Source organism: Diadema antillarum, unplaced genomic scaffold (genome assembly GCF_040938485.1).
Source record: "Diadema antillarum isolate AM-2024a unplaced genomic scaffold, OU_Dant_1.0 scf00000019, whole genome shotgun sequence".
Classification (NCBI taxonomy): domain Eukaryota; kingdom Metazoa; phylum Echinodermata; class Echinoidea; order Diadematoida; family Diadematidae; genus Diadema; species Diadema antillarum.
The window spans coordinates 1,176,571-1,320,749 of NW_027270908.1; the positions used below are offsets into that span (position 1 = coordinate 1,176,571).

At 39.9% G+C, this 144,179-nt stretch overlaps 3 protein-coding genes across 3 annotated transcripts; all 3 read right to left on the reverse strand.

The window, feature by feature from the left end:
• Positions 1–1,993: 1,993 nt before the first annotated feature.
• LOC139728308 (aqualysin-1-like) lies at positions 1,994–8,431 on the reverse strand. Its single transcript, XM_071639260.1, has 8 exons — positions 8,324–8,431; positions 7,140–7,262; positions 6,620–6,743; positions 5,881–5,990; positions 5,089–5,227; positions 4,026–4,210; positions 3,435–3,606; positions 1,994–2,100 (listed from the first exon to the last, which is right to left on the reverse strand). Exons 1-8 carry the CDS (start codon positions 8,429–8,431, stop codon positions 1,994–1,996), a joined length of 1,068 nt encoding a protein of 355 aa, XP_071495361.1.
• Positions 8,432–21,288: 12,857 nt separating this feature from the next.
• Positions 21,289–118,714, reverse strand: LOC139728488 (E3 ubiquitin-protein ligase HUWE1-like). The gene is made up of 80 exons (XM_071639430.1): positions 118,687–118,714; positions 113,742–113,821; positions 112,784–112,876; positions 100,222–100,428; positions 99,478–99,551; positions 98,861–99,002; positions 98,129–98,209; positions 97,421–97,468; positions 96,394–96,462; positions 95,579–95,678; positions 94,195–94,295; positions 93,363–93,424; positions 92,057–92,145; positions 90,107–90,187; positions 89,611–89,699; positions 88,960–89,061; positions 88,420–88,642; positions 87,732–87,833; positions 86,735–86,815; positions 85,025–85,131; positions 84,297–84,474; positions 83,314–83,405; positions 82,068–82,270; positions 81,200–81,257; positions 80,155–80,331; positions 79,610–79,855; positions 78,543–79,195; positions 78,095–78,217; positions 77,177–77,250; positions 76,576–76,733; positions 75,546–75,878; positions 75,058–75,168; positions 74,139–74,234; positions 73,257–73,453; positions 72,577–72,658; positions 71,809–71,949; positions 71,312–71,430; positions 70,863–70,941; positions 68,576–68,743; positions 67,458–67,614; positions 66,718–66,820; positions 65,780–66,020; positions 65,050–65,236; positions 64,293–64,454; positions 63,484–63,728; positions 62,656–62,913; positions 60,497–60,725; positions 59,601–59,936; positions 57,800–57,880; positions 55,840–55,904; positions 55,187–55,325; positions 54,345–54,461; positions 53,283–53,365; positions 52,633–52,849; positions 51,132–51,209; positions 49,891–50,101; positions 48,871–49,163; positions 47,893–48,101; positions 46,990–47,080; positions 46,415–46,631; positions 45,838–45,929; positions 45,084–45,401; positions 44,169–44,226; positions 43,121–43,165; positions 40,193–40,442; positions 39,470–39,779; positions 38,003–39,099; positions 36,998–37,196; positions 36,153–36,262; positions 35,151–35,299; positions 33,777–34,123; positions 32,705–32,844; positions 31,806–32,075; positions 30,724–31,147; positions 29,886–30,219; positions 29,058–29,270; positions 28,053–28,158; positions 23,854–24,153; positions 23,168–23,358; positions 21,289–22,011 (listed from the first exon to the last, which is right to left on the reverse strand). The coding sequence occupies exons 2-80, from the start codon at positions 113,784–113,786 to the stop codon at positions 21,909–21,911; spliced, it is 13,959 nt and encodes a 4,652-aa protein (XP_071495531.1). The 5' UTR covers positions 113,787–113,821; positions 118,687–118,714; the 3' UTR covers positions 21,289–21,908.
• Positions 118,715–130,178: 11,464 nt separating this feature from the next.
• LOC139728317 (uncharacterized) lies at positions 130,179–133,187 on the reverse strand. The gene is made up of 3 exons (XM_071639268.1): positions 133,010–133,187; positions 131,588–131,790; positions 130,179–130,748 (listed from the first exon to the last, which is right to left on the reverse strand). Exons 1-3 carry the CDS (start codon positions 133,185–133,187, stop codon positions 130,179–130,181), a joined length of 951 nt encoding a protein of 316 aa, XP_071495369.1.
• Between the last annotated feature and the right edge of the window lie 10,992 nt (positions 133,188–144,179).

A 144,179-nucleotide genomic window follows, 5' to 3' on the forward strand; every position in this document is an offset into this window, starting at 1 on the left:
TGTTCAAATGCATGCATATTGGTTGCTATTTTGCTTTTATGTTTATGTCTCATCAAGCCCTTGAAAAAGGCTGGTGAAACAGCCGAAAGCTTGGGGAATAAAGGCAAGAGTGAACATCACTGCAACGTCTATACTGCAAGTTTTCTTCCGTCACACACACACACACACACACACACACACACACACACACACACACACACACACACGATTCCCGGCGGAGACCAATATATATATATATATATATATATATATATATATATATATATGTATATATATTTGTGTGTATGAGCTTGTGTGTGCTATACTTACATAATAATATTTCTGTATAACGTGTGTATGCATGTGTGTGGAATTGACTGCTTGGCATCAAATTTCAGATTTTGACTCCTCGCAATGAACAATTACAAACGCAAGTACGCACATAAAGGAAAGTATACGTCATGTTTACGTATGCACGCTCATACCACACTCATCCTCCTTCATTAAAGGATCATGCCGGACAATTGTGACACAAATTGGTCGGAATTTTGTCAAACAGATGAACTATTTTACGAAATTATCTTCAAAACAGTCAGATTCATTTTTGAAACCTCAACCATCATTCGGAATTTCCGAGGCATCTCGGGTTTATGGTTATAGGTCTCCGATCTCGACCGAGTCTAACAGAAATCGAATAATAATATATGATATGTTTTTTCTTTTGTTTTAATATTTTTATGGGAGATGGTTGTTGCCACTTTCCTCAGACTTTATGATGTTGACGGGAAAATGGCTACATATTAAATTCTGTTCTCAGTTTGATGTTTGATTTCCTCGCGGGGGTATATCATTCTGCTTTAGCTTTTCTTCATACTTAAGTGGACGTGACGCCTTCTAAGACTACTAGGGCCTACAGCGCATCATGTGAAACACATGTGCAAAACAAAACACACTCATCTGTTCTCTCACATGGTTGTTAAAATAATTCACACCAAACAATCTCCTCAATTTTTTGGGTCAGAGACAGTACACGTACCGTAAAGAGACAAACATTCAGCCATCAGATACCACTACTTTGGAAATGTGAATTTATTTTCATACCCAGTTTGTTCGAATGGCAACACTATGCATCTTATGCTACTTTTATCATGGTTTTATAGATTCTGATTACGTTGTATTTGAGTTAAGAATTATCATTGGCTCTGTCACATCAAATCTGTGTCGGAGAGAGATCAGCGTCCATTGTTTACGTCACGTTCCGATTGTTACATCACGTCTTTTCTTTTCTGCATCTGCAAGAAGAAGTTAAAAGATAGTTACATATCATTAATGACGCCACAGACGAACTCGGACAACACATTTACACAAGTCGTACAAATATGAGGTAGAAGTATGTCTTAATTATATCAAGTTTGGTTGACTACTTTCTTATAACAATGCTTTGAACGACACATTTACACAAGACAAACAAGTACGTGCTAGAAGTCGTAATTAAAGGGGCATTCCAAAAGATTTAATAATATTACATCATGTAGTACATCAATGAACATCTCCATGGAAGATTTGTGGAATTCATTGAGGTCCTTGAGCGGAGAAATCAATGGGGCTTACTCTGAAAATCAATTACAAATTACGCTGAACACAGATGATGAAATTAGGAGCCTCATATATTCCAACAATGTAGCAACGCAATTCATATACAATGCCACGTCCTTAACAAGTTCACCTGTGTAGAATTCAATCATGCTTTCTTCTTTTGTTCTGATTGCTTGAGACCCTACACATGCATTCTTCCAGTGAGGCTGCCATGTCATCATCCCTGTTCATTGCGATTTGTTATAAATTTTGAAAACACTCCTAATCCTCATTCAAATCACTGCGAATTCTGAGACTCAGAACCCAGTATAACGAATTTATAGTTACCCATACGTAAAAGTCTGAAAATCATCCGGAGGTGTCATTTAATGTCATTTGATATCAAGTTTGGTGATATTTGGAGAAAAATAACCTACCTCTACACGTAGAGAAGTTTGTTGAGAGATCCTCCGTCATTAGAGATCTTGTTATTGGACGTGTTGGCGAGCATGGCAGAAGTGCTCTTGCCGTAGAGGGCGATAGCACCTGTATAAATGACAGGAGAAAGTGATTATTGACAATCATTTTTTTTTCTCTCAATTAGTTACGAAGAGAGAGATAGAGGCTGATAAAAGCGAGTGCAAATTATTCAACGTGTACTGTGGATGTATGTCATCAGTAAAAGTAGAAACATTGCCTATGATCATCAACAATTTGTTATAATGAGGAGAATGCACTTTTGAAACGTCTTACATTAGTTATGACATTGTTACTATAGAAAACTTGGTGACACGCTCACAATTTTCTGCAACTTTTTGTTTTTAAGAAGAATATACTGTACTAACATGAATACAATAACAACACAGAGATTTTGGTAAACTAGATAATTACAATTATTTTTGGTAAAATGATGCAATGCGTCTGTAAGTGTAATCATTACCGCTTTTCATGATGACTGGAAATGAGCACAAAGAATGTATATGACAAAGATCAGCTGATCGAATAGCGATAAGCGTCCAGATTATTGCCTATAGGATGACACTGGGCACCGTCGATGCACTGCATCAGGTATAATAGATTGCTTCAACTGTTTGAATAAATGAATTTACGAAACATTTAATATCAGTTAGATTTCAAAGACCGATATCTGAAGTCTTTATCCTAACATTGTGATGGCGAAGAAAGTGGACTTCTCCTGATTGCTCACTGATGACGTTTATACAGATGAATGAAAAAAACACTCACGCATACAAACATTTTAAGATGATATGCTGTCGAGATGAAAAACTTCTAATCTAGTGGCAAACATCAAAATGAAATTATAAAAAAGCATTGATCGTGGTAAATTTAGTCCCGTACAACGTTGTCACATTCCACAACTATTCTAGCAAGAAGTTATTTCTTTTTCACAGCTCTATTTTCACAATATACGTAAAAAAAGAAACAACAACTGGCAGCCTATACAGGACCACGCAGCACAGATATCCCACCAAAATGAAATACAAGTGTACTTGATTTCCGATGCGTTGATGTAGAGCACAATATCCTCTCGCAATTTCCATCAAAGTGCGAACTTTTACATTAATCATCACCACGACAACAGTAATTCCAATTTCCATATTTCATTTGAAATGAAATATATAATAATACTTGATATTACATTATATATTTTGTTTGGAATGAAATGTAATGATACTCGATATTACAGTATATTACACTGCACCTTCCCTAAAGGTAAGTGCAATGTAATATACTATCATAAAATCAAATAGTATAGTATCAAATCATTTTTTATTTACAATGAAATGTGAAAATTGAGGTTGGATATCTGTCAGCAGTTGACCCAAAGTAACATAGAAACCGAGATCCTAGCTATGTACCTGCGACGTGCGGGCAAGCCATGGAGGTTCCGCTGATAGTCTTGGTCGCCGAGTCACTGTTGTGCCACGTTGAGGTGATGTAGGTACCAGGAGCGAAGATGTCGAGGCAGGAGCCGTAGTTGGAGAAGGTGGAGCGGACATCGGAGCTGTCCGTGGCGCCGACGGTGATGGCCTGCAGCATGAGGGGAAAAAAAAAAGAAGAAAGAAAGAAAGAAAGAAAGAAAGAAAGAAAGAAAGAAAGGAACAATGTCATAAACATTTGAATTGACAATCACAGAAGTCTGCATGATGTTGTATTCACAAAGCCGGCCGTAAAATGGCATGGATACTCTACAGACATTGACAGATGCAACATCTTTCTGTCGATGTAATGAATATTATTCAACTGTTTGTTTAGCTTTGCAGAGCCAAATTCCAACATTATTGTTGCGGTACCGCAACTGGTTTCGAGTTATTCTCGTAAAGTTTGAATGTAAACTTAAATAATTTTAACATTGCGAAGCTTGGAATTTATATGTATCTCCCCGAACAGATACACTACGGAAGTATCTAATCTCAGCTAACTCCTTAAGGCATATAGTAAAGCCTCACCGTCGAGGTGCGAGCGGGGGAATAGTTGCACGCATCAGCGTCGTCGTTGCCAGCGGCAACGGCCGTCGGGATACCCGCTGAGATCATGCTCCTGACAGCCCTGTCAAGAGAGCTGGATGCGCCTCCTCCCAGAGACATGGACGCGATGGAATTGCCGTCAGCATTGGCTACGACGTAGTCGCATCCTGCGGTTTATACAAGATAAGAGGAGAGAACACGGGATTATAGAAAACTTGAGTCCCAACTTTATACCAACCAGATCCCGACACTGCGTTCACTTGTGATTCTTAGTGCCATCTACAACACTATTTCGAACACATACGTGGGAAAACCGTAAAATTTTCTAATGTTTTGAAGAGGCAAAAGAGTTAGGTTCATACACATAAGGAGAGACAATTATTTATGAATTTCTAAAAATCTCGTAAAGGGTTTAGGAATTGATTCATCCTTTCCAAAGATACGAGTGTTGGGATAGATTTGAGGTAAATATCTTGATGAACACAAAATGAGTGATACTCCTTAAATGCTGTGTAGGTTGTTATTCGTTAGAGCTGGGCCCTGTTTCATAAAGCTGTTCGTAAAGTTACGAACAACTTACGAGCGACTGGTGGTCAGTTCTGATGTGCTATACTTATCAGAATTTCCATAATTCTGCACAAAAACTGATCACCAGTCGCTCGTAAGTCGTTCGTAACTTTACGAACAGCTTTATGAAACACCCCCCAGTTGTCAGAGATTAAGACATCCCTGAAAGACAGTGCACATTAAAGCTTGCAAGAAAGTACTTGTGGTGGCGAGGCTCAAAAAAACAAACAAACTTTCGATTTAGATTTAGATATGGAACGAAAAGACAAACGATGAAACACATAAAGCCGAGAACTGTAAAGGCTTCGGCAGATTCCTTTTGAATTTCTTGCACATGTTTTGGGTTTCGTTGAAATCTTTCGACATACTTTTTTCTTCGCCCGATGTGCTCTGCTTGTCATCTGGACATTCTCAACAGATATTGATATAGTCCAGATTATTACGTTAAAATGATATCAAAAGAGGGGACGGTGTGTACCGCTGATGATGCCACTGGTACTGCCGCTGCCAAGGCAACCGAGTGTCTTGATACCCCTGATCTGAACTCCGGTGGCCACACCGTAGGAGTCTGATCCCACGGTACCAGCGCAGTGGGTGCCATGACCGTTGCAGTCTTCCTGCGGTGTGATTATCATCAAAGAGGAGAGGTGTGTCCATAAAATTTGGTGTAGCGGACTGTTATGATGTATTTCGAATGTAAATATTTTTGTTTCGTTGTAATTCTTTATCCATAACTCTGAAAGAGGAAATATCTCCATCTTTAACTTGTTGAAATATACCTAGGTCTTAAAATGTAATGTAAGAAATGCAACAAGTGTCATCTCTCGCCGCCAAATCCGCAAGGAGTTTGAAGAAAGATTTGTCCGTTGCCAGTATCACATATTGCTGTAGTGAACATAACATGTGTTTGCCAAAGAGGAATGCGCATTGCGATTAGCTATGGAGTAATGGCGAATTTATAAAGTCGATAGAAATTATACAAATTCCCTCCCAAGAAGGAAGTTTGAAATTGGAACGAATATTCAAATTTATTGACTCCATAGATCTCACTTTATTAGTATGTCATTTTAAGATAAACACCTTAATTCTATATTACTCATTAAACCCTTTGAATACTGGTAAGTATTGGCATGGAAAGTATCAGGAAAAGACATCAATGACTAAAAAAAAACCCAGAAAAAGACGAATCTCCGATTAAACTTCCTATTTCATTTTGCTGTTCTGTGTAGTTGTTCTGCACATTTATAGATAGACCAACTCGGAAACTTACGTTGACACCTCCGGCAAAGTTAGCCACCTGCTGAGCGCGGCCTGAAAATTCGTTGTGAGTATCGCGAACTCCGGTATCGATCACCCAGACAGTGTAGCCACTTCCGGTGCCTGTGGGGTCATTCAAAAATCAATGTCTTGGGTCAATTACTTCCCGTGTCAACATTTTGTTATATATACAGATCCTCATGACATGATCTAGGTAATTCATCAAGATTTTATTTTACTTTATTTATGACCTCGAAGTGTTCTCACTTCATTTCAGTGTTCCACGTCGTACAATCTTGGCTTTTTAGTGGAACACTCTTTTCCATCGTAATTCAATTCAATTCAATTCAGTTCAATTCAATTCAATTCAATTCAATTCATCGTAATGATTACTTCCTTTTTTTTGTTAAATGACAACGTGTCCATATTTTGTTTATGTATCATTCGTGCACATATCTTATATTGTGTTAAATGAAATACCCTAATCATCTGAATGAAAAGCAATTAAACTGGCACATGTACCGCTTTCAATCATGTGTTTGTTTGGTTTTTTTTTTTTGGAAATAAACTATTGAACTGAATTATTGTAGTGATGATGTTGTTTACATTTCAAGATCCGAAGTTTGCTTCGGGAGTCTATGATTAAGCTCCTTGTGTGAACTGGATCAGTCTCTTGCGTGTTTTGTTTCGATGAAAATGTTTGGTCTTTGTTTTGCTCCCACTTTGCAACCCTCACAAGTAGTCTCTCTTACCCCTCGGTCCATAGTAGTTGTTCAGAGGCAGATTCCTCTGGTCGATACGGTCCAGACCCCAGGTCACCTGAGTGCGGTAGACACCTTCCTGCTCCACGTACTCAACGGCGGCAAGGCTGCGGACCTGCACGGGTAGCGACATCAAACATGCGTTGGGAAACTTAACAAATTAATATACTATCAGTCAAAGTGCCGTGTTAATTCATGAAATGCCTCTGGCAAGCATACCTCTGACTCATTCATTGCTGACAATCTTACACCAGGTATTCTTGTATCACGAAATATCACAATATCAGAATATCACGAATCAGGCCCATTAACCCTCTGTGTTTGAGTGCACAAGACCTACACATGCAGGCATTCTTGTATATCACGTCTATATCATAAATCAGGCCAATTAATCATCTGTGTGTTTGAGTGCACAAAACCTCCACAGTGTTGTACATAGGTGCCTATATTGCCCAAAGTCCCTGTTACTGATAGGGTTAAGGGAGTGTTTTAGCATGTTTCTTCAACTTACGACTCGAAGAATCTTGTCAGACAGCTCCGCGGCGAATCCGTTCAGGACGTGACGGAACTTGTTTCCAACACGACCGCCAGAGAGACTGACGGTAGAGGCGATATCGTCGACGTCGTACTCGTCCTAAGAGATTCAGGAGGGAGAGGTCGAATACGTGATAGATAAGACGTGAAGAATTTTCCAGAGTACGATCGTGAAACAGTTGTACTGTAGTTTTACTGTAGTCCAGAAGGTGAAAGTAAGGTCTATGTTGTTCAATCTAAGTCAAAATCTTGAGATTAAATTCTCGAGATTAAAATGTCGCCTCCACAGATTTTGCCATGTCCAGCACGGCCGGGAAGGGGAAGGGTGTCAGCCACAAAATTCCAAAGCATGATTCGGAAGGTCATGTAAAACTATACGTACATCATTGCGAGAGGTTATGAATCTTGCAATCACAATATTATTGTAGTTTTTTTTTTTCGTGTGGCGCCGATCATTTTTGATGCATTTTTCATCGCCATTGTCCCTTCCACTTAACCACTTCAAGCAAACCTCAAGAGTGACATTGCACTCAAGTCATTCATGTGGCAAAAATATAACAGTAGTTCATCTTTAGGATAATTTTGTGATAGCTTCTTCTCTAAAAAGTCTTCAATGTGTGAACATATAGATTTTCGTCAGTTTCAAAGACTACACTAAAAAAAAAATGTCACAGGTTGATTTCAAGGAAAAAAAACCCCACACCAATATATCCATATAACAATACCAGAAACTACGTCTGGCGAGATAAAGTGTATCATCAAGAACATATATATACCTGCAAACCTTCCTTCACAAACTGACTGAAATTCATTATCACTGGTACAAATTATTTGTAACAGAATGATGCGATATTAACAGTTTATTCATGGAGTAAAGAAGAAGCAATCAAATTATTAGGAATGATGCATATCTTATTTACATGATGACCCAAGAAATACAGGTCTCGAGACATTTGAATCTCTTGTCTACAACGAGTAGGCCTAAGGTGTCGTGTTTGTTTACAGAATATGTCAGCATACAAGAAATAAATATTATGAGATTATTTCGTGCAATTATGTATCTTCAGGTATACAAATCTCTCTCTTTTTCCCCTATCCCTTTCTATATGTTTAGTACAATCAGAATTAATGAAAGAGAAAACTGCGCTCTGCAGCACTGACCTTGAGTTTGATGATGTACTTGCCCTGGATGGGTTCCGAGTGTTTGAGGAGCGGGGCCAACTCGGCTGTGGCAGCAGCCACAAGGAGGAGAGCGAGAAAAGCACGCATCTTGTCTGGTGACGAACCCCAAGGGAGAAAGACATCGATTTCACAGTAAAAATTAAACATATTCACAATGACAAGAAAGACATATCTTGCTTACAGATTGATTTCTTAAGAACCTGCTTATATTTGTTTGCTGGATTTGTGATGCTCCCAGCCGGTAGTGCTAAATGATTACTATTCGAATCACGAGAGGTTGTGGAAATTTTGGCTAGTGAACACGTGCTAGAAAAAGTATATGATTTACTTGCGAGACACGTTAAGTCGAAGGTTATACACGCTATATATGCGGTCTTGTGTATACATGATGCGTCTATTGGTAGCGTAAGAGGTTATCTATTACGGGCACCACTTCACAAGTGGTGGGCTGTCACACTTTTGACAACAAGGATTTTGTTATTTATTAGAGGCATTGAAAAGATCCAGGCGGCTTTTTGAAAGGGGAAGCCGCAGATCGGGCCAAAGTGAGAATACGTATGAGTACTCCGGGCTCCTCAGCGGGCTTTTCAAAGGACCGCTCAAAGGGCAGGTGAACGGCGGCGCCGCGGTTGGGCCGCAGATAATGTAATCTGTCAAGGCGCCTAAAACGGCTGCGATGCAGGCTATCCGTGAGGTTGGACCGTCCATTTATTTCCCCCTATTCCTTGGTCGGTAAAAAAACCAAAGCACATGCTACTCGACGACGAGCTTCCCCTAGCAATGGATACTCACCTGGGACTTGAAGTTCACAGCCGAAGTGTTCAGAAGACTCTAAGGAGACACAAGACGGGTTTGGATGTCTGAGCGAGAGAAGAAGGCAGCTTATATAGAAAATTTCGACCCTTCTAATTTTTGAGCTTCTCGTCTTTACCTCTGCCTTATCACTGAGCTGAATGTTTAAAGGAAAGATTAGTGAGCTTTTCAAAGATGATTATTATGATGAAACGGTACAAGGTAACATTATTGTCTCTTGTCAAAGGAAAGAAAAATTAAGTAAGAACAAGAATAACAAAGGAATACAGAATGTACACAAAACACGTCTGTGTTCAGAAATATAAAAAAAAATGTAGACAGGCAAATAATTATTGCGTAACATCGTCACTCCTAATCATAGTAAAATACGACACAGGTGAACGTGTTCACAAAGATGTACGACCTCAGTGGCGGATCGGGGGCGCAACCGGCGCCCCCTTTATTTTCCGTTAAAACAGAAGAAATAAAAAGAAAAAATGAAATGAAACCCGGAAGTGGCACCAGAAATATTAGTTGCGCCCCCTTTTACAGAATTCCTGGATCTGCCCCTGCGACCTTCATATGTATTCACTTATATATGAAACGTTAGATTCGGTCACTGGGCTTGATGGAACAGTCAGTCCTTTTGGGCAAGACTTCCACACCGTGGCAAATTATATACATCTTCATCAAATTTGTTGTGTTTGAATGAATTCAGAACAATATACAATAATTTTACCAACAATTTTTTTAATCAAGAAATTATGTTAGCTTTGTGATAACTTATAGCAATCGGGGTTGGAAGGAGCTTTGTTGTCGAGTACAGCGTGTTTGCAGTTTCTTTGTGTGTGTGTGTGTGTGTGTTTGTTTGTCTGTCTGTCTGTCTCCGTGTGTCTGTTTGTCTGTCTATGTGTACGTGTGAGGGAGAAAACTTTATGTAACATTTATCTGTTGTGGTTCATTATCATTCATCCGCGTCATCCACATAAATGTTCAATGATTTCATAGGGTTTTTATAATACCGCTATCTACTAATGATCTCCCAATTACAAAAACCCATGGAGCTACAACGTGTGTGTTATAGCTCCATGCAGAAACGTAGCGTTTGGATAATCACACACTCACATTTGTTTTCTAATCAACTTCATTTCTAGAATGGGAATTTAATGTGGATCGATGTGTTTATGCCTTCGACACGAAGTTCTGCCGGAGGCAATGTGTTTGTCTGTCCTTCCGTCCGTCTGTAATCCGTTGTGTGGATTACGTAACAACAGCAATTCGAGGCACACGCATGAAACTTGGCATTAAGTAAAAAAGAGAAGGTCATATATGCAAGCTGTGTCTAGTGCACGTCACGAGTCTGGCACCCACGAGTAACATTTATTCTCACGAGTTAGACAATCCACGAGTCATGCCGCCCACGAGCTCGACACGAGGCAAACAAGCCCCGTGAGTAGACCCGTGTGACCCAATTCTGTAATGTAATAGTTATGTAACCATTGAAATACACACCAAAAGCGAATTTTAATTAAGTAAGAAACGATATAAAACATATTTGAAAATTTGATTGATAATATTCTGAATGAAATTGATAATATCTAGCTGATTATTTTTATCTTTGAAATGAAAACATACCCAACAGTCAAGATAAAGGAAATCTATCGAATGCAAGACTTAAATAACAGAGAATAGAATATTTTAAAGATGAGTTATAAATGTCTATTAATGACACTGCCGAAACAAATAAGAAAATAACAATTATCGTTGATAGTGAAAATGTGCATTAGGTCTGATGTTGATGATAGAACGTTTAAGTATAGAGGCAGTAAAGACAAAAAAAATTAACAATTGCTTACGTGTTTTTACCTTTCCTGATAAAACTAGGAATGCGGTTATACCGACCGGTATGTCTCGGCCATAATGCATAGTTCTCCTTATAGGTCTATAGTACATCATGACAATGTGTGATGACAGTTTCACAAATTAGCAAAAAATAAATAAAATGACACGTTTGACACAATGTGTTGAATGTTCACTTTCCTTGAATTATATAGGTTTATTTGGATGAATGACCATATTTTCTAAGAGTGCAGGTACATGTATTTTGGGAATTGAGGATTTTTACTTTAGTTTATGCATTGAGTAATTTTCTAGGTATGGAGGAAAAAAGCGTAATTTCAGTAATAAACAGTAATATTTAAGCATTTTAACCCGGCATTTGACCCTTGAACTTTGACCCTATGACTCTAAAATTTCCAAGAGAATCACTGTCAGACAGAACATGTATAAATATACTAAGTTTCAGGACGATACCTTGAACCACTTCCGAGATATGGAGGAAGGAGTGATATTTAGCTCATTCACATGACCTTTGACCTTTTGCCCCCCTCCCCCCCCCCAAAAAAAAAAAGGTTAAAAAACAAACATAGAATCTCTACTGGGTAATACATGTATGCACTAAGTTTCAAGAAAAATCCTGCAGGCATTGTATAAATATGAGGGGGGGGGGAAGTGTTCTAGAAAAACTGCAAACAAGACACTTTCCGAGTTTCCGTACGTTTTATGATCCAAAACTTCGGAATTATATAGAAGAAAGATTGCTCTTTCAGAAAATGTGAAAAACTTAAAAATTGACTAGGTTGACTTATTTCACCTATTTCTAGTCCTCACGTAAAATCGGGTTGTGCGACTTTTTGTTCGTTTTGTGATGCACGGTCACAAATATGAGGGAAACGGGAAAATTTGTGGAGTTGACCTTGACCTTTGACCTCATTACCTAAACTCCCTCTAGAGGGTCTTTATTAGGTAATACATGTACACACTAAGTTTTAAAAAAAATACCTCCAGGCATTGCATAGATATAGATATGGGGGAAATAGTGAAATTTTGAGCATTTGACCTTGACCTTTGACCGTGAGCATGTGCACCCAAAATTTGACAGGCACAACTTACCCACTCATACATATACATGCCACGTTTCATAAGGATAACTCGAATGACTTTTTAGTTACGCTGTCTACAAAAAAAAAAAAAAAAAAAAGTTTACGGACGGACGGACAATCTACCGAAAACATAAAGTGTCTCCGGAGGCATGATAAAAACTTCATCAGTAACAACCATTCAAAAAAAAAAAAGGAACACTGATTTACCAAATTGTCGAGTATCAGTATTGAATATATTTTCTAGAATGTCAAAAATTTGTATTTATAGCAGATTAATAGAATCTTATATTAACATACTTATCAAGAATCAATTTGAATTTAGCCAAATCAATCCAACAGAAACAGCAATTGAATAAAAGAAATGGATCTATAGATGACAAAAGAATAAAGCGTTACCTGCTTTCATTAATTCAACTGTAGTGTTTAATATCATATCATATCAATTCAATTTGTTACAAAATGTGTTGTTACAGTATAAGAACTAGGCTCATTTAAATTAATCATAAACAAGTTATCTCACAAATCATTAACAACTATGAAACAATACAACGGTCTCTCCTTGGGCCTCCCTTTTTGAATATGTATTTAATGATTTATGGAATGAATGTTCAACTTGGTAGAAGTAATTGTATATTCTGAATGTTGATAAAGCTATCTACATTATTTGGAACAAAAACAATTGAAATTGACAGCAATTTGAATTTTAAGGAACAGAGGTAAGGAAATAAAACGTTTGAAATATCAAATTTTCAGGACTTTTTTTATGCGTAATTATCTTGGGACCCTCATGTCGATCACGTATGTTCAACCATATCTGAAAGTATTGGTGTTCTTTATCAGCTACAATCCCCCTCCCCCCTCCCCCCCCCCCCAAAAAAAAGTATTCTTTTGTTTCATCCCACATAAAGTTGGGGAGTACTGTTTGGGGCTGCACTGCATGGACAACCATTGCTCGCATTCATAAAATTTAGAAACGAAGTATTCTTTGGACGATCAATTCGTCATATCCAGCCCTCGGTAAACTTTTGTATTTCTTCAGATGCAAAATTCTACCCGTTCAAGAATTTCATAATCATTCTAAATTGAATTATTCCATTCGTGATTCTAAGATCGGGAAATGCCCCAAAATATTTATATGATATACTTCTCTCTCTCTCCCCCTCTCTCTCTCTCTCTCTCTTGATAATTATTGTATCATGCAAATATAAATATCTCAATAAACCGGACTTTTTACTTTTACAATTACCCTAATCTTTGGAAGACCCTTTTCCATCAATCCAGAGCAGCATGACTAATTTGATCTATCAAAAATGGCAGGGTGTATAATTATGTTTATATATTATAATCATAATTCTAATAAATATTCATATATACATACATGTTGAGATTTTTACGTATTGGCTCCACGAAGAAATGAAGAAACAAACTGGTAATGCATTTTTGGCCAATAGAGAATGAGTTTATTCGACTCAAATTTTCGGCGTCCTATGCCTTCTTCAGAAAAAAAAAAAAAAAAAAATATATATATATATATATGAATTTTTCTTCATCCTTTTTCTTTGTCAAGACTCCTGAAGAAGGCGTAGGACGCCAAAAATTCGAGTCGAATAAACTCATTTTTATCTATATATAAATATTTTGTACTTTATGACAGAGACCGTACTTCAAAATCTTCAAAAATGGCCTTATTCGGTCTTTGCGAACAAACTCTTCATATATATATATACAATGTATATATATATATATATATATATATATATATATATATATATATAGATGTAACGAGCTGAAAATAGGGGGCTTCCGAATAGGATGGGTATTATAAAGAAAATAATAAAAATTTAGAAGGTCAGGAAGAAGATAGGGCAAAGCACAGGGTGAAGGAATAAAGGGAATAAAAGGGAAGGGAATAAGGTTCAGACAGCGGGCTTAGGGCATGGTAGGACATTCTAGGGAATCAGACAAAGGGAATAAAGAAGAAGGACATTTGATAGACATCAGGTGATTTTTAAGGGAATAAAGAAATAGATAGGACCGGCAGGATGTTAGGAGTAGATGTTTGACGAGGAGTTGAGGTGTTTAACGAGAATATTGTGGTAGTGCGAGTTAAATTGGGAATCCTACTGGAGGAGTAAGTTAAAGGGCTCGTAGCGAAGCTAGGTTTTGTTTTATAAATATTAGGAGGAAGGGAGAGTGTCAGGTTGGGTTCGAAACGCAGGTAGGTTACGCAGGTGAGAGGAGAGGGTCAAGTTGGGGACAGGTAAGCGGATTGGTCGAAAGAGGGATGTCAATAATTCAGGTGTGGGAAATTAATTAAAATGATTGGATAATGGAATTGTAGGAGGGATTTAAGGGTTAGTTTAAAAGGGCATGCATTGTAGGGAGAAGACAGATTTGGAGATTTCAGGAGAGTTTTGCACATTTCGAGATAGATTTCTGCAGACATTTCAAGACAATTTCCGGCACCCACTTTTGGGGGAAATTCCGCCCAGATTTCTGCGCACATTTTGGGAGAGACTTCTGCGAGCAAATTCTTGCGAGAACTTTTGCCCGGCTCGAGAGAGAACTCTGTCAGATATTTAAGTTTAGCAAAGATGAAGTCCTCAGAGCAGCAGATTTGAAGATGTAGCCCGTTGGCATAATTTCCTTCTGAACGTTTGTGGGGAAAGACCGAGTTTGGCAACACACGGGTGGACTGAATTGAATTACAGTGGGGTGTCGTCCTGAACAATGATTGATTTCTGCCAGACTATTTATTAATATGAAGTGCCGTGGGCCGACTTTAAATTTTGACGTGGAGAACGGCGTGTAATTCCGAATGACAATATAATTAGCGGAACAATCGGAATTTGATCCGAATGGTAACGCCTAGCCGTGCCACTGTCCGACAAGTTGCCGTGTAAAAAGTGATTGTGAATTGTGCACAACCCCCACCCCCGATGCCCACTAATATCCCGATGAGGCCGAGGAGCAAGTGAAGCGAAGCCCAGACAGCCATCACAGATCGACGCAGCCGCATACCAGCCGTCAGGGAGATGCTGCGACGAGCCGCCGGTGCGACGGAAGCGGTACGGGTCGAAGGCGACGAAGGCAGCCATCAGCAGAGTTACGTGTAGCACCAGCGAAAAGGACTGAGCGAAGGAAGGACTTCCGTACATGACTGCAGTTATCCACGGACAATTTCCCCTCCCAATTAACCCCCCCCCCCCCCTTTTGCACTTGCACCCGAAGCTGTATGTAAGTACAATAACCGAGATGAGACTGTCATGCGCATGCCCAGTTAAATTGTGTAATAGTGGTTGAATCGCCAGTGTCAAGTAATCATTGATAGAAATTGATTGAAAAAGAGGAGATTTTCCCCTTGAATAAAAGGCAATTAATTTCATGAATTTGATGTAACGTTTTCTTAATTTTTGTCCGTAAATTAATTTAATGAATTGCTGATGATGTGGCAGGTGTGTCTATTTATAAGAGTGCACTAACCAAATCCCCTCGCGTCTTACAGACCGGGCGCGAGCCCAGCCATCCCCTGCCGCTGGTAGCCCCAGCCCAGGGCGGTGAGCTGGGTCGGGAGTAGAGGGTTAGATATATATATATATATATGTATATATATACACACACACGCGCATAGGACTGATCTATTTTCATTTATATCATACCGTTTTGATGAAATGTAACTAAGGTTGTATGTTTGTCTCAGGCATGCTTCCTCCTCTGTCTTTGTTCTCTTTTCATTGTTTCTTGCACCTTTGTTTTATCACATGTGTGAATTTGTTTGATGATTGCCTTCATTGAAATGTAATGTTCGTTTGTGAGGGATCATTTCCAACAAGCCATGTATTGTGTGACAAATGTATTTTGAATTGTACAGATGTCATTATGTGAAATAGAAATCCCCTCCCCCCCCCAAAAAAAAAAAAAAAAAATGAGAAAAAATATTGCCACATAGTGACATGTCAGGCAAAAGTGGGTGACCTTTGACCTTGAATCGACATTTTAGGACTTTTTTATTAACTTTTCTATTCTTCAAACTAACTGATATTCCCTAAGTAGAGAGAGTGAACCTGACTCGACATTTCAGGATTTTTTTTTTCTCAAAATTATTTCTTTTGTTCTAACTAAATGATATTCCCAAAATAGATTGACCCAGACTCAACATTTCAGGATTTTTTTTTTTCAAAATTATTTCTATTGTTCTGAATTATATTTCCAAAGTAAGGTGACCAGTGACCTTGACCTTTCACAACTGTCACTTTCATACAATTATTTCTACCCTTGCAGCTATCTTCCATTATCACTACCATGCACCACTACCAGAAGAAATTCCATTATTTTTTATTTATTTATTTATTTATTTATTTTTCAGGGGGGGGGGGGGGAGGGGATGGTGCAGCACAGAAAGTACAATGACCTTTGACTTTCTTTATCATTTCACGAAAACAACAAACTATTTTTGTCCTTCCCACCAAATTATCACAACTACAGTGGACTCCAGTTATAACAAAGTCCTCGAGACCAGCAATTTTTTTTTGTCGTATCAAAATTTCTTTATAACTGAACAAATTAACATTAAAAAACACAGAGCAGAGAATGTTGCGATCCTGAATTTTACTTCGTTATAACTGGAATTTATCTATAACCGTGTTCGTTATAACAGGAGTGCACTGTATTACCTTATTCTTATCACAACTGGACAGTCCTAAATGAAGATACAGTTGAAAATTGCTAGTTTAGCCCAAGTTCTATGATCTTTGACCATAAGGGATTTTTCCCAAACTCTACTCAGCACACCTATACACCACCTAAAAGAGCACATCGGGGCCAGGTGTAGCACAAAGGAAATTCAAGTGACTCTCTGAAATCATGATTAACAAGATGTGGGATGGATGGACGGATGACAAAACGAAAACAAACACAGACAGAGGGACAGACATAAATCCCCATACACAATGCCACTGTTACCTTTTGAAGGGAAGGAGAAAACTAGATATATCGCTATGGCTACTGATATGCCTCCGCCATAATGCAAGGTTCTCCTAATAGGTCTATAGTACAATGTCTTGACAATGTGTGATGACAGTTTCACACAATTGGCAAAATATTAAAATGACAGGTTTGACACAAATGTGCTGAATGTTCACTTTCCTAGAACTAGGTTCAATTGGATGAATGATTAAAATGTCAGAGTGCAGGTGTTTGGGGAACTGATGATTTTTACTTGACTTTTGACCCTTTTATAAGTTTATGCATTGAGTAATTTTCAAGGTATTGGGAAAATGTATAATTTCAGTATCAAATGGGAAAATAGCATTATCTAAACCTCGCCTTTGACCTTTGACCTCACAGTTCCAAACAGAATCACTATTAGGTTGAACATGCATAAATATGTAAGTTTCATGATGATACCTTGAGTTACTTTCGAGATATGGAGGAAAAAGTGCAATTTAGCACTTTCACTTGACCTTTGACCTTTTGACCTTTGACCTTTTGGCAAGAAACTTCCCCAAAAATATATAATGGGTAATACATGCCATACATCAAGTTAAAAAAAAAAAAACCTTCAGACATATTGCATTTTAAGGAAAGTAATGATATTTTGAGGAGTTGACCTTGACCTTTGACCCCCTGACCTTTGACCCATGACCCCCAACTTCCCTAGATAATCACTGCCCATCGGTACAAGCATATACACTAAGTTCCATGAAGATACCTTGAACCATTTGCGAGATATGGAGAAAAACATGAAATTTCAAATTTTTTTTTTCACAAAATAACCTTTGACCCTGTGACCCTAAAATCCACACAAAGTATTATCCCCCAAGGATATACCCTCATACCAAGTTTGATGTAAAACCACCACACGGTTCTTGAGATATCGACAAAAACAAAACGGGACGGACGTACGGACGTACGGACGGACGTACGGACGGACGTACGGACGGACGTACGGACGGACGTACGGACGGACGTACGGACGGACGTACGGACGGACGTACGGACGGACGTACGGACGGACGTACGGACGTACGGACGGACGGACGGACGGACGGACGACCCGAAAACATAATGCCTCCGGCCACTTCGTTGCGGAGGCATAAAAACACCAACACACATGCATGCGTGAAGACTACCCAACGCAAAACAAATAAACGTTTGTAAAATCAAAATAATTACAGCGTAATCGGTTACCTTCTTTCAATAATTCATATTTAATTGGCAATGACCACTGAGTTCTCTTTCACATTTGGCATTGGCCAGAGAAACAACTTAATTTCTTTTTAATCATTCTTCATCAACTACCCTTGAATACAGGTAAGTGAAAGATGAGACGTCTGTACAAAGTCCTCGTCCAGAACAATAACAACAAAGCAATAAACTTTCAAATCTTGACTAGAGATAACTTTTTTGTTTGTTTACCAAAATGCATTGTTAACTGATGCAATAACTTTATTGCTTCAAAATGCTTACACACCATCCCTTAAAATATCATACCATAGTCCTTGTCAACATACAAGGAAATTTACAAGCGCTCTTAAATCTACACCTTTAGAAACCATCATTTCAACCTAGTGGTTTCATTTCTCTCTCTTTTGATATATTGAGCCATTTCACCAAGCCCAATGCTTGAATGTATGTTAACAATCTCCTTGAAAAAAAAAAGAAGAAAATGTACACTTGCTTAATTCATGTGCAGTGTATCACAGCACTGTCAATTTTAAAGGCTGATAAGGAATATACGACATAATGACCAAGCCATTTCCGAGAGAAAAAACAGGTAGGCCTACAGGGCTTCCACAAATTAGACACAATTTGTTTGAGTAATCAATATCCCGTCTTTCTGCATTTACAAATTCTCATGCATGGAAACACCTCCAACAAGGAACACGTACGTGACACATCACTGTTTCGTCACGGGACGCCGCCGGCTCGATAAGATGCACTGCTATGACACAAGGCATTCGCCAAGATGCGTCTCTGCTGTGTGCAACCAGTGTGCTCTCGACAGTCACACCCTCGCGCAGACATAACGATATGTGGGCATTGATACAAGATGTCTGTCATAGAATAGAACGAAGAACTAGCTGGCAATAGAATTGCGTGTGAAGACTGCATGGCAAGAAAGGTTTCACTCCAAACATTGAGTGAAGACTCGAGTCCTTTCAAACAGCATCAGGTTCACATTATAAATAGAACTACTGAGAGCCTCGGCACCAGCTATAAGACATATAGAACCAACGTAGCATCGGTAACCATAGTAACAATTAGGCAGTCACATTTATCCTACTTCCATTGTCAAATAATTGAGTACCATTAGTGGGGTTTTCTTTGTGTGTGAGTGTCCTCCCAATGAAAAGTACAATGGTGAGAAGCAACTACGCAACTTGCAAGCAAGAGCAGTGCATTTGTTTCTTTTTAATTATTAGAAGGCATCTGCATTAAACTGGAATTATTGGTTTCTCATCAGCTTCATAGATGCATGTCTTGGGTCCCATGGCATAGACAGTGACATGACATTTGCTCCTGCGACAATTGCTCCGGTCCTATTTTCTCCAAGGACCTAGGATTGAGGTTAGGGTTATGTTTGTGTGTAGAATTACTGTTAGGCTTAGCACGTAAACACTTGATGGGAGCAATGATTATTGTCGCAGGAGCACATGTCATGGAACCGGCATTAACAAACTTGCAATAATTATGATCTACAATAAGTGAGGTACATGTACATGTACTATGGCAACCCTAAAAGCCCAGACTGCTCACTGTCCATAGCCCTGCTGTTGCCTAAAAACATAATAATTATGTTAGTGCCAAATGTGGTTATTATCGGTATTTCATTTCTGTCAAATTCTACCAGGCTCGTATATAAATGTTCTATATGTATATGGAGAAATAGTCGAGGAAGCTTTTCTGATACAACTTGTGGGGCACATATCCATCGGGGGCCAGTTGGACTGATTCACATGACCTTGCGTGGCCTTCCATGCCTCTTCCAGACTGACTAATGCCGAATATAGATAAAAGAATATCATCACAGTTTGCCCCTTTGACGAAGGCTTAAACAAGGAGATTTCGCCGATAATCATGAGATCTATTCGCCTATTATACATATCAGACTTAATCATCTTACCAACGCATGTTTCAAGTTGCATATAAAGTAGTTACATAAGTATCAATATCATTATCAGAAACTGAACTATATTCTTCAAGCCCACTTGTAAAGTCTTTTCAATATTTGCTCCAATCATGCCTACCACGCTTTCAATGTCAAACGCCCCAAACCAGCCACTGCCCCGATTGTTGCCCTCATATCCAAAGCTGTGCACAATGCCTCTTTGCTCAGTGACGTGTATCTGAAGGTACACTGACGACACAGCACTTACGGAATTCGTAACTTTCCCGTTTCGTTTGTTCCCTCATGGCAAAAAAAAAATACAACCCCCCCCCAAAAAAAACAAACAAACAAACAAACAAACCAAGATGAAATATCACAGACACTTAACAATAAGTCAGGTATTAATCTGCAGCTCTCTTCATGCATGCACTGTTGCAACGCAACACAGATGAGATAAAAAGCAACGTTTTTCAGTAAAGCGTATCCAACCTTTGAGAGGATGCAAAAACAATGCTGGCGCTTCCTTGTCACAAGAGCATACAGTAACAGCTGCTGTGTTCTCAGAGTATTCTCAGGCCTAATCTACAGCTTTGGCGAATTCAAAGATAGGATATCACGAGTGGTCCAAAAATACCGCGGACACACACGAGTGCCGACAGATGGTAGTCTCTTATACGTTTGCCCGCAAATAGGACCAATCTTTCCTTCACATGGGCGACAACAGTGAGACATTTATGATAATGTGTAATAACATAGAGATATATGTATATTTTCAACAATTGCAACTACGCACCAAAATCGAGTATAGTGGAAGCACCCTGAAGCTTGCCTTTTCAAGTAAAACCCTGCCTTCTTGTTTTTCTCACACCTTAACATATACAAAAGATTGCAGTCTCGGGACTTTCTATCTATGCCTTGCACCCATGTACATGGCAGTCTGACTTGATACTATATTTTTCTCTCTCAGCATTTAGTATAAACAAAAACAAACATTCACAATCAATGATTCAGCATATTCACTCCCTTCTATCCCCCCCCCCCCCCGCCCCCCATCCACCCCCACCCACTCTCCAAAATTCTTAGTTTCAAACATGCACAGTTCCACTGCAGCTCAATCACGTTTATTGGCAGTAAACATAGCACAATAGGCCTTGGACTCGCTAATTACCACTTGATGGTCTCTTTCCTGTGTTCATCACATATTTGTGCATATCACTGGCAATAGCAAGCTGCCCGTTCACCATGAGAATTATACACCCCAAATTCTTTATTCTGAACTGGTGTACCTTTCAGCGTCAACAGGTGACTGATTTCTTGCAAACCTCTGACAATAGGCTTTGTATGAGAAAGCGGTCAGATGCACTACGCATTGCCTTGCTCAAAGTGAACCTCGCACCAAACTTCCCTTAGCCAAGGACGTAGTCATTTGGGTTTTTCAACATGCTATTAAGATTTTTTCGTGGAGATTTAATGAAGAAAATGCCTAAAACAAAGTCAAGAAACATAAATGACTCCAAAAGCGTTCAGAACTAGTTGCCCTTTGCCGTCTCACAACTTGATTGCGTTGGCCTCGGTGAACAATTCCAATCAAAAGACGTTTTCCTTTGCGCATCTACAACCGTCTGGATAATAAGTAGACTTGATCGAGTTAGGATGTCCCAGTCAAGATGTACTTCAAGATGAGCCATCAAAAGTTCAGCATGCAGGAACCGGGCCAGCCTCAGGCGAGTCCAAATCCCTCGGTGCACTCCTCAATGGCGAGAAGGAGCATGCGTCGTAGCTTGTCGTACGTTTCATAGGCCGGCAAATCAAGCTGGTTGAAGCTGTGGTGGGTGAGGGGAGGGAGGGAAAGCAGACACAGGAAAATTTGCGATAATTGGCATGTATTTTTCCTCTTTGTCCGTAATACTTCAAATCCGGTGTGAGATTGTCTTACAGTATTTTGTGAGATGGTAACAGTAACATTTACTGGTTTTCTCCGTTATTTTCCTCTGCACTCACTTCTGGAAAAAAAACTGTTTATATAATTTTTCTAAGACATAAGTATACAAGACATATTTACATATACATGCACAAAAACATACAAAAGAAAATAATATGAAGCATCAATATAGAATTGGGGACATCTAAAATCATAATAAAACATTTGAAAGAATTTTTTTCCACTGATGTGGAAGAAAACATTGTAGTACAGATCTGCAATTAGGGCTTGCATAAATACATGAAATATTTGTTTTGAAAAGAAAAAAAAAATCATCCTGCCTGTCTACGTTTCATGAGAAATCTTTTAGTGTATATACTGTACCCGCTGAAATTTTCGCGTACAGATATTTTCACGAATTGCTACTTGGAGGACATTTTCGCATGTTGTTAATTTCGTGGTTGCGAGGGTCTAACTGAACTTAGTCATTTGCGCATTGTTATTTTCGCGATTCAAAGGTGATTCATAAAATTCACGAAAGTAAAACCACCGCGAAAATTTCAGCTCGTACAGTAGTCTTCAGCAGGACCTTATGATATGCTGTTTTTGCTGATGTACAAAGGGGCATATACATTTAATGCACTATGTAAGCACCGTTCATCATCATTATGGAGTCAGATACGCAACAAAATTTGGTGCAATCCAAACTCGTGAGACGGAGATGTCCTAGAGACTGGTAAATGTGACTTATCACGTCCAACATGTAAGATATGGGTATGGGGAGCCTGTTGTCTATTAATATATGCCATGAGAAAACTGTAGTGTGTGTGTGTGTGTGTGTGTGTGTATGTAGGGGATGAGTGGGGGGAGGGGCAGTGATGTCCTAGAGAAGGGTTGGTGTAACTTACATTGTAACATGTCTGACTTGCAATATGTGGGCTATGAGAAGCGTGTAGTGTATTACTGATAATATGAGCCATGAAAAGCCTGTAGCAAGTGGGGGGGGGGGAGGGGGAGAAGGGGCAGAAATTTCCTTAAGACAAGAAGATGTTACTTACCATGTGTGCGCTGTGGGCAGCCTGTCGGTGGAGCGGTCATCCCTGTGGATCTGGAACTTCTGTGGTCCATTCATGCCCTCCAGTGAGGAGAAGCCCTGGAGGGGCACCTTGGACGTACCCGTCACAAACTGCACAAACTTGGCACGGGTGGCCTGGTCAAAGGAGCGAAGGGCCCTCCAGAACCACTGAATCTATAGCAATTTAAAAACACACGGAAATGCAGTATGGTAAGCCAAGGAAGTTTGTTTGCTTGGGGTTTTTTTTTTTTTTTTTCAGAGTTCCTTATCTTCTCAACTTATACAAAAACTTCATCCTGTTACTTGATCCAATTTACTTGAATACATCTCAGACTTTGTAATGCCTCGCCTAAGCACCTCAAAACTGTGAAATATAATCCGAAATCAAGCTTACTGAAATAATTTCCTTATGCTCTTATTGCAATTTTCGTAAGGAAACTTTTGAGCATAGACTGCAATGAAAAAGAGAGAGAAAAAAACACATTACGACAGTACAGAATTTATTCCCCTTTAAAATGCAAAATACGGTGTTTGCATGAATGAAGTAAATATAAACATGCAAAGAACAGTTGGGGAGAAAGCCAGTTTAATTTCTAGCCCTGTTGGCGGACATAAGGGCAGATAAACGATTATAAGCCCACATCCCCTTTTCCTCTCCTCTCTGTTTACCTGTAGCGAGTTGCTCTGGTACTTGTGGTACTCCGTGTTGGCCTTGAGGTCGTCGACGTCGATGGTCGGAAGGCCAGCGATGAGGAGCTCCATCTCCTGCTCGTTGAAGATGCCGATGAGCTTCTTGGGGATGATGTCGTAGAAGCCCTCCAGGAAGCTGTCGATCTGCTTGCGGATCGCGCCCGTCATCTTCATCTGGCACACCAGGTGCACGTACTCGTGCTTGTTCTCCTCCGTCACCATGATGTTGCTGCCGTTGAACTTGAGGTCCCGCGCCTCCGTCACTCCAAACTCTTCGATCTGTCGGGCGAGAGCGGCAATGGGTCTCATCAAAGGGAGGACACTTGACACAGGTTCAACGACACGCTTAAATTCTCTATTCCGAATCTTCTTTCTATTCACTGTATTTACCTTCTCCCCCTCTACTGTGTCAAATCTATGACTATTTCCTCCACAAACGTTGCAACACGTCAACATTTCCAATAATGAAACTGAAATAAAGTAGAGGATTTGGGAAGAGAACTATCATTCACTTCTGCAAGATTTTGTCCCACCCCTTTTCCAATCAAACAACTATCAACATCTTACAGCACAACAAATTACATCAAATGTTGCAAAAGAATGAGTGTACAGCATGTACATTAAAAGAAATGGGAGACTGAACAATAACATTTTCCCTGGGTCAATACACTTCACAATTCTATAAAAATCACAAGGGTCTAAATGTGTTGACAAATTAGCTCTGACAGCCCAACAGGAACCCAAGATCCCATTCATTCCAGGCTTGTTTGGGCAATATGTCAGCAGGAGTTGGGGGTAGGGGGGGGGGGGGGGGAGGTTGGGCAGCTAATTTTTTGACAGCCTTAACCCATCCACGTACGGGCCTCTGTGTAATCTGTAATATCGGGCCTGCCTAGTAAGTTGGCCATGAACTTGGGCGCGATCTTCGCTACGGCGCGATCTACACGCAAAGAGCATTCATACGTCATCGAAAAAACTGCCTGTGTCATTCCCACTAGGCAGGAGGGATGATGCGTGTACACTCGTGCTAATATGCACTTAGTTGACTCAATACAGCACTAGTTTATGTGAATTTTATGAAAAGAAATAATAAATTGTGCAGGAATTATGAAAAAATATTGTTTCTGTGTATTTCATCGATAAATCCTCTTCATTTCAAGCCATCTGTATTCACATCTTACCCACTTGCGAATCGACGTGTCCATAATGTCCTCGAGCCCCCCGAGATAGCTCTGGAACATTCCATTCAATGACGGGGTTTTTATTTTGCAACGTTATCTAATAACTCTCATGTAAGCAAGTTCTTGCTATGGCTAATCTATTTTGTAATGTATCATAATCTATCTATGCTGAGATAGCCTAATTCAAATTTGCAGAGACATAAAAAAAGATTTGTTTTACAATCGTGATACGTTCAACTACTCATTTACCCTGTGCTGAAATCCGCATGTCTGCTCCGCACATGTTATCGCTATCGCTCAAACTTCGATCGCGATGGCTTGTGTGTGTACAGGTACACAGTGCTAGTGTGACGTGTGTGGAGAAGCATGGGGCTGAAAAAATACGAACTCCACGTGGTGTAGTAGAAAACAAATCGGACGTTCGAAGTCGTACATTCAAGAGCTAAAACAGACAAATAGCGAATTCAAAGTCCACTGAAAAGGTCTTGACATTGTAATGTATGTTCCAAAATCATGTCTGGCTTAGTTTTGAGAGAATTTTCTACACGCACGAGATCAGGAATGAGATCGGTGAACTGGCTAACAACGTGTGTACTGTGAACATGTGACTGGCTTGTGCACATGGCCTAGCTAGGTGATCGTGAGAGTGCGGCAAGAACGCTAGGAATGCACCTGAGATGCGGTGTGTTGCAAATTCTTGGGGTGAAATTAGACTTCCTTCTTCAGCCCGTCTAGTATCAATATTTTTTTCAATAATTCTAATTCTTCATAAAATCACGATAAAAAGACTTCATATATTCATTTTATATTTTAGAAGCGTAATATGAAATATTTTGGGTTTTTTTTTCAGTCCAAGAAAAAAAATAGTTTGAATAAAAAAAATAATAATAAATAGTCGTTCTTGACTCAAGTCTAATTTCCTGCGCCTTCTTGCAGTTACCCCGCAGTTGCCCATGGATACGATGCATAAATAATCAGCTGTTTACTGAGTCGTACTAGTGTACTCTTGTTCAAATTGAGAGGATTGTTATTTTATCGGCGGCACTTAGTTGTATAACCTCATCCAATAAAAAGACAAATTCAAACATCAAATGGTGTGACAGTTTTTGTCAGAATTCCCTATCAACTTCAACTTGTTGCCAGGATAGTTTTCAGATTTCACTTGCTTCATTATCGAAGCTGTTTGACATTTGAAAGAACTGCTCCATAAAGAAATCACCTTTCATTTGTTATTTATTTTCACAAACAAGTATTTTGGTCACTTGAATATTTCTTAGTATTATTTCAATGTCATGATATTTCATGATGGTTATGTATTCTGTCTTTACATGGCAAGATGGGATTTTTTTTTCCATCCAGGGTCAAAGAAGAAAGTGACAGGAAGGAAACCAAAAGGATAGGGAGGAAATGAAAAGGATACAATGAAACACCTGATCAGCAGGCTCTTTTTTATTACAATGGTGAATGCAGTACATCAGAATTTAAGTACAGTTCTAAATAATTTATCAGTTGAAAAATGAGCAAAGAAAATGGATTTCATCGAGTTCTAAATGAAAACTAAACTAGCATCGCCATTATGATTTAGATCTAGAACCTAGTGCTAGTACTACAGAATAGACCTGATGCAAACTTGTTGTCAAGCTTTTGGTTGAGTTTCTTCAGAGACACGAATTTTGGTAGCACAATACCCGAGTGAATAAGAAAAAGGAAAAAAAAAATATAAATACACAACTGTAATGCAGGTCTCTAGACCACTCCCGTGCACGATTGGACGAGCGAGCATCAGCCCCCGTTTCTTCAGTGTCACTCTCGTCATTGGCCTAGGCTAGGCTACTCGTGTCGTAGTTATACTCGCCATCATCAATGTCATACATGGTTACACAAAATAAATTACATCTTGCCATCACCTCAACCACAGCAAAACCCTGAATATCACTCCCATCATAGTCACTCTCAGCTCACAAGACATATCAGCAAACGATACAGACATCGCAGACCTAGCTAACTAGCTCTAAACGGGGTCCCTCTAAACATAGTTGTAACTACGCCACGTTAGACATTAGATTCTAGTTGTACACAAAAATGAAACGGAGGTGAAAAACTAGTAATGAATATACGAAGATCATCAACGATGGCATATTACCGTAGAAAAAAATACACAGAACATCTTGCACCCAAAAAAAAATCGAGGTAAAAAACTACGACGAAAACTAGGGTGAAAACACGATGCTTGGAAGACGAACGATGAAGACACTACGGCAAAAATGCTTACACGGAAAAGTAACGAGTGGGTGCCACACAAACTACATGTTTTCGCACATACGTAGATAAGCTACATCGTGTTCAATCAAAAAACCAACAAACACTAGGACAAAAACTCACCTCTAAATTGTTGCAAACGAGATAATCACTTAGAAAAAATGAACAAAACACTCTCAGAAGTACGATTGTACTCTGAGAATGAAAGATATAGAATGATACGAAAGCAAAAGAGAGAAAAGAGAGAGAGAAATGGACGGGAAACCTAGAGAAGTTACCCACACTCACTAACGTAAATGGAATTCAACACACACACCCCCGTGCCCCAGCATAGCAGTGGTACACGTACACACACAAGGAGATATCGTCAAGCACTCTATGAGGAGATCGATATCACGATACCGCGCGTAAGAAATCACTGCAGTTGCTGGGGCAACAAAGATACATGCGCGCTGTAAACATGAATATTGATTAGTTTCTCAGCAGGCTCGAACCCCTGGCAGGTGTTTTGGCCAATAAGAGACATTCTAAAATATGTTTCTTTGCATAAATTATTTTTCTGAGTCCCAGTAAGGATCTCTGTGATTGGCTAAAATTATTCTACAGCTCCTGGCCAAGCCTGAGGTCCTAGGACGCCCTCTTTTGGTCATAAATAATAAAAACCACGTTTTTTTGTGGGAGCTGACGGGGATGGGTTAATATCACTTCCTGAGGCCCCTGCTTGCTGCAGCCACATACCTCAGTGCTGAAGGACAGGTCGTAGCCTAGGTCAGAGACATCATGCTCCAGGAGAAACACGAGTCCCTGATAGAAGGCATAGTCTTCACTCTCCATGTCCGTGTATCTGGGGATCAGAAAGAGAACGACAGATTCGTCACTCACAAAGTTTATCCTCTCAAGTAAATCAAAAGGGCCTTTAATCTCCTACTCCCATTAATCGTTGTCTGCCCCGCAGAAAGGCCCTAGTATCAAATTTCAACCCCCATCTCGCATTTTGGTTTTTGACATAATTCGGCAGAGTTTAAAACCTCTTTCATTTGATGTAACCATTTTTTTTTTTTTTGGGGGGGGGGGGTTTGGTGTGATTTTCTTTTAGCACAAAAGCCTTAGGGCCCTTCTGCTGGGCAGGTGAAGATTCTCTGTGGAAAGCACACGTAATGTCCAAACTGAATACGTGCTTTTCGCGCAACCGAAAACTAGCACGAAAATACAGATTGGAAAACATAAGTCTTGGTGTGCCTAATGTGTGAATGGATGAATGCACTTCTTCCTGAAATGATGAGTATATAATACTAATTTCTCCGTCCATTACTGTAAAAGAGGAAATTTTCGTGCTTTTCGCGCAACCGAAAACTAGCACGAAAATACAGATTGGAAAACATAAGTCTTGGTGTGCCTAATGTGTGAATGGATGAATGCACTTCTTCCTGAAATGATGAGTATATAATACTAATTTCTCCGTCCATTGCTATATTTTGTGATTGCAAATTTAACAACTTACAACATTATTAGGTAGTCGGTAGATTTGCGAAAAATTAGATTCGCTTAATATATGACATATGCAGTAGTTAAACAAGTCCGCATGCTCAGGCAGTGCTCTGCAAGGTCTATCACTATTTCACAAAAAAAGTTGGAAACCTGATGCCCCATCACAACCATTACTGCACCATCCCTTTTTAAATAATCAACAAAAGTGGAAACTTCCAAATGGTTCAATGGCGAGCACAGGGTAGAGAAACTCACTTGACAGACTTTCCGAGGATGTGCTTGTAGAACGACCTCGAGAAGTAGCACTCCAGGAGCTTGTTGTCGTAGATGGCCTTGGCGATGATGCGGCCCACAAACTTGAAGTAGCTGAGGTGGTTGGAGTTGCAGTGGGAGGATGGGTTCGGAATGTAGGTCACGCGATCACCCGGGGAGGTGCGGAACAGGGCGTACATTGGGTTGAAGATTTCTCTGTTGGTGCCAAATGTTACAAATCAACTGAAGTGTCAATTCCAATTCCAATTTATTTCAACAACTTAAAAAGGAAACACAACAGTAATATAGAAATTCTGGCAAAGCAAAATTTTCCATGAAACATGAAGTTTTACAAACAAATTGAAAGGATGATAGTCTTTCCAACAGCAGTTCTTCTTTGCTTGCATGCCTTAGTTTTGACATATCAGTCTGGGGAAAAGCTTCAAGAATTTGGTTTATTGTCAAACAATTATACGACAAATTTTCATTTAATTACTACAACACAATGGATACATTATACGTTTGAGGACAAATGGTTAGAAAGTACCAAGAGTCACGTGAGTGCTCTACAACTCCATTAGCTAGGATATAATGGCTGAATAAAGAACCCCCCATGCACTTACATGTATAATAGCCTTGATGTCAAATCATGAAAACATCATCTCACAAAAATGTCTGTGACCTTCTCATTTGCCAAAACATCTGTATGCAAATATAACAGCTTTTACAGTACTTCAGTCAGACATTGCTCTCAAGATGAGCTCTGCACCATTTTTTCTCAATACATTGAGAAAAACAGAGAAACTTAGTTTAAGTAGACATGACACTCACTTGGAGATGATGAGATACCACTCCCTGAGGAGACCACCAGCATCCTGCCCCTCCTCCCCTTCGAAGACCACGTAGAAGCGGTTCTTCCACTGCTCGGGGGTGCGCCGGTGGAGCTCGCGGTATGAGTCCTCAAACACGTGCTCCCGCCTCACGTGGATGGCCATGTCCTCGCGGCGCACGCCCTCGTCCGCCCGCTCCAGCTCCTGCCGGAAGTAGCGGCGCTTGACGTCAAAGTCCAGGATGCGGACGTGGTTGACCAGCACGGAGAAGGGCCCCTCCGAGAGATGGACGGTGGACTGTCGAAGGATCTGGTTCAGCACATTGCGGTGTTTTTCTACATGCAAAAGCACAACATGAGTGACAGAGAAACAATGGAAGATAGGTATTAAATCCACTTTGACTAAAGGTACCCACAGAGGTTATTACAAGCGACTCCTGTTTTAACAAAGTCCTTGGGACTGGCCATTTTCTTTCCTTACGTCAAAAATTCCTTCAAGCCAAATAGTCAAGTTTATAAAGATATATAGATAATAATGTTGGGTCTGCATTTATAAATTCACCGTGACGAAATTTCGTGTCTGTTATAACGGCAGTGTCAGTCACAGCAAACAATGATAAATCTAAATGAAGATGACATGGTGAAAAAGCAATGACTCGGCAGTCATAGCATAAATCATTAGAAACTCTTCTAATTCCCCTGTTGCCATGAAAAAAAAAATCATGTGATCAATAATTAAGAAGCAAAAAAAGACCAAAACAAAACAAAACAAAACAAAAGGATTTGGAATGGATATCATGCCCTACCATTCTTCAAGAGTTCAACGAGTGATCTCCCTACCTGCAAATCGGAGGAACTTCTGCGTGTCGTTTGGCATGTTCGGGGTGACGATGGACGTGACTGAGCTCTCCCGGGTGAAGAACCCGGGCGGGATGATGCCAGAAGCTGGAGTGCTGGGCACCGGGGAGATGGGGCCAGTATCCGAGGCGCTGGTCGTCAGCCCCTCCCTGGCGGGGTGTGAGGAGGAGGAGGAGGACGAGGAGGCGGCGGAAGCCGCGGCGGGATGGGAGGAAGACTCCGCCCCTGCCTTGGTGGCATCCTTGTCGGAGGCGTGCACGAGGAAGAAGGCCTCCACTGCCGGCTGCAGGACCAGGACTGCATGGGGGTCAGGTGTGAGGGATAGCTCCGTCAGGCAGGTGCTCAGGGTCTCCCACAGATCCTCCAGCCCCAGGAGATCACTGAGGCGTGGACCATCTTCCTCCTCCTATAGGGATAATGATGCAGATTAGATACATTTTTTCCCTATCTTTTTTTTTTTAATCACGATTCTGACGCAGAAGCAAAGCTGCTGCCTGACACCACATAGTGTATGGCATCAACACGCATTCCTATATTCCATATCCAAAACTGCTTAACACACCTGATCACACAAAGGAATGTTATATCTGTCTATCTGTACAACTTTTCGTCCCATTGCTTCTCTTCTCACTATTGTTTATTAAACCTCTACATATTTTTATTGGGGTAAGGGGGCAGGGTGGTGTGCAAACAACTTTCTTACTTCATCTGCACAATTCAGACCATAGCATACATGCCACTTGGCCAGACACCAAAGCCCGCTATCATATTTGATGTTTAGGTGCAGAGAACATGAATGCCAGAGTGGAAAGATGAGGTTATTTTGTTTTTCTTCCTTGAGTCATTAGTGAAAACATATGTTTCCTCATCTCAGAAGTCTGAAGTAGCTACAGGGTCTGCTGGCATGTAAATCCTACCAAGAAGACAATCAATCAGTGATAGAATAGTGTGAAACAGCTCATTAACCCTTTCTGTGCCAATTAGTCAAATGTGCACAAACATCACAGGCAAATCTATGGACAGGAAAATAATTTTGACATGCAGAGGGTTAAAGAGAGACCAACCTCCTGCTTTTGACTGGCCTGACCACTGGTCGATGCCTGCCGCTCCAGCTGGGGAGAAAGAGTCCCTTCTGGCGGCTGGACACTCTGGTCCACCTCCATGGGGGTTTCCGTGGGCCCACTGAGGGCACCCCCAGATGGCGTGGTGTCGGCCACCCCTGGTGGCTGGGCGGCACCAGTTGGCACGGTGGAGGGGAGCTGCTCTGACACTGGGGTGGTATTGGCCGTACCAGAAGGGGTGGTGGTGGCTGAACTGCTCTCAGCACCAGATGCCTACAAGACCACAGTGGATTGCATTGTTATCAGAGTCAAAACGTTGATTTGCCAACTTGCTCATGTAGAATCATAGCTACCCAGTGTCACTTGTACTGGATTGTTTTCCAGCATGCCACATGACACATTTCAGTAACAAGCTTCATTTCAGCTAGGTGGCATTTGACATATAATAACATTTATAATCTCCAAAAGCTTTATTCATAAGCAGAGCCTACTTGTGCATTCCCCTATGTCCATTACTTGCAACTGTAAAACTTGAACATAGAATACATAATTTCAATTTTATTTCCATATGGTAAATCTGTGAAAATGATATAAATCACCAATGACTTAATGTCACTCCACTTGTTACTCACTGAAACGATATCTCAAGAATTAAACCCCACACAGGCACAAACTATTTATATAATGTGAGCTTGGTGATTTTCATCTGGTATTGCACAAACCAGCAACAAGTTTTCACCTTTTTGATTTCATGTGTGATGATCCAACATCTCCTCCAAGTCAGAAATAAATTTTGTACATTCAGGGATACCACACTATGCACGGTACTACAGAACATTTCAGTCCATATGCAGGTTGCATTACAAACAGATGTGTGCAATTGATGCAGTCACTCCACTCACCCCCTGCGATGTCTGGCTGTTCTGCCGATCTGTCTGTCGGCTGCTGGCGGACACCGTGCTGCGTCGGCTCATCATCTGCATCAGCTCGCTGGCGTTGGTCTCCAGGGCAGCCACTGCTGCGGCTATGTTCGGTCCTCCCACTGCAAAACGAGGGGAAATGGTGGACCGACTTGTGAAAACCATGTTCAATGTCATCACACAACACATTAAACCTGCTTGAATGGATGGCCAATTACGTCATGTGAACATTTCATTTCACAATCACGAGAAAGCACCATTCCATAGATTTGAATTCACTGAAAATGCTAGCCTCTAAGAAAGGTTACACAATGCCACCAACTCCAACAAAGCAAATCCTGCTGAAAGCAATTACAACAAAAATGATACTGAAAGGGTTGTTTCAAGTCATAATACTACTCAAAATGAAACATCCTCCTCAGTATGTGCCTCGGCGCAGACTTCAAAACAGCAGAGACTCCAACCCAAAGCACTCCAACCCAAAGCACCTTCTGATCTGGAGATTCTCCCGCCTGAAATCCCTAGCAAACGGGAGACTCCAAGTTGATGTGCGCGAAGCACACATCACGAGCGCAAAGTGCAAAGTTCCTTGCGGCCGGGGTCCAAGCTCTAGGGTTCTAGATGCTCTCTCGTGCTATCTACAGCTTATTTTTCAATATACGATGGCAATAATTAAGAAATCCTTTCCAACGGGAGACACAGAGCCAGGGCGGGAGAAATTAAATCTCAGGCGGGAGAATGGGAGATTTTGCAAAAATGGGCTTTCGGCGGGAGATCTCCCGTCGAAAGCGGGAGAGTTGGAGTCTCTGAAACAGATATCTGAAAAAGTCTTAAAAATATAGAGCAGATAATAGAATAGATATAACAACTAAAGTGTGTACATCCAACTCACAAAATATCAACGTCCAGCTGAAACAACTCAATAAAGCCACATGTCAACATACACAAGAACAGGGTTTGGGCCTCTATTGTAGAAAGTCATTATGTGCACTTAAACTTTGAGTGACATGTAGAAATAAAGACCATCACAGATTTGGGTTTTAGGAATACTCACGTCTCTGGATGTCAGCCACCCGCTTGGCTTTCTTGGCCACCTCCCGCAGCTGTATGATGACCTTCAACATGCGCAGGAGGAAGTTCTGGTTGGACGTCTTGCCCGTGAAGAGCCCCATGGACTGGAGCCGCAGCTCGAAGCCGGACCGCTTGGTGCCCGTGGCCGGGGCGGTGATGACGATGTTGGCCGCCGGGTTGTAGCGGTCCGCCACCGCGCCCTGCTTTGGCATCTGGCCGGATGTGGAGGCCTCGGTCACGGGGCTGTCGTCGGAGTCGTCCGAGGAGGTGTCGGCTTGCTGCTGGCGAGACCTGTACTCCTGTACTTGCCCCAGCAGCTTCACGATGTCTCTGCCATTGAGGAAAACAAATGACATTTTAAAGCAAAATTCAGTATACAATGTCAGGAGAATCCAAATGTCCATGCACAACAAAATTACCAGTGACAGAAATGCATGAACTGAAAGTCTGAGGCAATTATTCAAAATGGTGTCTTTACGCTTTCTGACATACTATTGAGTGTTGTAAATCCTGTCACATCATCTGTGTTTGGCTTTTTTCCAATCAAACCTAAAGGATTACATCAATAGTCTTTATTTAGATGAGATAACAAAACATGAAAAAAAAACACTGTAAATGCAAACAAATTGATACTGTAGCTGCAATTCTTTTTTTTTTTTTTTTTTTTTGGGGGGGGGGGGGGGCAACTGCACACAGCACATATATCATAGAGTGCACAGAGCACACACAGATATATTTCAGGGTGCCTTTATTTCAGGAATTTCCAGAGTCAACTGATTTCTTCCAAATCAGCAAACCTAAATCTTGCCTTCTCCCCCAAGTGGGGAATTACTAACTATGCTTCTTAAACAACAAAGCATTCCCTTTTCTTTTTACACATAACACTGTTTCTCAATCACAAATTTAACCACTTTAACACAATACTAATGAAATCATTGAATTTCTAATTTTATATCTAGAGTGCAGATGGATGTCTGGAATGTCCATAGTCAGATGCACGAAGACTAAGCAGTACTGGGTGCTGTGCAGTAACAATTTGCAACGGTTGCATTTTGAGCATTCCCTGGTATCTGTAGAAGGCAGTATAACACAACCACCACAAAAATGTTACACACAAATTCTAAGAGGCTTGAGCTCACATCTACACACGTCTACCCAAGCGCAAAGCTGTGACTGATGATAAAGAATGTATCAAATTATAAAGTGCATGTACGTGTAAATAGTGAAGAGTTATGTGCTGTAAGTCTTAATTTCAATGATGATATGGCTGGAGATTTCCTGACATCTATTGAAATGGAAAGTTCTTCCAGTTTGGGGGCTGCCAAAGGCAAATGCTCAGTCCCCATGACGGCCTCACCTGCACAGGGTCTGTCCCAGCTCTTGGGCCCCTTGCAGTAGGAGTCTAAGAACTGCCTCCCGCGTGCTGCCGTGTCCCCGAGACAGCTGCATCAGCATGGTGGTGGCATCCTCCAGACCGTCCTCGGAGCAAGTGTGTGCCGTCAAGACCTGCAAGGGAGAGGCAGGGGTGTGAATCGAGGGCAACCAACATTCACAGGGGGGAGGGGGAGCCTAGTGGTTGTGAACTCTACAAGTGATTTGCAGATTAAGAATCTTTCCAAATGTAGGATACACAATAACTGGCTACAAGGTTAGCTGGTTGAAACCCTTTATTTTTTTTTTTCTCTCTCTCTTTTGACCTTGTAATCAGGTCTCAACGCGTAAAGCTTCGAAAGTCAAGCCAGTTAATAACATTTATTCCTATTTCCTTTGGTAACATTACAGCAACATTGTTGCATAAGCATTCTACAATCGAGCCATTCCCTGTGTGATTCTTAAATCACATTATGCTTTCCACAGGGCCTACCAAGCTCCCAGAGTCAGGGGTCATAGGATCAGACACATAACACTTTTTAATGGCTTGATCTGCAAACAGCCGACTTCCAGCGAACATCATGGCTACAATCTGACACACATGCCTTTGCAAAGAATTTCCTCTGCAAAATTACCATGCTGACCTTGGTTAGACAGCAAAAGTAATTGGATTCCACCTTTTACAGGATGGAAGTGTCACAGCAGACTGGTAGAGTAACCCCCCCCCCCTTTTTTTCCCTTTTTTTTGCCATCTGGCTGACTGTCTTAAGCTCTCTACGTGGATAGAGGGATGCTCCATCAACACATTTTGTTCAATTCTAAACTCAATACTGCAGTGTATGTGCCGACACGTGCCTTTTGATACCACATACCAACCACATTTGCCTAGAATTGATCAGGACTTTTAGAATGGGTTGACATCTCCTCCTACACAATAACAAACAACAAACAAACGGTCAAGAAATCCTCGATACGAGAGGATACAAACCTCGACAGCCAATTGCAGCAAGTTTTCGTCTATCAAGGTTTTCTCAGGTGCGGCAGGCTCTGCCTTGCTCGTTGACTCTTCCTCCGGAACGGATTGGGTGTCTGGCAGCTCTACAGAGATAAAACAAATATTGTTGCAGAGTTGTTCTCTCGCAGCTCTATACCGTAACCTCCACAAGATACTGACAACATAGACATGATTGAACATGGGACCTCCTCTCACCTAGAGATTAATTGTACTAATACAGTGCACTCCCGTTACAACGAACACGGATATAACAAAATTCCAGTTACAACAAAGTAAAAATACAGGCCGCAACATTATCGACTCCATGTATTTTTATTGTTTATTTGTTCGGTTATTACGAAATTTCGATATAACAAAAGAAACTGCCGGTCCTGAGGACTTCGTTATATCGGGAGTTCACAGTATAAATAACATATCACAGATCATTTTATACCAATATATAAAACTATAATGTAATGATACACTGGTGTGGGATTTTCAAAAAGACAGATAAAACAAAAATACAAGTATCAAATATCTAATTTAAAACAAAAATTCCCATGAATACCATTATGGAACCATTTATTTTTCCTCACAGTTACACTGTTCTATCAGCTACCAATTTTACTCAACGTTTATATTCTTGAGATATGATTCTTGTCTAGGGAGATTTTTCAGTTCCCACCCACACCATTATTTATAATAATATTATCATCATCATCATATCATCAGCAGCAGCAGCAGCATCAGCATCATTATTATCATCATCATCATTATCATTATCATTATCATATGTCTGTCACTACTCCAGGGGCATCACCTTCAGTCACTACACATACCTTGTGATGCTGTGTCCATTGGACTGCCGACAGGGGCGGAGTTTGGTGACTCGCTGGGCTCGCCGCCACTCTGGCTCCTGTTGTTCGACTGGTCGCCACACGAGGGAGCTGCCACGGCAAGAGCCGATGATCTGTTCGAGGAAGCCCTCATGGCAGAGGAAATGGATTGGTTGGCTTGACGGATGGCAGCAATGGCCGTCTGTAAATGGACAGAGCATTTCATTCAGGCTGACCATCAAAACTTCCTTTCCAGAGTAATGGAGCGGTAGGGTGCCAAAATTATTGAAGAACTACACTTCAAACTCAAAACATTTCTCAATCAAGATACAAATACAAATACATTAATTAATAACTCACTGAAGTGTATCCTGGATGAGGTATCCGGATGTGACATCTGTTTTTCACATATTGTGTGATTTCGTGGAGTATATGTGCTGGCAAAAACGGATGTGCAAACTTTATTCAGTTTGATGATACATTTTTCGATATTACTGACAATGTCTACCATATCTACATACGTGTATCTATGTTTATTGCTCTGTATGCATGCATTCTATGTATGTACCGATGTAATATGTATGCATGCAAACAAAACAAATTTCTGTAAATGGACAATAAAATAGAATTAAAATGAATTGAATTGAATTGTTAAGTTTCCTAAACCTTTCCAGTATTTTGAAGTGAATTCAATACAAATGTGTTTTTAAGTGAGGTTTAAATTCCAAGCAGGACATTTCTCTGACTTCAAAGTCAACTCGAGCACTTCACTTCACACAAAATAATAACACACCATGCTGGGAGAAGTTTAGTGGGAATTTCTCAAGAAGTAGGAGATGGATGCGGTAGGGGAATACGCTTTCAGGTGATTTAACAGGTAATGCTGGGATGCACAACATGGAACCATTTCTGTAGGACCATTTGCCAATCTAAAATCAAACAAGCACACAAAAACCCAAACCCCAAACTTCCATATAATCTGAAAAAAAAAAGGCAGGGTAGACTTACTCCAGGGCCTGTCCTGGACTGCTGGCTGCTGCCTTTGTCTTTCTCTCCGTCCGGTAAGGAGCTGGTCACCATGGACAGGAGGTGAAGCAACTTGTCCGTGAGGGCCGTGCTTCGTTTGACCACAGGGTGCGACAGCATGGCCATGAGCTTTGACAGGGCCGAGTTGCTTGTGTCTGGGTCCTGGCCCTCTTTCGCTGCGGGGACGGTGGACACGCGGGAAGTCACCTTGCCTTTTCGGCCTTGGCTCGTGTTGTCCAGCCGCACCAGCAGGTCCCAAAAGTCAAGTTCTAGTTTGCTGCCTGCTTTCGCATCACTCTGACCAGCGACAGTCTTGCCGTCATCAGCTGTTTCTTGGCTTGCTCCAGTTGCTGCTTTGCGATCGCTACTGCTGCCCGTACTACTACCACTCGTTAGATTCAACAGATTCCCTGGAGGATTTTTCTTGGAGTCTTTCTTGCTGGACACTGGAATAAACTGGTATGGGAATTCTTTTGCCAGAGCTAGGAGTGCATCCAGGACGTGCCTGCACACCATGGGGGCAACCTGAGGGTGGATGCAAACGAGGGACCCCTGCTTGTCCGAGCTCTTTTTGCTCGAGCGCTGCACCTTGAAGACACTGGCACGGCATCCCAGTGCTGCGTCCATACTGATCGACAGCCAGGATGGCTGCTGGTACGCCTTGCCCGACATAGAGTCCATTCTCTGCACGGAGGCCAGCGGGTCACCTTCGGCAATGCTGTGTTTGCCGTCGGCCTGCGCCCTGCAGGACTTGGTGCGCTCCATGATGCTGAGCAGTGCCTGGAGGATCCACTGGCGGGTGGGCTGGTGGAAGCTCAGGTTGCGCAGCACCCTCAGAAGCCGCACCAAGTTCAGCTTGGGCTCGTTGACAAAGAGCAGCACCAGGAGACACGTCAGGGCCTCCAGGTCCACCAACTGCCTGCCCTGGTTCTGGGGGGCAGCGCTGGAGACCCCCTGCCTGGATTGACTCCCGCCGCTACGGTTTGACCCGCTGTTGCCCCAGCCCCATGACTGCCCTGTCTGCCGCGGCACCGACAAACGGTAGTAGTTCATTCCATGGCCAAGTCTGCCTTGCAAACCTGTAAGACATAAAGAATTGCAGCAACATTAAACCACAACCATCAAATCCTAAATAAGATGTGAGATGCATGGAAGACTAATGACATGCCTTAGCTTGCAAACATCTGGAACATTATAACATGACAAAACTTGTTACTAAGAGCAGATTCCAAATGAATATCCTCCGATAAACATATAGGATACAGTCATAAAAGGAGAGGAACAAAAGTCACTTATACTGACTGGATTTAGAGATGCAGGGTTGGTGAAAAGTGTTGGGTAATATCTATATATACTCTCAAGTCTCTCAGTGAGAATGAAATTAGGAGGATGATAGGGTGACGACCCACGAGAGTGGGGGCGCTACCACTCCATCCTCCTGTGAAGCACCTGAATAGCGGAGGATAGCACTCAGCATACCGGTCTCCCTCAGAAGTCTCTCCTGCATGAGTTGGCGGTGGCGCAGCACGCGGTCCAGCCGCAGCGCCTGGGCCTCGGCCGCGATGTCGGCGGGCAGCACGGCCAGGACGCTGTCGTCCATGTCGGCGAGCACCGTCTGGCGCAGTCCCGGGGGAAGGTTCTGGATGAAGGCGGCGGGGTCCACGGGCTCCGCCGGCACCACGGAGGCTGACGGGGTTGAGGCGGCAGTGGCTGCAGCTAGCGTACGCCGCTGCTGCTCTGCACGCTCTTGGGCAAGCACCTGTTGGCAGACGCAGTTGACTCATTAATGTTAATCTCCACATCATTATTACCAAAATTTTACAACATTCCAAAGGATGAAAAAGTTAAAAAATTTGATGACTAGGTCAACATTTTTGAGCATCATCAATGCTGGTTGCAATGGTATCAGAGAAGTGCAACAAGCACAAAGCACCCTTTAGCCAGTTCAGTAGGGATTTGTATATTCATCATCTCTTTTACATCTCGAGGGCAGACAAAGCTACTTCTTGCTGAAAGCAACTTCTTGCTGAAAGCAATAACATACTTTTGCAAAAACAAAAACAAAATAAAAGAGAAATAATAAAAGGAGAGTTTCATGCTGTGTGATGCCTTGCACTTGCCAGGATAATATGACATCACAATTAAGACTCTTTGTGATGTCTACAAACTGACCTCTTCTTGTATGTGGGGAGGGAGGGCAGCCAGGAACTCTGGGTTGACCTGGCTGAGGGAGCTGGTGGAGGGGTCTGCCTGCGAGGAGGGCGGATTGGAGGAGGGGGCCGACGGAGGTGGCTGATTGCGTATCCCAAGATGCTCCTGGAGGACTTCCTGCCGGATGTTCTCCGGGAGAGCGGCCAGGAAGGACGGATCCACACCCTCCGGCAGCTGGAGACCTGACACAGCAGAGGAGGAAGGACATGATCTACCCGTTCATATACAACAAGCCCCATCGGTAGAATCGTTCAAGGCACTTCTTAAAACTCACCCTTTTCCATATTGATTCCTTCCCTGAGTTAATGCGCTGAGTGTAACCCAATTATTGTATGTGTTTATTTACTGGTACACACGTTGTACATTGATGTATGTCATGTTATTCTTACTTGTATTTTGACTTGTCTGTTATCCCTCCTTTTTCATTATTCCTTTCATCTTTTCCCTTTGCGCTTAGAAACATTGTATTAAGTGCATTACAAATGTAATGTATTATTTATCTATTGATTTATTATAAAAAATGCACAGAAGAGATGTGGTCATAGCTCTCCCTGCTGTGCAAAGAGGAAATCCCCCCATGTGCGCCATATGTGGCCATATACAGGACTCAACATTAGAGGAGCCTTGTGGCCCAGGACCACTAAAAATTTACATAGGGCCACCAAGTATCCAAGAAGGCTATTTGTTGATGGTCCAATTGGGCACTTACGATTCAACTGGATGATTATGTTCCTGTTTATTACTGGCTACAGCATTTCTTTTGTGGGCAACTTAAATTTCATATTTAAAGATTTCAGTAGGTGTAACAGGCCACTAGAGAAAAAAAAAGTTAAGCGTCGAGTCCTGCATATGTGACCCTGCACCACAAAACCAACAAAAAGTCGCCAGACATGGATTTTCAGTTAAGGGCAGATTCTGAAAGAGCAGACTCTAAGCTTTAAAATGATGTATTGCTCAATTCAAATGGACTCCCCTAACCTACCTAAATACTGGAAAGAAAGCAAACAATCTGGAAAAGTGTGCACTGAGAAAAGAGGCTCTGAAGTACACGGTCTATTTAAGCGCTTAATCTTTACCAAGCCGTGCTAGCTGTGCCATAAAAGGGACAAAACACTGGATGTAAACAACCGGAGCATCAACAATAAAGGGATTATCAGATTAAGCTGAAATTGAGCATGTTCTATTAGCACATTCTGTCCGTGATTAATGCTAACTTTCAAAGCAGTAGCGTCATCCTTTCAAAAGTTATGAGACTTGAAAGTGAAGAGTGTGCAAAGGATTTTAAGACATGAAAAGTGGCCACTAAGACAAGCCTGTTCATTCTACTCTTTCCCAAAAAAGAGTTGTAGAAAAACTGCTAAAAACACACTTTACCATTTATGTTATGATACCAAACTGAAGAATAATACAGTATTCATCGCATAATCGGGCATCTGATAATCGGGATCCTCGCTTAAATGATATACGCTTCCCAGAAACATTTCCAACGCACGTTATTTTCACTGGATAATCGGGCGGGGACCTCTGATAAACGGGACAATTTTTCTTCAAGCGATCTTTGATTTTGTTAATATTTTACACAAAAAATCTACCAAAATACCACAACAATATTTCAAAGATTCCGTATCAGTTGTCGTTTACAACAAACTTACAAAGCAAGCTTCGGATTGGTGTGTTTTGACCTCCGTCCATCCAGTACATGTACATGCATAGCCACGAAAGCGCCGTGTATAAGTATCCATGCCATTGCAAAGCACATGCCTTCGCGAACATTCTTCTCCCCTACATAAGCAAAGCCATGTGCTCGCTTGCAATTCCTACTCGACTCACATCCAATAAAAAACATGCCTCGCTCATACAGCCCAGGCTGTGTGCGTTGTTTAATCTCAGTCATACACTCTGAGGGCAAAGTCCATTGTTATCGCGCGCCTTCGTATCTTGTTATCTACTGTCTTTGGTTTCAACTTTCAATACAGCTGTACACTGTGATCTGTGTGTACGTCACAATCTTCCTCAGTTGTGACTGGGCAAAAGTTACGTGATTGAAATGAGGGCTATGAACAGTTACGTATTCAGTGAAATGGGGGAGAGAGTGGGAGGGAGAGCGTGAAAGATGAGAAGGGTTCAATGTATGTGCGAATGCGTAACGTTTTATGAATCTAGACTATGAGCTGACATTGATTACGTGTACACGCGTGTTTGACAGAAGAATCGAACCCGGTTGCGATTACTCTACATCATTGCGAGAATGCAGGGAGAGCTGGAGGGTCGCGCCGAGGGGTAGCGTGTTGTGTATTCATGTACATGTACAGTACGTCAGTATGCATGTGTGTGTGTGTGTGTGTGTGTGTGTGTGTGTGTGCACTACATGTACATGTCGTATGCCGTTAGTGTATGGTGAGTACTCATCGCGAAATCGGGCACCTCGCTTAAAGGGGCCGTGTTTGCTACTCCCAACTTGTCCCGATTATGCGATGAATACTGTATAGAAGAAGGATAGCTCCTTAAGAAAATATGAAAAACTCATGATTGACTTGGTTGAACCATTTCACCTTTTTTGAGTACTCCTTTAAAATCAAGGGATGCGACTTTTTGTTTGTTTTGTGGTGCACGGTCACAAATATGCACATAAATGTCCACATACACTGAACAAACATCCATTGTTTTCTCTTTATGGGGTGCATAAAGCCACATAATCACACCAAGAAATTTCAACAGACATCCAAAGATACAGCAATGTTCACCACGTAAATGAAATCATAGAAATAAACTATTATTTCCCCGAATTTGCTTTGGCTCGGTAGCAGTAAAAGGCAACATAATAATGAGACTATAAACTCCATCACATCAGCCATAAACACATTAGCAGAGATAAGGGGATGAAGATACATACCTGTCACAGCGCTATCTGGTCTACCGGACGATGAGGCAGGCCTATAAGATGCGAGAGACAATAATTCAATTGCTTTTATTTTTCATGCATGAAAATTTCATATTCATTTCTCCCCTTACCATGCAAAACAGGTTTGTATTAAAAATGCAAATCAATCATCCATCAATCAATCAATCAAGATAACATGACACAGGCTGCTGTTGGAAAACTTCACAATCTGTCAGAATATTGCTGCTCCCTAAGCAAGTCCCTCTTGAGGTAATATCAAAGCTCAAGTACAGCTGTACAAGAACACAGGCTGAGACACACCCAACAGAGAACTAGTGTAAAACTGTGCCTTTCTCTCATAATCATAGAGAATAAGTGCATATAAACATGAACATCCTCCCAACAACCCACAACTTAAACTCTGAAGTTCAAAGTACTGACAAAGTACATTTCATTGAAAAAAAAAAAATCACAACATACTGTAAATGCAGAAATTTCATGGTACATTGATTTTTGCGCAATTTGCCCTACTTCAGGCTAGAGTGAATTCTAAAACCTGTGAAAGTGTCTCTTCACAATTTTCTCTGCACATTTTGAATGGGTTGACAACTGCGCAGCACCAATTCAAGAACCTGCAAACATGTTTTTGAGTCGCTCAGCACGAAACATTAATCACACGAAAATATTGATGTTTACAGTACTTTCATTATTCTCAAAAAATCATACTGGCAGTTAGAGGCATGAATGTTTATAAAAAAAGTTTGAAGAACTTCCTTTTCACAACTGTGCTCCTCCCATGACCTGGAATGTACAGGTATATGCAGGTTCAGGCATGAAGAGCAGACTACAGCTGATTTCTTCCCACATATTTGTCTCTGTTTTTTAATAGAAAGTCATAGTAATTCACTGATGCCGGGATGGTTATTTCAAGACAACAGGATCCCAGCAAAAGCTTCGTGATGACAATTAGGATAATGCTATGCTGGGGCTCTCACAGACAAAAGTTCTGCCACGGTAAAAGGTAGATGAATAAAGCAATATCTCAGTGCAGCTCACCTTTCACTGCTCATGCTGACTACAGGCGAGGAGGTACCCTGTGGGGCAGCCATGGTGGCTGGAGAGAGAGTCAGAGAAGGAGAGAATGAATGAGACAGAGAAAGAATGCATTAGAAGAATGCAAACAATTAGAAGGTAAGTGAAATCACATATAACACAATCCCACGGTCACAATTATGTCACAACCATCTTTTTGAAAACTCAATTACGAAAATTCCCATTCCTATGGTTTTGAAAGAAACTGCTTTTCAACTGCCTGCTTCTGACTGGCATGCACTGAAACCTGAAGAAAAAAAAATGTTATGAATTCACCAAGGAATCTTTCTCCCTTGAGTACCATATAAGCTGTTATTTTCACATACACATATTTTCGCGAATGAGGTCATGGACATTTTTATGAGATGTTGCTGTTGCGAATTGACATGGAAGCTGTCATAAGTGCACTACTACACCAGCGCATGGCTGACATTTTCGCGAGTTGTTAACTTTGTGCGAAAGAGCTGAAGATTAAACCCTTGCGAAAATAACAGCTTATACAGAAGTACTATCTTGGCAACAGAGCTTATGGCATGCAAGAGATAGCACACAGACATGAAGTCATTCACCATCTTTTTCATTCATTGACATCTACAGACTGAAAATAGAGGTTAATTTCAACTTGAGAGGGAATAAATGTAACCTCAATGATGATGAAATATTCATGACAGATAAAACACTTGAACACACAATTTACTGATGACTACAGAGTGAAAGCTAGTTGTGACTACAGAGTGAAAGCCAGTCCCTGTGTGAGACGATAAAGCCAGTGAAACTTCCAACAGGTGCATGTCAAAGGATGTCAGCTGAGAGAAAAATTGGCAGACTTATGGGGAGGAGTAATGGACAAATGTGTGAGAGGGGGTTGATATGGCTTACTTATGGGAGCAGCCATCGGGTCAGACTCGTCGAGAGAGGCGAAGATCGACGAGGAGGTCTGTTGCGACGGCTGAGGCACTGATGCGGGGCTGGTGAAAGAGGTGGTGGTGGTGGCGGCGGCCGATGCCGCCGTGGCCAGGGCAGTGGTGGCCACGGTAGGGGTGGTGGTGGTGGACATGGTGGTGGCGATGGTGGTGAGTCGCGTGGTGGCCGTGGCCACAGAGGCAGTGTTGGTGGTAAGGGTGGCGGTGACGGACGGGAAGGCATCACTTTGGGGTGTGGCCCGCATGGATTGGGGAAGGACTGATGACCCAGATGCTAGGATAAAGAAGGTAGGAGTGTGCCCTTGATAAAATAGCTAGTACATAAGGGCGAACAGATATGCAATCCAAACTTCCATCAATGCTGCCAGCCCTCGCATAGGTGAATGCTATGATCAAACAAACGTAGCACAGACTAATGACTTCTCACAGACTTCCATTGTTGTCAATAAAGTCGCTGTAGGGCAAAATCATCAGTATCTTCATCATCAGACAAATAATGACAATATCCCGAAAAGGTACAGTGCTGACAGACAGAAAAACGAATTTAGAGGAATGAGGCAACTGCGTGGATATTCATATACTGAACATTACAATGAATAAAACTATATAGTTCCTGTTTGAATGAAGTGGAGACAAGACGTTAAGGATGTAGGAAGAGGTAACCTTCTGATGGAAGAAGTGATGAAAAACAATCTCATCGTCAGGCTTACCTGATACAGTGGACGTTGGAGCGGAGGTCGATGCCGTGACGGTCACTAGCTGGGGCATGCGGGACAGCTCAGCGGGAGCCGCGGGCGACGAGCTGGGGAAAGATGGGAGTTTGTTTTGTTATCATCCACACATCTACCCATCTGATAGCATTCTATATCAGGGCAGCCACTATTCCCGCAAATGAAATCAGGAAAATTCTTGTAGGCTACACATATCTCACTGCATCAAACGTCATTCCAAAATCACTGAGAGTTTCACATCCTCTCTAGTATCACAAAAGTTAAAGATTTTTATGTGTTCCCACACAGCAATTAACTCTTTTCGCACCACGGTGCAAAAAATGATATTGCAAAAATTGATTTTCAAAACTGCTATTTTCTTGTATGTGAACAGGACTCTGCTGATAAATAGGTGCAACAGCAAGCACTTGGTTTTTCACTTTCACACTTCATGGTCTTGTGAAGCATTTGTTTTATGATTGTGATGTGTTCACACTTGTCAGGTTCGACACACCTTTCCAGCTATTTACACAACACTAGCCAATGGCTACCGAGCTGCTCCAAATAACGATGTTACCTTGAGACTGCGCCACTTGCATAGGATGACAAAGCCTCAGCCTGCTGACTGCCTGCCGGCGTGGCAGACGGCATTGCAGCGACAGTGGTGGTAGTGGAGCTTGTGGTGGTGGCCGCAGCAGTTGAAGCGGTGCTGCTGAGCGTCGCTGCAGAGAGTGCAGAGGAGATGGCGGTGCCAAGGGCAGACTCGGCCACGCTAGCAACAAGTTGACCCATGTCTACATCCGTGTGGAGAAACAAACAAAATACAAAGATTGACGAGAGAGTACAATGGCTTCTGTAAAGGTACTGTACATCCAGAAATATTCACGGCAAGATATTTCTGTGAACTGGACCCGATAGCCTTTCTTGTGGCATGAAATTTTGGAAATTTTGGAAATAACATTGATAATTAGAATGTTTTTTAAACTCAAATCAGTATTTTGGATACTCAACATCAATGAATTTGGAGGTTTTTGAATGTATGCCAATTGAGATGCGGGGTCTTGTCACCCAAGGGACAGTATGCTGCATTCTTTTCAAATATTTGATACCATCAGTTCTGGGACCACTACGAATACGGGGGGGAAGTCATACCTCTTCCGGAGCTGCTCGCTTGAGAAGACTCAGTGGTGGACAGGTTCTCGGCGCCTTCTGCTTCTTGAGCTTGTTCACTGCTCTCTCCAACCTGCCCGTCAAAACATAAAATAGACATATTGAAAATGAAGGTCACTTCTCTATTTTGGATCTAGGAGGCTGTTTATCCAAAAAAAAAAAAAAAAAAAGATTAACACAGTGTGCCCCATTGTGTGTTCCTATGAGGTTGATTCAACCCACAATAAGTTGCATACCATGCTGTTTTTCTGTCAGACACAGACAAAACTACCATTTTAACGCAAAGATCTCTGTCGATGGGATATAAATCTTCATGAATTTCACTAGCAGCCAACTTAACTCATATTTCCTTGAAAATCTCATCATCATTCCACATTTTCTGCAAAACTCACTGGACACTGTGCTTTGGTGGCAGTTGCTTCTTATCATTAAGTACAGGACAGGCATAAAACTGCTCAAGTTATCAATTAAAGGGGAAGACTAGTAACTGATCAGTGGGAATCAGTGGGAATGCTGGGGGATGATTGTTCCAATCCTTGTGGATTCATTTTAGAGTACACCATATATCTATTATTGTGTGAAAATTATTTGCTTCAGAACGGTCTCATATTCAAATAATGTGCAGTTTAATGTTTCCAGGTTGGCATGCCTGTACAGTGACGGGGCATTAAATTGCACATTACTTGAATATGAGACCGTTCTGAAGCAAATCATTTTCACACAACAATAGATATATAATGTACTCTAAAATGAATCCCACAAGGATTGGAACAATCATCCCCCAGCATTCCCACTGATTCCCACTGATCAGTTACTAGCCATCCCCTTTAATGCCACAGTCCTTTTGCACAGCACGTCCCCCAAAACATAATCCAAACAGCTGACCTCCATGTTTTCTTCCTTTTCCTTGCTCTCCTCTGGAGTCTTCATGGCGGAGTCCTTGGTCTTCTTTGTCTCTTCTTCTGCTTTCTTGGCCTCCTCCTCGGCCTTCTTCTTGGCCTCCTCCTCTGCCTGTTTCTTCCTCTTCTCCTTGCGCTCTGCCAGCTCCTCGTCCCGATGCTTCTCCAGAACCTCAATGATCTCGGGCTTCAACGCTGAGGGAGGAACAGAGAGGGGATCGAGGTGCTACCAATTTGGCTTCACTTGTATGGAATCAGCAAATTATCTTATCATTATGTTTTTTTTTTCTTCTTGTAGCAAATGTCTCACAGTGTCAATCAAACTTTCTGTGAGTCACTGTGCCATTTCTCTATCCCTCTAATGATATGCTTTTTAACCAAAGAAATCACATATGCAGTAACTGAATTTTGCAAACCATTTTTTAACATTTTCATCTACATTCTTTTTCACATACTGTAAAAGTGGAAATTTTCGCAGTGTAGAAATTTTTGGCATTTCACGCAACCAGAAACTAGCGTGAAAATAAAAGCGCATAAAAATTTGTGTTTACAATGTGTTCCAGTACTTGATGTCTTGATTCAGCAGAACTAAAAACATGTGAAACTCGTCTTACCCAGTCAAGCGCGAAAAATTACTCATGCGAAAATATTCACTTTTACAATATTACAAGTATAAAAAAATGCCCACATTTCCTGAAACAGTTCACAAAAACTATTGAAGAACAAGTCCAACCTCATCTCATCTGGTCATCACTTTTCCAGATCTCTTTATTATTTGGATATGGACTGTTACATAAAAGTCTTCATGCTTGAGCAAAGCTCACTCATTCAGCAATATCACTTAACCAGATGGCCGCCAGTCCCAACATGACCACATAAAAGAAGATGGACTGTAGACAAGAATTATGTTAGCTCAATTAGACCACTGCTACCCCCCAATGGTCAAACTGAGCCAGTTCTTTACCTTGCACGCAGTCGTGCATGCTGCGCCCATCCAGCACCTTGCTCTCCTCGTCCCAGCGCCGATAGACGGGAGGGACGACGGAGAGGAAGTTGGAGGCGCTGAAGTAGCCCAGGCTGTACCCCTCCTCGAAGATGTCTGACACCTCCTCCCGATGATTCTGGTTGATGTCGTCACCGGAGTTGGCGACGTAGACGCGCGTCTGGTTGCCCTGGCTGGTGCTAGAGGTGGTGAGCTGGACGATGTCGGTGGACGATGACAGGCCGAGCAGCCTAGGGAGGGAGGAAGTGTATTGCCTGCTGGTCATTAGGGGGCCCCCATTATGTGTGTGCGTGTTAAGTGTGTGTGCACGAGTGTGATGGAGAAAATATGTATGGTTGTTTGTTGGGTATCCGTGGGGTTATTCCATTGTTGAAGGGCATGTGTTTGTTTGTCAGTGTGTGTTAGATGTGTGCATTCAAGCACGTGTGGAAGGGTATAAAAAGATAAGGACAGCTCTTTTTAAAGGGACTGCTTATCAAACAAACAGAAAACATTCCAAACACAAATGAACTTTAATGACAGTTGCAATTTCACCAAAAACAGAAATCAACAATATTTCTTCTTGTTTACATATTTCACACATCGCTGCATAAGGGTGTCAAATATTCATCAACACTTTTAAAACAACCAAACAGAAAAGAAACAATATTGTATATCCAACATTAAAATGAGATGTACAAAATGTCAATTTATACATTGCAAGTCTTACTGAATGATTTTCCTTCACCTTCTTTACTGTCATGAATGACAGTATACTCTGGATTAACAAAACAAAACAAAAGTTCTATCCATTTACAGGCACCAGTACACTCAACTATTCAAAATGAGAATGCAAATTACAGTAATGCTCATCATATCATATCAAACTTAAACTTCATATTGTCCATGACATACACACACACAAACACACACAAACAGACAAATACACACATATCAAAGCCCATCAAAACACCGACGGACTGGGACACATGTTCAGATTACCTCAAGACATTCTGCACGTTGGGCGGCCGCGAGGAACCGGAGTGGTAAATGTGCACCGTCTGGGTGGTGCCTCGGTTGACCCTCTGCCTGCTCGCCCGCTGGTTGCGGTTGGACTGGCTCACGCCGTGGGTCAGGTTGGTGTGGTCACCGTGCCTGACCAGCAGTGGATGGCTGGCCGAAATGACGCTGGGCGGCACCGGGATGTTGGGGGCTGGATGGCAAAGGAGTATGTGATGACACATTTTGGATCGCAAACAAAATGGTGGACTATCACTGCTTTCGATCATCAACAGTCGTTAATGACACATGAGAAAACATATCAATTCCTTTGATCCAAACACTACAGTCACTTTTTCTCCATCACTTTGAGTGACAGTTGTTCTGTCACTATGCTCTGAAGGATTTAACTTGTCTCTACACTGGCTGGATCACACATGCTTAGAATGCTACCAAAATATCAACCCATGCTATGCAAAACACAACATCCTTGATGCTCATTTGTTTGTTACAATACTCTCACACGAAATGCAGTCTCAAACGAGAACCGAACACATACAGAGAATCTATTCTTTACTAGATAATTATTATTAGATTAGAGCTTATTAGATAACTCTAAAAAGCTAATGTCCAAATGCCCAGCATCTGTGAACCACGGGAATGAGGAGGCAAACAGACTAGCGCTGTGCTTTGGTTTACTTTAGCACCACCAAGAAGCCCTGAGTAAATCGGCATTATCACAAGGTTTTTCAATGGTGCAACCTGAACACATTGTCAAATATATATACCTTCAATTTAGGAATGCTTATGTGTATAATGTGGATTAACTGCATGGATACTTGTCATGTGTATTTCAGTGTACTGTCATAAACAGAAGCTCCAATAACAAGAACTGAACGATTCTAAGGAGTGCCTGTCACTGAATATTTCTGTGTATTCTCAGATGTGTACATTATGGCTGTTGAATCCTGGGGGGGGGGGGCATTTCATCAAGCATTTTGTCAGATATTTTTGTTGTTGTTCTGACGAACAGTTATAAGCTACTGAAATATTTGCATGTGATTGGCTGAGAGCAAATCTGTCAGAAAAAACATATCTGACAAAGCACTTGATGAAATGCCCCCACATAAATTGAAATTAAACAAATCAATACACGCAACAAACAGATGTAACAGTAAAGTACAACAAGAAATGATTCAGAATTAGATGAGCAAATGATCAGACAATTAAAAAGAGGGGATTACCCGACACATCATTGGCATTCCTGGCGTCATCATGGATGGCAACAGGAAGCTGGTACGTCCTGATGGAGGCAGGCACACCTGGCAAGAGAAGAAGAAGAAGACAACACACATGCATTTCTATTCCTTTGTAGGAGTCCTTCACTTTCACACACAAGTGCACACCAACGCAAAGGGACATTAACCTACTGTAGCCAAGACACAGTCACCAGAATTATCACATATAATTTCAATTTTTTAGGAAGCTTATTTTCACCTGCCTCTCTATCTTTTCAATGTCACACAGAAGCCCCTCTGCACCTCAAATTTGAAGACCTCAATTCCAAAGGCACCCTCATAATCAATGAGGAAGAGCAATATACGTGCCCTCCTTCATGACAATCACCAGGGCAGCCTTCCTTATCTTGATGTCAGGGTCTGCAGATACTGTATACGCCAAATATTTTGCAAGGTTTTTACTTTCGATAATTTTGTGAGTTGGTGTGATTTGCGTATTTAAACACATGCACAAATATTAACGCTCATACAAGACATGAATATGACATGCATGAATACATTTCTCTGTTCAGTATCCCACAAACGCGAATTAAATCGCGATACTGTCGGTAAGTCCTGATTCGCACACAAATTAGACTCCTTTAATATATGGCATACACAGTAAGCCCTAACTCTTGTTCCTCAGTTTTATATTTGAGTCATCAGCACCTATTTCCTTTCTATTTTACACAACCTTGTCTTCTTCTTGCTGTGGGTAAAACACTGTAAAACAACGGTGGCATCAGTGATCTGGCAGTACTTTTCACAGTCCTTGGCCCTGTTTCACTAACACAGGAACTAAATCATGCCAAACAATGAGCTTAAAGTTGGAGCATATTCAGATCAAATCTATTTGGGAAGGATACATCTATGTAGACATTCAAGATGTACTCAGTATTCTAGAACATGGTGAGGTGAGGGCAAGATATGGTTCCCAAATGGTTTAGATAAACAGTTGTTAACCGATTAATGATCTCAAAATTGTTCATAAGATCAGTTGAGGTTCGCCCCAGGTGACTAGAGATAATCTGCAAACGGTATCAACCAGGCACACTGTGCCATACGCTTGAATGAACTTGAACTTAAGATTCATTTTAGAGCCTTGTGAAACAGCCCCAAGGTTTTAGTGGGAGCAGTAGTGGCATCAACCACAGAAAGTCTTCAACTGAAAGACTAACCAGCTCTACTTATGGTGCTGTCAACACAGGGAACAGCGAAGTTCGAAACGGCAAATCTTGTGCAAGTCTTGTGTTTCAGGTGCATTTCAATGGGTGCCAACAATCACAAAAATTATAATGGCTTTTATATTCTCTCATCAGGACATGAAGGGATATCTAATCTTTCATCAAGCCTACTGCAGATTTTGGGACGACCTGGCAGCTCTTGAGGTGTAATCCTCTTCCCTGCCATCCCCCCTTCCCCTCCCTCAAGCTGTCCTCCCAAGGATGTTGGAAGGGCGGTGCCTCACCAGAGAAGACAGGGTCCAGCTGGATCAGCATGTCTTCGTCCGTCTCCCCCATCCACATGTCCTCGTCGCGGTCCCCGACCCGGAAGTAGTCCAAGTCCTCGGTGATGTCGTAATCCTCGGCGTCCATCTCCGAGCCGTCGTCGTGGTCCTCTTCGTCCTCCTCCTCCTCCTCCTCGTCCTCTTCCTCCTCGTCTTCCTCATCCTCCTCTCCCTCATCCTGCCAACAAACATAGAGGATATTCAGTCACTGGATGTGCTTCACATAAATTTGTAAATGATGAGCAGACCACATAAAATTGAATGCTAAATCACTAAATGTTCTCTTTGCGACTTTCTCTTTTTCTAAGTTAATGCAGCACATCTATCACCAGTGCATATTCGTCCAGAAGCATTTGTCATATATGCTCGAGCAGCAATTGCAAGTAACACAGAAAAATGCAAACTCAATGCGAAACAGCACTCACCAATGAGATGACCTGAAAACATTGCTTGATATAAAGAGCACAACTGATTACTATCAGACACACAACAAAAGGAGGCACAAATCTCAAATGAACCCAAATTTTTATCCCGTATCGACATCGATGTCATGAGAAACCTGACCTACCCTAGATACTTGTCATACATGGGAAAGAACACTGTAAACTCACTTGTCTGTCTTCATTGCCATCATCTGAGTCACTCTCAGCTGCTGAGTCCTCATCCTGGACACTGTCATCATCAGCATCAATGTCTGCTGTTGGATAAAAAGGTGGTTCTCTGTAATACATGAAAATTGCTTGAAACACCGTTCGAAAATCAAGACCCAAATGAACAAAAGAACCCGAGTATCGCAAGTTCACTTTCCACACAGTCACTAATCTAAATTGCACATGGCACTACTGCAGCTTATCGCTAACAATTTGAGAAAAGAAAATTTTCAAAGATTCCTCAATTTTGGTGAAAATTGGTCATGGGGTTTTAAAGAAGAAGATGAAATTTTACAATTAAGACCCCCATTAGGACCCCTCCCCTGGGTCGGGATGGGGGGGGGGGGAGCCTGATTCCGGCATGAATGAACTTGAAACTATAGCCATCAATGTACTAAATCATCGTATTAACTTAGCTCTATCACTTCTGGTTCCAGAGAAGAAGATTTTTCAAGATGCCTTAATTTTGGCAGGCTTGGGCCCACTTGGGCCCCCCCAAGTGGGACATGGTGCCCATTTGAACAAATTGAGATCCTATCCCGCTAGGGATGATACCTGCCAAGTTTAGTGAAAATCGGTCATGGGGTTGTCAAGAAGATGAACATGTAAAAAGTTTACACACGACACACAACAGACGACGCACGACGCATGATAGATGCTGGACGCCGGACGAAGAGCAATCACTATGGCTCACTTGAGCCTTTGGCTCAGGCTAGCTAAAAATCCACACTAACATTCACTTCAAACGAATATTTACATAGTGGATCTATATGTATCGTAATAATGATGATGATGATGGTGATGATGGTGATGATGGTGATGATGGTGATGACGATGGTGATGACGATGGTGATGATGGTGATGATGATGATGATGATGGTGATGATGGTGATGATGGGGATGATGGTGATGATGATGATGATGATGACGATGGTGATGATGACGACGACGACCACAACAGCAACATGTTTCTTTGTTTTAAAGTTGAAGTGGCCATCTGCGACTTGCTCCATTATTACCAACCTGTTCGGACACCTTCGTGGCTGTGCTGGCTTCTCATCTCGGCGTCTCCTAGTGACTGCTCCATCTCCTCCCCGTCATCCGTCATGGTGATCACCATCTCGTCCTGGGAAGCCTCACCTGCAGCAAACGGAAACCATGCCAAGCTCATTGAACCAGAGAACCAATGACATCACACCAGCAATTATGATTTAAAACAAGCAAAAGGCAAAAATTCTAATCTTGACATATTTTGTAGTTATTTCTCGACTGTCACTGATGCCAACAAACAAGTGAACGCAATAGTTGCCAGAAAAAGCAAATTCTTCATTACTCACTAAACATGGCATTTTGTGTTCGCAACTTTTCATCAAAAATTTCAATTTAAGCATCTTCTTACAGTATTGGATCTTATAAACAAAAGAACAAGCAAAAAAGAGCAATTTTGTCGATCAGCAAATTCCAAATACTTTTCATTACCAACAAAATGTTTACCAATGCTTGTATCTTGCAGATAACCAAGTGTATGTGTCCACCAGCTAGATACTGTATTATGCCATATATTTTTGCGGGCTTTTAATTTTCACAAATTTCACAGGTCGGTGCAATTTGGTAATTCAACAACACAATAAGTATCAACTCTGATCCCAACATGAATGCAACATGCACATGTACATTGCTCTGTTAATCTCTGTACTCCATGATCGCGAATTAAACCACTCACAAAATAGTTTGGTAGTCCTGATCAGTGAAAAGTTAAGACTCGTTTGATATAGGGCGCACACAGTAATGCAGTGAATCAGGTGTCAAGCAAATGTTGACAGCTGCATCTTAATGTTTAGATGAGTAAAGACAAGAGCTGTTACCTGCTTGGTCCACAAACGCAGACCGCAGTGATCCCAGCCGCTCTGGCCCAGTGGCGATCAGGGTCTCCCCGAGGACACCCGCCCCACCGCTTGTTCTGTCTAGAAGCTCATCAACTATGCAGTCCAGGTCAGACGGTTCCTGTCACACAAAGAATGAAACGGTCTCCTCCAATTTCTGTCTGTGTCTTGTTTTGCTTTTGTTTTTTGTTTCTTTTTTTTGGTGGGGGAAAATCCTGGTAACCACTAATTATACATACGTACTTAGTCTATTCTATAAACATCCTTTGCTTCATAAAAGACAACTTGTACATCTGACTCACAAAAGAGCCAACAATGCAATGCACAAATCTTTCACGCTACAAGTAAAAATGTGACAAAAAAATAATGGCAGACATTTCAACGGCCAGACAGACAAACCCACACACCTAGATATATACATAGTACTTTCATCTAGACAAGAAAATCATGTGTTTAGTATCTCCAACTAAAGTTAATAATCAAATTGAAGGGTTCATCTGCACACTTCAGGAACAAATTTCTAGCACCGTGCTCCGCCTAGAGTTGTAGTTGAGGAAGACACATTTTGGCGAGTCTATGTACTCTGTGATATTCTGACACTACCCGGTTGTTCTGAAATTGATGTTGATACTTACATCGAGATCTGTTGAGTCCTGCGTGTCTCCTGTCAGTCCCAGAGCGCTGGCGCTCGATTCTCTTTCTGAATGTGGACACGAAAAACGAGAGAGGTGCGATTACTCCCAATATCCGAAGAAATCATAATGCATTCAGATGAATGAAGTCATCAAAAAAATACATGGTTACTTCCATGTTTATCTTTATTTACCACTAATAATGGACATCATGCCACAGGTAGTGAACACTAACACTTTCCACATCGCTTGCTTGCACACACTGAAACTGACTCGTGCACATGAATCGAGGCACAGTATCTCATCTGAAGCATGGAGCGGGTGAATGCAGTGACATGAAGGATGGGAAAATTGCAGGCAGTGATTTTCTTCCATTTTATCAATGATCATGGACGCACAACGCAATTGGGGCGAGGCAGACACAAGTGTTCCTGCGACATGGCATCATTCTCATGCGGGGAACTACTGTCAGGACAGTCTTCCTACTCAGCTCTCAGAAATATTCACAAATCAAAAAATTCAACAAAAAATGTGCATTCACTATCATACAGAACCTTAAGCAGGTTTCAATTTAAAGGCATCCTAATAAGTCTGCACTAGTAACACACAGCCCCGCTAACGTGGCGAAAACATAAACAATAAAAATTTGGCCTGCACAAAAGGACGGCATCGTATCTGACAGAGCTTATTCTGCTAGTGAGAAGGATACCACAATCATGCTCAAGCTGCAAAGGAAACACAAAACAAAACTAAAGGAAATATAATACACAAATGAATATACAGGGAATAGACTGAGGCAGACTTCTTGTATTTGCATGTGCCTCTTTTTCTCTGTGTCAGTATGTGTCATCTGAAGGGAAGTGGACTTGCAGTGCAGACACAAACTGTAAATGCAGAAACGTCATGCGATGACACTTTTGAAAAGGAAAATTCACATGAACTTTCCTTGTTAAAATTCTTGAGGAATTTTTATGGCAAAAATCAAAATCTCAAAAAAATGTCTGCATGCTTTTAATTTTCTTGCTATTTCAGTTTAATAAGCACATAACGTGTGCCACATTGCGACATATTCCACGTTTACAGCATACTCATTATCCACTGGAATGGACATGACCTGATTGATTAATTTTCTATCAGTCTTTTTCCCCCATTTTGAATTCCAGAACTTGCACACTATAATATGACATATGGAATAACCAAAGAGCAGAATGCAGGATGAAATATTTTTAGCAGACACTGAAATTCTCTGAATTAATTTTGTTAGGCTTTTGGATGTTGACACGCACACGAGTCAAGATCTCTACAATGAAGGTGAAGTAGTTACTGTATGACTGATGTTAAAACCAAGGCCATCTAAAGGGACAGAGGGTTATACCGACATAACCTCTATCATACTGTAGCTCACCGAGAGACTACTTTTGCAATCCATATTGTAACTAACTGTGCTGTTGCAGCCGGATGAAGGGAATGTACGTCAAGCCAAAACATCAAATACGACAGAAAAAAAGAAGAAAAGAAATAAAAAAGAAAGGGCTTCCACTATTAAAAGGGTTAACCTCAAAAAGAAACAACCACTACGCCTAGAAACAACCACTAAGCCTGCATAGCCACAGAGAAGCACAACTTCCCGCAGTGACATCTAAGCATAACAGTCAACACTTTAAGCTGGATGCATGGATGCGTGGGATCAGAGGTACAAGAAATCAAGGTCTGGGGGAGAAGATGGTGTGCAAAAAAGAAAAAAATCAAAAAGTGCTCAACATGACACAACTGTCATTCATGTGTTTTGGGGTCTTATCGTTTTGCATGATGATGTCAAATGAAGATATTGATGCGAAATCATAAAATGATGACGGGATAGTTAGTTGTGCGACAACTGCACGATGCCATGGCTATTAAAACAGATGCAGGTGCCCTTTGCGAGAGTGCACATGTAATGCTGATCAGAGTTGACGAGTCTGACCTGTGCTCGTACGGCCACCACCGCCCTGAGCCGTGTGCTGGGAAGGCGATGCGTCCATGTTACGACGCAACACGGCGCCCCCTGAGCAACAAAGAAGCCAACATGACACTGTACATCATGGTGGTGGTGGTGCCAGCAGGGATGGGGTCATGGGTATAAGGATTTATTTTGAACAATTCAAGCTCCCTTTAGATCTGCTGAGGAGCAGATTCCTGAATTATAGCTTTAACCAAGCCCTGGGATAATTTTGCAGCAGAAAATATCATGTTGACATCACTACAATGGCAACTCTGAATTTCACTGAGAAAGATAACACGGATCTAGTTAAGTTTATCAAATGTGCATTAAATCAGAAGCATTTTTTTTTTTACATAAAAACTGCCAATTTGTAAGAGCACAGAAACTATAATCTTCTAAAACATGGCACCAATTCAAGAATCAGCCATAAATTTAGCAAATTAGTTAACAGAAGCAAATGATATATGAACAACAAAGGGCTCATACCATAAAGAATTATCGACTCTACCTGACCATACATTGTGAATGAATAGTACAAATTATAATGATATACAGCATCAAACCCAAAAATATGATTTCTGGAAATTGACAAATTGAAGGCCATTAAATATTCCAAAGAGAATTTATGATTGGGACTTTTTATTGACGATGTCAACACAAGGTGGAGCTGCCTCACAGTGAGCATTCCACAGCATATTTACGATGTCACTGCGCATGTCTGCACATTGTGACTTGATTATCCATCAGTTAAGAGATTGGGGTCGTTACTTCATGATGGGGTAAATCACACTAACGATCTCACTTCATTTGAAGCCAACAAATGTTCTCTATTCTATGTTTTGCTTGGGGGGGGGGGGAGGGTGAGAGGGAAGGAGGGAGAGTATTATCTCTGTTGTTCAGACATGTCTCGAGATAGTGAGAGAGTGTGTTCAAACAACAAATTACATGTTCAAACTGATTGGGGGGGGGGGGTATTGGAAAGAGAAGTTAACACAAGAAACCTGAATTAAGAGACATATTGTGGGCACTTCACACAGCACTGCAAAAGAGGCCACACACAGGAGTAATGTCCACATGTCAATTGATCACCACTCAATCCTTTGTGCAGGGGTCAGTAGTTGATGGGTATGAGCACTATTGAGATTTCCATGAACCGGTAATGAGTTTGGCTCAAAGAAAGACTTTTGGATGCACAAATGGAATACATGGCTATTGCACCTCAACAATGATGGTCTTGCATCACTTCGACAGTGACAACCGGTTATGGTACACATCTTTGTTTCCCCACGACAGCCCTCTTTGGGCAAGGCGATGACTGATGGAATGAGTGTCACATGGGTTGTAAGGGTATCGTGATTTATGTTTTACCACATTTAATGCAGCAAAATTCATTCCATCGTCACACTGTGACACCTAACATAGGTGCCATCGTTGCCACAAAAGATATGTGCATACGTTTGCATGATCTCAGTGACATCACTACTGGGACAAACACAACATGAGAGAGTTCCTAAATCATGACCTTCTCCATTTCAATGACAGAATGTCGAGCAAAGTGATGAGAAAAAAAAAAATTAGTGGAATTGTGCCAGAATGATGATAAACATCACTTCATACGGAATATTCTGATGAACTCTGACAAAGTCAAAGCTCAGGACAATTGCTTGCATTGGTAACATAAATTTGATGCTATGCATTCAGTTTCTTTCCTATTAGGAGAGGGGCTGGGGAGGAGGGCAGGTATTCGGAAGGAAGAATCCCATTTGACCATGATCAAACTGACCTGCACTATCGGCGCCCGATGCGGACCGCTGGTTGATGTACTGTGTCACATTGCGGATGTTGCTGAGGCCGCGCAGCCGGACGTGCGGGTGGTTTACGATGCGGGAGAGCGTCTCTAGGGGCTTGAGGGCCGAGTTGACGGTGGAGGCCATGTTGGGGCTGGACAGGTCCAGGCTGTGGGGGACACGGGCCAGGTCGGTCACCAGACCCTTGCGCAGCAGCAGCCGGGTGATGTTGTTCATGCCGCCAAGCTGGTTCTTGTAGGAGGAGCTCACGACAGCCGACTGGTAGGCTGACGTGGAGAAGGTGCATGCCTCAATCATGATGCTGATGAGCACTGCTCGGCAAGAAACACAAGCAAGAGGTTGAGTGAATGAATGAGTAAGAAAGCTCTTTCATGGATACAGCTCTGATATATACATTTATATGTCACGAATGGACGCTCTTATAGCCTTCCTTTGATATATCTTTGATGTTCTCTCATGAAATGCTCCAATAAGTTTGTTTCGATCTAATCACTTTGTGTCTTTCCTTAAAGACGTGCATGAACAGTGAATGTGATACTAGGTAGAATCAATCACCAGCTGTTTAAACTATTCATTCAACACATCAGACATGAGAAAACAACATTATCCTGAATTTAATCTCTTCACTAATGAGCAAATAGTATTGATAAATTTGATACCATAGCCTCTTTTGAGGCCTCTACAAATTTCATGACTCTTACTTCAGATATATGTTCGCCACACATTTTGACCATTTTCATTTGAAGTATAAAGTGCACCATTATGTAGAACTACTAGAAACTTAGACAAAACCTAAGCAACAGAAATGTGGTTGAACCATAAGGAACTAAAACAAATTTCTATCAAATCTTCAAACACTTGATCAACCTACTTGTTAGGGCCTGGATTCTTGAGTGCTTCTCGCTGCTCTCTGGCATGGCCAACGTCCTGCCGAGGGCAGACTTGATCTCCGTGACCAGGAACATCTGGGCGTCGGGGCTGTGGTTGCTGGCCGCTATGCTGGCGAGCAGGACCTGGGCTAGACCGGGGCAGTCCTTGTCTCCACCCTTCTGGCACTGAGGCAGGAGCTGGTCCAAGATGTAGGCCAGGGCCGGACCATCCTGCATATCCAACACACAAGTTGAGATCTCGTGCTACTTGGTTTTATAATCGCATTCAGTTGCACTGATGGTCATTTTGGGATGACAACAAAGTTAAAATGGGGCGCATATGACACCACAGTAAGTAATATATATAAACTAGAAATGTCGCTATGGCGACTGGTATGCCTCCGCCATAATGCATGATTCTCCTAATAGGTCTAGATAGTATATGTGGACAATGTGTGATTACATTTTCACAAAATTGGCAAAATATTAAAATGACAAGTTTGTCACAAATGTGTTGAATGTTCACCTTCCACGACCTAGGTTTCATAAGATGAATAGGAAAGCATGTATTTGGGATTTAAGGACTTTAACTTGACTTTGACCCATTCATACGTTTATGCATTGAGTAATTTTCAAGGTATGAAGAAAAAGTGCAATTTCTGTATTGAATAGTAAATTGTTACCATTTTCATCTGGACTTTGACCCCAAAATTCATAAGATAATCACTGTCAGGCAGAACATGAATGCATAAATATGTAGTACATTTCAAGGTAACTTGAGCCACTTCTGAGATATGGAGGAAAAAATTAGTTCAGCACTTTCACTTGATCTTTGACTTTTTGACCTTTGAGGCAAAAACAAAAGAAAAGAAAAACTTTCCAGAGAATCTCTATTAGGTTATACATGTATACACCAAGTGTAAAAAAAAATAATCCTGCTGGCATTGCATAAACATGAGGGAAATAGTAATATTTTGAAGTGTTGCCCTTGACCTTTGACCCCTAACATCCTAAATTCTCTAGATAATCATTGCCAGTCAATACATGTATATAAACTATGTTCCATGAAGATACCTTGAACAATTTCCAAGGTTCAGAAAAAAAGTTTTAATATTTTTACTTGACCTTTTGACCTTTGACCTTATGACCCAAACTTTCACCAAAGAATCTTGATTGGGTAATACATGTATACACTAAGTTTCAAGAAAATATCTTCAGGCATTGCATAGATATGGTGGAAATAGTAAAATTGTATGTATTTGACCTTGACCTTTTGACCTTGAGCATGTGCACCCAAAAGTTGATAGGCACAACTTCACCCCCTAATACACATACATGCCAAGTTTCATTAGGATGCCTCAAAAGGTTTTGATAGTTACCCTGTCCACAAAATTCATTACGGACGTACGGAAGGACAGACGGACGGAAGGACGGATGGACGGAAGGACGGACGGATGGAAGGACGGACGGACGGACAACCCGAAAACATAATGCCTCCGGCACCACTTCGTGGCGGAGGCATAAAAATAAGTAACAAAGAATACAGGTATCATTATGCACATTCATTCACATCTCACACATACTTGTAACACCTAAGAAATAATGCAGCATAGAGATATGACAACCTTTGCACTCAACACAAACATTCCAAAGTTGAATCATGTGCTGAGTTGTGCTTCCCTACAATGAAACAAAGCACGGAAGAAATAACACACACTCTCTCTGTGAAAATAAAAATAACCTTATAAAGATTAAGCACGGTAATAGTATTGTGACATTTGTGTCTGTCTCGTGTCACGTGAAGGGCGGGACACATGGTGTTAGACACAGATGGAGCAGCCTCTCAGTCACGACCAAATGAGGCTCATTTAATCCATCAGTGACTCTTTCATATGGCACAAGGATGAAACCTTACTTCTACTTAAAAGCAGCAAGGGCACTTTCTTGTGCAGCAAAGAAACAGATAAAAAACAGCAACAACTCACAAATTTGTCCACAAAATGTTGTTATATTTTGGAAGAAAACAAAAACCCATTCTAAATATTGTAAAAATATGCTTGTGGGCAGCTCTCGATATCTTAAGATGGTGAGTCAATGTTTTTCAAAATGCGCACTTCTACTTTCGAGCGCCAAGTCAGAATTTTCAAGTCGTGGTACAAACCTCTTTGATATGCTTGGTTTGACCAGCAGAGTAGTGGTACTGAGCCACAGCCTGCGCGATGCCAGCGTAGGACATCACCAGCTCGGCCAGGAGCCGCAGGATGGCCGACTTGGGGATGAGCAGCTTGTTCTTTGACGTCTCGTCCTTCGTCGACGCCGCTGTTGCCGATCCTGCTCCGGCGGCCGGCGAGGATTTCTTTGCACTGCTGGAACCCTGGGAGCTGCTCACCCCACTGGAGGATGACGCCTGGTCTGTTGCCTACAGTGAGGAGTGAAACATTTTTAAGCAGTGCTTGAATTAATTCTGCTCGTTTCTCCCCAATTTTTCTACACCTGGAGATACAACTTTGACTACAAAGAATCCACTAAGGAGATGTACAAGAATTCATTGGACATCAAACTGATGTTATTCTCCAAAGCTGACAGGAATCAACACCAAGAACTAGATTCTAGTTTCTAAAAGTAAACTTGCCAGAGGACATCATTCCCAACAATATTATCACGTAACAATTGAACTGCTAACTCTCTTGGAGGAGTCTGCACCGTTGAATGTTTCTACAACAGATATACCGCGCTATACAAATGCTGTGGATCATCATTATCATCAAGGTCAGTGATCAGCCACAGCAATTATATTCTTAATAATGCACAACATTATGTATCACACACTTTCTCCCTGATTGGCCAATTCAGCTTCTTTCATCATTTCCTCAGCCAAGAGAGAGCAAATTCAAACTTTCCCCTTCCTTAATCACAGCTACAGTGTGTTTTCCATTTTGAATGTTATAAAATTGTAAACATGAAAAAACGTGAAAGTGGCAGGCCATACGTCGTCTTCTTGCACAGCACCATCCGGCACGCTGTTGAGTCTGTCGGCTGTCCTGGGTGGGCCTCTGGACCCGCTGTAGATTCCCAGCAGTCTGTCTCCGATCTCCCTCAGTCCCATGCCAATGTCCTCCGAGGTCTGGAGCTCAGAGGCCATGGCTCCCTCTGAGGTGCCAGGGGGGACTTGGGTCGCTGCCGCAGCAGCAGCAGGAGTAGGCTGGCTCTCTGGAACCTTCGCTTTGGCTTCGTCTGAGAAGAGAAGTTTTTGAGATGAAACAAATGAGCCAATAAATAGAACACTAAATTACTGAATTATTGATTTTATTGTCTTGTTTAGGGGATTTGCTCTAAAAGCACGCCTGTTTGTCATATCCATTCAGACTATTCTTTGCTGGCTAGGATTTGACAAACCTCAAGTTCTGCCAAGGTTGTTTTCTCTCTTACATACCATGAAATAATACACCAATGTATACACAATCAAAATATAGATATACACATAATATTAAGCGAAAGCGAAACCTTCTTGGAAAGAAAGTTATCATCAACATAAACATCAACTGTGTGAGTCTGTTTATTTGTGGGAGTGCCTGTGAGTATGAGTGTGTGTAGAAATGTATGTAACATACACACTACATTTCGATAGATAGAGTGATGAGATGGATAAAGATAAATAAATAGATAGAACTCATACATCTAAGTGCATATGTGAGAAGGTAAGGAGGTAAATACGTATGACCAGCACTGCCTCTTTCAATTTCAGTCCCTACTGATCAACTGAATACTACAACAAGTGACACCGTCATGGACTCTCACCGCTGTGTGTGGCCTCCACAGGAGCAACCAGTGCGTCTAGAAGCTCACAGAGGACCTGTAGCATGGGCCCCTTCAGGGCCGGCGGGGAGAACGTCTTGGGGGCAGAGGCCGTCAGGAGCTGAAGGGCATTGGGCCCCGTATACCTCGATTCGTCCTCCTCGCCTGCGAAGTGGGTGCACACGAGAAACAGGAGTGTCGACAGTAAGTGATTGGTCAGTGTAATACAACGGCTCTATGCAACAGGGGATGTCGAATATGTTTGAAATGGGAAACTCTGGTCTCGAAGTGATCACCACTGCTTAGTCTATTTAATTTCTTTTGATTATGTGGATTCTATATCATTCTGATATGAAATCACCTCTGTTCAATCCTGAAGACTAAAGAGAATCTTTAATTTGTGGATACTCCACAGGGGTTCTTCAAAAACTAGTCTCTTTACAAATTAATTAGCTTTAAACATTACTTGAAATGCTGCATTTACCAAATTCATGCCAGTAATTGAGATGTTTCTGTTATTGCACTGCATGAAAGAGGATAACCTATCACATCACATAAATGTGAAGTGCATTACCAAAAGTATTACAATTCTAAATCTTAATCTTGATGACATATTCATACGTCAAATGTTGCATTAAAAATTCAATCTTGCAATGCTACACTTTGATTAAAGGTGGCAGACAGAGATTTTGAGATCAACTAAATTGTTTAAGGAAGTGTACTTGTTCCCATGAGCATTGATGACTGGCGAGATACCCACCTCTCTTGGCCGGAAGCAGCGCGATCTTGAGGTTGTTCTTGGCCGAGTTGATGAAGAGCTCCTGGTTCCTGCAGGCCAGGGGTCCAAGCTTCCTCAGGACAAAGTTCATCTCGCGGCAGCCCACGCTGCCCAGGGTCACGTTACAGGTGTTGCAGCCGACGCCCTTGCTGGCCACCGCACAGATCAACTGTGTGAGAACATCCCAAAACAATCGGAGTGTCAATACTAATCATTAACTCTGCAAAAAAATTTCTACTTTTAGGCTAGAATTTTTCCGTTCATGATTGCCTTTGCCCGCATGACAAATGAAATCACCCAAAATACAGTTTACCCTCGTCCATTTCCAAGACACCAATATTTTTTGTCCCATCATACGTTATATACATCAAAACATTAACACACTAATTTTCAGGAAGGATCAAGTCTACATGAAATAGCTGACAAAATTTCTCAGTGGCGAAAACCTTCTGAGATCACATGACAATTATGTTTTGAGTCACTCTGAATCTGAGGAGACAAATATGTTTTTTTTTTTATTTTTTACATTTTTATCAATCCAAGTCCAGAACATCACTTGGCTCTGTCATTCTAAGAAGTCAATCGAACTCATTAATTACTAGTAACCCTCTGCATGCCAACGTTCATTTCCTGCCCATAGGTATGTTTGTGAAATTTGTGCACATTTTGACCGCCTGGCACAGAGAGGGTTAAAGCTGGTTGTTCCACTCACCTTGTCCATGGTGTTTTGGAGGACGGCTTTCTCCTCGAAGACGTGCCTGAGGAGGAGGTTGGCCAAGATGGGGAAGCTGTTGAAGGAGGAGGCCTGGGTGAGGGACAGGAGGAGGCGCGGCCCGCCCAGCTCGGCGAACAGCAGCGCCGTCTTGTGGTCTCGGGTGAAGCGCAGGCAAATCCGCAGGACGGCGTGCATTGTGTCTGGGTCTACCGGTACGCCAATCAGACCAACACATGCCCTGAAAGCATATACACACATTCATGTAAAATTGTATGTATTTCGCACACTAGTTCCATTTCCTTCACCGTTCATCAGTTGATCATTCCCACCGTACCATACCCCCCTCTCCCCCCACCCCCATAGTGCTGACAGTTTTCTTTCCATGCTCCTTGAACTTTGGCCTACATATTTCATTGTATAGCTTATACATTTCAGGGAATAATTTTCCTGGTATCACATCGCAATTTGCTATGCATTTTTACAACATTGCTACACAAGCTAACTTTTGTGTAGCAGTTTTCTTCCATAGAAGTGTACAGGATAACATTAAAAATATTGTTCATCAGCTGAAATTGCTAATCAAATTTGAATTGGAAAATTATTTCCTGCATTTCTATATCACAGTCTAATTGTAATGCATGATGTTATCAAATTATGCATTTTTTCACATGATACACTTTCCTATCACACAGTACCTCCCCTCACATGGTCCATTGAAATAAACAAGATTTTATAAAAATAGTTTCTCTAAATATTGTGATCAAACTGCCTCCAACTTGACACAACAGAATTCTTCCATGTCTCATCTTATCTTTTTTCTTTGTCCCTCTGATAGCAAGCTTCTCTTATTCTCTTTGAATATTCTATATTTTATGGGTAAATGCAAAGTATTGTCATAAGGGAAAATTGAGAAGGGAAAAGTGCAATCTACTCACCTTATAAGAGTGGGGATCTCCTTGTCCCCAAGTCCCTGAATTTCAACAATTTCTGGTTCTTTGGCAACTGAATCGTCCTTGCTTTCCTGACTTGTCCCGGCAACTGGTTAAACATAACAGGTTGAAGCTATACAGTGATCAACAATGCTACAAACGAACTTACAGTGCATGTTAGTGCAAATTGAAAAAAAAAAAAATCCTCTTGTATTGATTACTTCTTAAAAGAGAAAAAGGGGAGAAATTAATACATAGATTAACATTAATCTTGTTCTTTCCATTCTAAAATCACGCATAGCTGCAAAGGTGTCTTCTCTATGTCTTTTGTCACATCAAGATAAATATTGAAGGAATGGTTGATTACCAATTTGGGCATGGGTAGAAACACTTCTCACATTTAAAAACAAACAAACAAACACACAAACAAAGCATCTAGAGTAGGGGCTGCAACTGCACTGGACTTCTCCTGTGCATATTGGCAGGGGTTCCATGACATTCGCTAATACGACAATTGCTCCCATTAAATACTTGCTAACTAAATCAAACATAAATTCTACCCACAATTATAACTGTAAAACTAATCCAAATATCAAACTAAACCTAAAACTCTATCACAACCCTAACCCTAACCCTAACCCTAAATCCTTGGAGAAAATAATACCCTGAACAACTGTCGTAGGAGCAAATGTCATGTCACCATTGGCAGGATACATAAAAAGTGTTGAAGAACTCTATAAACTTACCATCTGTCTTTGGCACTGCCCCCAGACTCTCACTGGTCTTGAGTTTCTTGGCCTCCCTTTCCCCGTCGTCCTCTTTCTTCTCGCCCTTGTCCTCTTCAGCCTTCGGTGTCGGCAGAGCTTGCATGATGGGTCTCTTGTTCATTGTCTCTTCGTTGACCTGGATTGTACGGCACAGCACGATGGCACAGTAATTAGTAACTGTCTATGTTTCCATATCAAGTCTGTTGACAACAATTCTAAAATCATTTTTTTTCTCTTTCTCTTAGTGTTTGTCTATCCATTTGTCCCTCTTTCTATCTGTCTCTACCACTCTCTCCTCTCTGTCACTCCTTTTTCTTTCTATCTTTCTTTCTTTCTTTCTTTCTTTCTGTCTGTCTGTCTGTCTGTCAGTCAGTCACATGTTTCTTTCTCTCTTCTTACTAACTCATTGTCTGGCTGATTACTTCTGTCCCTACTTTGACTGTCCGTCTGTCTGTGTGTCTTTCTCTCTCTCCCTTCACTCTTTCTTTGTTTTGTATCTTCTGTCTCTCTTTCTCTCTTTTCTCTCACTTCTTACTTGCTCACTTTCTCCAACCCCCTCCCCCCCCCCAAAAAAAAAAAAAAAAAGGGAAAAATTCTTACTATGCAACTGCAATAGCAAATTTACTTTGGTATTTTTTCATGAAACCTGCGTTTACAAGCTTTGCTTTTGAGGTTCCATCATATTTCACAAGTTATAGAGAATTGTCTTACGTACATTATGCATGCCGACACACTTTCTATTCATGACCCGATTTATATTACATTTTGTATCTTGCTTGGTTTGTTTTCTGTTTTTTATGTATCTCGATGTCAAGTTTAGCGAAATATGAAAATAAACATGCTGGAACTGTTCACTGTGTCTCGAGTGTAAGACCAGTGCAGTTTCAGTTATTCAATTCAATTCAATTCAATATCTCTAGCTTGGCCTATCCCAGTATGGTAAGAAACACTTAAGAGAATTACCACACTCCATTGAGGGGATGACCCCCCCCCCCCAAACAAAAAAACAACAAAAAAAAAAAACCACACACAAAAAGAGAGAAAGGCTCAAACACATCTTGCATTCATAAAACTTTGAGAGGTGGCATAGTGCTTACCTGAATCATGGTGTTGAAGTGTACAATGTATCTCCTCCGTGCTGCAGTGAAGCGGACGCTTGGCTTGCCGGCCCAGTAGGCATCGTCGATGGTCTTGTTGTTGCTGCGGCTGTAGGTGCACCAGCGGCCGGTGGAATCGTCAAACCACTTCCACGTGTGCGAAGCCCCCTACAGAGGTTACATGAAAGTAAGTATGAAAGATGAATAGTCTTGAGCTTATGAATCAAACTTGGACAGCATCTCAATAACGTACATGCAATATTCATATCACTCATTAGGAGAGAGAGCAAGAGTAGTCTCATGTCTTCAACAATTTTACGATATCAAAATATTATTGTTAATCACCACTACTCTAGTATATTCAATGTTTCATGACATTTTACAGATAGCATGGCAATGTGTTGAAATGTATGGATGTTTCTAACCTACGTGTCCCATAAAATGCATTCTCATGAATTTCAAATATGCATATATAATCTCAGATTCAGGGGTCAATAGCAGATTGCATATCTTAACTGTTCCTAAGTCATACAAGACTATAATGGCATCATTTGATCCTCTCTGAGGTTGTCATCGTAGCCCTAGGAGTTCTTTGTGATGAAAGACACGGCGAAAATTGTAGTTTGCTCAACTATGAGAAGCGATATCGCTACGCTCACCACAGAGCTGCAACCAAAAAAGAAAGTCTGTCCTTGACACCATGCAAACATTGCTTTTGAACGCTTACAGCGAGTCTATGCATAATTCACAGACACTGAGCTCCACGTCAAATTCCTGAAAAACTGTTTGCTAGTGAATATTGCTTCATGCCAGTAAAAACTATCTGTTCTTTTTCCATTTTACAGTAAGTCTCATTTCATGAAAATGAAAAGGGAAATGTCATCCCTGTGTTAACAAGGCCTTGCATCTCAGAGTCGTGAATTTCCATGACAGCGACCAACTTTTTAATTTGCACAACATTTTCAAAAAAAATCACATCAATGTTGACGTCATATAATAAATAAATATCGTGTCGGATTACATTATCAACAAGGAAAAGTAGAAATTACGCGGTGCGTAATATATGTCCCCGCCGGAAGTAGCATTTAGTAGCAAAATGCACAATATAGGTAAAAAGATGAAGGTCAAAGGTCAAAGAAGTCAAAGGTCAAAATTCTATGTAGAAGTTTTGAAGCCCTCACCTAGTGCCATCACATAAAGCAAACGGAATCGAAATCGGGTTAGAAATGGCGAAGGAGTAGCATTTTGTAGGCAATGTGCAATATAGGTCAAAAATCAAGGTCAAAGGTCAAAGAAGTCAAAGGTCAAAATTCTGTGTAGAAGTTTTGAAGCCCTCACCTAGTGCCATCACTTAAAGCAAACGGAATTGAAATCGGGTTACAAATGGCAAAGGAGTAGCATTTTGTAGCAAAATGTACAATATAGGTCAAAAATCAAGGTCAAAGGTCAAAGAAGTCAAAGGTCAAAATTCTGTGTAGAAGTTTTGAAGCCCTCACCTAGTGCCATCACATAAAGCAAACGGAATCAAAATCGGGTTAGAAATGGCGAAGGAGTAGCATTTTGTAGGCAATGTGCAATATAGGTCAAAAATCAAGGTCAAAGGTCAAAGAAGTCAAAGGTCAAAATTCTGTGTAGAAGTTTTGAAGCCCTCACCTAGTGCCATCACTTAAAGCAAACGGAATTGAAATCGGGTTACAAATGGCAAAGGAGTAGCATTTTGTAGCAAAATGTACAATATAGGTCAAAAATCAAGGTCAAAGGTCAAAGAAGTCAAAGGTCAAAATTCTGTGTAGAAGTTTTGAAGCCCTCACCTAGTGCCATCATATAAAGCAAACGGAATCAAAATCGGGTTAGAAATGGCGAAGGAGTAGCATTTTGAAGCAAAATGTACAATATAGGTCAAAGGTCAAGGTCAAAGGTCACAATTGAAATTCTGTATAGAAGTTTCAAAGCTCCCATGTAGTGCTATCATATAAAGCAAACAGAATCAAAATTGGGTTAGAAATGACGAAGGAGTAGCATTTTGAACGTTTTGATCACACACGGACGCACACACGGACGGACACACGGACGGACGGACGGACACACGGACACACACACGTACGGAGCCCGTTTCATAGTCCCCTGCTCGAACTCGTTCGGCGGGGACAATAACTGTTCAATCTTAAAACTCAAATCAGCATTCTTGATATTAAAAATTGAGATGGGAGATTTTTTAATATATGCCAATTGAGATACAAGGTCTCGTCATCTCGGGACAATATGCTTCGTTTCCTGATGACGATACCTTTTGAGCCAGCTTTCTTTTGCAGGTCAGAACAGTCTTCTCTGATAGGTCAATCAGCAGCATGGCAGGACCCATCCATCTAGAGAGACCACAGGAAAAATACAGAGGGGAAAAGAAGTCAGAACATAGTTTTTAATCAAATTACCAATAACATGAATGCACGTGTACTATACAACCACAAAAGAAGTCATGAATGGAATGAATAATGTACTAAAACAGAACAGGGCAAACAAAAGAACAATCCCATCATTTACTAATTTTGTTCTATGAACAAACAGTGACAATTTGGCTCTGAAACTGCTAACATTATTGTATTCATGTATCATATGGAGGGATTAAGTAGTTTGTGTAAAGGATGGTTAAATGTGTCATTATTCAGGGTAAAAGAGAAAAGAGAATGGTATGTTTCTGAAGGTGGTGAGAGAGACAGATGGTCTCTTGGTCCTTACTTTGGTGTCTTGGTTTGTTTCATCTTGGCCATCCACCGCTGTGCTGTGTCCAGCAGTTCGATCAACGTATGTAGGATGTTTGACACTTCCACCCTTTGGGCACAGGCCATCCTGATTTCCTGTAATGGGGCAAAGCATCAAAAGTTGTTATTACCACTGTGAAAACAACTCATACGTCACAATAACAAGACTAAAATAAAATCTGGAAGATGCAGTTTGCACTCTCACCTATCTTCGAGCAAGCTTTATGGTATTGTTACATAATTACTACTATGCATGACAGACCATGTTAAACATATCATTCACTTTGGCTGTATGGGCATGAGGCTTCACAGCACTCTTCACAGCATGAATTATCATGAGTGAGCAAATTCTTACAACAAATCAAATACCACTCACTCTCTTTGTTACAGTACACATGTTTATTCACTTCCAAAAGGAGGGACCCATGTTCCAGCCACACTCAATTGGATGAAATTCTGACAACCCCAGCTTACCTCAAAGAGAAGACAGAGCAGGTGGATCCTAGAGGCCAAGCAGCACGACAAGCTGTCGATAACTTTTGTGTCTGTCACTGCCGACGGGTCCACCAGCATACTGGCAAAGTTATTGCACAACATCACGGCATTCTCCGAAATCTGAAAAACAATATTCATTTGTATACATATTAATTTAGCTTCTACCTTCTGGTCTAATGCTTTATATTCAAATAGTCACCTTGTATTAACTTAATACAAGGACGAAGTACTGCTGAAAGGGCAACACGACTTGTCATCTTATATAAAAACAAAAATTGGACTCCATCCATACAGTATTGTTTCTTGTAAAACCATCTGTTCAGGTTAACATTAAGCATCAAATAATGATGCAACATGAACAAGGTGTTCCTTTCAACTGAAACATGCAACAGAGGAGATAAGCTAAATCTGCAAAAGATGGCTGCACCCAAGACTAGCGGTCAAACTTCAGTTTGGTTAAGTAAATCATTTAGGTACATTAGAGGACGCTTCGAAAAGCACGGCAAATGTACAAAATGAAAATCCTGGTCACACAAGCTTGGGAGCCTTCTCTGAATGCATATTACTTTGACAGAAACCTGAAATGCACCTACAGACTTGAATGTCAAGTGCAACCTTGTCCAAGATACCACTGGTAATAGGAAGTCTTATTTTGATAAATGTAAATCCTTTAGCTACTTGAACGGCCACAGCTTGGGCCAGATGACCGCCAATGGACAATGAACACCAAAAAGTGACTGGCCTTACCTGACTGATGACCATTTCCAGCATCTTGTCTCTCCACTCCTCACCATTCCTGTTGTTGGCTACCACCAGCAGGTCACATACTCTGTGGGAGAGAGAGACAGAGTGCAACATATAAATTCCCAAAAAGCAACTTACAAAGAGTTCATATCAATATATTACCTACTTCATCTTGCTTTCCTTACCTATACATTTAACATTCAAATGCCGGACAGAATCAACAGCAGCAGAAGAAAGCTCACTTGTAGATAAAATGTTCCAGTGCCAAACACAGATTTCTTTCTTACTCTAACACACCATATATATATATTTTAAAAAAAATGCCTTTGTATGTGATATGATACCATGCTAATACTCTTATTACTCAAGCTTCAATCTAAACTGGATCATCCCAATGACAAAAATTGAAAATTCCAGAGCAATATATGTAAATCCACAAGTACATCATGTGCTTACAGTGTACCTAAACATTGACATGCCATTCCACTATAACACTGACAAAGGTAAATTCAGCCTCTGGCAAAATTATGTTTAAAACCAATCTTTGACAGAAGTGAGAGTAATGTGATCAAACATTCGGTGAAACTTAACAGCAGAGTGGAATGTTCCTACAGACAAGCCTTGCAAACTATGAAACTTCTTTGGCACCAGGGTGGGGTGGGTTACGGGGTCAGAGCCCTCACCTGTAGACCGTCTCCGGGATGTCGTCGAGAAGCTTGAGGCATCCCGGAAGCATGGAGTCCACAAAGTCGTTGAGGATTGCCTTGTCCAGAGGGGCCTCCTCCGGTATCTTGTCCTGTTCCTCCATCTGCTTCAGCTTCCTCTCCTCTTCCTCCTTCTTCTTACGTTCTTCCTCTTCCTTCTTCTTTCTCTCCTCCTCCTGTACATCCGTGAGAAGGTCGAACAGGAACAATATCACTCTCCTTTCAATCTATTTCTCTTTTTATTCTATTGCTTATGTCATTAACTTGCATAAATAAACTTTGGGAAGACAGGACAAGCTCCACAATTTTTCCTTTGAAACTTTGCTCACTTAAGCAACACAAACTGAAAAGCTCTTCAATTAATGTTTGCATTTCAGTACAATATGAGAAACTCTTGCTGGTCTGTAACTTTTTTTTTTTTTTTTTTTTTAAGTCTCTTTTTCCATTCCTCTGTAAATGCAACATACTAAGTATACTTATGTAACACTGTGAGCCAGTTTTTGTCAGTTTCAAGAACAGTTTACATTTTTTTCTGACTTTAATACCTTTAAACACATCTGGAAAATGAATCAAACCTTGAATATTTAATTCACATAATGTTTAGCATCAAGAACGTCATACCCCAGTACACCAGTTGCTCATGAATTATATCAATATGATTTCCACACCACACTACTATACTGATGTATGGATAGCTATATCTAAGATGAGCTTACGAGATGACAGACTGTTCATGTGTCTATTTATCATGCTTTGCATCTGCAGTGCAATGGAAACATCTTTCAACTAATCAAAGGGTCAACTTGATAGGGGGAAAACCCTATTACATCATCAACATCACTATCTTGAAGTCATTGATACCTGTTGGTCCACAGGAGGTTGGATGGCTTCCCCGAGTGACATGGCAATGGCTTGCATCATCTCCTCCTCCTCACTCAGGCCAGTCCCACCAAAGCTCTGTCAAGAGAAAACAGATCAAATTCACTCCTGAATTCCTCTATTCTCTCATTCTGAAGCTTCTCTCATCATACCCCAACTCCCATCCCCCCCACCCAACACCATCCTCACCTCCAAGTTGTACTAACTCTTGACTTCACTCATCATACACCAACTCCCCCCCCCCCCCCCCCCCCCCCCCCAACCACCATCCCCACCTCCAAGTTGTACTAACTGACTGATTATAGTCATTTTGATTTGCATCCAATAGTTTTCTGAATGGGCTGGCCCATTGTTTTGTCTTACCTACCTGACACTCATAATAATGGGAAACTTTGCACAGTGAAACATAGTGACAAATGCTGAGAACTACATCAGGACAATTACCCGCCAAGGACAATTACCCCTAGCTAAATTCCGGTTTTGTGATAAGTTTAAGTAAAGGTAAGGATTAGGGTTAAAATTTGGGTTAGGGTTAGAGTCAAAATTAGGTTCAGGATTAGGATTAAGGTTAGGGTCAGGGGAAGGTTCTTGGGTAATTGTCCAGGAGGCAATCATCCTAGAACCCTGAGAAAAATCATCAAAAACTGACAGCAGTTGTAATAGCTGTCTTTTCATTCACACAGAAAGCATTATGGCACGTTTCTCTCATCAACACATGAACATCTTGTTTTGATAAAGATACAATTATGGCTATGAATATCAAAATGCAATTTTCACATGTCTTGGAAAGTTCACATATGCAGCCAGCAGTGAAGTGTTGGGCAATAATCCACGCACAAGTTCAGAGGTCAAGGCTCGAGATATAAACACAGCATGCGGTGCAAGCACATCGCAGACTGACCTGTGGAAGCCGTGGTGGATGGGTCAGCGCCCATTCAGCAGCTCTCTCAAGGGATGTGGAATGCTGTAGAGCTTCTACGGCATGTTCCCTTGGAAAACCCATGTCCATCAGCTGACACACAAACAAACAAATGAGACAGAAACAATCAATACAAATCTCACTAAAATCTAAACATCATCATATACCCAACAAAACTTATCCTTCAAGCAGAGAAAACTTCAATCACATTGGGAAGATTTGACTACAGTGCATTCAGAATATAGCTTCCTTTTTTTGTTAGTGTAAACTCCACATCTCTTGTTTGTAGGTCTTTTAAGGGAAAGTACATTTGGTGAAAACTTTTTCTGCTGCCAGAGAAGATGATACTATATACCTAAGTCACAAACAAATGCAGATATATCCCCTCTAATACGACTGATAGTGACACACTCAAACACCGTTGCCCTAATGACAAACAGTGATCGATTCATTCATGGAGGTCAGCTCACCTGCGTCACATGTTCCTCATTGGGTTCCGTCCGGGGCCAGCTGTTCCGGCTCAGCCCCGTCAGGAAGCCCGACTCAAACAGCCCCCTCGTGGCCCGGCCGAAGCTGGACGAGCCCGACGACGACGTGCCGGCGCCTCCCGACGACGTCCCCTCGCCGGCAGCGGTGCTGGAGCCCCCCGCCTCGTCACTCTTGGCCTGCTTGACGCGCTCGGCGATGACAGACTCGCCGCGCAGGATGTGGCAGAGGATGGCGAGCAGGCTCTCAGCCGTGCGGCTTCCCAGGGACTTCAGGGAGCGGCAGCCCCACAGATTCATGATTACGCTGAAGGCAGCCTGGTGGGGTTAATGTCAAGAGAAATGAGGACAATGTGACATTAAGAAGAGACTATATGGGACACTGCGCCAACCATGATGCTGCAAGGACCTAGGAAAAAACGTATACCTTGCTTAAGTTTGAATCACAATGTGAATAGATTTGGAGTACTATAACTGTGGAAATTTTTGCAATGTGGAAAATTTTGAGCATTTCGCACGACCTGAAACTAGCATGACAATATTTGCTTGCTACATGTACCACTCTTTAATGTCTTGATTCTGTAGAATTAAAAACAAATGGGAGTCACCTCACCCAGCCTAGCGCAAAAAAATTACTCACTCAAACATTTCCCCATTTACAGTGCCTCTACAAAAATTCTACGCATATGATGATGGAGACACCTTTACAAAATTATAAAGTAGCAGCAATGGATCATGGGAAAACTTTAGCCTGATATCCAAAATTATGGTTGTGCCAAGGCATGCTAGTCTCACACACACATATAAAAATCAAAATCCTGTACAGACGAAAAGGAAAATCTTTATTCAACAATCAACTAGGAACATCTGTCAGTCGCATATTTCAACAAACTAATCACATACTAACCTTACATCTGCTAAAATAATTACCTTTGTAGAGCTGTTAACTTTTGACTGAGTACAATTGACTAATAAGCTAATATACTTTACTCTTTAAAAGTGAATACGCTCTTACCTTGTGCGTGTTGATGAGAAACTGGACGGGGTTGAAAGGCGTGTAGCCAGGAACGCTAGCCTTCATGGGCATGGAGTGGGGGGAGTCTAGCACTGCTTCTGGGTTGACCAGCTTCTCAATGAGGGACAGCCAGGCATCGATGAACTCGCCCGTACCCTCTGGAAGACACAAGAATGATCTTGAATTACAATTCCACACAAATCACATGCATATCTGGGCTGACCTTGGATCTATCTTGTAATGATACCTGTGGTATGACTTGCAAATGTCCTCAAGATATACAATTCTGGTGTGCCTAAAAGCTCAAAGAAAATCATGCAAGTACAACATTCCACATTAGACTTACAGAACATATACATGATTCTCAATTGTTGGGAACCAGCGTTCCTTAGGCATGACTAAATTTTCTATTAATTTTCAAATTTTCAGTGTCCAATTCCACATTTCATTTTCCTAAAGCTTCAACCAGTGCATTGGCTCATTCACAATCATTCACTTGAGATGAAATATGGGTGCTGTAAGACTTACTGATAATGACAATGATGAAGATAAATCTTAACTCACAATAAATTGATCTTTAGTCGCTGTGATTGGCACTAACCTGGTAGGTCTGGGTGTTCCATACACTCCGATGCTCTCATCTTTCCTCCCATCGTAACTGCCCAGTGGAATGCACTGTTCACAAGAATGCAGCCATTATTGAAAATTTGTTGAGTTCTTTTTTTTTCACACCTCCATCACTAACTGCAAACATGACATATTTCGTGGTATGGAAATTTGTGTGAATTTTGCTACGTACTGAAGTCGCACAAAAATTTGAACACACCAATATCTACATGGAAATATCAAACCATGTACAGATATAATCTCATACACAGAATTAAGAACAAGTGAGATTGGCTAAAATCGACCAAATAGGAACACTATCCACGCAAAAGTATCTACTTCTACACCAATCTGGCTTTACACACCTAAACAAATTGCATCAAATGCCCACTGCTACAAACATAAATGAAAAGGTGATGGACACATGCATACATTGCACAATAGTATAAAGGGTAATGCTGGCCCTACTTATACTAGATAATTTAAAATTAGGTGTTAAAGCACCAGTGCCTCTATTCACGAGGTTACCCTGTCTGGATGTTATTGGCTAGTCTGAACTTTTGCTTCAGCAGCGGCCATATTCGGTCTTCAATGCACTTGATGTACACATTTCCACATTTTACAATATATTTCTACATACATTTATGAGCCACTTTGTTCTGAATAAGACCAGACATGAAGAATATCAACATGTTCATTCTTGAATACTGTTTAGTTCCGTACATTCAAAATGACTTACAGGGCAACTGCCATAGACAAAACATTTGCTATAAAAGAACATCATTTATCTACTCACTGACTTGCAGACTTGTGTGCCAATTACAAGACGAAAGAAGAGCTCTTTTAACCTTAAAATTTTCTAGTGCAACTCACGAAGTGTTGTTTCTCAGGTGAGAATTTGTGAAAAACTTACTCGAAAAGAGCCGTGTGCGCCCCCGTGCTCACAAACTTCTGCAACATGAGGTGATACGGATTCTTCTTGTCGTCGAACAGCATGGGTGATGCAAAGCTCACAGCGCATATGTAGAATGTCACTCTGCATCATGAAAGTCGGGATGACAAAATGTTATTATTCTTCTAAACAAATAGGACTAAGCACACAGGAACTCAGCAAAACCCAGAAACCTGGTTAACTGCAGAAGCCAATAACACGGTTTACTACACAAATCCTGAGAAAGTGACTAAATGGGATTTGAAATGGTAGAATGTAGCATTTATGATTGTGGCAGTTTAAAAGCAAAACAGGGACTCGATTGAAGACACATAATTTGGATGGGTAACATAACTTAAAGACATCCAATCATATCTTATTGATAACAGCTCTGAAGGGCAGGAAGGGTTGTGAAGTCCAGCTACCACACCTGAACTTTGGCAGTGGGGATGCAGGTGGAGGGGTCCACGACAGACTCTGCAACAGCAACTCCATGAGCACTTTGGCAGTGTTCCTGGCCGCTTCTGACGGGGGTGTCAGGTTCGGATGCAGGTGCTGCCTGCTTCGCTGCCTGACCGATGATCCCACGCACAGCTTGACCAGCAGCCCGAACAGCTCGGACAGAGCCTTACCCAGCCGCGAGGGGGCGTAGAGCACCGGCATGGCCTGCTTGACCGTCTGTAGCATCTGGGCATTGGGCTTGGGCCTGGCTCTCAAGTCCTTGGCATCCCCCTTGGTGTCATCCACCTCCATGGTAGACAAGGCATCACTAACATCCATAAGCGTGCTCCCAGATCCCGCACCAGGATCGAGCTCACTAGTCCTTGCGCTCGCATCGCCCTTGCTGCTCCCCGCTGCAGATGTGGACGCGGCATCCGCATCCTTGGGGAAATCCTTAGGGAGGAGCTTCTCCCGCTCCAGCTTGCCCAGCTGGCAGCCCTCGGGGAGCGTGCCGGGGGTGAAGAGGGCCAGGAGAACAATGCTCTCCCAGACCAGCGAGATGTAGAGGTGGCTCAGCTGGCGTAGCACCTCCTGGCCGAGTTCCGACCCCCACTGCTTGACGGAGATGGTCCTCACATCAGTCTGGTGGTAGCATGCAAGGGAAGGAAAGTGAGGATATCAACTTAAGTCAATCCTCTACTACGAATTGACATCACAAAGCCATAAAAAAACACAGAAATGCAATCCTTTCATTTCTGCACTCTAATCATAGCAGAGTACAACAATCAACATACAAATGGGGAAAGGCTGCACTTCTCTTAGAAGTATTGCAGAGAATATTTGTCAACAGAGCATGTGGGCCACAAGCAATAGACATACAATGCAAGTATATCCATAGAGAACAAATTGGTTATCAATGCACAATAAAACAATGTTTTTATACTTCAAAGATGAGACATAATGCCAGTGAGAAAATGGATTAGTGTGCCAGCCTTGGAGTATGAAGTCGGACAGATTTGAGTCTATGTGTACAAGATGCAAAAGATCATAACTCACCTGTCCAACTCTGCACACATGTACCAGCATGGTGACGTAGGAGTGAGCCGAAACCATGGCCCTCAGCAGCGGGGTGCTGGGGGCTCCCAGGGGGGCGTTGGTGAAGTTTGGCGAGTTGACCAGCTCCCGCAGGAGTATGGACCCTCCGGGGGGCTCCAGGGGTAGTTGCAAGGGCTTGAGGGCAGTGAGTTCTTCCTTCAACATCAGCAAGCCTTCCGTCAGCACACCCGATTCTCTGGCGAGTGACTGCAACAAGGTTACAAGTAACTCCACTCAAACAAAGATCATGAGAGATGTTGCTAGGTGCCCAGGATACAGAGTTCTCATGCCCTAACATGAAAGCACCATAACAGCGGCGAGTATTTGTAATATTTAACACACTTCGTCATTCTCAATCAAATACATCATAGACTGGTAATTCATGACCATAAACTATAACAAATCACTGAATGTCACATGGTAGCAATTTGACCACTCACAAGTCTTGTTATGAATACACTATTTGCTAAATATTTTATATGTTGCAGATGTTGCTCTGGTCTTACCAGGATGGCCTTGCAGACACTGGCAACGGACTGGCAGGCACTACTGGTGGGAAAGTCAATGGGTAGGTTAGGCAGTCGCAGGAATTTGAGCAGGGGCTCCAGTCCCCGGTGGCTCACAAACTCCCAGCAGTGATCGTCGGTAGCGTTGTTACACAGGATGGCTTCCACAAACTTCATCTGAAAGGGTCGCAACATGGTGACAAGAAAGTACAATAAACTGTTGAATATTGATATGCCCTTGGTCAAAGAATTCAATTCAGTTCAACTTTCATTTCCAGTTTGTGATATATACACAAAATACATGTAAACATGAGCAATTTACACCAAAGTATAGATATGAAACACTAAAGACATTGAAAGAACAAAGCAAGATTATGACGGAAAAAAAAAAAAACCCAGGAGAAAAACAGATAGGCTAACAACAGCTACATATAAAACACAAGCTCAACATCAAAGTTCTGTGTGTGTAGATGATCAGAAAATGGTATGTACATAGAAAGCTAAAATAGACTTGTTGTGTAACACATACCCCAAAATATAATCATAATATATAATTCATAAAAATGATTAATACCAAATTATTTCTGATAATCATTCAGACACAGAAGAGCACTTTAGCGACAGTGCAAGTCCGATGCACGATGCGCTGCCTGATCACATCAACTCAAGAGCACCGTGACAGCACAATTCACAGATGCACCAACTTTGCAAACACTCTGCAAAAACTGCCTTAACAATAAGCCAGATATAGAATGATTAATTGAACAAACAGGTGACCTTTAGCAAAAGGACACTATGTTCACTTGTAACATACTGCAAAACCTAACTTTTCATGTGCATGAAACTTTCGCGAATTTCGCGAGGAGCCAAGATTCACAAAGTAAAAATGCACATAAAAGTTTTGTCTACAAAATGCAATGAATGCCAGTGGCAATTTGCAAAAGTTTCATGCCACGAAAAGAATGTCGACTGGTTTTACAGTATGAAAATGCTACAACGTCTACATCACAACAGGGGCTTGCCACTGGCAATGTATACTACTCACCACGTTGAGAATGTAGTCCATTAGAGGCACTGGGATTTTGTCACTTGGGTCAGAGGACCTGGTCAGACAAGCAATAAGCACAAAAATCATTTAACTAGCTGTCCCAACTTATCTTGTAATCAAAACAGGACTGATAAGGTAAGACAGTAAGAAAACAATTCACAATTAGTGTTACACAAAATACATTTCATGGCTGAAATACTAAATCCACCCAGAAGTGCAGGACTTTGTGTGTTTTGTATAGCATCGCCTTTTATCCTGACAGCCTTGAGAATTCGACTGCAAGGGGAACAACAATGCATTTTTGTTTTTTAAAGTACTATATTGCAGCTTTAAATTATCATCTACATGGTTACATGTTAATGACTGAGTATCTTGATATCCCTGTGATACAAATGTCAGCTTCTTGAGAACACATCACTTGAGGTTGCTGAACACACTGACACAACATTTATATGCTAGAGGAACTTCACCCTAACTTTGTAAATGCATCAAATTATTAGTTGTTCCTTTATGCTCCAAAACTGTAGCTGGATTTGTCCAACACATGTTGAATTGAAATACAGCTCACAAAGTTTTGGACTAATGATCAAATTGAGGTCACTTCACACTAGTTTACCATAGACATTATGTAGACACCATCCACACTTGCCAGTAAAATGACATAGGGACATTTTGATTTATTTGTTGTTTTTTTCTTTTTTCTTTTTTTTTTGGGGGGGGGGGGTTGGCCTTACTACAAGGCAGTTTAATCTAAAGGTTCATTTCGCTTATGTTCAGTAATGGCAAGAGCAACTGATTTGGTGGGAAGTTGAATCAGCAATTAAGACAGCCAACTAGCATCAATCAAGCAACTTGGGGGTCTTACTGGGGTTGGATGGGAGTGACCAGCTTGGCCTCCTGCTCCCTGACCGACGTGGGCACCTCATCCTCCTCGTCCTCATCATCGCTGGACGTGTCGTCACCGTTGGTCGCCTGGGACTGGCTGGAGGCGGGCGTCTTGCTCTTGACCGCTGACCGACTGCACACGATGTTGGGGTCGTGGCCCATGGTGCAGATGTCCTCCATGAGCTGCCATGAGCAAAATGATACATCCAAACATAAGGGAGGAATTTCCTTTGAGCACTACACACCAAAATGACATGCAACACACTCACACAGGCAACAAGGAAAAGTAGAAATTACGCGGTGCGTAAAATATGTCCCCGCCGGAAGTAGCATTTAGTATCAAAATGTACTATATAGGTCAAAAGATCAAGGTCAAAGGTCAAAGAAGTCAAAGGTCAAAATTCTGTGTAGAAGTTTTGAAGCCCTCACCTAGTGCCATCACATAAAGCAAACGGAATCGAAATCGGGTTAGAAATGGCGAAGGAGTAGCATTTTGTAGCAAAATGTACAATACAGGTCAAAAAATCAAGGTCAAAGGTCAAAGAAGTCAAAGGTCAAAATTCTGTGTAGAAGTTTTGAAGCCCTCACCTAGTGCCATCACATAAAGCAAACGGAATCGAAATCGGGTTAGAAATGGCGAAGGAGTAGCATTTTGTAGCAAAATGTATAATATAGGTCAAAAAATCAAGGTCAAAGGTCAAAGAAGTCAAAGGTCAAAATTCTGTGTAGAAGTTTCAAGGCTCCCATGTAGTGCTATCATATAAAGCAAACAGAATCAAAATTGGCTCATAAATGACAGAGAAGTAGCAAATTGAAGATTTTGATCACACACGGACGCACACACGGACGGACACACGGACGGACGGACGGACGCTACGACGGACACACGGACGGACACACGGACACACACACGTACGGAGCCCGTTTCATAGTCCCCTGCTCGAACTCGTTCGGCGGGGACAATGAACTTTATGTGTAAAGGCCACTAAATTTCACCATGTGCAACTAGCTATAGGAATACATCCGTACAGAGGATTAATGAACACGATTTAAAAGAACATCTTCCACAATGGCATATATTGAATCACAGAGATGTTTTCTACACTTATTCCAGGGAAGCATATGCAGATCACACAATCCTCATCTCCGTCCACACACAACTCCTTCTATTTGAGATAAAGAATGTCTGCATCTTGTGTTATTCAAAGTTTACAGCTAATAGTTACCTTGATGATAGCCATCATTGCATGGTCCTTGAGGGATGGCTGGTGCCGCATGAGTTCATCCATGGCGCTGCCCAATGATGATGCGGTGTCTCCTAGCAACACCATCCCAAAAAGAAGACAAAAGGAAAATCAGTGCATGCCATAAATGATTAATCATCAGGAAGTCACCTATAAACAACATCCACAGAGCATTGTGGAATGGGTGTCTGTTTACAACATTGCAAGAACTTTGGTTTTTGTATAAAAATCACTCACAGCCACAAATATAAATGAAAATCAGGATTACTTTTCATTTCACCTCATGGATAGACTTGGGATGCTTCGGTGCACTCCGTTAAAAATATATCTATGCCGGAATCAAAACTGGGAAATATTTGCCATTCCAGATAATAAACATGTTATGTTCTGACAGGTTTGACACAAGCAACATTGCAGTCACACAATCAAAGAATTTATTCTTTGTTCCCATTTAATGCCAGATTAAACCGATTACTTTCTCTCAAATGCATACAACTAAAGCAGCAAATATGAGTTTATAGTCCATGAAAATTGCCTGCACTTCCTTTCACAGCAACCAAATGCCTCTCTGATCATTTGTGAGCTAAATTTCTACTGCCAGCAGAAGTTAACTGCTTCTCATTCTATATAGATAGGCACACGGCATACATTACAGCAATTTTTCATCATACAGTGTGCCAAAAAAATTACAAAATATCAACGTCTGGGTCTAGTGAGAGCAGCTTTGCATCTTGTTTCCAGGGTCTGAAGCACATAAACTCAGCACCACTTGGCTCAAACTGCCCCTAAGGACACTTTGTGCCTGTGATTTCAAGAACATATCGAAGCATGTCACCTTTACCCATTCAAGTCGGTTGAGAGCAAGATCACTTCAAAATGGTTCTAGGCATCATATGAACGAACTTTCATCTAGTATGAATGGGGCATCGAGAGTGATGGGGTGATAAGACTTAAAAATGGGATACCTATTGCATCATTCGTCCGCCGCCTCCTCATAGCTGGAAGGTAGACAGGGGAGAGGAGCACCTTGAAGAGCTTCTCAAACGGCTTGCACTGGTTGAAGGCATCCAGCCCTCTGGAGTTGAGGCACAGGGCACTGAAGATGTTTGGGAGGGAACCAAGCACCTCCTTGGTAGCTGGGACCTGGTAAAAAGAGGATGCATTGGTCACGCAAAGATTACGGTCATACACAATCATAGAATATGACAGTATCATAACAGTGCAAGGTATTGGTTTATATGAACATGGGAATGTAATTCTACATTGTACACTCTTGGGGATATGACTGTGCTGTAAGCTCCTAAAATTAGCTGCACTATTTTACAATGTTACCTTGCTAGACACCAAGGAAACTTACTTGAATTTGTTTCTTGTCATTCCCTTTACAGTCTCATCACTACAGTATCTTAGACTGGCAGAGATAAATTGTTTTGCATGTTGCATAATTCCACTGATTATTTTCACTGGTTTCTTTCACGCCTGCTCATGATGATAAATCTTCAAACATACACTTAAATTACGGTTTTTATTTCACTACCTCACAAGTACAGTTAAAACATAAATATAGTCAATATAAGAAAGAACTATGTTTTAATTCGTACAACCTAATACAAAAATCAGCCCGCATGCCTAAATCCTTACAATGTCCAGGGGTTGAATATTCAGATTTTGCGAGGAGAAGGGAGATATTTACATCTTTGATGAGAAGTGCATGAAGCATGACATCAGTAAGACCGGTGTCTTGAAGTGAGGAGAGAAGTGAAGGCTCCTGGAACACGTAGACAGTCACCAGCTCACATGCTGTGGGTGAATGACATTATCAAATGGTGAATGACATTATTAAATGCCTTCATATGACAAACTAGAAATGTCGCTACGGCGACTGGTATGCCTCCGCCATAATGCATGGTTCTCCTAATAGGTCTATAGTACAATGTCTTGACAATGTGTGATGACAGTTTCACACAATTGGCAAAATATTAAAATGACAGGTTTGCCACAAATGTGCTGAATGTTCACTTTCCTAGAACTAGGTTCAATTGGATGAATGATTAAAACGTCAGAGTGCAGGTATTTGGGGGAACTGATGATTTTGCATAAATATAAGGAAAGTAGTGATATTTTGAGGAGTTGACCTTGACCTTTGACCCCTGACCTTTGACCCATGACCCCCAACTTCCCTACATAATCACTGCCTATCGGTACATGCATATATACTAAGTTCCATGAAGATACCTTGAACCATTTGCGAGATATGGAGAAAAACATGAAATTTCAACCTTTTTTTTCCCAAATAACCTGTGACCTTTGACCTTTGACCCCATGACCCTTAAATCCAAACAAAGCATTATCCCCCAGGATATACCCTCATACCAAGTTTGATGTAAAACCACCACACGGTTCTTGAGATATCGACAAAAACAAAACAGGAGGACGTACAGACGTATGGACGTACGTACGTACGGACGGACGACCCAAAAACATAATGCCTCCGGCCACTTCGTTGGCGGAGGCATAAAAAGGTTGAATCTGGGTAAAATGTAGGTTTTATAAATTTTTCCATTGGGGGAACTTTGAGGTTGAAAGTTTCCCACACAAAGCAGTACACCAACTATAAGGAAGGGCTATAGCTAAGGCAAGGTTTGATGCATTTGCAGCCCTCTAGACACACATATCAATTTCATAAATCTGACATCGATGTTGGTGACTTACTTCAGAGTAGAGGAGGCAAAAAAGAAAGAATGTGTACTGCATTTGTCTAGGAGGTTAGGATAAAGGTTTGGAGATTTGAACACCAGCATAATGTGGTGTCCGTTGACAACTTTGGTACCAGGTTTAGGAAAATAATGCACACTTTATATAACTGAAAGTGAGGAGCACTTCTGGTCTTTTGTTCAATACACATTTTACACACATTGACTATCACTATAGAGCAAAATAATACATTTGATATGGTCACTATCATAAAGCCAAGTTTTTGGTCACATTTCATTCTCTAATGGAGATTAATCTCCAAGGTGAAGTGTTCCAAGCAAAGGTGCTAATATCAAAGGAAGTGATTAGGGGAACTTCAGACCATTACATCCTGCTAAATAATTGGAAAGTTACCATGGTTTCAATGCTGTGAATCATTAGTCATGGCATCCCGTGGGAAAATCAACTTTCTTAATAGTGTGATAACAGCATTTGTGATGATTCTATGAGTATCTGCTTTTTAACAACTATACAACTGTTTTACTTCCTACGACCAAGACATCCCAATTTGAAGAATCAATCAGCTGGAATAGGAAAAAAAGGTTTAATATTAACTGCTATGACATGCAATGATTTGAGACAGACAAAGTCATTACTGACGTATGGAACACCACAGAAATCTGACACAGGGTTGAAAACACCGACTTACCAAGAAGAAACAGTGATGCACTGTAATACTCTGCGTTGCTTATGATGTGTTTCAGGGAGCTCGGTAACGAACCATCCATCACTGTGTAGAACAAACCAAAACACCACAGATAGCACTCAAGCTCACAGTCTATATGAGACAAAAATGTGCTGGGCCCCGTTTTATCAAAAGATAAAATCGATTTTAAATTTCCTTACCACACAGGCTCCCATAGACTTATAGTTGAAATCAACTACATAATAAACTTCAACTCTTCATAAAACAGGGCCCTGGAGACATGATTTAAAAAAAAAGACATGCTTCCATGCTTAGCCCTAGCCCATGTATTGCTTCCCTGTTCATATTTTGTGTTATACGTCAACTGTACCATTTCTGTGTGCATGTATGTTATGTTAATGTTATTGTCACTTGGCTGAATAAATGATAAATAATAACAATAATAACAATGAAAAAAAAAATAATAATAACAATAATAATAAAAGAAACTTTACTTAACTTCAACTACTGCTACTGAGTATGTATTCCAGTCATTGATACGGGCATAATTCCTTATTTGCAATCAGTTCAATTCAATTCAATTCACACATTTAGTCAGCAATAAAAATCGTTTGGATATACAGTATAGAATGTTTACAAAATACAACAGGTACAATTCAGCGAAAGCCAGAGGCTTGTTAAAACAGAATGTACCTTTAAAATCAAATCATACACATATTGCAATTTAAACACTAAATATTATATCAGAACACAATTGAGATTAAAAACACAAAAGACTAAATCTTAACTTGCCGAAGAAGAAAAATAGAAGGGGAAGGGGTGGCTTGCCCTTATAGAATGCATAGCTGTTCATCATATTGCTGGGCCACTTATGATAGTCACATGGGTCTAAGTTACCGGAGTAACAAAAAGTCTACGAAAGGGTCATGGTGTGGGACTAGGACCAAATAAATAGGGAACAATATTGTTAGAGAAAAAAACCACTAAGTGATATACTCACCATGTCTTATACTGTCTGAGAAGGAAGGATCTTGGATGGCCTTTTTGAGAAAGTTCAGCATTGACTTTAGGAGAGCAGCTCTCTGGGGAAAACACTGGGATGCTGTAGGAAAGAGACGCATTTCAACACGTAAGTGTGACAAAACAGCTTGTTATCTATCTCCTACTCCATGAAAATACTCTGAACATTCTCCCCCAATTAAGAATATTCTAAACTTTCCCAAAGTAATTTTTGCCCCAATGATGACTCTAGACAGAAACTGTACATTCATAAGTACTGGAAAGTCTAACTTTATTTTAAAAAACAAAACAAAACAAAGAGAGGAGATGCCAGCAATTTGCTTAATCATACCATGTCTCTCCCACCTGTGCCTCCAATGAACAAACCTCAAAAAAAGCATTTCACCTCATTCCCCATTACATTTCCTGAAAAATAAGAAAAGTCCTCTCCAGAGGTATGAAGTTTGATTGCCTTTAATTTCTGAGTCATTTCTATCTGAAGTCTTTCAAACTTTCAAGACACTTTCCTACTTGCGAATCCAAAGTGTGAAGAGTTGCAATAGATGAATTTGTATGCTTGATATCTCTCACTAGTTGGAGTGGAAATAAATGACATGAGAGATGTAAACATCAAGTATCCAAGTATCCAAGTATCCTCGGCACGAAAATTGCATCATGCAACTACCCACCGGGTCTGGACTTCTTGGGTCTCGCGCCCTCGTCCTTGCCGGCCCCTGAGCTGGACGATGCCCCCTCGTTGACCCGCTGACCGTCTGAGGGGCTGTCTGTCTCCATGGCTGTGCTGTCCTCAGAAAATGGAGAGGGAGGAGCAGAGTGGACATTGTCCTGGGATGTCCGGATGGTTGGCTTGATGACGAAGGGGACGTCTCGCCGACAGATACTGATTTCATGCTGTTGGTGAAGGAATTGTTCATTTGAAATTTTTTCTTATGGTAATGAAAAGAAATGAGTCAAACAACCATCATAATTTTGCTTCGCTGTCATGAAAAACTTGAACTGAAATTGTTCTAGGTAATGTAAAGAAATGTGAAGACATCACGGCAAAACAGAATACTTCATTTCATTTCAATGATTATGTTTGAAATGGATGTAGCTATTACTACCCCCCCCCCAAAAAAAAAGCTGCACATATGATACAGTTGAAAACATTGGTAAATCAATTCCATCATTTGTTTTGCTGAAGTCATTTTCTTCGCATCTGATCTTACCTCAAGGCGATTGATGAACGTAGACAGTCCCCCGTGAGTCTGGAAGGCAGCCATGTCCAGATTGGTGATCAAATCCACCACACGAACTGCCCGCGTGACAAACTGGAAAATGGGGGAAAGCAGAAAAACAATGTAAACATAAATTCACAGTGCTTTATAGTAATTTCCCCCCCCCCCCCACATCACACACTGAAACTATGTCCTAGTAGCATATGCAGACCTGGAGAAGTAGAATGGTTATTTATTTTAACATAATCCTACCTCAATACCAATGGCAGTATGGTTCTGAGTTAGGTCTATATACTCCTTGCACGTAGAGAAAACCCATTTTAACGAGCTCGCCTACAATGAGGTACTCTTTTTAACAAGATGAATTCGGCGCTCCCAATTTTCTATTACTGTGTTGTACCTTCTTAGTACTTCACTTCTTAGTACCTTTACAATGAGGTACCTGCTATAACACACTAAAATAAGCGATCTCCATGACCTTATTATGACAGGGTTTCCCTGTAGTACATTAATGGAAAACTAGATGCTACTGCAATTAACCCCTTTATACCAATGAGTCAAATGTGCACAATTTTAACAACAAACCAATGGATAGGAGACTAATGTAGCACGCAGAGGGTTAATTGGATGACCAAAGCTTACCGTTGTATGGAGTTGTTCGTCTTCTCCCGGCCATTTGATGACTTTGAGGAGGGATTCCATCATACCACACGACACTAATGCCTCACCTCCTTAGGAAGAACACGAGGAGGGAAAGAAAAAGCTGCAATTTCATGGGCTCATGCAATAAATATCTTTAATATACATAGCTTAACTGTATCAGATGATGTGCATAATGGCCCACATTATAGTGTCACTTCAAAGATCTAAACAATCCACAACGAATAAAAAAGATAAACATTTCTACTTGTTCACCCTCCGCAAACACGTTGCTATTGTAAGTACAGAATGTTGCTCACTAACATGAAACTTTGGTTAAGACATCACTGTGGAGAAGCAAAAAATGTTCCTGGTGTCCATTCAATACTTGTCAAACCTACTTTCCCATCCCACCCCCGACAAACACGAGACCAAACCCAATCCAAATTCTTGCATCTGTGTCATACGCAGGTGCAGTACAGCAAAGAGAAAAACTTACCAGTTTCATAACTAGCTAGGTGATACAAGAAGGAAAAGAGGGATGTGGCAAGGCTGTGAGGGAAGGATTCCATGTCAGGATCTGGAACACAAAAAAAAAAAAGAGAACAAAACAAATGCACAAAGACAAGATTACTACTAAAATATCAAAGGTCCTTCCTGTGATCAGAGATTAGTGCTTCACTGCATACAATATGACCCCTCAAAGGTCATAGTTACATGAAGAGAAAAAGAAAGCCACATTAACATGGGCATCTTGATTTCTCCCATTCTGAATCTGCCACAGTAAAAGTGAAAGTGAATGACTAGAAAAATGCCTATTCATGTATACAGTGTAGACTGCATTAGCACAAAGGGCAAGAAAATAATTTCATGCTAAGTGCAAACAACTACAAAAGATGCACTGAACAGACACTGTTCAATAAAAGGTATTCTCTTAGTAAAATTGTAAATACAGAGGACCTGAGGATTAGAGGGTTATCAAAAGGAAACTGCAATTTGAGAAGGGTCTACAAAATAGCTTAGAATGAAAAGGTTATAGAAACTGTTGTCCAAAATGAAAGGGTGTATGGAGGTACTGAGAATGAAAGGGTGATCATAGAGAACCTGCAATTTCAAAGGAGCTACAAAAGAGCTGGGAATGAAAGGGTTAAAGACACTATTCTCCAAAATGAAGGGGTGTATGGAGGTTCTGAGAAGGAACTTATTAGGGATATCAAAGGGAAACTGCAATTTGAAAGGAGATACAAAAGAGCTGGGAATAATAGGGTTATAGACACTGTTCTCCAAAATCAATGGGTGTATAGAGATCTTGAGAATGAAAGGGGTAACTAAAGGTACTAGTAACAGCTATTTCAAAAGGTCTACAACATAGCTTGGAATGAAAGGATTATACACACTGTTCTCCAAAAGGAGGTACTGAGAATGAAAGGCATATCAATGGGATACTGCAATTTGAAAGGAGTTACAAAAGAGCTGGGAATAAAAGGGTTATAGACACACTATAAGTGTCTATAAGGGTCTATGAGGGTTATAGACACTGTTCCCCAAAATGAATGGGTATTTAGAGATCATGAGAAGGAAAGGGATAACTAAAGGGACTGCTATTTCAAAAGGTCTAAAACATTGCTGGGAATGAAAGGGTAATAAACACTGTTCTCCAGATGGAGGTACTGAGAATGAAAGGCATTTTAAAGGGGGAACCGCAATTTGAAAGGAGCTACAAAAGAGCTGGGAATGAAAGGATTATAGACACTGTTCTCCAAAATGAATGGATGCATAGAGATCTTGAGAATGAAAGGGGTAACTAAAGGTAACTGCTATTTCAAAAGGTCTAAAACATAGCTGGGAATGAAAGGGTTATAAACACTGAGAAAAAAGTAGTAACCTTAGGGAGTTTTGGGGGACCTCCATGAGGGCATGGTGTCTATTTGCATATTCTATGACCAGAATACCTGCCATAATGTTTGTAGAAAATCTGACTATGCGTTTAAAAAAACGAGAGATCAAAATATGAAAACTGACCACAAATTTGGTCCTAGCTCCAAAGGGGCCAACTCCTGGAACTGCTATGAACAAGCTTGAAATTGCAGTTACCAATCTACTCACTCATAACATTAATTACCTTTATCACTTCTGGTTCTAGAAGAGAAGATTTTTTTTTTTTTTTAAATTAGTATTCTTTAATTTGGGGGGGGGGGGGGGGGGGGGGGGGGGGGGTACCCGGGGGGAACATGGTGTCAATTTGGACAAATTGAGATCCTATCAGGGAGGGCATCCAATAGGGATGCTACCTGACAAGTTTGGTGAAAATTTGTTTGGGGATTTTTAAGAAGAAACTTAAAACATAAAAAGTTTACGCACAACAGACGATGAACAATCCCAATAGCTCATTTTAAACTCTCGGCTCAGGCGAGCTAAAAATATAAACATAGTGGACGACTGGACTTACTGATCATGGCCTGGATGCACTGTCTGACCATTACGGGTAGAAAGCCGTGGTACGAGGCAGCACCTGTCGCATCTATGATGGTTACAAGCCTGCTGAGAGTAAGGGATACACCTTGCATCAGTTCCCACAATGTTACTTGCCCCTGGGAACAATGCAGCACCTATTACTAGAAGTAAAGCTTATGAGGCACCAACAGGCCAAATACACACCTTAAACATACACATACTATATGTATGCGCTTACACATACACATAGAAACATAGGCGTACAGTGTGTACGCCTGTGGGGTACACTGTGGTTCACTAGACACCTATCAAATGTTATCTACTCAGTCGTAAGCTTCTCATCACCCCTTGAGGCAATTACTGATTAAATTCATTGGTCCATGTAAGATAATGAAATTTGGCCTCCACTAACAAATTAATACTACACAAGATTAATACAGAAATCATTTCAACTCTCACTTGAAGAAAAGACATGAAGAATGAAGACATGAAGAATACAAGAGTACACAGTAAATCACAAATATGACACAGTCACATTTACAACACTGCACGCCTCCTCTGCATATTTACAAAATGGATGAGACCGTAGACTGGCTATCGAGTTATGGAACGGTTCTTTTCCATTATCACCACACACAGAGAGAATACATCTATACCACTTTTATCCCAGCTAGCATTAGATACTTATTTTGATTTTGCATGTATTTTCTCTGTCATTTTATTTTGCACATGTTGCAGTCTCTAATGTATAGGGGATCACATGCTTACTGAAAATTGTAACAAGGACCCGTGAATCAAGTAGTATATAACAGGGAATTGCTCTGCAGTCTGTTGTTTTCTTTTTCAAATGTAGATAACTTGGGCAGGATTAAACCCCATCATTTCATCCAAAACATTGACACTCCATCCTCTTGCCATGGCCACTGGTCACAAGTGTATCAAGTAAAAATGGCACAGAGGTATAGAAACTGATGAATGATACAATAAGGCTTTGCTATCTCTTCATTTCAATGTTCACATTCAGAGCATTACAAACATAGGTATATTTATGAAGGACATTGCATACTTTACATGCCATAGTGCTCTCATGTGATCTAATGCTCCCCCCCCCCCAAAAAAAAAAAGGGGGGGGGGATTTTACATTTAACATACAAATTATCAAGACCAAACCTTGATGAAGCGTGTTCACTTTGAATAGTGGGATGTCAACCGAATGGATTCAGCAGAAGAATACACTTCATTCACTCGGAAATAAATGACATATCATACTATTAGAAACATGATACAAAAGAATTACTTACTCGGGATTTCTATCTAGGTGAATGATTGATGTAAGAGTTCTAAGTGATGCAGACTTTATGTCCTGAAAACAAAAGGAGACAGTCAAACACCCAATAAATGCCACATACAAGTCATGAGAAACGTCAAGTAGAGCTAGATGCATCAATAAAGCAAAGATGATTACGCAACTCTGCATAGGTTTACAAGTACTCTCATTAACTGCTGACAGCACACTTTCAATTGTACTTGCATTTTCAGAGCATACTGCAGCATCACACAATATTCAAGAGAATCAACACATCCAAGTTGGGCAGTACAAAGGCACTAAAGGTACATATGAACAGTCGAGTCAAGAAAAAATAATAATAAAAAGAATATGTCTGCGCTCATTTCCGCAAGGGCAGAGCGTTTGCATTTTTCCTTGTACATGAGCAAATGAGGTTGACGAAACAGCTTATTTTTGCTTCAAGATAGCAACCAGTACTTCTTTTTCAGCATCTGTGTGATTATGCGCACCACTTGTGTGGTGATATATGCCCATAATTCAGTGACATACTTTTTTTTTAAATTTAATAAGCTTGGATGAGGTGATAGGAAAATCAAAATATTAATCAAATATTCTGAATTTTTCTTAGGAGGTTTGAGGTATCCTCACGCCACCTCGTGATGAAAGCATTTCAATTCATAGGGAAAAACATTCCATCAAGGTTGAATACTATCAAAAGACTTTCTATGATGACACATCACTTGAAATTACAACAAGTATGCTCTTTCTATATCTTTCAGGATGTTGTCATGTCAAGAGTCTCTATGTCAAAATGGTTTGATCCCTGGAGTAGACAAAACACTCACCACTAGCTTTGCATCTTCAAGTTGCAGGACATCTACTAATTCCTCTATGAGGCCACTGTACAATAATGAACTGGAGATTTCTTGGATTGCACTTGAATAAACTGCAGCAGGGCCAATAGTATGAGAAAGAACAGAGAAATGCACTTTACACCCATTCCTTGTGAGCAAAACCATATCAATATTTGAAAACTTCTCCATCAACAACTTACATAAACAAAATAAGACAATTCCCAATGGCTCTTTACAGCTTTTAACCGAGTTTACTATGTTCTGTCACATCTGTAATGTCAGCTGATTAATATTTGCTATTAGTTTTGTATTCAATGCATCTCTAATATCTCCTGGGGCAAGGGCACAAGTATGCCTCTGGCACCCTTTTGGAAGGAGACCTGAATATGAAGTGAGAATCACAACAGTACTGTGCAAACAAGTTTGACTGCTACACATTAAACTACCACACACCACCAATAATCTCTTTACCATTGTTACATGGGCTACGTAAATGAATGAATGACAAAAAAAAAAAAAAAAAACCCAGTGTGAGATCTAAACCGTATGTCAGTCATCATTGCATGTTAATATTGCAAGATGTGATGCATTTTCTTTTTCAGAGCAATATCACTGTCTGAGCAAAACAGTTTAGAACTCCAGAACTTCAAGGAAGCATAGCATCTGTCAACTTAGGTTACAACCTCCACCAAAAGTAGACCATTATCTCATTGCATACCAACTACTACTGTCACCATCAGGTTCCAAACTTGGAAAAAGAATTTTAAAAAATCAAAACCTAAATGAAATTCCACATTCTTCATCGCTATGTACTATGATATTTATAACTCCCAATGCATAGGTACAAATACGAGCACGACAATCACAAGACGAGTTGTGACCCAGGTTGATGTGTGTGTGTGTGTGTGTGTGTGTTAGTGTGTGCAGGTGTGTAGATGCGTGTGAGTGTGTATGCATGTGTCTGTACGATAGATTTAATAAGACTAGAATTGCATTGCAATATCATCTCAATTGACAGGACACATATATTTCTTGGCTCTGAAACATTTAAGCTGCTCATTTAGATGGCAATTGCTTATGGCAGATGCATTAGTATTTCTCACATCACCATCACAAGGATACCGGTTACGGTGAAAAAAAAGAGGGTCTGAAATACATCTACACATCTACATGAAAAGCCTGAACTTTGAAACTGCCAGTGCCTGAAATCAGGTTTTTGCCTAAAAACTGTCATCCTTATATATACAAAAAAAAAAATGGCTCCATGTATCTTTTTTTTTTCCCCCAAGGGGAGGGGAGTGGGCAAAGGTCAACATTCTCCAGGGCACAAGGGGAGGGGAGGGAGCAAAGGTCAACATTCTCCAGGGCACCTCACCTAGGACAGACAAAGCTTGAAGCCTGGCCTGCACACACTGTAACCTCTTCTGGTGGTTGGAGAAGCAATGCGCCAGACGGATGTGCGTAAAGAGAAGCATCTGCGCGGGGATAAAACAGGAAACAGTTCCTGGTATGAGATGTCATATCAAAACCAAACAATACCAATTATGGTGCATGGTTATTTCCTGCATACCTTTGCTGGAAGGGGAAGAAAAAAAAACCCAACAACAACACTACAAGGAATCTAGGTGTTGACTATCTTCACCCAGAGTTGTCAGCAGGAAAGACGGCTTGATAGGATTTATGCCAAGATAATACTCCTTCCCACCATGAATTAAAATTTCAGATAATACTCCTTCCCACCATGAATTAAAATTTCAGATAAACACATATAAATAGTCTATCAAGTTTCAGATGCAATTCCAAAAGGTATTCTATGGGAAGATAAGCCAAAATCATTTACTTGATATAAACGCATAATGTTGCAACAACTTTTTTCCTCTCTCTCTCTCTCTCTTTGGTTTTGATTTGTTTTTTGTTTTTTGCTCTATTATAAAATTGAGGATTGGTGAGACTCTAAATTAAATCAGCCACAAGAAAATTAAAAATATATTTGTGAGAGCAACCTTTGGGTGATCCATCATCAGCATGTCTTTCAATACACTGAGAATTATGTATAGAGTAACTGTCAATGTTGTTTTTTTTTTTGGCTTGCTCACACAATCTGAGCATGGTGGGAATGAAATTGGCAACAAAAATATACATGATATACTTATTTATAACATATGACAGGAAATTTGGGTGATTCTTCACCTGCTTGTCTTTCGGCACACTGTGTTGAGACAGCAGATCCTCCATCACATCCACCGGATCATGTGACAGCTGAAAAGAAGAAAAGCCCTCCACATTTACCTTCAGTCCCTTCCACAAACATTATCACAACAACAATCACTCGCACATTCCTGCCTGAGGCTATTAGCAAAAGTGCAATGGAATTCTATGCGACCACAACATAATCCAGAAGGATTACAAAAGGATCAGCCTGTCCAGTCCTCACATCAATACAACCTATATAACTGTAGAAAATTTTGTCAAATTAGACATTTCTATTCAATTTCTGCCAGGCTATCCACTCTTCATACCGATGTCACTATGGCTAACAAAACAAAATTATATGAAATGGGTGAATAAGAGAAGCAAGATTTTGTTGCATTGTTTTTGAAGGCTAAGTCTACCCACAAATCATAAGAAGCAGCTTAAGATAAAACTACAGTCCTTTGCATTCAAGAGTCATGTTACTTACACATATAAAATAATTAATTTCTATATATATATATATATATATTTTTTTTTTTTTATTATTATTATTATTTTTTTGGTATCAGCATTACTGCATGTAGTAGGAAAAGAAAACGAGAGACCATTTATCAGTGATTCATATGAAAGGCACTCGCAAATTTTGCACAATTGGATAGCAAATGGAGATGTGTTTGCTACCAATACATCTCACACAATCCTGCTGCCACGAATTATGTCCTGCAGAGCTTTCGAAATAGATAAGTGGACATATAAAAGCAGCCAGGACACTTCTTTCTTAAACATTAAGTCTCTCTGTACAGTCTCTCCACAACACTTGTGCTCTTGTCACTGAAAACGAGATAACATTATAAATACATCCCCATGCCATCACCACCACCACCACCACCACCACCCATCAAGAGGAACCCTCAATAAATATCAAAGAACTTGACAAATTACTGCCCCTTTCCCTAATCTTATCATATAGATTATGGGTGAATATTCACATTGGTTTAAAGAAGCAAAAGAACACGAGACTTACTCTGTCCACATTTTCCAGGTGAAGAACAGTGACAGCCTGGACAGCATGCTGTCAAACAAAATGGGGAGAGGAAGAAACGATAAAATGCAAATCAAGCTTCAGTGTCTCCTTTCTTACAGGATGGACCACAGGATCAGCACAAACATGTACAATGATTACATCACAATATCCTTCAGTTTTCATCAATGGCCTTTTCTAATGTTTACTGATAATGAAAAAGTCGAAACAGTTTCCCAATAAATGTCTACTCGCACTTAACCTAATGATGATAATCTGGGGGGTGTTTCATCAACGTTTGTCGGCGCTAACAACTTGAATCACCATAGTAACAGTCAGTGACCAGAGCATCTCAGCCAATCAAAACCAAGGATTTTGCTGAAATTGGTCAGCGCCGACAGTTGTCGGCGCTGACAAGCATTGATGAAACACCCCCCTGATGGGAGATTATTACATGAGCTGACAATATTGACAGAGAGGCAGCCTAAACACATCATGGCAGACATGACACCATTGCACAGACATAACAGAGGATATACAGGAACACATGCCTACCATGCAAGTTACATAGTAAGCATTACCCCCCCCCCCCCCCCCCACACACACATACATACACACATACACACACACAAATACCTTCTTTGATTACACTGTCATGCCCACACGGCGTGAGATATTAATATGACGTAAGCGTTATCTCTCTTAACTTACCTTCTTGACGCTAACTTTTTCTTCCGACGTGTTCTCAGAGTAGAACTCAAAATGAAGAGTTGTTGCACTGGGTGGAATTCCCTGTCAGAGAAAGGGGTCAGCAAATACTCAGTTCAGCAATTTCAATGCAATTGCAAGCTCAAAGTACTTTGCACCCTATGCTCAAGCTGACTTTAGAAAATAGAGACAAAAGAATGATAGAGGCTTATCAAAACGTGGTCCTTCAATATGGTCGAAAAGGAATCTAAAGTTTCAGGTTTTCACAAAGCAGTGTCACCAGAACACAGATACACAAACTAGATTGGGCAATGATGTCATCACTTCAAAACCCTCCCACTAACCTGTTCACAAAATATGTAAAAATAAGGTTTCACGTCTATGACACCTCCTACAACTCTTTTCCCCTACAATTCATCATTCCTACATCATTACAAGACTATAACAATTTGAGTTGTGGCATAGAACTCATTTGTATTGAATCAATGTCAAAAAGGGGGAATTTAATGAAGATTTGTGAGCAGGTCATTATGAGATGACATCATCATGTTGTGTACAAGATTTTGATTACAGTTTCTTTTTTTGAACTCACCGTTTTGATTGAGAACACCAGTTTTGCTCAAAGCATGATTTCATAGGTCATACGATACTTTAGAACCATGATATTTTTATGCTTCAATGAACCAATAAATGACATTATGAGCAATGATCTCTGTGTGGCACACTGTACTGTACCTGCTTGGCGGCATTCTTGCAGCACTCTGCCAGCCCAAAGCCATTCTCCTTCCCTCCCCAGCTCTCGGCCAGGTACGTCAGCCGACTGAACAGCTCCTGGCGCTTCTCTGCGGCCAGCTTTATCAGGAAGTTGGATCGCTTGCTGCGGATTCCACAAGATTTAAAAGAGCACTCTTGATTTGTGTTTTGGGCGTGATGCCAAAACTAAAACAATGGCTAAAATTTTGGCAGATAATGATAATGATAATGAATAACATTTATATAACGCTTAATAATGATGTTTCTACGCGCATTGATCCGGAAAAAAAGAAAGAAAAAAAACACAGAAGTATGACATTAAAATAAAATACAGCATTATGTAAATATACGTATTATGATATAACATGCAGCAGCAAAACAACATAATTAAAGTTGAGTAAACAGATAAGTTTTCAACGATCAGTTCAGTTTCTTCTCCAGAAAACGCATCAGAAAACTGATTGGAGCTGTAAGCAAGAACACAACAAGTCACTGTTCTTCATAAACTGTTGGAAATAAATCTCCTCTCAACATGTAACAGTGATTTCTACACACGAAATAATGATGACTTTTGTTTTCTCAGCGATTATTTTGCTTACCTGAAAACGTAGACAAGATTGAGAACAGCCAGCACAGTATTCATATCACTGGATGCCAGAAGAGTTGTAAGGTGCTGTGGAAGAGAAACAGCAAACACTGTTATTGGTAACTGTATCTTGTCTTTTTTTGAACAACCCAAACTTAGGAAATAATTTAATGGTAATCATCAAGTAATGATTTGTTGGTATACTGCAGGCTTGGTTATACTTCTATTGAATGATGCTTAATGTTAAAACTCTTGGCTTATAGCAAAAAGGCAGCTGAGTTAATATCAACAGGGTAGCATTTTATAGTTTCAGCAGTTTTGGTTGAATTCCAACAGGCTGCAAAGACATCTCCACCACTGACATAACAGTTACAGACTTCCCTCTTGTCACCTGCTCCTCACTAGGTGGGGGAAAAAAAAATGTCCATGAGTTTCAGAATAACAGTTAACCCTTACTGAGCTTTGTGCATTGATTGGTATGCAGGCTGGAGTGCTTTCTTTACAGAATGGCACAGATGTCTAGACACTAAAATGGCAATGAATAGAGATTACCTAATCCCCTTAATCCCTTTTGTGTCACCATGGTCTCCTTGTTTGACTGAGACACATGGCTACACCTGAGTAGGCTCTTTAACATTAAAAGTAGGTCAAGTTTGAATGGGATTACTGAAAGCTGATACAAAAAACTTGACAAGATAATATAAGCTAAGTGCATGGGCACATAAAGGGATAATCTGGCCTATCAACTACAACGTACCTCAACAGAGCTGTAGAGATGCCTCGAGAAGCTGTGCTCGATGAGCAGGGCGGTGAAGGTCAGCACGCTGTGCACGGACTCCTTGAGGCGAACATTCTGGGGGTGGTCACATGACAGGCGCCACAGCTGGTCAGGTGACGCCGCGCATCCCTCCTCCAAAATGCCATCAAACCGGTCGAGGACGTCCACCCAGTGGTACAGCTCACACTAGAAAGTAAAGCAACAGCAGATTCCAAGCTTAATAAGGAAGTGATCTCAACTAATATCATGGTAACTCTTCATAAATTAATCAAAATGGCAATAATGAACTCAGAGTAATCTTCGTGATACTCGACATAAAGCTGCAAATCAGCATTCCAGGCTTTTTCTGTCAGGATTATTTGATTATCACAACACATAGAAGACTTTGCAATAACAGGGACTAAAAGGGAAAAATGCATTCTAAATTAGTAACATTAATAGAGATTATGTTTGTTTGTATTCTTGAAGATAAGCACAGGCTGAATTCCCATTTCATCATCATTCAACATTGTTGCATGAATGGCAGTGTTTCCTCTTTGAAAAAGGAAATGTGCAGCCTTTCTTGCTCACCTCACTGAATCAGGCCAAACTTCTGTGACTGCATTGACACTTAAAAGCTTGACGTCCTAGACTTTACTGCACAAAGTTTGTGCCATAAATTGCATCATTCATGGCAACAATCACTACACAGTAATAAATGCTATATGTGCCCACACGAGATCCACTCAGAGCCATTTCATTCACAATCATCTTTGGAGCTTCCTCCTAAAAGGGATGTATATTTAGTGTAAACAGAAAGAGCATAGATTGTTCATTTTCTTTGGAACAAATATTTAGAGGCATATTTTAGTTCAAGTGTATATATAGTCCAACACCTTAACTATCTTGCATTTTATCTTGGCACAGCCGATCTGCATAAAATATGTAGTAGTGTTCAAGTAGGATTTCAAGTGTAATTGCTCATGGAGGATAGCTCAAACAAATGAAATGGGACCCTTTGTTTTGCATTTTACTGTACAACTTGCACATGATTTTACACTGGAATTCAGGAGGTCAATCCCGAACGTACACATTCAATGCACTGAAATTTTCAGGTGAAGATGATAGGCCATTTCCTACAAAAACCTGGTGAGTCTGAATAAAGACTACAGGGATTTCAGACACGTGTGGGGAATGATGTACTGTATGTATGTGGTATCTAACTGTCTGTTTCCATATGAAGGAGAGGGAAACTGGATCTACATTGTACATGTACATACTGGTACACCTGTATTATTTCCCAAGAGGACAGCACACATGTATCTTTTACAGTAATAAAAGCCTGCTGGTTATACAGAAATGGATACTTCTGCACAAACTGAGGCTTCCCAACAATTACAAAGCACTACAGATGAAGTACAGTCATCGATTCAAAAGTTTACAAACATCTGCAGGTGCATGTCTTCCAAGTACCTGTACCTGCAGTATACACAGTATATTATGCACTTCCTATACACAACTGCAGGTACATGTATTTTTCTCAGGTACTGTAAAACACACACACACACACACACACACACACACACACACACACACACACACACACACACACACACACACACACACACACAGAGGCATGGAACATTTACATTTTGTATGTAAAGTACACTGACTTCCTGAAATGCTTGACATTCGCAGGCACACACACACACACACAAAAAAAAAAACCTGTAGGTAATATAATAGTGTACATGTATGTACACACAGTCATTGAGTGGCAGTTCTGTTTTCTTTTGTTTGCTTTTGTTTTTCATTCATGGTGGGGTGTGAATGCATGTACATACAGTATACCACATAACTCTTTCACACTTCAGTAGATTACAATACACTCCAGGTCCTCCACAGTATGTACATATGTATGCTTTTAACAATGTGCACTCACCAAGCAAAGAACAGATATTTTTTTTTTCTAAGTCTCATTTAAATACACTTTGATGCTCAAAGTGAACCCTGGGACACTGACAGATATATCAAGAGAGACAAGCTTCCGCGCAATCTTCAGCAATCCTCAAGGTGAGAGCAGTGGTAATGGCTTAAACACCTGACTGCATTAGTACGGGGCAAAGTTGTGCGCTATTTAAACTGCATGTGGTGCAGGTACTCTGGATAAAATCTAAATACTCTCTTGAGCTTTTCCAATGGCATGCTTGCAACATTTTATGAAACCAATTTACTATACATAGAAGGACGACATTTAAATGTGTGAATCCTAATGCAGTGGTAGATCCAGGAGGGCACACCGGGCACGCACCCCCTTTATTTTTTTGTTAAAATAAAAGAAATAAAAAGAAAAAAATGAAAGGGGGCGTGTGCGCCCCCCTCCCCTTCCGGAATTCCTAAATCCGCCCCTGTACAATGCCAATAAACATGCTAATTATCCAATCTCAATATAATGTGATATGTTGCTTGTTGCAAATGTACTGTACCTATTAAATACATACACACACGTACGGTACATGTACAGGTATATAATACATAATAAAAGTGATTTAAGCAACTTTTTTATATCTTATGAAATGTACAATGTACTTCCCGGCATTTAAAAAAAAAAAAATCTCAGTTTTAGATTCAGGCTGATTGTGCAAGATTCAAAGTGACATCATCTTCGCAGGAATTGCACAAATTATGTATTGTCAGTTTAATTGTCCAGTCTAGTGACTTTTGCAGCAGAGGATAACTATCCTTTGTTGGCATCCCAATCAACAAAAATAACTGTTGCATTACCTCGTGCCTCAAGAACATTCTCTGCATAATCTGCTGCCTTTGATAAGTGGAGTTATCAAGATTAGTTTTTTTAATAGCCATTACCTGCTTTTGCAGAGTGTGTTTACTTGCTGAGTGTATTAACACAAAGTATATGAGACAAGCAAATTGTATCTTACATCTCATACATAGGGCTTAACATCATTAAGAATGCACATGAGCATTTGAATTGTAGGTAATGTCAAGTAAAAGGTATCCCCCCCCCCCCCCCCACTTTTAGAATGTTATCCCAAAGATCTCATTAGGGGTGACTACACGTATAAAAATAATGCAACCACTCGATGTGTGTCCTTCTAAAATGTCCTTCACTGTGACATATAATGTCAAAAGCACAGGATCATTGGGCTCAATCACAGCGCATCTCAATTAGCATCGACAGCAGGAAATGAACGCTCATGGGAGCTTTACATGATAAAGAATGTACATGTACGTCAGTAGTAAAGGCAGTGTGTATTATGTATAACATGTAGAGCTAGTACAAATGACACACCGTTCAGGGTTGCCATCACATGCATAAATACAAAATCAGGAAAATTCTGAAGAGTTATATGCAGGGAGTACTGTTGTACCATGTACTTGTGTAGTGCATGACTACTGACAGGCAAAAATAATTCCAAAATCAGGGAGATTCTGATATTCTCCTGTCAAGACAGGAATACATTTATTTTTTTCAGGGAGAACCATGCAGAGTCAGGAAGACAATGTGTACAGTGTAGAAGTGCTGTGGTTTACACATACCACATTATCAAAATTGGGCCTTATTTGGGTTCTCTTTTGACTGAACATTTCTATACATGAAAAACTTCAATTTTTATACTGCATATATGCATGTATGCACAGACAGCAAAACCATCAAAAAATGAAGAAACAAGGAAAAGTAGAAATTACGCGGTGCGTAATATATGTCCCCGCCGGAAGTAGCATTTAGTAGCAAAATGTACAATATAGGTAAAAAGATCAAGGTCAAAGGTCAAAGAAGTCAAAGGTCAAAATCCTGTGTAGAAGTTTTGAAGCCCTCACCTAGTGCCATCACATAAAGCAAACGGAATCGAAATCGGGTTAGAAATGGCGAAGGAGTAGCATTTTGTAGCCACTGTACAATAAAGGTCAAAAATCAAGGTCAAAGGTCAAAATTCTGTGTAGAAGTTTTGAAGCCCTCACCTAGTGCCATCACATAAAGCAAACGGAATCGAAATCGGGTTAGAAATGGCGAAGGAGTAGCATTTGGTAGCAAAATGTACAATGCAGGTCAAAAATCAAGGTCAAAGGTCAAAGAAGTCAAAGGTCAAAATTCTGTGTAGAAGTTTTGAAGCCCTCACCTAGTGCCATCACTTCAAGCAAACAGAATTGAAATCGGGTTAGAAATGGCGAAGTAGTAGCATTTTGTAGCAAAATGTACAATATAGGTCAAAAATCAAGGTCAAAGGTCAAAGAAGTCAAAGGTCAAAATTCTGTGTAGAAGTTTTGAAGCCCTCACCTAGTGCCATCACATAAAGGAAACGGAATCAAAATCGGGTAAGAAATGGCGAAGGAGCAGCATTTTATAGCCAATGTACAATATAGGTCAAAAATCAAGGTCAAAGGTCAAAGAAGTCAAAGGTCAAAATTCTGTGTACAAGTTTTGAAGCCCTCACCTAGTGCCATCACATAAAGCAAACGGAATAAAAATCGGGTAAGAAATGGCGAAGGAGTAGCATTTTGTAGCCAATGTACAATATAGGTCAAAAATCAAGGTCAAAGGTCAAAGAAGTCAAAGGTCAAAATTCTGTGTAGAAGTTTTGAAGCCCTCACCTAGTGCCATCACATAAAGCAAAAGGAATCAAAATCGGGTTAGAAATGGCGAAGGAGTAGCATTTTGAAGCAAAATGTACAATATAGGTCAAAGGTCAAGGTCAAAGGTCACAACTGAAATTCTGTGTAGAAGTTTCAAAGCTCCCATGTAGTGCTATCATATAAAGCAAACAGAATCAAAATCGGGTTAGAAATGGCGAAGGAGTAGCAAATCGAACATTTTGATCACACACGGACGCACAGACGGACGGACGGACACACAGACAGACGGACGGACACACAGACACACACACGTACGGAGCCCGTTTCATAGTCCCCTGCTCGAACTCGTTCGGCGGGGACAAAAAAAAAATCATGAAGCACACACAGTGATTTTGTTTTGTTACTCTGATATTACAAAAGGATGGTATACATAATTGTACATGCAGTACACACTATTGCATATTATCATCTATACAGAGGATTTTTAGAGCCCAAATACAAGTGTTATTTTGTCGACGAACATCGTAACTTCCGACCCACTTAGAAAGTTGGTTGAACTCGACCAATATTTTTTTGCCGAGGCGACCAATACTTAAAATATTGGACGGCAAGAGGGGGATTCCCCACAGTTTTTTATAAACTGCACCGTGATTGGCTGAGATATATACGAGATGACATGAAATATGAAGTAAAAACGTCTGTGATTAGTCAATCACGAGTTAACTAAAACATCGTTTTTTTCTAAAATTCTGTGTTTATACAAACAAATTTCATATATCAATTAGTTGAAATTGTTTTGCATACAATTTTTCAAAATATCACTTTCATACCAGGAAATTAAATTTAGGCTTGATGAAAACAAAGGCGACAATTGATCAGCTCAGCACTTCTGCTAGATAGCCCGCGCGCGATATACAAATACATGTAGCCGGCCACCGCCGCTTGCATTTGCATGCATGTTACGTTATGTGTATACTACAGTGTAAGTACAGTAGGCCATAGGACTACAGTACAGTGTACGAGTAATTCGATCTTTCACGATCTACGGAAGATGTGGCGTGAATTGTGTCTCAGATCTCGGATACAAGAACATCTAATTCTGGTGTAAATTAGCTAGATCTCAGCCTAACAGTAACATGACTGCTACCATGGATACATAGATCACTGTTTTATCAGGGAATGAAGTAGATTAACTAACACTGAAGAGTGTACCATACCCCATGTCAGGATCAAGTACAGTAGCTAAGTAGGAGACCATACAGCACTCTGAAACAGAAAGGGTAAGTGAAAATATTCTTTGCTAAAATCCTCTGTAGGATAATAATGATAATATTAGATGTCCTATTTTCGATTAATACAAGGAAATATAGGACTCGTCTTCGACTCGTCCAATATTTGTGCATAGCTCGTCCAATATTTCTTTGTATTAATCTCAAGGCCATCCAATATTATATAAATATATTACTGAAAAGTTTTCTAAAGATGTTGTGTAGGCCCTACACTAAATACTTCATTATAGCCCAGTTACCATGGTGTACAGTTTTCTGCAGTACCGGTACTACTTTTCATTAAAAATACACCAGCAAAGCTACAAACTTTGCACAGCATTGCCAAAAAATATATTCAAATTCTAAAGCTACATTAGGGAAAAAGGCAAGATAACACAATATGTATTATAGAATGGGTAGCGAGAATCCTGCGATCTCATTGGTCGAGAGTTACACATTATGTGTTGATTTTGTACTGGCCGCACGCTGAGTCACAGTGGTAAACATGTTATCTCGCACTTGTAGCAAGAATATGCGCACTTGTAACAAAGGTACGCGCACTAAGCAAGCATTCGCACACTCAGGAACGAGACGCCTATTGGCCAAAAAAATCATGCATCCAGTAAATACTGGATGCATGATTTTTGGGCTCTCGTCTATGGCAAGCCAAAAGGAAATGCATACAGTAAATTTGTCATCGGGTAACATGATAGAAAAATGGATTTTGGGCAAGAAAATTACCAATTCTATAACACAGATGACGCACATGTCTTTTCGTGCGTCAGACGGAATATAGTGTGTATGCGGTAACTATGGAATTTAGCCTAAACCCACTTGGCTTCGCCTCATGGGTTAAACATTCCATAGTTACAACTGTACCTTATGCACATAATTCCGACTGACGCACTCAGACCTGTGCATTATTTGTATACTGTGTACAATGTACAAAATATAGTATGTGTTGTTCTGTTGTCATTGACACTACTTACTATATACAATGTGACCCGCTACAACAAAAGGATCCGAAAGTCGGGGAGGACAATTTTCTTAAAATGACATGACATTATGCCCTTACTCTTCCACTTTAACTTCATATACAATGTATAACACGACTCGTAAAAGTACTCAGTTGCGGAGATATCAATGATTTAATATTATTAGTGCATGTTGAGTGGTTCACGAAATCAGCGTTTAGAGAAAACAGCTTCAAAGTTTTCTTTCTGATACTATCATGATCGAGGGTAGGCAAGACAGTTTTCACCGCTTGACAATAGGTGGGATGCTCCTAGCACCCTCTGCGATGCGGTCTATGCACGACCAATCAGTAATCAGAATGCCACGCACTGACCAATAACATCGCTCTCTCATTGCTTGGGGTGGAGTCTAGCTGCAGCGCTAAATCCAAATCTTCCGACATGTTTCTGTTCCGTTGAAAGGCGGATAATCATAGTCCAGAAAAATGCCAATTTCTTGCCTTTCCTTTGATCATTTAGCTTCGAAATTTTGGCAAATGATAGACGATACATTAGACTACAAAATTTTGCCAAAAACAGAAATCCAATCATTTCGATGGATTTTGATGATCTGACTTCAAACTCGATTTTCTCGGCTCAGTCGTCAGCGATTTTAGGATCCTTTTGTTGTGGCAGGTCACATACACGTACGTTTGTATGGTTTTCTGTAATCAGATTGTGATTTAGCCAGGGCAGCCTCTTCAGTACTAGCACTGATCTCACAAAGGGGCCCCCTACACTGTCATTACCCCCATCTCTACTACACACAAGAGGAACACACTTACACTTGCATTTAAGTGGTATGCGGCAAGGGCAAAAGCAGCTTGATCGAAAATATCTACTAACGACATCATTATGTGCACTGTACAGATTGTATGCGCAAACAGAATTACATACGGATGCACGACTGTTGATGCTTCAGTAATACTGTACATCAGGAAATTGTCAGCATCAACTAAAACAGCCACGGTCACATCTGAATACAAATGCCTAGTGTAGTTCTAATACAACAGCAAGTGTGTCCAGGCCGGTTTTTCTTAGAAAGGTCTTACATAGTACATACTTTTATAATGATTACTAATCACATTTTATCATTTTCTATTACACTATTTTGAATGTCATGTGCTCAGTAGCTGAATTCCTTAAAATTATCTTATTCATCTTCTGACAATTAGATATCAAGAAGACCTCAAACAACAACAACAACAAAATTGTTTAATTGTAACATTGCTCACATAAAATTGTTGTTTTCACTACACAACTATCCAAAAGTAATTTCCTTAAATTTTTATGATGGAATAAATTTTACTTGGGCTAAAGAATTTGTCAAAGTATTCCATACGCATCTTGTACAACGTAGTACTCATGCAATAGAATATATCACATGCAATTTTATGGAATGAAAAGACAAGAACAACTCATTAGTATCACATCAGATGATTCTGTAGCATCTATTTGATCGGGATTTTAAGATCGACAGTGTCCAGGTGTATTATCTCACAGACCGTTTTCATTATTGCATTTAATAACTCAACACATTCATCAGAAATATGAATTTCTTCCTCGGCTACAGCTGCACAACCTTTTCACAATTTGGTAGGAAACCAGGGGGAAAAAGAAGAAAAGAAGAAGAATACAGCGTATGTTCTATACATTTGGAGAATTCATCGGCGCAGAGAAAACATCCCCAAGTAGCACACAGGAAAATAGGCTTTCGCAGACATAGTGTAGTACAGGAAATGGGCTGTCTTTCAGTCAGAACATTGCCTTACTTTGTTTGGCAAACTCCTCTTATCAATCGCTGCAGACTGCACAAGTGGATGAGTCATTGCTTCACACAAGCAAGGACAGTGTCGACAACTACATTTTAACACGTCATATCTAGAGTAGCATTTACAATCAAAACGGTCTCACATCCACGTGGACATTCTCCATTGCCTTTGTTCGTACACCTTTGAAAAAGATTAAGTTCTGACAGTATTCTACTTGCTTTTCTTTCTAAGACTGTCTAAACATGTACTCAGTTCAGTTCAGTTCAGTTTTTGTTTTTTGTTTTTCCTATTGGCTGATCAGCTGAAGTTCAAATCTGGCCTTTTTTGTTCTGTTGCAACATTTATATTATATGTACTTCCACATCCAGAATGCTCACACTACTGCATAAATGATATAAATTTCGACTGCAGATAGACATTATTCACTTCAGTTAATGCCTTGCTTTCCTTTGCCTGTTGTTATTTCTGGTTCTACTGATAATTTTGCACGGCATGACTGTATGCAAGCTTTTTGATATTTTGTCAGAATGGGGCATGTTCCTGAAACAAGACTATGAGCTCATTATCATCACAACAAAATTTGTAGCTACCATCAGTAAAGATACATTGTAGCAATATACAACAATGCAGCAAATCAAGATCCCTTGAATTGCATGTAATGGAATAAAACAATCAATTTGTGGACACATAACATAAACATGTGCAACAAGTTTGATATTTAAAGGGATGGTACAGTATTGGTGGGGATGAGAATTGGGCTTTTAACTTTTTGTGAGATACCAAGAAAACACTTATGATGTAGTACAGAGCATACCATTTTAAGAGGAATTCAAAGTTTATTTGATGAAAATCGGGTTTGGAATGACTGAAACATCAAAAAACAAAGTAAAACAAAGCGATCGTAATAAAGTGTGGGTCCCACACTTTCTTAGAGTCACTCTTTTTTGGATATCTCAGCCATTTCAAAACCAATTTCCATCAAATAAACGTTGAATTCCTCATAGAATTACATGCTCTTTCATATTTCATAAGAAGTTTCTCATTATTTCAACAAAAAATGTTAGAAACCTGAAAATAGGTCTCAACCAAAACTGCATGATCCCTTTAAAGGATCAATTATGTCCTACTCTTTTGTTGGGAGGGGGGGGGGGGAGTTGGAATACTTGTAATATGTTGCAGGGAATACCCTTTTTAATACCAATAATACAATGTTCTTATCCACCAAGAGTCGAGAGAATGTGGATTTTTTTGTTGTTCCACACCAATTGAATAATGTGATCAGAAAGAGTTAAGTTCAACTTTCAATATTTTGTAATGCAGACTAGCACATAATCTACTGGAAATTGTAATGCATTTTTTCTTTAAATCTTATGTTAAACTTACAGTAACTACTGATCCTGCTGAAACAATACACTACTAGGGAAACAAGTTCCCCACAAAATTAGATTATTCACCATCTATCTTTAAAAATAATGAAATAGAAATTATCAAAACTATTCAATAACAGTATTTTCAGTTAACACCTTTTCATCATATACATGCTATGACAAAATCAACACACACACGCACACTATATATTATATGCACACACACACACACACACACACACACACAGTCAACAAAATTCTAGTGTAAGAGTAAACGTCTAGGTTCTAGTGTAAACTTCAGGTCAAACGGCTCTTGAATGCACTCATGAGGAACGGAATTTTAGCAGGACAATCAACATTTTCCCAGACAAATAAATGCTGCAGTACCTCAATTCCATACAGTAGGAATGTAGGTAATCTACAGCATCCCTCCCTCAGGGCTCAGTCTGTTGTGAGAAATTATCAGCTCACTTACACAGCACAAATGCAAGAGAACCTGACACCAAATACTGCATTTGCATGAAACCAGATCAGTTCAAAGCTTTTAGCATATATAAAGTGTAGAACCTTTTTTTTTTCCTTTTTTTTTTTTTTTTTGGGGGGGGGGGAGATCAGTCAGGGTTAGGCAGATCAATCGATCTTTAAGAAAAATGCGGCCCAACATACTAACGTATTACCACACATTGAATGAACGAAAAGCTACAGATGAAATAAAAATTGGAGTAGAATACATTTGTAATACCAAAATCACACAAGATGAGACCGAAATATTGTCTTTGCTTCATTCAATGTGGCATTTAAGGGGCATAAAAGAATTGAATACAATACACTTGCTTGAACGACATCCTTTGTATCATAAACTTCATCTGTTTCATGTCTGCAATGATGTTGCATTCATATTTTCCAATAATGTTTGAAAGGCCAGTTTTTAAAGTGCAATATTTGAAATAACGAAGTCTACTCAAAATGTAGGACTGAATTTACATTATCCAATGTCTTCAAAAGACCACATGGGTTTGATCCTTCAAAGAAACCTTCTAAAAGAAGCATAGTTTAGGCTTGTTTGTGTAAATACTAACCAGGACTACTAGCACTTTGCGAGTGATGGTACTCAAACACTTGAGAGTGCTTTTTTTGAGGTTGCCAAAGGATATCCAAGAAAGTGTTTATCAACTCACTTCTGGTGCAGAATTACGGTTTCCAAACAACTTTCACAGAGTTTTGGGCAGTTGATAAAAGCAAAGCTGTTTTAATCATGGAGTTAGAAACGTGTTTCTAAAATGTCAAAAAAAGATACACTCCCAAACACCTTTGAGTCAGAAAGGCATTTCTATAGAGTTGATAAATGCAAAGTTGTTTTGAAACCATTCATAGCTCGGACCTGCCTACGCAAATCACTGCCAACCACACATCTACGCTCTTCGGGTCAAACTGCGCAGTGACAACGGTCTCCCAATCGACTCCCAACAGAGTTGATAAACACAACAACTCAAGAAACATGATCAGAAAGGCATTTGCAAAATTGCTTTGATAGCATGGGTATTAAAACGTGTTCCATACGTGGCAAATTTACTAAATGAAGCTGAACTGTCATTACCTTCCAAATACTGTTCTTACATTATTTACACGTTTGCTGATCTGCTAACCTTTCTTTTCATGGCTTTGGGTTAAAACCATTTTCCTTTTTTATTTTTTTAGCAAAGTCATTGCAATCCAGTGAAGGTGATGCACATGACAGCATGATTCATCTGAGGAGATGCACGACTCTTCTTCCAACTACATGAGGCAGCATACTTACAGTTTCCCTGATTTACTTTAAAAAATAATAATAATAATATTCATGTGTCACCCAGTGGCCATCAAAAGAATTGTCTATTTTTTCAAAGATAAGACACAATGGGGTATTTACAGTTCTACCGTTAAATCTAAACAAGAATACTGATTCTACTCCGTGCAAAAAGCATTCAGGATTCATTACAATCATCACAATCATGATTATCCTTGTGCATATTATCACTTGATCACTTTTATTATTCTGAATGGCCCAAAGTCATACTGGCAATTGGACACACATACACACACACACACACACACACACACACATATATACGCGTCTATGGTGGAAACAGAGGACCTGTTTTACCCATAAGAATTTTACCACATACCCCGAGGACCTGTGTGTTAGTAGGACTCTTGTCAACCGAGGACTCATTCGTGTATTACCATCCAACCGAGGACTTGTTACAATAATGCTAATCGAGGACCCGCAAACATGTACCCCTACATGCAAAAGCAGACCATTTGGAATGGTCTGCGTACCAAGGACGTCCTAAGTTTTCTGTGTGTCCTCGGTTTAAATGTAAAGTTCGTATGTGTGTCCTCGTTTTACACCATGGGTAAGTGCACACACACACACTTTTTTTTTTGTTTTTCAACGATGTTTATTCTGTTCCATTCAAAGTAATAGAAAAAAAAATAACACACACACACACACACACACACACACACACACACAATAATGCATAGTAAACATCAGCATTCATTACCTTGCCATAGTTCCAAGACTTGATTCCCTGAAGCTCTGCAAGCAGATCGGGACTGGTTTTCAATCGCTCTATCAGGGCCTGACAGTCAAATGGCTGAAGAGAGGAAAGCATTCACAGCATGATGCAATAGAAATTGGAATAATTATGAACAATCCAACAACGTCCTCTAATTCTTTAATCTTGTTCTATTACTGTTACTTTGGGTTTGCAATGTCCTTGAGTAATCATCCTTACAAACTAGTTTCCTTGTATAGATAGCACCATCGCGTTTATAAACGTCAGTATAAAGCGCCAAAATGCAATTATTATTATCATTAGAAAGAATTCCAACTGTAATTTGTTTCAAAACTCAAAAGAAAATGGAGCTGCTGATATGTGATTCTCTGAATCCACGACTTTCATACGCAACTCCAAATTTCACATTTGCATGCTTTGGGATACTGCTACAGTTTTTTACAATGTACTAACAGGTCATTTTGATTTGACCTGACTGAATAATCTAGACATATACCTCACCTCATGAAACCACAAAAAAGTAATTCTTGGATTAATGAACAAACACAGACTAAAGAGCTGAATTTGAACATAACCTTTGGCCCTAAATTTACTAAATCTTGTCAACAAATATCATCTCTCAATATAATTATGACATACCAAATACAAAAAGAGTAGTACAATTCAATACTAACATAACTAATTTGACAGTCAAGACTTTGACCCTGGTCCCTATCTTCACAGCACTGGAATCTGCAATTACTCAGCAATTTGCTCTTTCAAAATCTGCACACTAATTTTGATGAAATGAGGTCAATGAATCTACTGTATTAAGTTATGTATATGAAAGATAAATATTGCTATGAAGAATGAACTCACAGAAATTTCTCTGCTCGACACGTAATGAGACCATAAGCTGGGCAAAAAAGTTCTACTAGTGTATTATGTAAAAAACTTCATTTACCACTTCTGAGGTGCTCTTCTTCAGTTTGCTTCTGTCAATCTTCATGATCAATCTTCTTCAAAGCAGACACAATCAGGAAACTGGGAGGACAAATTTGGTCATGGGAGAACAAAACAAAATTAATTTCATCGGCAAAATTAATAAAAGGTATGGAAATAACTTACAACTTTTTGTTTAAAGGCGAATGCAAAGTACATGCAGTCAGCCAAACAAATTACACAAGTACATTATACGAGTGAAGGAGCCAAGATAATACTAATATCTAACATACAATGTATATCTGTACATGCAGTCAGCCAAACAAATGACACAAGTACAAGTGAAGGAGCCATAATGATACTGATATTAATAACATTTAACAAATATCTCCACGTCATCAATGATGCTTACATGTGTATTCTACTGAGGATCCAACTGTACCTTACAAAAAACGTGACATACAAATGTACGTAGATCATGAAGAAATGCTATGAGAAGCATTGCATTGATTTCTCTGCCAAAAGCATGTTGTCAACACACATTGTGCATAGTCAACAGAATGTATTGAGTACTTTAGCAGATACCACACACTCTCTGTTCCTAGTAGATCAAGTTCTATATCTAATCATGGAGCTGACTATGGAATCTAAACTTTGCATACTCTAAGCCACAGCTAGTTCGCTCTGCGCAAACTGCTTTGCACAGGAGCAAATGGCACAGGGAAATATAAAAAACACAGCGAGTGCAGCAATTGATTTGAACGTAGCGATCTCATACATGTAGCGATTACAGTTCATCTATCAAGTTCTATGGTATCTTTAAAAAGATAATTTTTCCTGCCTTTACAGTACCTCAGCTGATACCGAGTCTTGCAAAAGTGATTGAGGGAGGTTTGGGGTTGCTGTTCATGTTGCCGTGTGTGTGTGTGTGTGTGTGTGTGTGTGTGTAGGTGTACGTGTGTACGTGTGTGTTTGAATGAAATCAGAATATGAAAAGATGTGGAGTGAAAAAATATATAAAGAGAAAGGATGGGAAAAGGGCAACAGGAAATGAATGAAAAGATACTACAAAGAGAAACCTAGAAAAATAAAACAAAAGATTTACCACATAGAAGACAGAAAGAAGGGGAGAGATTTTGGAAAAGAAAAGATAAATAGAGAGGGAAAAAGAATTATACAGGTTGAAAAGGAAATGAGGAAAAAGACAAGCCCTACATCAGAAGGAAACAAAAAAATATATTCAAAAGGAAAAAAGGAAAGGTAGAAGGAGGGGAAAAATACATGTAACTAGCAGTTCTAAGGAAATAAATAAATGAAAATGAGATTGAAATGGAAATTACGAAAAGTTAAACAAGAAACCCACAAAGAAACAATTAATTGGAAAGGGAAAAGCAGGGGTGTATCCAGGATTTTTTCTGGGGGGGTCGTAATAAAAATTTTTGGACCTTTGCCTTTGCAAGGGAGCGGAGCGACCGAGCGGGGGGAGGGTGTGGGAGGGGGGTGTCCCCCCTCCCACGGTAGGGAGTTTTTGAATTTTGTATCTTAAAATGGGGCCATTTGGTGCATACAAAAGTGACTTTTTCGGCATGGCAGTGCGGCTTAGAAATAAGGTAAATTATGGCATATTAAAACTAAGTTACGAAATTTACGAGGTTTTTGACAATTTGCTGGAACACCGGTCACTTTTTTTCCCTGTTGTAGGCCTATATAGAGTAAAAAGCCCTCAAAAAACAAAAATGTCTTTTACAAAAAGTGGACCTTTTGAAAATTTGGGGGGGTCGTACGACCCTCCCGACCCCCCCTTGCATACACCCATGAAAAGTTAGGACCCCCTGAAAATGAGAGGAGCAAAAAGGCAAAGATGAAAAAGAGAAATTAAATGGGATGCACACACACGCACGTGCTCAACCACTTTGTATACAAGCCAGACTTGGCTGAGGAAAAGGACAAAACAAATTTTACCTTTTCAAAGACACCACAGAATAGCAGAGACTCTAACTCTCCCGCTTTCGACGGGAGATCTCCCGCCGAAAGCCCATTTTTGCAGAATCTCCCGTTCTCCCGCTTGAGATTTAATTTCTCTCGCTTGAAATGATTTCTTACTTAATTTCATTGTATGTTGAAAAATAAGCCTTAAATAGCGCGAGAGAGCATCTAGAACCCTAGACCGCATGGGACTTTGCGCTCGTGATGTGCGCTTTGCGCACGTCAAGTTAAGTTGGCGTCTCCCGTTTGTTAGGGGTTTCAGGCGGGAGAATCTCCAGATCAGAAGGTGCTTGGGGTTGGAGTCTCTGGAAAGCGGCTGTGATCGCTACTTTTCAGATCACATGATTGACCCTTTAATACTGCAATACATTCCATACTGTAAGTACGGATTGCTTGTTATGTGTGCAGAGCAGCATTTCAAGCCATCAAGATTTTCCAACACCTGTAGTCATAACGTAATCAGTGTTAAAACGTAACTTCTAAGTTCTATTCGACTTTGGAAATTCAGATGCAGTTATTTTAGTTACCAAATAACTAGGGCGAGCTTGTGCATGTTTAGAAATCATTTGATGGAGATGACGCAGCCGAGGTGTGCGAAAGTACACCAGCATCGGAATCCCACTTTCACTCATCATAAATATCGGGTTTATTTGTCTCTCTGGAATTCTCATGTCATGATGATGCTTCTTCTGCAAATTCAGATATAGATCTAGCTGAAGTTTTTACCAACAACTCAGAATCAGGAACTGAGTGGAAAGTTGATTGGGTTACACTAGTAAAATAGATGGGAGAGCAGAAGGTACAGAAACTCCAGCCCGGATAGACAGTGATAGAAGGGGAATGCTGTTTTTTAGCTGCACTTAGTTATCACGTACACGTGTAGAATCTAGACCTAGTTATTTTATATCGCACTGTACATATGATAGAATCTACATCACACCAGACCCGCCAAACAGTGCAAAAATACACCAGATGGTGGACTGCACTTACTCGGAAGAAGAAGAAAAGAGATGGGGTCTAACTCGTTAGATCGAGAACCAGCAAGACCTAACCCCGGAGCGCTCCTTGTACACAGACAGTACTGTGGGAGCTACGCGTTGGGGCTGGTCGCAGTTACAGCAAGACCTAGATCTCGAGCCTAGCGCACAGACACAGTACGTAGCAGATGCAGATGTAGACAGAAAGATCCGTCTGTCCAGAGGACTCTTTTATATTTTGCCATTAACGCTGTCCTCCGTAGACAGACGGAAGGTACCAGTACCCATTGCTGTGTGGATGTTCTTAACCACTGTCTCTATGGAAAATTGGGTGAGGTACCTCACCCTTCTCGATTGCGTCTAATTCACGGCCCTAGGTCGGCATATTTAAGCTTGAATAGTTAAATCAACTATTCAAGAATAGACTACACTCACCAGATTAATGAATAATCCAATATTTCGGTAGAATTTTTAACGCAAAACACACATCAACCAGCCCATCACATCGTCACGTTCAAACTGCAGAAACATACAGTATGAAGCTATTAGCCAATCACATGCGAGGTAGTTTCTACGTGTTTTTTTTACTAAAACATGTATACTTGGGTGACCCGCACCTCGTCATAGTTAATGTTTACCCATATTTGAATCACATTTCGCCACTGAAATTCTTTGAAATCCATCTCGCATACAGGAAAAATGCTGAAAATTCCAATGGAATCACAAGTTCACTGATCGATATTGAAAATTTGCAGCTATCGTCGTCGAACGCGAACGATGCGAAAAAGTTGCGCGCTAAGGAAGGGGCCCGCAACTCGTCACCCGCTCTCCCATAGACTTAGCACGTAAAAGACGTGTGCGGGTGACAGTGATGTTCCCATAGACATACACGTAAAAGATGCGTGCGGGTGACTTATAACACGTATTCCTATAGCCCTATGAAAATTTCAGATTTTCACGAAAAACTGTTCGGTTTTCACCACAATTTGCTTGATTGTGGTAACCCTGCCAAGTTTCAAGCATACAGAACACAGTCCCGGGCATACATTTTTGTTTAGTGCGCTCAAAACAATTTTAAGTGGGGTGACGGTATTCAGGCCCCTGACGAGGTGCGGGCACCTCGCTATACCTCGCATGTGATTGGTTTACAGATTAAAAATGGCGACCTACGGTTAGCGAACGGCGATGTTGCGATATGGATAAAATTTCTGCATTATAACCGAGTTACTGTGAGTATTTCGATTGCACAATGTGAGAAATTAACCCCAAATATTGCTGCATAATGTGTCATGTCATGTCAAACTTGTTTGAATGTAAAAAAGCTGTCTGAAATTTGGTTTATCGTAACGTTTGATCTGCGCGCGTTGCTCCACACAGGAGCTGGGATCATTGACTTCGGTCTGTATACGGAGGGGATCCGTGAAGCCAGACGCAGTCTCCGCGGAACATTCCCCGACGGACAGATTCAGACCGATCTTTCGGTCAAATGCAGATGTAAATTAAATTAAATTTAAAACAGAATTGCGGTAAATATCCCCATTCCTCTGTTCCTAGTCTACAGGTCATAATACATGCAGCTGCATAGCATTTCTAAGAGTTATAGTGAGTGCGACTCGAAGAAAACAGGGCAGTACAAGGGAATCCAAATAGAACACTAACATAATGTTAACAGTAAAACACTAAGCACGATCTCGAGTGTCCAGTGTGCGCTGGTGTGGCGGCAGCAATCAATGCACTAGCTAGCCTACGTACAATAAATTATCGTATGGTCCTGTTGCAAGCAATCCCACCGTCACCGGAATTCACAGTCACAAGACCTCGTCACTCGCTCAGCTTGCGATTGATAAATTCTCGCCTTCATTAAGGATAACTACCACCCCACTAAGCATAAATATCCCTATGCACTTTACAGCAAGGTTACAGTTATATGAATATCTACCAAATACGACAAAATAAGGTATAATCTTCGGAAAATCCAACTTTGAAACAAATTTGACGACTCACATGTACTCGCCGCCATATTGACTTCATACACTACATATCCAATGCATACGAAAGGCCCGGATGTACCTAGTACCTAGTCTTGAAATGACAGACGCAAAGTTGCCTCGGATGAGGGTCACCGCACATAATTATGCACATGCACCCGCTTTCGCGCCGTTATTTGATTACCACAGTCCATGAATACTAGTACATTCTATATTTCAACAACTGTGGAAAACCCCAATCAACTGTTGCAATGAACGCAACTCCGGTACATTTCGCAACTTGCGGGGGTTAAGCACGGTCTACTGTATACCTTAAAGCATGGCTCGACACTAACTTTTTTGTTTGGTGGCCCGATGGGGCCACCAAAATCCTAAATTTCAAATTTTTGGTGGCCCGAGAGAAAAATTTGGTGTCCCCCCCCAAAAAAAAATAATAAAAAACAATGAAAAACATTAAAAGTCCTTTTTTTTATGAGTCAAATATTTAAGTTTATGATAGTAAGAATTAGAAGTTGGACATATCTACTCATAAATAAACTTCAACAAACTTGCAACACTCACTCTCAGGCACTCATTCAGTCCTTTTCATCCATCCTTTAAACAAATTTAACTGCTAATTTCCGGCGCAAAAAGTTACGAATTTATTGACATACTCTTCAAAAAATTTTGGTGGCCCGAGGCGGGCCACCAAATTAGCCCTTTTTTGAAATCTGGTGGCCCGACTTTCATTTTTGGTGGCCCGGGCCACCGGGCCACCGTTAGTGTCGAGCCCTGCTTAAAGGGATGGTACAGTATTGGTGGAGATGAGATTTGGGCTTTTAACTTTTTGCGAGATACCAAGAAAACACTTATGATGATTAGTACAGAGCATACCATTTTAAGAAGAATTCAAAGTTTATTTGATGAAAATCGGGTGTGGAATGAATGAAACATCCAAAAACAAAGTAAAACAAAGCGATCGTAATAAAGCGTGGGTCTCACACTAATTAGAATTGCTCTTTTTTTGGATATCTCAGCCATTTGAAAACCAATTTGCATCAAATGAACGTTGAATCCTTCTTAAAATTACGTGCTCTTTCATATTTCATGAGAGGTTTCTCGATCATATCTCACTTATAGGAATGTTCAAAACATGAATCCCCGCCTCAACACACTGTAGGGCCTACAGTCCCTTTAAGAAATTAACTTTGGGGAATTTTTTTTCGTTATTATTATAGTAGAGCCTATGTATGTATCCAAGCTGGATATTAATATGTATCATCACATTTTGTTACATATCTCATTCATTTTTCATTGAAAAATACGAAAATAAATTGAAATTGCAATTGAAAATTGAAAATTGATTTTAGGTCATATCCTTTAAAATGTAATTGGACTGGATACCCTTTGATTGATGTGTAATATGTAAAGAACGACTTTCAGCTCTATAGTAACGTCAAGTTGTGTGGGTTTCTGTTTCATATTGGACCCATAGATATTAAGTATTCTGTGTGACATTGAATTTCTATTTGATCAACAGTCGAGAGTTTCTATAGAGACCACCTAGATCTATTGGCTTAAGCGTTGGATTTTTATTGGACCAACAAGAGATTTTTCTGTTTTACGGTATTGGACCAATGATTAGGCCACTTTCCCTATAAAACCAACAGGTCTGTGTGAATTCATCGCAATTTATATACAGGCCTATGCTGAGGATATTCTCAGTTTTGGCTAACCAAGACCACTACAAATAATTCATGGCATTGCTGATGACCAGCTAAGATCTGCAAGACGGAGTGACTAAAGTCAATCGTTCCATCCAAGCAGAATACTTCGTCTTAGGTGTTCAGAAAGTATAGATGCATGAATTAATGTAGGCCTACTTGTGATTATGTCTGTGAATGTTCTCAGTCACCCGAGGTAAAGTACAGTGTAGATCATGGACTATAAATATCAGTAAATCTAGTCAACTGATAAAGCGTCCCGGAGAGGACATGAAACGTCGCTACTCCAAAAGTCAACTTGACTAGGTTTATTGATACAGTTCATGATACTTGCGACTATAATCTCTTCAGTCTTCCCTTCTTTATTCAATGAATAGAGACCGTGGAACCAGGGAGGAGGAGGTGAACCATAATATATCTCTTTTGCTTTAAACATACCAGAAAACAAAACGAACAAACAACAACAACAACAACAAAATCTGGAATAAAAACCTTGAAGCCACTAACGAAATCAACCGGATTCTGGTCTAAATCAATTCATCGATTCAATAGAGGGAGAGGGTATAGGCACCTGTGGGATAGTCACAGACGGATCCCATGCACTCCCACTGGCCCTCTCGCTCCGATAAAAGTACCCTGCGAGGCTTTTGCTTTCAAGAAGCAAAATAAGGGCAATCGAAGGAATAAAGTTAGTTTATTCAGTCATTCTGAAGTTTGGATGATATAGGCCCATTTAATGTATGTAATTAATCGAAACACGCAATTGGTGACAGCTTGAGGAAATATTGAACAATCTGTCGAATTAACATTCGTGGTCAATTTCACCTGCACCAGTATGCTGCCCTCTCTGGATGGATACCCTATACACAGCTAACATGATGTCACGTATTATCACAGAAGTTGGGCGATTTTTGAACGGAGTGTCCGATTTTCCTCAAACTTTCATCGAATATTTCACTAATGTTCTTATACATTGCAGGGGCAGATCCAGGGAGGACCGCAACCGGCGCACGCCTCCCCCCTTTATTTTTTGTTGAAACAAAAGAAATAAAAAGGAAAAAATGGGGGAGGGGTGCGTGCGCCCCTCTTTAATTTTGTAAACGTGCCCCCTCTTTACGGAATTCCTGGATCCGCCCCTGCATTGGCAAAATCGACATCTACGTTTAGGAAATCTTTCCAGTGGAATAGAATACAAAAAAAGTGGAAAATTAAGAAAGTTGTTTAAAGGGTTGGACATTTCTTCCTACACCTCAATGCTATAAAGCGTTATTCATTATCATCATCATCATCATGGTGGACTTTTATCAAGCGTTCATAATACAGCATCTATAAAGAGATACTCGTGCACCTTATAAAACAAAAATCATAATCATTGCCGGCTCCACGTTTTGAAATGTGTGTGTGTGTGTGTACGGGCGGGGGGGGGGGGGCATTTCATATTTCTGGTCAGGTGTCACTTCCGGGTTTCTTCAACTGACAAGCAAAAAAAAAAAATTAAAAAAAAATTTAAAAAAAGCCGTTCCCGCGCTTCATTTGTTCACAAACGTCAAATGGAGGGGGGGGGGGGGGGGACACACACACACACACACAAACAAACACACACACACACACACACACACACACATATATATATATATATATATACACTGTATATATATGTGTAATTCTATATATATATACATGTATATCCATGATTTGTCATTTAGCATAATCTTCACTTAATTATAGAGAAGAAGTATTCAAGAGAGATGTACGATTATGGCATTCCCCTATACTTTGACCAAATGTGAAATCTAATTTTCATAAATTATGCAAATTATAACAAGGTGTACTGACTGGACATATTCACTGAATACCTACATCTTTTTTTTTTCTTCTTTACAAACAGCATATTGTCAAATTTTGCTTAGTAATTTCCCCTCTCTCTAATACATATGCACACACAAACACACACACACACACACACACACACTCTCTCTCTTTCTCTCTGTCATTCTTTCACTACTTCCCCACAACACTGTTGAAAAATGACACACATGTACAATGTACTTCTCGTTTTTCATAATGAATGTTCAATGGCAAAGTAATATACATGTATCAAGACTGTAATATCCATAAAAATTATTATCAATTTTATGTACAGTGATTTACAACTTTTTTGCAAACAGCAATGATAATAATAATATATTCTAAGTACATGGCAATGAAATAGAATAGAAAATGAAACACTTTCACACACCAAATTTGTCTTAGATTAACATCTGTGGTGAACTCGTATGATGTAGGCTTTCACAACTATGTTGTAGCACATCCAAGCGTATCACAGTGATAATACCATGCACTTTCATGTTAGATTCTTCTGTGCAAATATCAACACACATGGTAAGCCTTGGGATGTTCTGTTGATAGTGTTTTTGGAAATTAGATATATACTGTATATGTCATGTATCGAAACCATGGAGAAAACAGTATCAATGGAAGGGTGGTGGAGACGGACAACCAGTTGAATGGTTAACCTTTTTTTGTAACTCCTGAAATGCATAGAGAATTGACAGAAATCTAACACAAAAGAAATGTTTTCGATGGACCATGCCAATATGTTGCTGAATATAAAAAAAAACAGAAGTGTGCTACTGCTGATAAAAAGAAGAAGCAGAAGTAGAGAAGAGGAGAAAAAGAAGACACATAAAAAAACCAAAGATTTTGAAAAAGTGTACAAGTAGAAGACTAAAAAGGCTTTACTTCTTAGTTTTGTCCAGAAACAGCTGATCAAATGTATTAGGTTTGTTTGTAAATGTATGTTATATATTTGTGTCCTTATCAATTGAGTTGTAATGGACCGCATCCATTATATTTCCGTCCTTGTACTTATTGTACCTGCCTGTGGGCAGGTAGTAACCTAGGATTGTTTATTACATGCTTTGACTTGTGAAGAAATACATGTTAAGTATGTTATACATAATATCACATTACACATGACTCACAACAGATTGCAAACTCCTGAATTTGAACAGCTCAGCAACTGCTCAGTAGGCATGTCTTATGCATCTCGCAAGATATTCCTAACAATAATGTCGATTTATGACATTGTAGAAACACTTGAGATCAAAATGTAGCATGAAACATGAAAATACTGTATCAATTACATCCTCATTAATTAACAGGGCTGTATGATATATGTTTTTTTCTCTTCAAACATGATTTCTATTACAATATAATTTCATTTGTAAAATGAGCTACACGTAAAACAAAGTCTGCATCATAGAGTGCTGGTTTTTATTTCACTTGATGGCATATGTGTGTACTCAGAAGAGATACATGTACTTTAATCTGAGAAATATTGCGCTTCATTTTAATAGTAAAAGCCAAAAGTGACAATAGTATCAATTCAAATAAAGATTAAACATACAGTGTACTACGTGTAGCTTTAAAGCCCCTCAAATGGTACATACCTATATACTTATTTATAAGTCATCGAAAGACATGTTCAGTGTACAAGTGCCAGTACATTTGGTATACGCAAGTAACAACAAAATATAGATTACACTTTCAATTCGGTATTTCAAGATATTGCAATATTGGTAACTTCATAAAACACACATAGTAGACCACATGATGCTTATTTAGCCAAGTGGTACAATTTTGAAATGATGTGCATAACAATGTCACATGTAGGACATACATGCACGCAAGGCTGCGTGTAAGTGGTACAAACATTGAAAAAACAACTCAGCAACTTCATTTTTAGTACTCTATTCTTGCTGTAAATCTGAAGTACTAACTTGGGTTCAATTCATAGTTAATGCACTGTGTGAAAGAAGTTCTGATACAAAGCTACTTGAAAATGAAAAATCTGATACTCACTCCTCAGTCCTCAGTAAAGCGGGTGAAATTTTTCATTTTACTTGTGCACCCCTAACAATAATTCACCATAAAAACTATGAGGGTATTATCAACCATTTAGAAACTTTATATCAATGCAAAGTGATGCACCATCCATTTCATTGTAGCTCTATGCTTGCAGGTGATCACAGAATTTTAATGCACTGTAAATTTGTGGGCACTAAATTTCTCACACAAGTAGGCTTCAGCCTATATGCTTCTGTTTACATGTCCGTGACAAGCATTAACATTTTTTTTCCCTCTTTAATAAGCATTCCAAACAACACCAAGCAGCTAATCATTAAAAGTGTACTAGTCTATGACAGTGCTTTTTGAAGATTTACATGTACAATGTATTTCTTTCCTCTGTTTTTTCCAAACTAATAACATGTTATGTGGAAAGGTGGTCAAATCTACTATGGCTACAGTGAGACTTGTCATGCATATGTACATGTAAGGCAGACATTCTTTAGGCATATCTACAGAGCATGCTACAGGTGTGAAGGGACTTTTACACGTACAGTCTGGATGGGTCACTGAATGCTGATGGTACAAAGCTTGGAAAGTAGATGTAGACTAACAAGCCCACTTAAAGGGGAAATCCAGTCCAAATATAAGTTAGTATGATAAGAAAGAGTAAAATATTACGAGTTCAATGGTATAAATTTGATCGAAATTGGATGAAAAATAAGGAAGTTATGACATTTCAAAGTTTCACTATTTTGGGGGGAAACAGTTCTTGAACAGTCAATATGAATATGCAAATGGAAAGTGAGCATGTCATTCCCTCACAACTTACCATACAGTTTGTATATAAAATTTTGAAATTTCCAGTTTTTCATTCAATCGCAATTATGCCCGAGGCTCAAATCCTCATATATCTAACTAATCACTATTTGAAGTTATTCAACCAGGAATAACGTCATGTTTCAGACTCCAATGACAGAAACATTGAATTCTCATCATTTTTTTTGTTCACAATCATGGAAAATTGTGAGGGTATGGCATGGATAGCTCACTCCTTTGCATATTCCTATCTGTTACCTAACTGTTCCTAAAATTCCTAACTGTTTTGGAGAAATTATAAAAACTTCAAAATTTCATAACTTCCTTATTTTTCATCCAATTTCAGTCAAATTTTTACCATTGAACTTGTAAAAGTTTACTCTTTTTTTATCAGAATAACTTATATTTGGACTGGATTTCCTCTTTAAGCCTCGGCCACAACTCAGCAGGCATGTTTTTAGTCCCTACATGTTTTGAGGAGGCAACGGCCGTCACGTTTCTCTGAAAATAAGGGAAAATGTGGCAAGAGCAGGGAGGGAGTGCGTCACTGGCACGGTTGCGCAAAGTGTACGCACATGCCATAAGCGGTCGCGTCCATCATACATTGCGCACGTGGTAAGTTGTATGTGCTTACAACGTACGATTTCCATGTGACTGCCACGTTATCATACTGAGAACGTACTTACACATGCTGCTCACGTATGTTGCAAGTGCGTCCAAGTCGGCTGTACAGAGCACGCCCGTCACCCGTAGGCCCTACTGGGGGTGAATCTGTAGCCCGACCGCAGCTTGAACACAGCAAAAGTTCTGCATGCACTACAAATGCTACGTCATGTCTGCATGCTCCAAAATCCATACTGAGGCGGTACTTACTGCATATGGATCCCAAAATTTTGCTCACGTTTTTGCAGGTAGACAGCATGCACTTGCAAGTACAGCGGGTTGTGACAGACGCATAAGGTATAGCAATGTGCCATAGTCTGACATGAAGGCTATGGTAACACAAAAGGGATTAGGGGATTGGCTAATCTCTATTAGTTGACAATCAGCTTTGAGATCTTTGTGTCAATCCCAGAAGAAAGCACTCCAGTATGCATGCCACTCAGCGAACAAAACACATTAGGGGTTGTGTGTATCAGGACACGATTCTGCACTAAAATAAAATACATCACTTGATCGGAAAAGAAATTGTCTGCCCAGCACTGGCACAATCAGGACCGGAAAGTACATAATCAGAGAATTACAGGTTAATCTAAAAACAAGATCTTCCATGTAATATAATTTTTCACAAAGTGCTTCTGCTATCGTCAGAGTTGACAGTGAAAGACAGGTATGTATCAATAAGTAATAAATATGTATAAACAAGCTTTCAGTGAGGGTAACAGATCATGCATTATTCTCGATCGAATTTCAGTAATAACTTTTTTTTCCACCTTAAAACCTTATAAAGTATACATCCATACTTCTTTCACACAATGTACTTCACCAACTGTCCTCACACATATGACATGAAATGGTATATGACCCACTCTGCCTCAACAGACTTTTCCTTTCCATTTACAAGAAATGAATAAACAAGATGTATATCCATTTGAGTGTCTGAATGCTCATGTCGTGATACGTCATGAATAAGGGTAGCATATTGATATAATGGTAGGTGCATTGTTTTGAACTATCATTACAAAATTCACATAATAAGATGTTGTGTTGGTTGGTATAGCGGAGCAATAATACACTACAGTGCACTCCCGTTATAACGAACATGGACATGAAGAAATTCTTGTTATGACGAAGTACAAATTCAGCTCCCCAAATCATCATCTACAGTAATCTTCTGTACATTGTACATTTTGCTGCTCGGCTAGAACAAAATTCTAATATAACTAGCAGCACCCGTGGAAATCCACGGGTCTGAGGGGTTTTATTTTTTTTTTCTCATAATACGATTTTGCACATTTTTATTGAAGAAATAAAAAGAAAAGTCTTCTCATTCTTTCGTTAATTGTGCTGTCTTCTAAATGACCACCCTTCCCAGAAATTTTATAATACATTTTTGTAGTATATGCCAGGCGATCCGGTCCATTGGTAGGGATCATTCCCGCCACTACTTGCTTTTATTATAGAACTTGAGTTTCGAGGGGTTATTTGCACCCGTTGAAGTCCAACAGTTGTCTTGTTGCCCCTCACCCCTCCCCCCCCCCCTCACGCACACACACATTTCCACCTCCGCAGGGCAAAAAACAAAAACATTCAGGGAAAAATTACCAAAAACGCAAATGAGATTCCCCGAAAGTTCTGCCCACAGGTTGTTCCCGTTGAAACGGGAAGATATTAACACTATGACTTTGATTACCCCCTGCTCTTGCATCCACGCGGGCACCCGCGGGAATCCACGGCTGGTCTCAAGGCCTCGGTTTGTTTTGTGTTTTTTTTTTCATGTTTCTTTTCTCCACGTTATGAGAGAAAAATAAGATATTTTCGTCTTCATAATTTTGCTCCCTCCTTTTTGTTTTTAATCACCAAAACTTGGCTTGATATATCATATTAGTATAGAACTACATCTGCTTCAGATTGTACATTATCATAATTAATATTAGGCCTACAATTATTGCTCCTATTATTGTTGTTATTATTATATCATTATTATTATTATTATTATCCTTATCATTATTATTATTATTATTATTATTATTATTATTATTATTATTATCATCATTGTTAGTATTTGGGGAGGGGGAGATCATAGTCATCAGGTTTAATAGGCACCCGTGGGAGTAGGTTCTCACGACCTCGTATTTTTTTTTCTTTAATATTTTTCCCATGTTATGGAAGAAAGAAGAATATATACATCACTGCATTCGTCTTCATTTGCTCCCTCTTTTTTTGTCACCAAAACTTGGTTTGATAGACCATAGAACCACACATTCTATTTCCACTTGCAATTTTAAAAACATGCGGTCGGCAAAGCGAGGTTTTCCTCTACGTCCGCTCATCTTATGAATATGTATGATTACAGCAGCTCTGCAGTAAACGAATGGACACAGCTGCGCGTGTAATCTGATATGTAAGGGTACGATCGGCAAATATATTTAGCCGCGTCCTAAACAGTCTGCGTACAATGACACCGGACTTGAGAGCAAACGGCGAGCAAACTAAATGACGTACCTGAGCTGCATATAGTATTCTGCAGTTGTGCAAAATACAATTACATAACAACGTTCGTTGTTTTCATTTGGGGACGCCAATAATGGCGAACTGTACGTAAATGCCCTTGTAGTCCATATCACGCACACACAGATTCGTGTAACCATCGTCAATATATTCAGTACACGTAACAGGCGGAGGCAAAGGTACATCACAGAACTATACACACAGTGTAGAGTGTGTATAGAGTTCTGCGAGGTACATTGTGTGTGTGCGTGCGCGTCCGCCGGAAAATGTCAGAGATTTCGCTGCACCATCATCTTTAGTATCCCCCCAGTGTCTCTGCAAGCTAAAAGATGGAAGATCGAGAAAGCAGGAGGCCAGCGCAGGTTCCGTGAATATTGAAACGCTCGGCTCTTTCGTCACGCACAAAAATGCATTATGCATGTAGCTAATTAATTTTTCTTTTTCGTCCTCGACGTCGACACGGAGGCGGAGAGGGGACGAAACCCGCGCCATTCGATGTAGGATACTCTCCTGCGGCCGACGGCACCGGTCGCAACTGCCCGGAGCCGACGGCTCGGGAGGAGATAGAGAAACCAGCAACGCCGAAATAAAACAGGAAATACATAAGGCCGCGACAACAACAACAACTTCGAGTATTATAGTATAGGACAAATGGAAACTGCTGGTCCTGAGGACTTTGCTGTAATGAGAGTTGCATATGAGTAGATACAGTTGCTTTACAGGGAGCACCATGTTGATTTGACCATCATTTCACCTGGACTTACCAGACGTACCCACTGAGTGTTAACGCAGTGTGAAGTACATTTTGAGTCCACACTGTGCAAGAGTGAACACAAAGATATGAATGTGCTTTCATAGCTCTGTTGATTATCAACTGACAGGGTATAAGGTCTAAACACAGCCAACAGGACTGACGTGTCACGGGGAGATGTATCTGAATGCTCTCACATCAATACACAGTAAACGTTGAATCATTATATGGTGTTTGAACATGTCTGAAAGCATCCCATGTCTGGTGGCATTGAAAACAGTCCGCTGGTCATCTTGCTGCAACTTCAACCATATCCCTGACAGGCACAGGTCACGGGAGTACATGGAACTAATTGCATACTTTTTCAACTGCTGCTTCTAATCACTGTAACACTCCATAGAAATAGAGTACCATTGTGATAACATACTGTTTTGACTATGCAAATCTGGGACGAGTCGATTCAAATACCAGTGCATACTTCAAGCAACTTCACTATAGTACTATAGTTAAGTTATATGAAATAATTTTTGTTTCATGAAATTGCAAAACTCAAGGAAAATTGCACAAATACTTCAAAATGATGCTAAATGCTCAGTTCTACTATTCTGTATAGCTACACTCTGGCTTGAAGCGGGTGCTCCTAACTAACCTGAATATGATCAAATTTAACACCTGTACTTTCAAGACGTGGTGCAGCTTGTGGATTCATGGGCGGCCCAATTCATTTGCTGCCCACCGGGGTACATTAAAAAAACCACGCAAACAATGTAGCACCAGTCAGTGAATATGTGCATCCAAGCATACACTCATTAGTAACGGTCGACTCCAGTCAAGATACTAACGATCCATGTGTACTTGCCTAGAGATCAGTGATAAAGCTGTGCACAATTCGTTATGGGGATTCTGAAGTGTAACCGAGCTGGGCCAGCCCTCCCATTCCATGGTATCCCCGTGCTACCAGGCTTTTAAGGTGGAAATTATAGAACAGAAGAATATCAAAGGGGAACAGCTCGATCCAACCCATCCTAATTGGTTTCAAAGCTGAGGCCACACACCCACAGCATCTGTAAAGTGAAAAAGTGACTTCCACATTTCTCTTTTGCATTACACTTCCATGTGATTATGTCTCCTTGGGTTGTTCTCTTCATCGATAGGCCAGGTGAAGCAGACTTCAAACAGAAACACAGTAAATGTTTTATGTTAAAAGACTACCTGTCAGTGTGGTAGTTGATTTGATAGTGCTGGTGAGGTTTTGCAATGTGCTTCAAACACTAGATTCTGGATTTGATGTTTGACTAGCCTCTTCAAATTTGGGTCTTTCAGATGTCTCAGCTCGCGGCCAATGTAACGGGCGAAGATCATATCATCATCCTCGGCATCTTCCTCGCTGTGGCTGTGCCAGGACGACGTGCCATCTCCCCTGGAACCCTCTCCACTAGGGTTGGACCTCTGACCGCGTAGTGACACTCTCGGCGGGGTGGTGCTAAATGACCTGTCCAAGTCAGTCTTGTCGGGCATCTGCATTCCAGTGCGGTTGCAGACTTGGTGGTGGTCAGACAATGGATGGACCTCTGTCCTCGCTCGCTTCGTTCCGCCGTCAGTCACGTGCGAACCTCTCACAGGCAGGTGACCATTGTCGTGGCCATCGCATGGATGGGCGTCCACTAGCAGCAGGTCATTATCGGTGCTAGTGTCAGGTGCTTGACCAACCTTGTACTCTTCCCCAGCGGAGCAGTCATACTCTAAATCGTCATCGATGCTTTCGTCAAAATCGCCAAATTCATTCTGTGGATACATGTGATAGAAACATCCATCAACAGTGACTGCTTTTGATGCCACATTCTACACATTATGTAATGTACTCTTCCAGACCATAATAAAGTAAGAAATGTGCCAAAATTCATGAGGATGTGGTAGTTTGGCTTACAAACATTTATTGAGTTGTTTACTTACCACATTGCTGCAATCACATCATACAATACATTATAAATGCATTTTGCAACAATTTGCTGCTTCTAAAACACTTAAAAACTCTCATGTGGTTGACTTCAGCACAGGAACATGTTGGCAACAACAGACCATAGTACAGGGTAAGTTTTGAATGAATTTGTCTGAAATCCAAACTTAACAGCATGACCAAGAACTACAATTTGCCATTTAATAGCAACAAGCTCTAAAAGTCAGTTCCATACCACAAAGTTCTATTGTCACTGTGACAATGTACACCTATCATATTTGACTTATTCTTTTTCATATCTTGTTGAGGTTCCAGTCTTATTTTTTTTAATTCTTGAAGTTTTCAAAGTAATTCCAGTAGCAAAGGATACAACATTACCAATATCTTCCTAAACTGAAGGAATACAGCCAATCTTACAATTTTAAAGATACAAAATTGAATCATATCTTAAGACAACATGAGAAAAAAAGAAGTAATCATGCCTCCTGCTTGATCCTTTGTTCATTCCTGTTTATCTTTTACCTGCTCTCAATATCAATATGATTAATTTGGGAAGGCTGAAAGATAGACGATCCATATTCCATTCATTGCAAGCCCTTCTCCCCTCCCCATTTCCCTCAAAACAACAACAACAGCAGCAGCAGCAAAGATCATGACAAATGCCTACCATAGGACTGTATTGTGGCAAGTCAGTCCTTGGATTCCTCAGTGAGACAAATTCGTCCAAGAACTTGAGCTGTCTGTAGTGGACCCACTTGATCAGGGAGGCTGGGTCATCCGTGATACCTTCGTTCAACAGCTTCACTTCTCTGTGCTTTTCCCGCCGAAACTGGGAACGAAGGTTGACAATCTTTCTGTAGACATCATCACCTGTATCCAAGAGGTTAACATGGAGTAAAGAGAAAGCTTTTCATGCTGAATTGATATACGGAGAACATATTCGTGTCATTTACCTGAGCATTTATTTGTCTCTGAATCATTTTAGAAACAGCAATTGCCATATATGGGTATTTCATCCTTTTCTCAGATTTACAGGGCACATTTGCAATTGTTTGTATAACATACTGTACCATGTATAAATCTATAATGAGTGATTTGGAAACATTTCTTGTCTTGCCCCTTCCTTCCTAGCAGGACCTACTCCCTCCCCCATCCCCCTTAACAAAAGAAAAAAGTCAATTCTACTCTTGAATCATTGAAATGCTTTTAGGGTTAAGGTTAGGCTTAGAGTTAGGACTTACAGGTTCAACTTCTTTTGATTTCTTTTTACATTTACAGACCACAAATTACAGATCCCATGTGCTCTTTATTACTCCACCCCCCCCCCCCAAAAAAAAAAATGCTAAGAACAGCAGAATTGAAGCTGAATAGGTCATATTTAGTGGAGGGCACATATGAAACTTTCTCCAACAAGCTCTTTCCTCTTCATTCATAGAAACTTGGACTGGACACAGAGCTCTGACTGATATTTCATTCAGTGGAAGTAGATCACATTGGGATGAAGAGGCAGTTCAAGTCTAGAAAACCAATGGCAGTGTCTATCTAGTCTATATCAATTCTTAAAGGCATTAATGAAAGTGCCTAATCTGAAGACAGAAGTGGAGAATCATCCACTGATTTTAAGAGTCAAACACTTATCAAAATCTAACATTTGATATTCTAGTTTTTACTACATTGTATTTTTTTTAATAAAAAGTGTAGTGTTACAGAGCTTAACTTTTGTTTCGGTTTGGTAAAACGCCTATTAGCAAGGCCTTCTCCCTTTTCTGTTCCTTGCCAATGATGCAATGTGGGCTTTGGTTTGCAAAAAGGCTTTAAATTTAAGCAAGGAACAAAAGGAAGAAAGCCTATACCAACGCCTATCCACAATTAGAATCCAGAACTTGCAAATTATTTGTATTTCAAAATTGTACTAAATAATTAATCATATTTAATGCACGATTGCACGTACAACATGGAAATCTTTCTGGTAGCCGTGGCTTGAATGATCGGATCAGACCGCATAAATACGTACGTGTGGGACTATGATACTGTGGTCCCACACACTACAAAACACGTAGCAGCTCGCGAATACGATTTGTTTACTCACAAGAAATTTGCATGGCCCCCGCAATGCTCCGCAAGGCTTCCATTCGTAGCTCCTTATCATTGTACTCCCTCAGCGATCTATTATACAGGCATGGGTGAGCTTTGAATAGTGTGACAAGTTTATCTATTTTTCTTGTAGACCACAGCACCTTCTTCTCCCCAACGTTTGCCATGGCCATGGTATCCAACGTTCACTCTAGCATGCCAAAACCAAAGAGTAAGCTTCTACGGTGATCCCAACATAAACAGCAAAAGCAACGTTCAAGCAAACATACAACGCGTGCGTCATGTCACACACCGACATCTCAGATTGGACAGCTATGGCTGCCAGATTGTGTTTTTAGTGCTTTGCTTTGTTTTGTTTTGTTTAACACTCGGGTTTTTTTTTTTTTTTTTTGCGTAAATCGTGGCTGCATTAGTAAACATTGTTGCCGTTCATACTTGAAACAGGATTTTCAACTTACCTTTTCACAACTAAACTACGCTTAAAAAACAAACAAACAAACAAACAAACTAACTAACTAACTAACTAACTAACTAACTAAAGTCTCTCCCATCATATAAACGAGCACTAGCAGGCCTATGTACCAAAGAGGTGCGCTTCTGTGCTCTTTGGTACGTATAGGGTCTACTGGTCCCGGAAAAACAAACAAACAAACAAACAAACAAACAAACAAACAAACGCCAGATTTAAACTTCGATCCTCTCCAGTTCCTCAATTTTTTTTTCCATTTTTTCCCTCACTGGGATATTTATTATTCTCTTTCATCTATACACATATTACAACATATTTCAAATAACATCATGCTTTTTTTTTCGAATTCAATACAATATACATCAAGAAAAAAGGTGTCTAAAAAGACACCATTTTTTCTGAAACACTTGCAACTTATGATTATTTCTTGCGATAAATTTCTCTCTATCATAATATTCCCTTATACTATATTTACATAAATCAAAACGAGGTATTATTTTTCTTATTTTACAAACATAAATTTCATATCTCACAAGCATGGTAATACAATTCAATGCCGAATTGTTAATACCCCCAAAACCAAATAATTTATTTTCCGTCGTAAATGTTATTTCTAACCCCGTGTTCATATTAATCCATTCTCTTACTTCAACCCACAATTTATCAACATATTGACACTCACTAAAAAAATGTATTAAAGTCTCAACATTCACATTACAGAATGAACATTCCCTTCTTTCAACCAATCCAATTCTATTCAACATCTTATTTGTATATAAAATTCTATTAACTATTTTAAACTGAAACCATCGTAAACTAACATCTTCCGTGCTCTTAAACGGGGCCAACGAAAAAGATTGCCATTTCTTTTCTTCAAGTTGTATCAATTGTCGCCATTTTAAAAATCCTTTACATTGATATACATTACTTCTATTCTTTAACAAAACAACATAAATATGTGAACATCCTTTAGAATGTTTTATAACCAATTGTAACATATCAGGTATAATTGGTTGACAAAACTTTTCCATATTATTCATATTTCTATCACAACCTGCTTTTCTAACCGCATGACATATTCCAAAATAATCAATGGTGTTTCCCATGAGAAAGTGATTTATTTAACAACTAAAGATATCGTCATCAGTCTTTGCTGTTCTTTACTTTCGTTATTTTTTGTTTTGTTTTGATTTGTTTTGTTTTGTTTTTGTTTTTTCCCCCTCACTGGGATATTTATTATTCTCTTTCATCTATACACATATTACAACATATTTCAAATAACATCATGCTTTTTTTTCGAATTCAATACAATATACATCAAGAAAAAAGGTGTCTAAAAAGACACCATTTTTTCTGAAACACTTGCAACTTATGATTATTTCTTGCGATAAATTTCTCTCTATCATAATATTCCCTTATACTATATTTACATAAATCAAAACGAGGTATTATTTTTCTTATTTTACAAACATAAATTTCATATCTCACAAGCATGGTAATACAATTCAATGCCGAATTGTTAATACCCCCAAAACCAAATAATTTATTTTCCGTCGTAAATGTTATTTCTAACCCCGTGTTCATATTAATCCTTTCTCTTACTTCAACCCACAATCTATCAACATATTGACACTCACTAAAAAAATGTATTAAAGTCTCAACATTCACATTACAGAATTCACTTCTTTCAACCAATCCAATTCTATTCAACATCTTATTTGTATATAAAATTCTATTAACTATTTTAAACTGAAACCATCGTAAACTAACATCTTCCGTGCTCTTAAACGGGGCCAACGAAAAAGATTGCCATTTCTTTTCTTCAAGTTGTATCAATTGTCGCCATTTTAAAAATCCTTTACATTGATATACATTATTTCTATTCTTTAACAAAACAGCATAAATATGTGAACATCCTTTAGAATGTTTTATAACCAATTGTAAAATATCAGGTATAATTGGTTGACAAAACTTTTCCATATTATTCATACTTCTATCACAACCTGCTTTTTTAACCGCATGACATATTCCAAAATAATCTAAAAAATTAACGTCAACATATTTCCTCTTAAAGGCAGTAAATGATTATACATTTCCTTCTTCATCTAACAAATCATTAACAAAACGAATTCCTTTTTGATACCACTTTCGTTTAAAAACCGACGCATTTCCTATAGTAATCTTATTATTTTTCCACAAAGGTTGACACTGAAAATTATTACAATAAACCGAAAGTAATTCGCCGTAAGCTGTGAATACTTCTTTCCAAAAGGGATTACACGTATGCGAGGCTTGTTCAAAGAAAAAATCATTTCCGAGACTCATATCTAATTGATGGGTACGGGTAAAAATATACTCAATAATTTTTCTGACCATTTATCCGTTGTAAATAACAATCCCCTAATCCATGATATTTTCAGTGCTGTAACCTGTGTGTAAATATTTATCATTAATTTTTCACTCCACCTTGTGCATATGTCTGAGACATTTGAATTCTGTTTATTTTATCCGGCTTCCTTTCCCATATAAAACTATAAAACATATCATTTATCTCATTCAAAAAATTACCTTTAGGACTTGGCAAAGACAAAAACAAATAATTCAATTTTGATAACAACAGTGACTTAATAACTACAATTCTACCAAGCACTGTTAAAGAGCGTTTACGCCAAGAGTTCATTTGTTTCCTAATCACTTCCATTTTGTCATAATAATTATACTGAACAGTTCTCTCTAAATCAACAAAAAAAAATGTATACCCAGATACTTATTACCTCCTTCATACACCCAATGAAAATTCCTTTCAGGCAACATTCTATCTTCTTTATTCTTACATTTCCCTATCCATATTACTTTTGTTTTATTTTCATTGATTTTTAAACCAGATATATTTGCAAATCTATCTATAATATTCATTGCTATAAATAAATCCTTCTCTGTACCATCTAATGTCAACAGTGTATCATCCGCATATTGAACTATTCTATGAAACATATTATCTATTTTTATCCCTTCAAATGAATTAGGTCCAGAAATCATCAAATTTAATATTTCACTGCACAACAAAAATATATATGGAGAAAGAGGGTTGCCTTGCCTGCAACCTCTTTCTATCTTAAATCTCTCAGTAAAAAAAACCATTAATCTGAGCAGACGAAAAAGCATCAGCATATAAAATATTTATCCAAGAAATTATTGAGGGACCGAAATTGAAAAATGACATCACTTTTGTTATAAACTCATGAGAGATTGAATCGAAAGCTTTTTCAAAATCAATCAATAATAATAATGCTGGAATATCTTTAACATCTGTATACAAAATCAAATCATATAAACGGCGAATATTCTCTCCAATAAATCTACCTGATAAAAACCCTTTCTGGTTTTCACTTATCACAAAAGACAAAACCTTCTTAATTCGATTCGCAATACATCCCGGTGCTAATTTATAAACTACATTCAACAAAGAAATTGGTCGCCAATTTTTCAAATAATACTTATCTTTATCTTCTTTAGGAATCAAAGTTAAAACACCCAATTTTTGAGAAAAAGACATATTTTCCTCTGTATATGCATAATTCAATGATCTCAACACTAAAAACCTCAAATCTTCCCAAAATACTCTAAAAAATTCTACAGTAAATCCATCCATTCCAGGTGACTTATTATTTTTCATATTTTTCAACATTTGATCCAATTCTTCTATTTGCAAAGGGCCTTCTAAAGACAATCTAAGTGTTTCGTTTAACCTTGGAATATCTTGACCTTCTAAAATTTCTTGTAAATCCATATCTTCAACATTTTGCTTCTTATATAATAAACTATAAAAATTTTGTTTTGTTAGGTATAAAATTGACCTTTGGTATCGACGACTACAATCATTCTAAACTTTGCGCTTCTTAGCAGACTTTCAAGTTGACTTCGCCACTTGCGATGACAATAGCAATAACAATGGCGATTACATTTTTCGTGTTATTATTTTCGCGTGTCATCCACGCAGATGACACTAAAGGAAATCAGACCACTATAGGGCCGAAGATTACAATTATAGTGTATAAAAAGAATGACAAATTATGAGTGATCAGACAGTTTTTTTGTTTGTTTGTCTGTTTGTTTGTTTGTTTGTTTGTTTGTTTTTAAGTTTTTATTTAACAGTGTTACAGTTTTGGATAATTTCATCTGCTGTTACCCCGCCTTTTATTTTGAAGAATATGCATCCAGTTCGGAACATACGAGGCCTATAGTTGAATGAAATCTATATTCGGCCTAATCCGAACCAATCATTTTGATACTAAAGTGTATCATATCAAAGGATAAATGTTATACAGAATGAAATTATGAAGGGAAGTTGGGGACACAGAAACACTAATGAGGGAAGAAAAGAAGCATAAACACACCACACACGAGCATATCATTTACCACCAAAGTCACCTTTCAAAGGCAATAAAAAAAAGACAAATGTATAAAGCGCATGGTCACAACTGTCATTGGTATAATCTGACACAGGCTCCACTGTGACCATCATTGTAATCAAAATCTTTTCTTCCTATATATTCATTGCTATGATCATCATTATTGTTTTGATGAAAACTGCCATGAGCAATTATAATTGGTTTCCTGTATTTTTATAGCTTTTTTATTGATAAATTGATGTTGTTTTTGTTATTGTTATTATTGTCATAATTGTCATCACCATCCTCGTCATTATTTTCATCTTCACTAATACTTCGATTTTCTTTTTGTTGCTCATTCGATCACTTCACTACACAATGCGCGGGCTTATGCCTCACTCCTAATTCACTGGCGCAAGTCAGTCCATTTATTGATAAAATGGCTAATAAACTTGTTAACCCATCAGAATCCTGGGAGATTTTGCTGCAGAAATTATTTTGTCATCATTAAGTTGAAAACTTTGAATTTCACTACTGCATGTTTTGCATACACAGGATATCTGAGAAAGACTACATTGAACTGCATGGTTAAATGTTATGGGTAAATTTTTGAAAGAAAAAAAAAGTGGTTAGAATAGTAGCCCTATACTGCCAATTTAAGAATTCTAAAATCAGCGATAAAGATGTTTGAATATTCTTAAACAAAAGAACAAAAAAAAATGTACATGAAGGGTTTGATCACAAGACGGGTGAACTCCAATTTTGTCAATTTGAAATATTTGCAATTAGACCTGCTATTTTTGTGATTACAAAGATCATTCACAGTGGCGGATCCAGAGGGGGGCGCAAGGGGCGCACGTCCCCCCCCCCTTTATTTATCGTTAAAAGCAAAGGAAATAAAAAGAAAAAAAATGAAATGAAGCCCGGAAGTGGCCGACACCAGAAATATTAGTTGCGCCCCCCCCCCCCCCTTTACGGAATTCCTGGATCCGCCTTGATTCACATCAGGATTATTCTATGTTTAACAAGTGAGATGTTATTAGAAGGATCTTAGCTTGCTCCTGACACTTTGTGGTGTTAATTTGACACTGTACCTGGTGTTATTTTGACACTGTACTGGTGTTAATTCAAAAATGACACCACATGGTGTTGATTTGATATTTGTTGGTGTTAATATCAATGGTTTAACATCCGTCCAGCTTCAATAAGAGACCACACCAGCTGGTGTTACTGTGGTGTAAATTTATTTTCACATTTTTTCAAAAATCTAGTATTTTAATGTAAAATTCTTGATCGTCTTGTTTAAATTAAAAATCAACAAGAAGTGCAGTTATCATACTAAGAAACTCTTAAAAAAACAGTTTAAAATTTGGAAATGACACCCGGACGTGTTAATTTAACACCATAAATGAGCACCGAAAATTTAACACCAGCTCGGTGTTCACTATTTAACACCGGACTTTCTGCAGTGTACGGTATATATATATATATATATATATATATATATATATATATATATGTATATATATATATATGTATATATATGTATATATATATATATATATATATACATATCTGTGTGTATGTGATTGTGTGTGAGTGTGTGTGTGTGGGTGTACGTGTATGTGTGTGTGCATGTTAAAGGAAAACAGACCTTGGATTCAAGAGGGCGTATAGTTGCCTGGACCCACAACAACGCATCTGTCATGTTTTGAACGTCCGAATAAAACTGATCCGTATTTGTCGAAAGTGGTCGAAATAACTATGGCCCTAATGGCAACCTGAGTTTGTTTCTTGAATGAGCCATTTATCCTGGCCAGTTCCTTCTATCATACATACGGATCTTTCAAAGACAGAGCTGCTAGCTAGCCGCGGAAATCTGCTTGTAATATTCTTATTCAATAATTATGTGCAACAAGTACGGTAGTAGTCAATGAATCGATGCATAAGACTAAGTCTCGATCTACATAAGATCGATATGACCTATCCAGTCCAAAATCACGTAGGACATACACTGAGCTATAAATGTAGCTCCATGACTGAAACGACTATTCAAAGGACTGGTATAGTTTTAGTTGAGATGGAGGATTTAGTTTTAGATTTAGTTTTTGGGAAATGATTAGAAACCACTTATGAAATATTAAAGAGGATACGATTCTAAGATGAATTCAAAGTTCATTTGATGAAAATCGGTTTTGAAATGGCTGAAATATGCAAAATAAGGAAAAACAAATTGGTCCTAATAAAAAGTGGATTCCACCTTTTATTATGACCTCTTTGTTTTTGGATTGTTTTCTCTCAAAAAGTGATCAAAGATAAGAATAAGAAATAAGATATGAAGAAATAAAGAATAATATAAGAAATAAGAAAGTTATGACATTCTTAAATTTCATTTTTTTCGGAAAACACAAACGTGGTTCTTGACCAGTCGCTATGAATATTCAAATGAGTAAGTTGATGATGTCATGCTCTCACAATTTCTTATCCATTTCATGAACAGATATGACAAATCTCATATTTCAGCTGCATAGATTTACAAATTACCTTAAAACCATCGAAAATAAAAAAAGAACAAATATTGCCTCTGATATATTCTGCTACGGGAATATGTTTTTATCTGTATTAACTAAAAATAAAAAATTTCAGAATTCCATGTATCACATAGTCTACATGAAAAATTGCGAGGGCATGACCTCATCAACTCACTCAAATTGAACATTCATAAGGACTGGTCAAGATATGTTTTCCGAAAAAAAAGTATGAGATTTCAATATGTCATAAATTATCTTCCTATATTTCTTATCCGTTTTTTTTTTTGAACGTTCTGTTGGGAACATTTTCTATTTCTCTTGGAGTTTATCATTTTTGAGGTGGACTTCCTTTTTAATATTATGTTGTGAAATTTTGAGTGTCAATAATGTTCACCTGCTAGTAATGATTTTCACATTTCCAAATTTCTTCTCTCTCTCTCTCTTCTTTGATTTTATCTTCTTCCTCCGTTTAGGCTTCCTTCTCCTAAACCTCTGTCTTCACCCCTCTTGCAGTTACCTGTGTTCTTCTCCTTCCGTTGCTCATCATGGCGTCCTATTTCCTTTGAATAATGTTTCTTCTTCAATATTGTCATATACGCATACCCCTTCTTTCTCCGGGTGCTGTTCGTTATTCCGAAGGTTCGTTATTCCGAAGGTTCTTTAATCCAAAACACACAAATTCCTCATACCTATAGAGGTTCGTTAATCCGAAAATGAAAAAGGGCTCGTTAATCCGAACATTATTTTGTGGCGTTATTCCGAAGGTTTGTTAATCCGAAGGTTCGTTTATTCGAAAATTGAATAGGGTTCGCTATTCCGAAGGCTCGTTTATCCAAAAATGAAATAGGATTCGTTATTCCGAAGGTTCGTTGATCCGACAATGAAATAGGGTTCGTAACGAACCTTCGGAATAACGAGCTTTGTTTCATTTTCTGATTAACGAACCTTCGGAATAACAAACCTTATCACATTTTCGAATTAACGAACCTTCGGAATAACGAACCTTCGGACTAAAGAACCTTCGGAATAACGAACCTTCGGACTAAAGGACCTTCGGAATAACGAACTGTAACCCTTTCTCCTTCCCCTCTTGTCCTCTAATCAGTTTCCCTCTCAGCCTGACAGAGAGAATAATGATACAATAAAATATTGCAATGCTTATTTCGAGCATAATGACATATTGTGACAAGTTTTTCGAAGCCTCAAAGTATACTTCAAATTATCCCGTTTATGAACGGATCGTAATTTCTAATTGCCTCTTTGTAACGTCTACACAAAGATTATTTTAGTGACATCATCTGTCTATAACTGGTAAAGTACTAATACGATTTCTAAAGGACATTGGAATGCATCTTTCCCTCGACTGAGCATAACTTACGTATTTCCCTGTAATGTCTTTTGTTGGTAGGGGAAGTGTATTCCAATGTCTTTTGTTAATCCTACATGTCATAATGTCACTAACAGAATCTTGGTTTGGAAGGATTTTCGAGGGCGTTTCCGGGTAATCTGAAGGAAAATAGTAAAAAATTATTGCAGAAAATGTGACACATATTTAGATATTATTCATTTGACTATATAAGTGATGTTGAGGGTATCGTGAATCAACACAATTAGCATGTCAACATGCACTTGCGTTGCATATAGTTTCGCAAAGAATTGTGTTAATCAACCTGGGCCCCCTTTCATAAAAGATGTTAGGGTAGCAACTCTAGTGCCGGAATGGCAACTTCCAATAGCAACAGCCAATCAGGAAGCTGAATTCTTGTCGTTACCATGACAATTGCCATTCCGGCAAGAGTTGCTATCATATCAACTTTTTATGAAATGGGGCCCCGATCATGCACTCTGAACACCGTAGCGCAGCCAATCTCAATCCCGTTTCTTGCACATTATCAAAAACACACACACGCGCGCGCGCACACACACACACAAACACACACACACATACAAATAACCACGCATTTTTCACCTTCTTTTTCTCCTGCTCCCATCCATCTCGCCCTTCTTTCTCTTTCTCTCTTCTCTCGCTCCCAAGTGTAATCTTATTTCAAAAGCACAATCTTCCCAATGTGTTAGTCCGTTATCATAATTTTGTTGTTGTTTTATTCAAAGTTAATGGAAATTCTCCTTCACTATAGTCCTATGGGAAATTATCACACCAATTCTCACATTTGAAACGTTAGAGGCAACTGTGTATCATTTATTGCAACACTGCTCATCAATATAATATTATAACCATAAATATTTCCTATTAGGGAAAAGGTGCTTTGCCATAGTACTCCATCGTCCATACGATTTGCCAGCTTTTCCAAGAAAAGACAGCGATGTACACAATGTTATTCCAAGTAAACCATGATATCAACGATAAACGAGATGTTAAAAAACAACAAAAACATATCCAACAATGTCCAATGCTTGAAAGATAACATGTTTCCAGTGTGGCTAAACATTTCGAAATATGTATTACATGTCAGTTCCAAGGATATCAAAGCGGGAATAAATTATACCTCTTTAAGGAAATTATGATAGCCCACTGATGCATGCTCACACACTACGTGCTCGCACACTCACCATGATACCGTGTATCTCCTTGTCGCCTTTATGGATGATGACAACCGGTATTTGTTTGTTCAAGAAACAAAACAAAACAAAACAAAACATTGACATGTAGCTTTTAAAGCCTTAAAGAGTCCCAGGATGAAGATTCCCATGAATTAATTCAGTACCGTACTGGGATAATCTGGATCTTTTTCCATAATACTATGCAATATAATGTCACATAACACGATCGAGAACTTAAAAGAGAAAAACTGCCTATTTGGATTTACCGGAAGTTATAAAGTACTATTCTGATTTTTTTATTTCCTCGATAGTGCAAAAGTGCACTCTCTGCTATTCCCATATATCAAATGTACTCAAATCTGTTTTCGTTGTTATATAGGCATAAGATGATTCTCAGCGCTTTTCTGAACTTTTTGTCATTGTTTTTTTTCTGTAAACTCAATACAGAATGAGCAGAGTTCTACTTTAGTTTGTGTTTCCTAAAAAAAAAATTAATGATAGTAATCGCTATCATGATTATACCTGACATTTAACGAATAACATTCGAATGTTAGGAATTGCAACTGTCAACATACTACAAGTAGGCCTAATAAAAGTGGCATTCCTTTTCTTTAAAGTGTCAATGCACTGATCAATAGATGGAAATTTGGATATTGATTTAAACTGTGAAATATATATGTATATCATAATATGAACAAGGATTACTCACTTATTTTAAAGTTAGTACTACACTTGATTAAATATAATATAAAGCATGTAAAGCGCAGCTTTACATTTACAAGTTTATCTTCAAGAGAAGATCTTCGGACCAGCGACAACTGTGAAGGCGTCTTCCTTTATAAATAGTTATGTACATCAAATATCTTTTCTTCTTTTTAACGCAGGTAATTGACTCAGCGTTATTGTAGAAAAAGAGTACATTATGACGCAAGAATTACACTTACAGAGTACACTCGCTTGGTAAAAGTCCTGCTTTTACTCTTGCTGCCATCCGCATGACCTATTTTACATGCTAGTTTTCTTCTTTAGTATTGTTCTAGCCATGTTCATTGCGTTTTACAGGATCAGGCCATTCCCAATATTCGTACATTTACTCACGTTCTTGCATGCAATTACGCACTTCAGATTCAACGTGTTTCGCGTTCTGTATACGAGAAACGCTTTCAATTGGGTAGACAAGCACTATACCACTCAATAAATCACGTGATATTC

Excerpts from the sequence above, each read along its gene's own strand:
- LOC139728308 (XM_071639260.1), bottom strand. The coding sequence starts at position 8,431 with ATGCGTGCTTTTCTCGCTCTCCTCCTTGTGGCTGCTGCCACAGCCGAG. Across the intron at positions 6,744-7,139 it reads CTGACAAGATTCTTCGAGTC|GTCCGCAGCCTTGCCGCCGT; the intron begins GTAAGTTGAAGA and ends CTACCCGTGCAG. Across the intron at positions 5,991-6,619 it reads CAACTACTATGGACCGAGGG|GCACCGGAAGTGGCTACACT; the intron begins GTAAGAGAGACT and ends ATGACCCCACAG.
- LOC139728488 (XM_071639430.1), bottom strand. The coding sequence starts at position 113,786 with ATGAAGATTGACAGAAGCAAACTGAAGAAGAGCACCTCAGAAGTG. Across the intron at positions 76,734-77,176 it reads GGAACACCCAGACCTACCAG|AGGGTACGGGCGAGTTCATC; the intron begins GTTAGTGCCAAT and ends TGTGTCTTCCAG. Across the intron at positions 45,402-45,837 it reads TCCAACGTCCACTGTATCAG|CATCTGGGTCATCAGTCCTT; the intron begins GTAAGCCTGACG and ends TCTTTATCCTAG.
- LOC139728317 (XM_071639268.1), bottom strand. The coding sequence starts at position 133,187 with ATGGCCATGGCAAACGTTGGGGAGAAGAAGGTGCTGTGGTCTACAAGA. Across the intron at positions 131,791-133,009 it reads GGGGGCCATGCAAATTTCTT|GTGATGATGTCTACAGAAAG; the intron begins GTGAGTAAACAA and ends TCTTGGATACAG. Across the intron at positions 130,749-131,587 it reads TGCCACAATACAGTCCTATG|AATGAATTTGGCGATTTTGA; the intron begins GTAGGCATTTGT and ends ATGTATCCACAG.